Source organism: Oncorhynchus kisutch, unplaced genomic scaffold (assembly GCF_002021735.2).
Source record: "Oncorhynchus kisutch isolate 150728-3 unplaced genomic scaffold, Okis_V2 scaffold828, whole genome shotgun sequence".
Classification (NCBI taxonomy): Eukaryota; Metazoa; Chordata; class Actinopteri; order Salmoniformes; family Salmonidae; genus Oncorhynchus; species Oncorhynchus kisutch.
In genome coordinates, this window is record NW_022262773.1 from 1142 (window position 1) to 134658 (window position 133517).

The 133517-nt window shown below is 42.0% G+C and overlaps 3 protein-coding genes, 1 long non-coding RNA gene and 102 other non-coding genes across 115 annotated transcripts in view; 104 read left to right on the top strand and 2 right to left on the bottom strand.

Annotated features, from left to right (window-relative positions):
• Positions 1-26753: 26753 nt before the first annotated feature.
• Positions 26754-40827, bottom strand: LOC116352956 (TOG array regulator of axonemal microtubules protein 2). 10 transcript variants are annotated; one of them, XM_031816567.1, is made up of 12 exons: positions 40741-40827; positions 39653-39852; positions 39274-39406; positions 36141-36268; positions 35402-35953; positions 34756-35017; positions 34287-34410; positions 33983-34088; positions 33596-33831; positions 32521-32679; positions 31348-31479; positions 26754-27852 (listed from the first exon to the last, which is right to left on the bottom strand). In XM_031816567.1, exons 4-12 carry the CDS (start codon positions 36219-36221, stop codon positions 27729-27731), a joined length of 1776 nt encoding a protein of 591 aa, XP_031672427.1. In that variant the 5' UTR covers positions 36222-36268; positions 39274-39406; positions 39653-39852; positions 40741-40827; the 3' UTR covers positions 26754-27728. The 10 variants fall into 10 exon arrangements, with proteins under 10 accessions (XP_031672427.1, XP_031672426.1, XP_031672432.1 ...); XM_031816566.1 differs by having other exon boundaries at positions 39274-39852; XM_031816572.1 differs by having other exon boundaries at positions 26754-27913; positions 39274-39852.
• Positions 40828-43167: 2340 nt separating this feature from the next.
• trnal-cag (transfer RNA leucine (anticodon CAG)) lies at positions 43168-43250 on the top strand. The gene has a single exon. It is a non-coding gene; the product is annotated as a tRNA-Leu (tRNA).
• Positions 43251-43521: 271 nt separating this feature from the next.
• Positions 43522-43603, top strand: trnas-aga (transfer RNA serine (anticodon AGA)). The gene has a single exon. It is a non-coding gene; the product is annotated as a tRNA-Ser (tRNA).
• Positions 43604-44236: 633 nt separating this feature from the next.
• Positions 44237-44319, top strand: trnal-cag (transfer RNA leucine (anticodon CAG)). Its single transcript has one exon. It is a non-coding gene; the product is annotated as a tRNA-Leu (tRNA).
• Positions 44320-44590: 271 nt separating this feature from the next.
• On the top strand, positions 44591-44672 carry trnas-aga (transfer RNA serine (anticodon AGA)). The gene has a single exon. It is a non-coding gene; the product is annotated as a tRNA-Ser (tRNA).
• A 632-nt stretch (positions 44673-45304) lies between these two features.
• trnal-cag (transfer RNA leucine (anticodon CAG)) lies at positions 45305-45387 on the top strand. Its single transcript has one exon. It is a non-coding gene; the product is annotated as a tRNA-Leu (tRNA).
• A 271-nt stretch (positions 45388-45658) lies between these two features.
• On the top strand, positions 45659-45740 carry trnas-aga (transfer RNA serine (anticodon AGA)). Its single transcript has one exon. It is a non-coding gene; the product is annotated as a tRNA-Ser (tRNA).
• Positions 45741-46373: 633 nt separating this feature from the next.
• Positions 46374-46456, top strand: trnal-cag (transfer RNA leucine (anticodon CAG)). Its single transcript has one exon. It is a non-coding gene; the product is annotated as a tRNA-Leu (tRNA).
• A 271-nt stretch (positions 46457-46727) lies between these two features.
• On the top strand, positions 46728-46809 carry trnas-aga (transfer RNA serine (anticodon AGA)). The gene has a single exon. It is a non-coding gene; the product is annotated as a tRNA-Ser (tRNA).
• A 633-nt stretch (positions 46810-47442) lies between these two features.
• Positions 47443-47525, top strand: trnal-cag (transfer RNA leucine (anticodon CAG)). The gene has a single exon. It is a non-coding gene; the product is annotated as a tRNA-Leu (tRNA).
• A 271-nt stretch (positions 47526-47796) lies between these two features.
• Positions 47797-47879, top strand: trnas-aga (transfer RNA serine (anticodon AGA)). The gene has a single exon. It is a non-coding gene; the product is annotated as a tRNA-Ser (tRNA).
• A 633-nt stretch (positions 47880-48512) lies between these two features.
• trnal-cag (transfer RNA leucine (anticodon CAG)) lies at positions 48513-48595 on the top strand. The gene has a single exon. It is a non-coding gene; the product is annotated as a tRNA-Leu (tRNA).
• A 271-nt stretch (positions 48596-48866) lies between these two features.
• Positions 48867-48948, top strand: trnas-aga (transfer RNA serine (anticodon AGA)). The gene has a single exon. It is a non-coding gene; the product is annotated as a tRNA-Ser (tRNA).
• A 633-nt stretch (positions 48949-49581) lies between these two features.
• On the top strand, positions 49582-49664 carry trnal-cag (transfer RNA leucine (anticodon CAG)). The gene has a single exon. It is a non-coding gene; the product is annotated as a tRNA-Leu (tRNA).
• Positions 49665-49935: 271 nt separating this feature from the next.
• Positions 49936-50017, top strand: trnas-aga (transfer RNA serine (anticodon AGA)). The gene has a single exon. It is a non-coding gene; the product is annotated as a tRNA-Ser (tRNA).
• A 633-nt stretch (positions 50018-50650) lies between these two features.
• Positions 50651-50733, top strand: trnal-cag (transfer RNA leucine (anticodon CAG)). Its single transcript has one exon. It is a non-coding gene; the product is annotated as a tRNA-Leu (tRNA).
• A 271-nt stretch (positions 50734-51004) lies between these two features.
• trnas-aga (transfer RNA serine (anticodon AGA)) lies at positions 51005-51086 on the top strand. The gene has a single exon. It is a non-coding gene; the product is annotated as a tRNA-Ser (tRNA).
• A 633-nt stretch (positions 51087-51719) lies between these two features.
• On the top strand, positions 51720-51802 carry trnal-cag (transfer RNA leucine (anticodon CAG)). The gene has a single exon. It is a non-coding gene; the product is annotated as a tRNA-Leu (tRNA).
• A 271-nt stretch (positions 51803-52073) lies between these two features.
• trnas-aga (transfer RNA serine (anticodon AGA)) lies at positions 52074-52155 on the top strand. The gene has a single exon. It is a non-coding gene; the product is annotated as a tRNA-Ser (tRNA).
• A 633-nt stretch (positions 52156-52788) lies between these two features.
• trnal-cag (transfer RNA leucine (anticodon CAG)) lies at positions 52789-52871 on the top strand. The gene has a single exon. It is a non-coding gene; the product is annotated as a tRNA-Leu (tRNA).
• Positions 52872-53142: 271 nt separating this feature from the next.
• Positions 53143-53224, top strand: trnas-aga (transfer RNA serine (anticodon AGA)). The gene has a single exon. It is a non-coding gene; the product is annotated as a tRNA-Ser (tRNA).
• Positions 53225-53857: 633 nt separating this feature from the next.
• trnal-cag (transfer RNA leucine (anticodon CAG)) lies at positions 53858-53940 on the top strand. Its single transcript has one exon. It is a non-coding gene; the product is annotated as a tRNA-Leu (tRNA).
• A 271-nt stretch (positions 53941-54211) lies between these two features.
• On the top strand, positions 54212-54293 carry trnas-aga (transfer RNA serine (anticodon AGA)). Its single transcript has one exon. It is a non-coding gene; the product is annotated as a tRNA-Ser (tRNA).
• Positions 54294-54926: 633 nt separating this feature from the next.
• Positions 54927-55009, top strand: trnal-cag (transfer RNA leucine (anticodon CAG)). Its single transcript has one exon. It is a non-coding gene; the product is annotated as a tRNA-Leu (tRNA).
• A 271-nt stretch (positions 55010-55280) lies between these two features.
• Positions 55281-55362, top strand: trnas-aga (transfer RNA serine (anticodon AGA)). Its single transcript has one exon. It is a non-coding gene; the product is annotated as a tRNA-Ser (tRNA).
• Positions 55363-55995: 633 nt separating this feature from the next.
• trnal-cag (transfer RNA leucine (anticodon CAG)) lies at positions 55996-56078 on the top strand. The gene has a single exon. It is a non-coding gene; the product is annotated as a tRNA-Leu (tRNA).
• A 271-nt stretch (positions 56079-56349) lies between these two features.
• Positions 56350-56431, top strand: trnas-aga (transfer RNA serine (anticodon AGA)). Its single transcript has one exon. It is a non-coding gene; the product is annotated as a tRNA-Ser (tRNA).
• A 633-nt stretch (positions 56432-57064) lies between these two features.
• On the top strand, positions 57065-57147 carry trnal-cag (transfer RNA leucine (anticodon CAG)). Its single transcript has one exon. It is a non-coding gene; the product is annotated as a tRNA-Leu (tRNA).
• A 271-nt stretch (positions 57148-57418) lies between these two features.
• trnas-aga (transfer RNA serine (anticodon AGA)) lies at positions 57419-57500 on the top strand. Its single transcript has one exon. It is a non-coding gene; the product is annotated as a tRNA-Ser (tRNA).
• Positions 57501-58132: 632 nt separating this feature from the next.
• trnal-cag (transfer RNA leucine (anticodon CAG)) lies at positions 58133-58215 on the top strand. The gene has a single exon. It is a non-coding gene; the product is annotated as a tRNA-Leu (tRNA).
• Positions 58216-58486: 271 nt separating this feature from the next.
• On the top strand, positions 58487-58568 carry trnas-aga (transfer RNA serine (anticodon AGA)). Its single transcript has one exon. It is a non-coding gene; the product is annotated as a tRNA-Ser (tRNA).
• Positions 58569-59201: 633 nt separating this feature from the next.
• trnal-cag (transfer RNA leucine (anticodon CAG)) lies at positions 59202-59284 on the top strand. The gene has a single exon. It is a non-coding gene; the product is annotated as a tRNA-Leu (tRNA).
• Positions 59285-59555: 271 nt separating this feature from the next.
• On the top strand, positions 59556-59637 carry trnas-aga (transfer RNA serine (anticodon AGA)). The gene has a single exon. It is a non-coding gene; the product is annotated as a tRNA-Ser (tRNA).
• A 634-nt stretch (positions 59638-60271) lies between these two features.
• trnal-cag (transfer RNA leucine (anticodon CAG)) lies at positions 60272-60354 on the top strand. The gene has a single exon. It is a non-coding gene; the product is annotated as a tRNA-Leu (tRNA).
• Positions 60355-60625: 271 nt separating this feature from the next.
• On the top strand, positions 60626-60707 carry trnas-aga (transfer RNA serine (anticodon AGA)). Its single transcript has one exon. It is a non-coding gene; the product is annotated as a tRNA-Ser (tRNA).
• Positions 60708-61341: 634 nt separating this feature from the next.
• On the top strand, positions 61342-61424 carry trnal-cag (transfer RNA leucine (anticodon CAG)). The gene has a single exon. It is a non-coding gene; the product is annotated as a tRNA-Leu (tRNA).
• A 271-nt stretch (positions 61425-61695) lies between these two features.
• trnas-aga (transfer RNA serine (anticodon AGA)) lies at positions 61696-61777 on the top strand. The gene has a single exon. It is a non-coding gene; the product is annotated as a tRNA-Ser (tRNA).
• Positions 61778-62411: 634 nt separating this feature from the next.
• On the top strand, positions 62412-62494 carry trnal-cag (transfer RNA leucine (anticodon CAG)). The gene has a single exon. It is a non-coding gene; the product is annotated as a tRNA-Leu (tRNA).
• A 271-nt stretch (positions 62495-62765) lies between these two features.
• Positions 62766-62847, top strand: trnas-aga (transfer RNA serine (anticodon AGA)). The gene has a single exon. It is a non-coding gene; the product is annotated as a tRNA-Ser (tRNA).
• A 633-nt stretch (positions 62848-63480) lies between these two features.
• trnal-cag (transfer RNA leucine (anticodon CAG)) lies at positions 63481-63563 on the top strand. Its single transcript has one exon. It is a non-coding gene; the product is annotated as a tRNA-Leu (tRNA).
• A 271-nt stretch (positions 63564-63834) lies between these two features.
• On the top strand, positions 63835-63916 carry trnas-aga (transfer RNA serine (anticodon AGA)). The gene has a single exon. It is a non-coding gene; the product is annotated as a tRNA-Ser (tRNA).
• A 633-nt stretch (positions 63917-64549) lies between these two features.
• Positions 64550-64632, top strand: trnal-cag (transfer RNA leucine (anticodon CAG)). Its single transcript has one exon. It is a non-coding gene; the product is annotated as a tRNA-Leu (tRNA).
• A 271-nt stretch (positions 64633-64903) lies between these two features.
• trnas-aga (transfer RNA serine (anticodon AGA)) lies at positions 64904-64985 on the top strand. Its single transcript has one exon. It is a non-coding gene; the product is annotated as a tRNA-Ser (tRNA).
• Positions 64986-65618: 633 nt separating this feature from the next.
• On the top strand, positions 65619-65701 carry trnal-cag (transfer RNA leucine (anticodon CAG)). Its single transcript has one exon. It is a non-coding gene; the product is annotated as a tRNA-Leu (tRNA).
• Positions 65702-65972: 271 nt separating this feature from the next.
• trnas-aga (transfer RNA serine (anticodon AGA)) lies at positions 65973-66054 on the top strand. Its single transcript has one exon. It is a non-coding gene; the product is annotated as a tRNA-Ser (tRNA).
• A 633-nt stretch (positions 66055-66687) lies between these two features.
• Positions 66688-66770, top strand: trnal-cag (transfer RNA leucine (anticodon CAG)). The gene has a single exon. It is a non-coding gene; the product is annotated as a tRNA-Leu (tRNA).
• Positions 66771-67041: 271 nt separating this feature from the next.
• Positions 67042-67123, top strand: trnas-aga (transfer RNA serine (anticodon AGA)). Its single transcript has one exon. It is a non-coding gene; the product is annotated as a tRNA-Ser (tRNA).
• Positions 67124-67756: 633 nt separating this feature from the next.
• On the top strand, positions 67757-67839 carry trnal-cag (transfer RNA leucine (anticodon CAG)). Its single transcript has one exon. It is a non-coding gene; the product is annotated as a tRNA-Leu (tRNA).
• Positions 67840-68110: 271 nt separating this feature from the next.
• Positions 68111-68192, top strand: trnas-aga (transfer RNA serine (anticodon AGA)). Its single transcript has one exon. It is a non-coding gene; the product is annotated as a tRNA-Ser (tRNA).
• A 633-nt stretch (positions 68193-68825) lies between these two features.
• On the top strand, positions 68826-68908 carry trnal-cag (transfer RNA leucine (anticodon CAG)). Its single transcript has one exon. It is a non-coding gene; the product is annotated as a tRNA-Leu (tRNA).
• Positions 68909-69179: 271 nt separating this feature from the next.
• Positions 69180-69261, top strand: trnas-aga (transfer RNA serine (anticodon AGA)). The gene has a single exon. It is a non-coding gene; the product is annotated as a tRNA-Ser (tRNA).
• Positions 69262-69894: 633 nt separating this feature from the next.
• trnal-cag (transfer RNA leucine (anticodon CAG)) lies at positions 69895-69977 on the top strand. The gene has a single exon. It is a non-coding gene; the product is annotated as a tRNA-Leu (tRNA).
• Positions 69978-70248: 271 nt separating this feature from the next.
• On the top strand, positions 70249-70330 carry trnas-aga (transfer RNA serine (anticodon AGA)). The gene has a single exon. It is a non-coding gene; the product is annotated as a tRNA-Ser (tRNA).
• A 633-nt stretch (positions 70331-70963) lies between these two features.
• On the top strand, positions 70964-71046 carry trnal-cag (transfer RNA leucine (anticodon CAG)). Its single transcript has one exon. It is a non-coding gene; the product is annotated as a tRNA-Leu (tRNA).
• A 271-nt stretch (positions 71047-71317) lies between these two features.
• Positions 71318-71399, top strand: trnas-aga (transfer RNA serine (anticodon AGA)). The gene has a single exon. It is a non-coding gene; the product is annotated as a tRNA-Ser (tRNA).
• A 633-nt stretch (positions 71400-72032) lies between these two features.
• Positions 72033-72115, top strand: trnal-cag (transfer RNA leucine (anticodon CAG)). Its single transcript has one exon. It is a non-coding gene; the product is annotated as a tRNA-Leu (tRNA).
• Positions 72116-72386: 271 nt separating this feature from the next.
• trnas-aga (transfer RNA serine (anticodon AGA)) lies at positions 72387-72468 on the top strand. Its single transcript has one exon. It is a non-coding gene; the product is annotated as a tRNA-Ser (tRNA).
• Positions 72469-73101: 633 nt separating this feature from the next.
• Positions 73102-73184, top strand: trnal-cag (transfer RNA leucine (anticodon CAG)). Its single transcript has one exon. It is a non-coding gene; the product is annotated as a tRNA-Leu (tRNA).
• A 271-nt stretch (positions 73185-73455) lies between these two features.
• On the top strand, positions 73456-73537 carry trnas-aga (transfer RNA serine (anticodon AGA)). Its single transcript has one exon. It is a non-coding gene; the product is annotated as a tRNA-Ser (tRNA).
• Positions 73538-74170: 633 nt separating this feature from the next.
• On the top strand, positions 74171-74253 carry trnal-cag (transfer RNA leucine (anticodon CAG)). The gene has a single exon. It is a non-coding gene; the product is annotated as a tRNA-Leu (tRNA).
• Positions 74254-74524: 271 nt separating this feature from the next.
• trnas-aga (transfer RNA serine (anticodon AGA)) lies at positions 74525-74606 on the top strand. The gene has a single exon. It is a non-coding gene; the product is annotated as a tRNA-Ser (tRNA).
• A 633-nt stretch (positions 74607-75239) lies between these two features.
• trnal-cag (transfer RNA leucine (anticodon CAG)) lies at positions 75240-75322 on the top strand. The gene has a single exon. It is a non-coding gene; the product is annotated as a tRNA-Leu (tRNA).
• A 271-nt stretch (positions 75323-75593) lies between these two features.
• On the top strand, positions 75594-75675 carry trnas-aga (transfer RNA serine (anticodon AGA)). The gene has a single exon. It is a non-coding gene; the product is annotated as a tRNA-Ser (tRNA).
• Positions 75676-76308: 633 nt separating this feature from the next.
• On the top strand, positions 76309-76391 carry trnal-cag (transfer RNA leucine (anticodon CAG)). The gene has a single exon. It is a non-coding gene; the product is annotated as a tRNA-Leu (tRNA).
• A 271-nt stretch (positions 76392-76662) lies between these two features.
• Positions 76663-76744, top strand: trnas-aga (transfer RNA serine (anticodon AGA)). Its single transcript has one exon. It is a non-coding gene; the product is annotated as a tRNA-Ser (tRNA).
• A 633-nt stretch (positions 76745-77377) lies between these two features.
• Positions 77378-77460, top strand: trnal-cag (transfer RNA leucine (anticodon CAG)). The gene has a single exon. It is a non-coding gene; the product is annotated as a tRNA-Leu (tRNA).
• A 271-nt stretch (positions 77461-77731) lies between these two features.
• Positions 77732-77813, top strand: trnas-aga (transfer RNA serine (anticodon AGA)). The gene has a single exon. It is a non-coding gene; the product is annotated as a tRNA-Ser (tRNA).
• Positions 77814-78446: 633 nt separating this feature from the next.
• Positions 78447-78529, top strand: trnal-cag (transfer RNA leucine (anticodon CAG)). Its single transcript has one exon. It is a non-coding gene; the product is annotated as a tRNA-Leu (tRNA).
• A 271-nt stretch (positions 78530-78800) lies between these two features.
• trnas-aga (transfer RNA serine (anticodon AGA)) lies at positions 78801-78882 on the top strand. The gene has a single exon. It is a non-coding gene; the product is annotated as a tRNA-Ser (tRNA).
• A 287-nt stretch (positions 78883-79169) lies between these two features.
• On the top strand, positions 79170-79252 carry trnal-cag (transfer RNA leucine (anticodon CAG)). Its single transcript has one exon. It is a non-coding gene; the product is annotated as a tRNA-Leu (tRNA).
• Positions 79253-79523: 271 nt separating this feature from the next.
• trnas-aga (transfer RNA serine (anticodon AGA)) lies at positions 79524-79605 on the top strand. The gene has a single exon. It is a non-coding gene; the product is annotated as a tRNA-Ser (tRNA).
• An 894-nt stretch (positions 79606-80499) lies between these two features.
• On the top strand, positions 80500-80582 carry trnal-cag (transfer RNA leucine (anticodon CAG)). The gene has a single exon. It is a non-coding gene; the product is annotated as a tRNA-Leu (tRNA).
• A 271-nt stretch (positions 80583-80853) lies between these two features.
• On the top strand, positions 80854-80935 carry trnas-aga (transfer RNA serine (anticodon AGA)). The gene has a single exon. It is a non-coding gene; the product is annotated as a tRNA-Ser (tRNA).
• An 894-nt stretch (positions 80936-81829) lies between these two features.
• trnal-cag (transfer RNA leucine (anticodon CAG)) lies at positions 81830-81912 on the top strand. The gene has a single exon. It is a non-coding gene; the product is annotated as a tRNA-Leu (tRNA).
• Positions 81913-82183: 271 nt separating this feature from the next.
• On the top strand, positions 82184-82265 carry trnas-aga (transfer RNA serine (anticodon AGA)). The gene has a single exon. It is a non-coding gene; the product is annotated as a tRNA-Ser (tRNA).
• A 287-nt stretch (positions 82266-82552) lies between these two features.
• On the top strand, positions 82553-82635 carry trnal-cag (transfer RNA leucine (anticodon CAG)). The gene has a single exon. It is a non-coding gene; the product is annotated as a tRNA-Leu (tRNA).
• A 271-nt stretch (positions 82636-82906) lies between these two features.
• trnas-aga (transfer RNA serine (anticodon AGA)) lies at positions 82907-82988 on the top strand. Its single transcript has one exon. It is a non-coding gene; the product is annotated as a tRNA-Ser (tRNA).
• An 894-nt stretch (positions 82989-83882) lies between these two features.
• On the top strand, positions 83883-83965 carry trnal-cag (transfer RNA leucine (anticodon CAG)). Its single transcript has one exon. It is a non-coding gene; the product is annotated as a tRNA-Leu (tRNA).
• Positions 83966-84236: 271 nt separating this feature from the next.
• trnas-aga (transfer RNA serine (anticodon AGA)) lies at positions 84237-84318 on the top strand. The gene has a single exon. It is a non-coding gene; the product is annotated as a tRNA-Ser (tRNA).
• An 894-nt stretch (positions 84319-85212) lies between these two features.
• On the top strand, positions 85213-85295 carry trnal-cag (transfer RNA leucine (anticodon CAG)). Its single transcript has one exon. It is a non-coding gene; the product is annotated as a tRNA-Leu (tRNA).
• A 271-nt stretch (positions 85296-85566) lies between these two features.
• On the top strand, positions 85567-85648 carry trnas-uga (transfer RNA serine (anticodon UGA)). The gene has a single exon. It is a non-coding gene; the product is annotated as a tRNA-Ser (tRNA).
• An 894-nt stretch (positions 85649-86542) lies between these two features.
• On the top strand, positions 86543-86625 carry trnal-cag (transfer RNA leucine (anticodon CAG)). The gene has a single exon. It is a non-coding gene; the product is annotated as a tRNA-Leu (tRNA).
• A 271-nt stretch (positions 86626-86896) lies between these two features.
• Positions 86897-86978, top strand: trnas-uga (transfer RNA serine (anticodon UGA)). Its single transcript has one exon. It is a non-coding gene; the product is annotated as a tRNA-Ser (tRNA).
• Positions 86979-87872: 894 nt separating this feature from the next.
• Positions 87873-87955, top strand: trnal-cag (transfer RNA leucine (anticodon CAG)). Its single transcript has one exon. It is a non-coding gene; the product is annotated as a tRNA-Leu (tRNA).
• A 271-nt stretch (positions 87956-88226) lies between these two features.
• Positions 88227-88308, top strand: trnas-uga (transfer RNA serine (anticodon UGA)). The gene has a single exon. It is a non-coding gene; the product is annotated as a tRNA-Ser (tRNA).
• An 894-nt stretch (positions 88309-89202) lies between these two features.
• Positions 89203-89285, top strand: trnal-cag (transfer RNA leucine (anticodon CAG)). The gene has a single exon. It is a non-coding gene; the product is annotated as a tRNA-Leu (tRNA).
• A 271-nt stretch (positions 89286-89556) lies between these two features.
• On the top strand, positions 89557-89638 carry trnas-aga (transfer RNA serine (anticodon AGA)). The gene has a single exon. It is a non-coding gene; the product is annotated as a tRNA-Ser (tRNA).
• A 294-nt stretch (positions 89639-89932) lies between these two features.
• On the top strand, positions 89933-90015 carry trnal-cag (transfer RNA leucine (anticodon CAG)). The gene has a single exon. It is a non-coding gene; the product is annotated as a tRNA-Leu (tRNA).
• Positions 90016-90286: 271 nt separating this feature from the next.
• trnas-aga (transfer RNA serine (anticodon AGA)) lies at positions 90287-90368 on the top strand. The gene has a single exon. It is a non-coding gene; the product is annotated as a tRNA-Ser (tRNA).
• Positions 90369-91262: 894 nt separating this feature from the next.
• trnal-cag (transfer RNA leucine (anticodon CAG)) lies at positions 91263-91345 on the top strand. The gene has a single exon. It is a non-coding gene; the product is annotated as a tRNA-Leu (tRNA).
• Positions 91346-91616: 271 nt separating this feature from the next.
• Positions 91617-91698, top strand: trnas-uga (transfer RNA serine (anticodon UGA)). Its single transcript has one exon. It is a non-coding gene; the product is annotated as a tRNA-Ser (tRNA).
• An 894-nt stretch (positions 91699-92592) lies between these two features.
• Positions 92593-92675, top strand: trnal-cag (transfer RNA leucine (anticodon CAG)). The gene has a single exon. It is a non-coding gene; the product is annotated as a tRNA-Leu (tRNA).
• A 271-nt stretch (positions 92676-92946) lies between these two features.
• Positions 92947-93028, top strand: trnas-aga (transfer RNA serine (anticodon AGA)). The gene has a single exon. It is a non-coding gene; the product is annotated as a tRNA-Ser (tRNA).
• A 294-nt stretch (positions 93029-93322) lies between these two features.
• On the top strand, positions 93323-93405 carry trnal-cag (transfer RNA leucine (anticodon CAG)). The gene has a single exon. It is a non-coding gene; the product is annotated as a tRNA-Leu (tRNA).
• Positions 93406-93676: 271 nt separating this feature from the next.
• trnas-uga (transfer RNA serine (anticodon UGA)) lies at positions 93677-93758 on the top strand. The gene has a single exon. It is a non-coding gene; the product is annotated as a tRNA-Ser (tRNA).
• An 894-nt stretch (positions 93759-94652) lies between these two features.
• trnal-cag (transfer RNA leucine (anticodon CAG)) lies at positions 94653-94735 on the top strand. The gene has a single exon. It is a non-coding gene; the product is annotated as a tRNA-Leu (tRNA).
• A 271-nt stretch (positions 94736-95006) lies between these two features.
• trnas-uga (transfer RNA serine (anticodon UGA)) lies at positions 95007-95088 on the top strand. Its single transcript has one exon. It is a non-coding gene; the product is annotated as a tRNA-Ser (tRNA).
• Positions 95089-95982: 894 nt separating this feature from the next.
• trnal-cag (transfer RNA leucine (anticodon CAG)) lies at positions 95983-96065 on the top strand. The gene has a single exon. It is a non-coding gene; the product is annotated as a tRNA-Leu (tRNA).
• A 271-nt stretch (positions 96066-96336) lies between these two features.
• trnas-aga (transfer RNA serine (anticodon AGA)) lies at positions 96337-96418 on the top strand. Its single transcript has one exon. It is a non-coding gene; the product is annotated as a tRNA-Ser (tRNA).
• A 294-nt stretch (positions 96419-96712) lies between these two features.
• Positions 96713-96795, top strand: trnal-cag (transfer RNA leucine (anticodon CAG)). The gene has a single exon. It is a non-coding gene; the product is annotated as a tRNA-Leu (tRNA).
• A 271-nt stretch (positions 96796-97066) lies between these two features.
• Positions 97067-97148, top strand: trnas-aga (transfer RNA serine (anticodon AGA)). The gene has a single exon. It is a non-coding gene; the product is annotated as a tRNA-Ser (tRNA).
• Positions 97149-98042: 894 nt separating this feature from the next.
• Positions 98043-98125, top strand: trnal-cag (transfer RNA leucine (anticodon CAG)). Its single transcript has one exon. It is a non-coding gene; the product is annotated as a tRNA-Leu (tRNA).
• Positions 98126-98396: 271 nt separating this feature from the next.
• On the top strand, positions 98397-98478 carry trnas-uga (transfer RNA serine (anticodon UGA)). The gene has a single exon. It is a non-coding gene; the product is annotated as a tRNA-Ser (tRNA).
• Positions 98479-107693: 9215 nt separating this feature from the next.
• Positions 107694-114696, top strand: LOC116362233 (crescerin-like protein che-12). The gene is made up of 7 exons (XM_031816577.1): positions 107694-107765; positions 108652-109229; positions 112354-112905; positions 113373-113532; positions 113944-114067; positions 114266-114371; positions 114523-114696. Exons 3-7 carry the CDS (start codon positions 112423-112425, stop codon positions 114694-114696), a joined length of 1047 nt encoding a protein of 348 aa, XP_031672437.1. The 5' UTR covers positions 107694-107765; positions 108652-109229; positions 112354-112422.
• A 2342-nt stretch (positions 114697-117038) lies between these two features.
• Positions 117039-120360, bottom strand: LOC116362232 (uncharacterized). Its single transcript, XR_004207746.1, has 3 exons — positions 119640-120360; positions 119204-119334; positions 117039-118879 (listed from the first exon to the last, which is right to left on the bottom strand). It is a non-coding gene; the product is annotated as an uncharacterized LOC116362232 (long non-coding RNA).
• Positions 120361-124918: 4558 nt separating this feature from the next.
• The window catches only part of LOC116362231 (uncharacterized), a 10666-nt gene continuing 2067 nt past the window's right edge, over positions 124919-133517 (top strand). Inside the window, exons 1-18 of the mRNA XM_031816565.1 lie at positions 124919-125082; positions 125179-125237; positions 125323-125403; positions 125503-125627; positions 125823-125967; positions 126260-126358; positions 126469-126630; positions 126770-126869; positions 127050-127270; positions 127922-128078; positions 128264-128487; positions 128775-128895; positions 129216-129412; positions 129527-129641; positions 129852-130021; positions 130117-130214; positions 130382-130512; positions 130836-131025. Coding sequence (XP_031672425.1) covers positions 125962-125967; positions 126260-126358; positions 126469-126630; positions 126770-126869; positions 127050-127270; positions 127922-128078; positions 128264-128487; positions 128775-128895; positions 129216-129412; positions 129527-129641; positions 129852-130021; positions 130117-130214; positions 130382-130512; positions 130836-131025 — 1991 coding nt within the window. The 5' untranslated portion in view covers positions 124919-125082; positions 125179-125237; positions 125323-125403; positions 125503-125627; positions 125823-125961. The remainder of the gene's footprint in view (positions 125083-125178; positions 125238-125322; positions 125404-125502; positions 125628-125822; positions 125968-126259; positions 126359-126468; positions 126631-126769; positions 126870-127049; positions 127271-127921; positions 128079-128263; positions 128488-128774; positions 128896-129215; positions 129413-129526; positions 129642-129851; positions 130022-130116; positions 130215-130381; positions 130513-130835; positions 131026-133517) is intronic.

Genomic DNA, 133517 nt, shown 5'->3' on the forward strand with positions numbered 1-133517 from the left:
AGAATATGGGTTGAAATAACCCGTCGCAAACCAGTCTGAAGTGCACATACACTTTACAACAAACAATTCCACACACAGACATGGGGGGAACAGAGGGTTATATACACGTCATGTAATGAGGGAATGTAAACCAGGTGTGTGGGAAAACAAGACAAAACACATGGAAAATGAAAGGTGGATCGTCAATGTAGAAGACCAGGACGTCGACCGCCAAACGCAGCCCGAACAAGGAGAGGAACAGACTTCGGTGGAAGTCGTGACAGATCTGTTTAAAACAATCAATCTTGTCATCGTGATCTGAGGTTAACATTTTGTGTAATTCCACTAAGTTTTATAGGGTGAAAATGCAAGCTTGTGTAAGGTAGTAACAAAACTGTCCGCATTAGGGACATTTGCGCGTCAATGTCAATTTAAGAATTTGTATTCTTTGCCTACTCAAAGTATTACCAAAAGTACATATATTTAAAGGGACATAACACTGAGACCCCTGGACATGGGTGGGGGAATATTTGTGTGACGGCCTAAAATAGGGGCAGAAGCTCACCAGCACCAGCAGTCTCTCCAACCACCCCTGAACGTCAGAGTCATTTAACCATTTAGAGAGTTGAACAAATCCCTGGCACTCTGGACTAGAGCCTCCATAGTCTATGCAGCAACCTGAACATTTCACGTGCCTACCTTTAGGTTTCTCTCAGTACAGTCCATTGTACTGGCCTGTGTGATGTGTAGTAGTTTGATGCATCTTATTACTTTGTTTGTTTGTCACCCGAAAATTCAGTCTCAGCCAATGATTGTTAATATCCTCAATTCCTTACCTGACCCTTACAGACGCAGATGCCTGACCTGAAGACATTCAAACAGCACTTTGAGAGCAAGCATCCCAAGTCCCCAATGCCACCAGAGCTGGTTGATGTTGAGACTTAAAACGATGACACACACAATGGACCTACAGCTGGGGTAAGATGCAGTATACAGTGGGAAGAAATAGTAAGTGAACCCTTTGGAAATACCTGGATTTCTTTTATTTTGTATTCTTTTTTTTTATACTTAGTTTTTATTGTAGGAACACAAAGAATGTACAAATAAAGCCAAATAAAAGAACAACAACAAGAAAAGATCTGTCAGTTACAGTGCACTTCATACCTTCATCATCATACCATCATATTAGTTACATTGACATCTTTGAATGTCCTTTTCCAAGTACGAAACCCATTTTTCCCAGTATTCTTGACCTCTCTCCTGTTGAGTTCTTAAGGCAAAGGTCATACGGTGTATTTCTTGTACAATGTCTATCCATTGTGTCACTGTGGGAGGGTCTTTTTGTAGCCATTTCCTAGTGATAGCCTTTTTACTGGCTGCCAGTAGGACCTTCAAGAGGTACTTTTCTCTATTGTGTAAGTTATCAGGTATTTCACCCATGTACAAAGAAATTAATGTTTGTTCTATGTCAAATTCCATTATTTTTCCAATGTTAGATCTTATTTCTCCCCAGTAAGTTTCGATTGCGGGGCAAGTCCAAAAGATATGAGAGTGGTCCGCCCTCAATAGACCGCATTCTCTCCAACAAGGGTGTTGTGAGCCAGTCTGTTTTAATTTCAGTTTAGGTGTTATGAAGAAACGTATAACATTCTTCCAACAGAATTCTCTCCATGACCTTGAGTTGGTGGAGCTTTGTTGAGTCTCTAATATATTCAACCATGTTTCATCAGTTATTTCAATGTTAAGTTCCTCCTCCCATTTCTTTTTAAAATAGTTTGTAGAATGTTTCTTTGAGGATTGAATACCCAAGTAGAGATTTGAAATAGTTTTTTCGTTACTCCCCAAGTTGTATGCGTTAGTGAATACTTGGATTAATTTTGGAGGTGCTCGAGGGTCAGTCACTTTTATCTCCCTTACGAAATAGTGTCGTACTTGTAGGTATCTGTAAAAATCTTGTTTATCCAAGCCATGTTTTTACTTAGGTCCTGGAAGTTATCTAGGTTCCCATTCCTTACAATTGTACTGAATGACATGATGCCTTTCTGCGTCCATTGTTTTAAACCTGCTGGCCTGAGTTGCAGGGATGAAGCTGGGGTCGTATGCGGGCCAACTCAGCAGTTTGATCTCTCTTGTCTAAATGATTTTGCTTAACTACCCTAAACCATGTCTTCAGAGAGAAATTAATCCACAGATTTTGTCTATGTATATTTCTTTTACCATCTCCTTATTTCCCAGTACTGACTGTATGGGTATCTCTGTCAGCGTAGTCTCCATGGTCTTTCCATTTGGATTCGTATTCTGAATTGCACCAACACACCAGGGGTCTCAATTGGGCTGACACATAATAATCTAAGGCCATACCCCCACAGTTTTTTGGTAACTGTAATGTTGTATATCTAGTTCTTCGGTCTCTTACTGTTCCGTTTATCCCATTCCCTAAACTGTTTAGGTGGGATTTCTATGGAAGTGATTGGAAACAAATACAGTAACCTCGGCAGGATGTTCATTGTGATTGTTTCAATTCTACTACTAAGATCTAAGGGAAGTGAATTCCACCTGTCTAGGTCATCATATATTTTCTTGTTAATGTGATCGTAATTCATACAATAAAGTTTGGGTATATCTTTTGGTTAAATTTACTCCCAGATATATAATTGGATGAATCAAATCAAATCAAATGTATTTATATAGCCCTTCGTACATCAGCTGATATCTCAAAGTGCTGTACAGAAACCCAGCCCTAAAACCCCAAACAGCAAGCAAAGCAGGTGTAGAAGCACGGTGGCTAGGAAAAAACTCCCTAGAAAGGCCAATACCTAGGAAGAAACCTAGAGAGGAACCAGGCTATGTGGGGTGGCCAGTCCTCTTCTGGCTGTGCCGGGTGGAGATTATAACAGAACATGGCCAAGATGTTCAAATGTTCATAAATGACCAGCATGGTCGAATATAATAAGGCAGAACAGTTGAAACTGGAGCAGCAGCACAGTCAGGTGGAAGTTGAAACTGGGAGCAGCAGCATGGCCAGGTGGACTGGGGACAGCAAGTAGTCATCATGTCAGGTAGTCCTGGGGCATGGTCCTAGGGCTCAGGTCAGTTGAAACTGGAACAGCAGCATGGCCAGGTGGACTGGGGTCAGCAAGGAGTCATCATGTCAGGTAGTCCTGGGGCATGGTCCTAGGGCTCAGGTCCTCCGAGAGAGAGAAAGAAAGAGAGATGGAGAGAATTAGAGAACGCACACTTAGATTCACACAGGACACCGAATAGGACAGGAGAAGTACTCCAGATATAACAAACTGACCCTAGCCCCCCGACACACAAACTACTGCAGCATAAATACTGGAGGCTGAGACAGGAGGGGTCAGGAGACACTGTGGCCCCATCCGAGGACACCACCGGACAGGGCCAACAGGAAGGATATAACCCCACCCACTTTGCCAAAGCACAGCCCCCACACCACTAGAGGGATATCTTCAACCACCAACTTACCATCCTGAGACAAGGCTGAGTATCGCCCACAAAGATCCCCGCCACGGCACAACCCAAAGGGGGGGCGCCAACCCAGACAGGAATACCACAACAGTGAATCAACCCACTCAGGTGACGCACCCCCTCCAGGGACGGCATGAGAGAGCCCCAGCAAGCCAGTGACTCAGCCCCTGTAATAGGGTTAGAGGCAGAGAATCCCAGTGGAAAGAGGGGAACCGGCCAGGCAGAGACAGCACGGGCGGTTCGTTGCTCCAGAGCCTTTCCGTTCACCTTCCCACTCCTGGGCCAGACTACACTCAATCATATGACCCACTGAAGAGATGAGTCTTCAGTAAAGACTTAAAGGTTGAGACCGAGTTTGCGTCTCTGACATGGGTAGGCAGACCGTTCCATAAAAATGGAGCTCTATAGGAGAAAGCTCTGCCTCCAGCTGTTTTCTTAGAAATTCTAGGGACAATTAGGAGGCCTGCGTCTTGTGACCGTAGCGTACGTGTAGGTATGTACGGCAGGACCAAATCAGAGAGATAGGTAGGAGCAAGCCCATGTAATGCTTTGTAGGTTAGCAGTAAAACCTTGAAATCAGCCCTTGCTTTGACAGGAAGCCAGTGTAGAGAGGCTAGCACTGGAGTAATATGATCAAATTTTTTGGTTCTAGTCAGGATTCTAGCAGCCGTATTTAGCACTAACTGAAGTTTATTTAGTGCTTTATCCGGGTAGCCGGAAAATAGAGCATTGCAGTAGTCTAACCTAGAAGTGACAAAAGAATGGATTAATTTTTCTGCATCATTTTTGGACAGAAAGTTTCTGATTTTTGCAATGTTACGTAGATGGAAAAAAGCTGTCCTCGAAATGGTCTTGATATGTTCTTCAAAAGAGAGATCAGGGTCCAGAGTAACGCCGAGGTCCTTCACAGTTTTATTTGAGACGACTGTACAACCATTAAGATTAATTGTCAGATTCAACAGAAGATCTCTTTGTTTCTTGGGACCTAGAACAAGCATCTCTGTTTTGTCCGAGTTTAATAGTAGAAAGTTTGCAGCCATCCACTTCCTTATGTCTGAAACACATGCTTCTAGCGAGGGCAATTTTGGGGCTTCACCATGTTTCATTGAAATGTACAGCTGTGTGTCATCCGCATAGCAGTGAAAGTTTACATTATGTTTTCGAATAACATCCCCAAGAGGTAAAATATATAGTGAAAACAATAGTGGTCCTAAAACGGAACCTTGAGGAACACCGAAATGTACAGTTGATTTGTCAGAGGACAAACCATTCACAGAGACAAACTGATATCTTTCCGACAGATAAGATCTAAACCAGGCCAGAACATGTCCGTGTAGACCAATTTGGGTTTCCAATCTCTCCAAAAGAATGTGGTGATCGATGGTATCAAAAGCAGCACTAAGGTCTAGGAGCACGAGGACAGATGCAGAGCCTCGGTCCGATGCCATTAAAATGTCATTTACCACCTTCACAAGTGCCGTCTCAGTGCTATGATGGGGTCTAAAACCAGACTGAAGCATTTCGTATACATTGTTTGTCTTCAGGAAGGCAGTGAGTTGCTGCGCAACAGCCTTCTCTAAAATTTTTGAGAGGAATGGAAGATTCGATATAGGCCGATAGTTTTTTATATTTTCTGGGTCAAGGTTTGGCTTTTTCAAGAGAGGCTTTATTACTGCCACTTTTAGTGAGTTTGGTACACATCCAGTGGATAGAGAGCCGTTTATTATGTTCAACATAGGAGGGCCAAGCACAGGAAGCAGCTCTTTCAGTAGTTTAGTTGGAATAGGGTCCAGTATGCAGCTTGAAGGTTTAGAGGCCATGATTATTTTCATCATTGTGTCAAGAGATATAGTACTAAAACACTTGAGCGTCTCTCTTGATCCTAGGTCCTGGCAGAGTTGTGCAGACTCAGGACAACTGAGGTTTGGAGGAATACGCAGGTTTAAAGAGGAGTCCGTAATTTGCTTTCTAATAATCATAATCTTTTCCTCAAAGAAGTTCATGAATTTATCACTGCTAAAGTGAAAGTCATCCTCTCTTGGGGAATGCTGTTTTTTAGTTAGCTTTGCGACAGTATTAAAAAGGAATTTCGGATTGTTCTTATTTTCCTCAATTAAGTTAGAAAAATAGGATGATCGAGCAGCAGTAAGGGCTCTACGGTACTGCACGGTACCGTCCTTCCAAGCTAGTCGGAAGACTTCCAGTTTGGTGTGGCGCCATTTCCGTTCCAATTTTCTGGAAGCTTGCTTCAGAGCTCGGGTATTTTCTGTATACCAGGGAGCTAGTTTCTTATGAGACATTTCTTTAGTTTTTAGGGGTGCAACTGCATCTAGGGTATTGCGCAAGGTTAAATTGAGATCCTCAGTTAGGTGGTTAACTGATTTTTGTCCTCTGGCGTCCTTGGGTAGGCAGAGGGAGTCTGGAAGGACATCAAGGAATCTTTCTGTTGTCTGTGAATTTATAGCACGACTTTTGATGTTCCTTGGTTGGGGTCTAAGCAGATTATTTGTTGCAATTGCAAACGTAATAAAATGGTGGTCCGATAGTCCAGGATTATGAGGAAAAACATTAAGATCCACCACATTTATTCCATGGGACAAAACTAGGTCCAGCGTATGACTGTGACAGTGAGTGGGTCCAGAGACATGTTGGACAAAACCCACTGAGTCGATGATGGCTCCGAAAGCCTTTTGGAGTGGGTCTGTGGACTTTTCCATGTGAATATTAAAGTCACCAAAGATTAGAATATTATCTGCTATGACTACAAGGTTCAATAGGAATTCAGGGAACTCAGTGAGAAACGCTGTATATGGCCAAGGAGGCCTGTAAACAGTAGCTATAAAAAGTGATTGAGTAGGCTGCATAGATTTCATGACTAGAAGCTCAAAAGACGAAAATGTCTTTTTTTTGTAAATTGAAATTTGCTATCGTAAATGTTAGCAACACCTCCGCCTTTGCGGGATGCACGGGGGATATGGTCACTAGTGTAGCCAGGAGGTGAGGCCTCATTTAAAACAGTAAATTCATCAGGCTTAAGCCATGTTTCAGTCAGGCCAATCACATCAAGATTATGATCAGTGATTAGTTCATTGACTATAATTGCCTTTGAAGTAAGGGATCTAACATTAAGTAGCCCTATTTTGAGATGTGAGGTATCATGATCTCTTTCAGTAATGACAGGAATGGAGGTGGTCTTTATCCTAGTGAGATTGCTAAGGCGAACACCGCCATGTTTAGTTTTGCCCAACCTAGGTCGAGGCACAGACACGGTCTCAATGGTGATAGCTGAGCTGACTACACTGACTGTGCTAGTGGCAGACTCCACTATGCTGGCAGGCTGGCTAACAGCCTGCTGCCTGGCCTGCACCCTATTTCATTGTGGAGCTAGAGGAGTTAGAGCCCTGTCTATGTTGGTAGATAAGATGAGAGCACCCCTCCAGCTAGGATGGAGTCCGTCACTCCTCAGCAGGTCAGGCTTGGTCCTGTTTGTGGGTGAGTCCCAGAAAGAGGGCCAATTATCTACAAATTCTAACTTTTGGGAGGGGCAGAAAACAGTTCTCTGTTGTGCACTTGAGTGAGGACCCAAAAGCGATTTAACAAAAACAGAGTCCTTTAATGTAAAAACACAGGGAAGACATAGATCCTCTTCAGATGTAGAAAATGGCAAAATAGACAACCCTCAGAGAGGGCGACAGATGAAACAGAAAGTCCTTCTGATATTTACAAAAGAGTCCCCTTCTTAGCAGCAGAGGAGAATAGCTGGGTTGCGGCGACAGACTGCTGGTCTCTCTGGGTAGGCGCGGGTCGTAGCGGACAGAGGTACCTGATCACACGTAGCATCAGAAGAACAGGCAGATTCCAACAGGATGTGACAAGGGTGAAGCAAACAAGACGATAGTTTGGTTCTGGCATGAGAAACTCAAACGAGAATCTGACAAAGAAAGAAGCAGGAACAGAGAGAGAAATAGAGACCTAATCAGAGGGAAAAAGGGAACAGGTGGGAAAAGGGTGAACGAGGTAGTTAGAGGAGATGAGGAACAGCTGGAGGAGGAGAGAAAGAGAAGGTAGCCTAATACGACCAGCAGAGGGAGACAGAGTGAAGAGAAAGAACAGGAACAAGACATAATATGACAAGACATGACAGTTTTCAACCAGCGATTGAGTTGTGAGACTCTGCTGTAGAGCTCATCACTCCCCCTAACTGGGAGGGGGCCAGAGACAATTACTCGATGCCGACACATCTTTCTAGCTGATATGCACGCAGAAGCTATGTTGCGCTTGGTGATTTCTGACTGTTTCATCCTAACATCGTTGGTGCCGACGTGGATAACAATATCTCTATACTCTCTACACTCGCCAGTTTTAGCTTTAGCCAGCACCATCTTCAGATTAGCCTTAACGTCGGTAGCCCTGCCCCCGGGTAAACAGTGTATGATCGCTGGATGATTCGCTTTAAGTCTAATACTGCGGGTAATGGAGTCGCCAATGACTAGAGTTTTCAATTTGTCAGAGCTAATGGTGGGAAGCTTCGGCGTCTCAGACCCCGTAACGGGAGGAGTAGAGACCAGAGAAGAATCGGCCTCTGACTCCGACCCGCTGCTTAATGGGGAAAACCGGTTGAAAGTTTCTGTCGGCTGAATGAGCGACACCGGTTGAGCGTTCCTACAGCATTTCCTTCCAGAAACCGTGAGAAAGTTGTCCGGCTGCGGGGACTGTGCCAGGGGATTTACACTACTATCTGTACTTACTGGTGCCACAGACGCTGTTTCATCCTTTCCTACACTGAAATTACCCTTGCCTAACGATTGCGTCTGAAGCTGGGCTTAGAAGGCATCATGTTAATGTTACTACTTAGCTTCGGCTGTTGGAGGTCCTGACGAATCGTGTCCAGATAAAGCGTCCGGAGTGAAAAAGTTGAGGAAAAAATAAATAAATATATGAACGGTAATTAAAAAGTGAAAACCGTAAAGTTGTCAGGTAGCGAAACAGGTTGGCAACAAAACGCACAGCAACTCGAAAACAAGCCTGCAAGTTGTGACCGGAAATGACGTCAGACGACCTAAGACACCGGAGGGTTATGAAGAGGTCCAGGTGAAGTTATACCTACTCTTCAGATCTTCCTGTGGGGTATAATTATATTCTAGGGCTTGGGTCTTGTGTACGTTAAGCACATATGTTGTAAAACATCCATCAATCTAGATACACTTGAGCCTGGGTCTTTAAGGAATAACAGAACGTCATCAGCATACATGCATATCTTATGTTCACTGCCTCTTATTGTTATTCCCTCTAAAGTTGGGTCCTGTCTTATTGCCTGTGCTAATGGTTCTAGGTACAAGGAGAAGAGCGTGGGTGTATATGGTATCCCATCTAAAGATAAGGTTACTTATCTTGAAATTGTTATATGCAAGGATGAAAAACAATTGAACTTTAACTCCATTGAGAAAACAAAGAACAAATTGAACCTCTTGTTCATGAGAGATATTTCGTTATATGGTCGGGTATTATTATCCAAAGCTGAAGGGTTATCCAGGTCGGTTTATGTCTCGTTATCACTTGACTTACCCCCTAAAATTGTAAAGGACTTAGATAAGATTATTTATAGTTTTATTTGATGTGATATCCACAAAAATGATGTGGATATATTGAAGCAACATCTCAAGACATCAGGAAGTTAAGGCTTGGTCGCAAGTGGGTATTCCAAATGGACAATAACCCCAAGTATACTTCCAAAGTTGTGGCAAAATGACTTAAGGACAACAAAGTCAAGGTATTGGAGTGGCCATCACAAAGCCCTGATCTCAATCCTATAGAACATTTGTGGGCAGAACTGAAAAGGCGTGTGCGAGCAAGGAGGCCTTACAAACCTGACTCAGTTACACCAGCTCTGTCAGGAGGAATGGGCCAAAATTCAGTCAACGTATTGTGGGAAGATTGTGGAAGTCCACCCGAAACATTTGACCCAAGTTTAACAATTTAAAGGCAATGCTACCAAATACTAATTTAGTGTATGTAAACTTCTGACCCACTGGGAATGTGATGAAAGAAATAAAAGCTGAAATAAATCATTCTCTCTACTATTATTGTGACATTTCACATTCTTAAAATAAAGTGATGATTCTAACTGACCTAAGACAGGGATTTTTTTACGAGGATTAAATGTCAGGAATTGTGAAAAACTGAGTTTAAATGTATTTGGTTAAGGTGTATGTAAACATCAGACTTCAACTGTACCTAGAAGTGCACACTATTCTTATTATTTTTTTATGTATCTTAAAAGTAAAAGTAATATAGTCAACTATACAACTTCTACTACTACTACTACTACTACACTTTATATCATCCAATAATATATAATGAAAAACACTCAACATGAAGAATTAATGCAATTATGTTAATTTCAAATATTTATTTTGAAATATAGATTAGGTGCTCTTCTTTTTATAGCAGGAAGTAAAGGGACTGGACAAGGCTTTGCCTATAGCTGAAAACATCCTGGAAATGAGCGAACGCTTCCTTGGTTTCTTCTTGGTGGAGCATACACTCTCTGTTCGGCAGGATTCTTGATCATTGACAATTGCTGGGGGAAAAAATGTAAACATAAGATTTTCTTTAACTGACCCTAGTTAGTGTGAAGAATTAGTATTGCATTATTATTATTTAAATTGTAATATTCTACATAATTTACAAATGTCGGGCGGCAGGTAGCCTAGCAGTCTCAATCCGCCTATTTAACGCAGAAGTGTTACATAGGCCCCCCCAGGGCTTAGACTGTTTAGTGCCAAAAAGAAGGGGATAAAAACATGCAAAAAATATATATACATATAAATAAATATATATTTCGTCAACTTTCTTATATCTCTCAGATTTAGGACAGACACTTCAGTTCCATGTAGTGAATCTGTTATTCAATGCGTTTGTATGGGCAAATAGCAGTAAGGCCGATACAAACCCCTCGGCCCAGACAGGGCTTAGACTCTTGTGGGTTAAAAAGCATGATCATTACAAAGGTGCAACTCGTGCTGTGGACAATAAAAGGCCACGCTAAAATGTGCAGTTTTGTCACACCACACAACGCCACAGATGTCTCAGAGACAGAGACTGAGAAAAATAGGAGCAAGGAAAAACGCTGGTTGACTTGTTTTGAGGGAGCGTGCAATTGTGATGCTGACTGCAGGAATGTCCACCAGAGCTGTGGCCAGAGAATTGAATGTTTATTTCTTTACCATAAGCCGCCTTCAATGTCGTTTTAGAGAATTTGGCAGTATGTCCAACCGGCCTCACAACCACAGACCAAGTATATGGCGTCGTGTTGGCTGTAGGGTTATGGTGTGGGCAGGCATAATCTACGGACAACGAACACAATTGCATTTTATCAATGGCAATTTGAATGCACAGAGATACCGTCACGAGATCCTTAGGCCCATTGTCGTGCCATTCATCCACCGCCATCACCTCATGTTTCAGCATGATAATGCATGGCCCCATGTCGAAAGGCCTGCATACTCACCAGACATGTCATCCATTTAGCATGTTTGTGATGCTCTGGATTGACGTGTACAACAGCGTGTTCCAGTTCTCACCAATATTCAACAACTTCACACAGCTATTGAGGAGGAGTGGGACAACATTCCATAGGCCACAATCAACAGCCTGATCAACTCTACGCGAAGGAGAAGTGTCACGCTGCATGAGGAAAATGGTGGTCACACCAGATACTAACTGGTTTTCTGATCCACGCCTACCTTTTTTTAAGGTATCTGTGACGAACAGATGCATATCTGTATTCCCAGTCATGTGAAATCCATAGATAAGGGCCTAATGAACGTATTTCAATTGACTGATTTCCATATATGAACTGTAACTCAATAAAATCTTTGAAATTGTTGCATGTTGCGTTTATATTTTTGTTCAGTACACATTTGAGTGTATTGACTTACCTGTTTCACTGACGGCAGGGGTCTGGTTCTGGGAAGGTGTTGGAGTGCAGTGGTTCTTCTTGTTGACCTGCTTTGTACTCTGGGTAACCAACAGTCATTTATACAGTAGGAGAAATTGCACACAAAGGGTAACAGTGTTTACCATCATACTGTACGTAATGAATAAAAAATAATCTTAAAAATGTGTATTTTGATGACATATGTACCTTTGGGTTGAGTCCACAGAGAGTGCTGAATCTTCCTCTCTTCTTTTCCTTTCTACCAGTTTTTGGAAGCCCAGAATTACCTACCTCGTCACTGCCAAGTGCATTGCGTGATGACAACTGGGTCATGGAGGGAGGTGAAGAGCTAGCCTCATTGCATTTCGTTAGTAGTTCCCTAGTTAATGATTTGACCAGGGCATCGTCAAATGCATAATCCGTTGACTTCATTGCAACCTGGAGCATCTTCTCTGACCCAAATTCTTGAAGAAGCCCCTTGTAGACAGCCTTGAAAATCTTTTTTATTTTCAGATTCTGGGGGTAGGCTTGAGTTGGTTCAAGGCCTGAGGTGCCACAGAACTCAGACAGAATCCTCTTTGTGAGAACTCTTGATGTTTCACCAATGTCAGAGGATTCCAGTAATGTGATAGGGGTGATCATTGACAGCAGTCTAACAATCAGTAAAAGTACCAAAGAGGTGTAGTCATTGCTAGTGGAGTCAAATGATGCATGTGTATCAGAGTCCATGGCTGATGGAGTTGATGGATGCACAGAGGCACTAGACATCTCCAGATCTTTGTTGTCCATCTTGGATTCCACCTCTCCTAAAACTTGAATATCCACAGTTCCACCGTTGTGTGTGCTGCTGCCAGACAGAGATGGTCTAGGCAATGATTTGGCACTAGACTGACGGCTAGTGGTCATGAGAGCCGGTCTGTTAGAGTCAAGTGTTCCAGCATCAGTTGGGGACAACCCATTGATTATGTTCATCAACTCTGATAATTCTTCTGATGAATTGGAGGCCACAGAACAGGTATCCATGACCTGATTGACCATTATATTGGTGAAAAGGCTCTTTGTGTCACAGTAAACCTGTGAGGAACTAATGGAGATGGCAGAAGAGCTCGGGATAAGCCGACTTGTGTCCTGCAGACAACCATCAGAGATGATAGTTTGGCAGAAATCGGATCCTTGTGATGGTGGAGGAAGACAGAAGACAATCTGCTGTAGCAGACGTTTTATTGACTCCGTAGCAAAGGAGTATACAAGGTCAGATGGAAACTCCCTGGATTCTTCAGAAGCATTCAATCCTGTCTTCAGCTTCAAAAGAATAGAGTCAGACACGGTCTTGCCAGCTGGCACAAAAAGAGCCTGGGGGGTGTTGTGACTCTTTATGAGCTCATAAACTTTGTCAGTGAGCTCATGTGAGAAGTTCTGAAGACCGTCCCTGGGGCTGAGTCTCGCAAGTCTTCTTGTAAAAGAAGTGACATCATCTGCAGTGGCTATGTGTTCCATATCTTCTCTTGGAATGACCTCCATAACAATGTCAACTATGGCAGAGATGGTTTGCCTTGTGTCATTTGTTGACCCTTGTGAATGAGTTGAGGAGTCACTCATATCAATGACCGAACTCCTAATGATAGGACAATAGATTTCAACAGGCCACTCATCGGGGACTGGAGTGCCTGGAAGAGAATTTGTAAAATCACTCTGGGACCCTCTGGTCATGGCAGAGGTGATGGACAGGGAGGACTTTGAGGAGGATGGCCGGTGTATCTCGTGTCTACTATCAGTTCTCACCATGTCAACATCCTCCAACATGGAGCCCACGATGGAACGAGTCAAGAGGCCTTTCTCTGAGGTGCTCATCCTCTCTGACATAGACACTCTCCTCTGGATTGTCATCAGAGTCTGACTAATTAAGGCTTTGGAATAATTTACCATGCTGGTCTGGCTGCCTTCATGTTCACTGTAAGTCATTTGTGTAGAAGTAGCTGTTCTGCATATGGATTCGGCATGTTTGGGGGCCTCAACCACATTGTCTAGGAGGACCGGTTGTTGCTGGGCAAAAAAGTCCTTGACCTTGGTGAACACATTGTTGAACAGGTTAACAGTGCCTGGCCAAATGATCTTTCCTTTCACATTGGCCCCGTTGTGAACACTGACAGGAAGGGTTGAAGCTGACAGGGATCTCTCTAACTGGCCAGACACTGACGCATCAGACATTTTAGTCATCTGGGTGAAGCTATTAAGGTCTTTAGTGATGCTTATGACGATGTTGGATGCTGCAGAATTGGTGTGCAGAGAAGAGGTGAACAAAGGTGGAGTTCCACTCTTCTGAAGGATTTTGACATCTCTATCATCACCATCATTACTGGACTCTGCACAAATGTCTGCACTTCTACCATCAAGGCTGGTATTTACAATGCCAATTAACCCTGATTGAAGGATCCCACCAGCCATATGTGAGGCTTTAGTTTGAAACTCCTCAGTACATAGTTTGTCAAAGGCTGTGGATTTAAGACTTCTAGAGGATGCCTCCTCCTCATCATTGTTGATCTCACATGTGCAAATTGTCCTGTGTATTGACAGCATAGTCATCAACAGATAAATATGATTTGGAGGCGGCAAGGACGTCAATCTGAGAAACAACGGCATCCAAAAGCTTGGACAGGTCTTCTGTATCTCCTTTTAGGCTAGAGAGGCATTCCTCCATGGATTCCGCAGAGTGATACACAGTGAGGATCTGACTAATGACCTCCTTGGTACAGGTTTGAAGGTCTGCCTGGATTTCAAGAGAATCACTATTACAAGTCACCTGAGAATCTAAACTTTCACTAGGAGCCTGTTTGAGAGTCTCATCATGTATTGGTGTAACACCATCGATGACCTTTACAGAGTCTTGGCAGGGAGTGAGAAACCGCCTCAGCATTTCTCTAAATCTATGATATATAATACGAGCAGCATGAAGGGTGCTCACTTTTGAAATTCTGACATTTTCAGAGTCATGTGCCTGCATGGACTGAACAACAGTCTCCACATCTGTTACAAAAGTGTCCAGCAATTTAGATGCTTCAGAGTCTCCCAGTAAGCTGTTTGTAAAGGGGTTGACAGATCTCAGATCTTCACTCACTGCCTTTCTAGCCTTTGTCTGGAAAGACACACCGGAGAGTTTCTTCATATTTATAATTGGAAGACTCTGGGTAGATTCACTGTTGGTGGTACTGTCCTGCAGACCAAGTGGAAAAGTGAGATGGGAGAGACATTGTTCACTGTCTAACAACTCAGATGGTGAGGGGGAACAAGAACTGGTGAAATCGTTCAAGTCAGACATGATGCCATCCACAAATAGAATGGCCTCCAGAGACTCTTCAGAATCACACTCTCCAACAGAAGATGAGAACTTCTCCATCACCTCAGTCTTATACAAGACTAGAACCTGGCTGGCAATCGCTTTTGTGGTGTCAAGGAGGACTTGGTCTTGCAAATACTTGTTGAGAGCCAAGAGAGGTTTTGGGGTCTCACTTTGTCCTTTTTGTTCATTCATAGATGAGGGGGTTATTAAAAGTGGTTTACAAGAAATGGAGTCTGATGTGTCAGCCTCACCATTACTGGAATGACCGACGTCCAGGCACAAAGTTGGAACCATTGTGAAAGAATATTTTGTGCTCCCCACAAATGTACTTGCGAGATCCCCTTTTTCTGGACAGGTAAGAATCCTCTTCAGCGTATTTTTCATGTCGTAGTAACAACCAACAGTGTAAGACCAGATCTTACTTTGATGGTTTTCAAGAAGGATCTGCTCACCCTGTGCAGGGGAGCAGGATGCCCTGATAGACTGGGTAAGATTGTCCATGTCTGAAACAAAGGTACTTACCAACTCAGAGGCCTCAGGGTCAACCATAAGGTCTCTGATCTCACCTATCCTAGGAGTTGGACAAGATGATGTAGTGCCAGAACAACATGATGTACAACCCCTGAATCTTTTAACGATCTCCCGGATCGATTCATTGGCCTTGGTCTGAAACTCCTCAGTGAGTAGTCTGTCCATACTTTGTGTTGACAGACGAAGACTAGATTTGGCACCTTTGATATTGAGGTTGCTCTCTCCTTGTTTTAGCATCTCCTCTGGACTTTTACAAGCTTCAAGCATCTTCATATGGTCAGCAACAACACAAAGCAGTTCCCTCTTGTCGGGTTCATTTTTCTCCTTATTGCTGAAGTTCAAAACAGTGCCACTGAGGGCTGTCATGACCTGTCCTGTTAAATGTGTCATGTCCACCTCAACACCATCCTCTCTGAGAACAACACTCTGCTCAACACTCTTCCCATTAATGTACATCTGAAGTATGTTGGAAACACCAGACACCATCTCCTCAACCACCTTGGTGCTGGAGACACCACCACTGGCAAAAATGACAGGGGACATTCGCCCAGAGATGGGAGGTTGGATGGCCACAGAGATTATGGAATTGACCTTCTTTGACACTTCTCCAACAATAACCCGGGATAGACTTTGAGTGTCTACCTGGTCCTCTCTTTGGATACAGAGGACATTGTTCAGCAACTCTTTGAAGGAATCCTGGACACCAGTGAGGAGACTGTCCTCAGTGATCCCAAAAAAGTCACTGAGTGGCTCAGATGATATAGACTCACCATCTCCCTGAGTATTTGGCAACACTGTCTGAGACCTTTGAGAATACAAAGCAAACAATACAGCATTCCATATTCAATAGTAGACACGGTAGTGACATTAATACATCATTCAGTAATCAGTTAAACTGGTCATTAAGAGTAAACTGTTATACAGATAACAAAACATATTTTCACAAAATGGGTTATGAATAGTTAGGTGAAACCGGTTTCTTTAGGAATGACTGAACATACCCATTACGTGAGGAGCTTGATTTGGCCGTGCAACACCTTGAGGATTTGCTGCTGCCTCTCTTGCGAACCTTCAGGTTTGTGCTAGAGGATCTCTCTGATTCTGTCAGAGACTTGCCGGATACTGGAGACACATGGCTGTATATCCGTACAAAACGGAAAATTGCAGGGATGATGACCTCCAGGATGGCCTCAGATACAAACCGCACAATCTCCAGGCACATCTCTGCAAGCAATGCCCTCATCACCTGTAGGACCGAAACAGTGTAGGTAGATTACTCATAGCCGGGCTCTGAAACCAAGCTCCTCGAAGAGATACCAACAATCTCACATATGTTCATGAGAATCATGAAAGTGGCATACATTGGAAAGCATGAAAAGCAGTAGGCTACTAAAAAGCTCTTTGAATGAAACTGTTTGTGATAATGTGGATGATACTGTAGATAGATAAAAGGTTTGTATCTAATATTCTTGAAACATCTATTAATATATCTATGAATCATTTTCAGGGTTAAGGGACTTACAGGGTCCATCCTGCCAATGCTTAACTGCCTCCATTGCCTATAGGAGATAATTAGATGTTTTTAGCACCAAAAAGCACACCAACACACATACAATTTATAAAATCCTCCAGATGACATTGCATTCAAATACTACAATAGAAGTTTGGACATACTCCTCAGTAAGTTTTTCCAGAAACCGGATGATAATCGGGTTGAACGCATCCGGATCGATTGGCGGGAGGTCAAGAGCCCTGGTCTGACAGGCCCTGGAGACACACTCACTTAGGATCTTCTCATTAGATTGTCCCTGGTGAGATGTCCCCTGAACTGCCATCCCAGAGAATTCCACAGATGTAGAGGGACCTGTGTGCAAAGCAGCATTCACCAAGGTAAAGAAGTCAGAAAACATGTAACCTTCTGAGGCAAATATGTATTAGCCAACTTTGTGCACTTTGTGAAGTTAAGTAGCCAAGAAAGTATAACATGTGCACTCTGCTATTAGTCCTCTGCTCAATAGATGTCCATACTAAATTACATTTACATGCAAAAGGATTACATTCAGTGAAATTAGAGTTTCATTTATGACCTGCATCAGTGATCTGCTCCACTTTGTTTCTCTTGGTCCTCTTGGCCTAAAAAGACAATACAGTCAATGATATACACGTAGATACTGTATGAAGCCATTCCAATACAGCCCTTTGAGTAGAGCAAGGGTAAGACTGATTGCAGGGCTGTCCCCGACAACAACAAAAAAATGTGTCGACCGAGAGTCATCCTGTTCTAATGTTAAAATGTATTTTTCCATATCAGACACAGCCTATGTGTTTGAATACAATCACCTACATAGGCACTGAGCTTGGCTGATGCTTTAAGCACACTGTCTAATTAAATAATTAAGACACAGAAATGACCAATTTATCCCAAAACTTCTCAATTGGGTTGAGGTTGGGTGATTGTGGATGTCAGGTCATCTGATGCAGCCCTCCATCACTCTCCTTCTTGGTCAAATAGCCCTTACACAGCCTGGAGACGCAAACCAGATGGGATGGCGTATCACTGCAGAATACTATGGTAGCCATGCTGGTTAAGTGTGCCTTGAATTCTAAATAAATCACAGACAGTGTCACCAACAAAGCGCCCCCACATTATCACACCTCCTCCATGCTTCATGGTCAGAACCACACATGCGGAGATCATCTGTACGCCTACTCTCACAAAGACATTGTTGGAATTTGGACTTATCAGACCAAAGGACAGATTTCCACCAGTCTAATGTCCATTGCTTGTGTTTCTTGGCCCAAGCAAGTCTCTTCTTCTTATTGGTGTCCTTTAGTAGTGCTTTCTTCGCAGCAATTTGACCACGAAGGCCTGATTCACGCAGTCTCCTCTGAACAGTTGATGTTGAGATGTGTCTGTGACTTGAACTCTGTGAAGCATTTATTTGGGCTGCAATGTGAGGTGCAGTTAACTCTAAAGAACGTATCCTCTGCAGCCGAGTTAACTCTGTCTTCCTTTCCTGTGGCGGTCCTCATGAGAGCCAGTTTCATCATTGTGCTTGATGGTTTTTGCGACTTGATGGTTTTTGCACTTGATGAAAAGTTCAAAGTTCTTTAAATTTTACGGATTGACTGAACTTCATGTCTTAAAGTAATGACGGACTGCTGTTTCTCTTTGCTTATTTGAGCTGTTCTTGCCATAATATGGACTTGGTCTTTTACCAAATAGGGCTATCTTATGTATACCAACCGTACCTTGTCACAACACAACTGATTGGCTCAAATGCATTAAGAAGGAAAGAAATTCCTTTACTTAATTTTTAACAAGGCACACATGTTAATTTATGAAATGCATTCCAGGTGACTACCTCATGAAGCTGGTTGAGAGAATGCCAAGTGTGTGCAAAGCTGTCATCAAGGCAAAGGGCTACTTTGAAGAATCTCAAATGTAAAATATATTTTGATTTGTTTAACATTTTTTTGATACCTACATGATTCCATATGTGTTATTTCATAGTTTTGATGTCTTCACTATTATTCTACAATGTAGAAAATAGTAAAAATAAAGAAAAACCCTTTCGACTGGTAATATATACACTGCTCAAAAAAATAAAGGGAACACTAAAAAAACACATCCTAGATCTGAATGAATGAAATATTCTTATTAAATACTTTTTTCTTTACATAGTTGAATGTGCTGACAACAAAATCACACAAAAATTATCAATGGAAATCAAATTTATCAACCCATGGAGGTCTGGATTTGGAGTCACACTCAAAATTAAAGTGGAAAACCACACTACAGGCTGATCCAACTTTGATGTCATGTCCTTAAAACAAGTCAAAATGAGGCACAGTAGTGTGTGTGGCCTCCACGTGCCTGTATGACCTACCTACAACGCCTGAGCATGCTCCTGATGAGGTGGCGGATGGTCTCCTGAGGGATCTCCTCCCAGACCTTGACTAAAGCATCCTCCAACTCCTGGACAGTCTGTGGTGCAACTGTTGGTGGATGGAGCGAGACATGATGTCCCAGATGTGCTCAATTGGATTCAGGTCTGGGGAACGGGCGGGCCAGTCCATAGCAACAATGCCTTCCTCTTGCAGGAACTGCTGACACACTCCAGCCACATGAGGTCTAGCATTGTCTAGCATTAGGAGGAACCCAGGGCCAACCGCACCAGCATATGGTCTCACAAGGGGTCTGAGGATCTCATCTCGGTACCTAATGGCAGTCAGGCTACCTCTGGCGAGCACATGGAGGGCTGTGCGGCCCCCCAACGAAATGCCATCCCACACCATAACTGACCCTCCGCCAAACCGGTCATGCTGGAGGATGTTGCAGGCAGCAGAACGTTCTCCACGGCGTCTCCAGACTGTCACGTCTGTCACATGTGCTCAGTGTGAACCTGCTTTCATCTGTGAAGAGCACAGGGCGCCAGTGGCGAATATGCCAATCTTGGTGTTCTCTGGCAAATGAAAAACGTCCTGCACGGTGTTGGGCTGTAAGCACAACCCCCACCTGTGGACGTCGGGCCCTCATACCACCCTCATGGAGTCTGTTTCTGACCGTTTGAGCAGACACATGCCTGCTGGTGGTCATTTTGCAGTGCTCTGGCAGTGCTCCTCCTGCTACTCCTTGCACAAAGGTGGAGGTAGCGGTCCTGCTGCTGGGTTGTTGCCCTCCTACGGCCTCCTCCACGTCTCCTGATGTACTGGCCTGTCTCCTGGTAGCGCCTCCATGCTCTGGACACTATGCTGACAGACACAGCAAACCTTCTTGCCACAGCTCGCATTGATGTGCCATCCTGGATGAGCTGCACTACCTGAGCCACTTGTGTGGGTTGTAGACTCCGTCTCATGCTACCACTAGAGTGAAAGCACCTCCAGCATTCAAAAGTTACCAAAACATCAGCCAGGAAGCATAGGAACTGAGAAGTGGTCTGTGGTCCCCATCTGCAGAACCACTCCTTTATTGGGGGTTTCTTGCTAATTGCCTGTTGTCTATTCCATTTGCACAACAGCATGTGAAATGTATTGTCAATCAGTGTTGCTTCCTAAGTGGACAGTTTGATTTCACAGAAGTGTGATTGACTTGGAGTTACATTGTGTTGTTTAAGTGTTCCCTTTATTTGAGCAGTGTATATGGATGATTTACAAAGCCAGGCACATTTAACAATTAGGCTTTTGATTATAGACCTAATTTAGTTGGGTTTTCCTCTCTCCTCAATTTTCTTAGACAATTAGGCTAAGGCCAGGGCTGTTTCCCCGTATCTGCTACTGCTGCTGCCTCTGCAGCATTGTTCTCAATCCCAATATGCTGGTTAACTTTGTTATTATCCACATAGCAACATAGGAAAGGGCGGCAATTCTACGGAGCACTGAAGATTATGTTTCAGAACCATGGACAGCGACCGTATCCAATGCAGGAGAAAGCGCATTTGTTATAAAATAATATTTGATTTATTGGTGTTGCACCATTATTTTTACATGATATAACCATATACAATGTCAGTATCACGTCTTAGCGTGATGGACTGTGCCATCCCTGTGGCCTCGGCAATGGATTAGTCAACTGAGACAGGCGCGAATCAGACAGGTGTCCATGTGCACCATGAAGAAAACAAACTTTTGCGGCTGCTCGACTTAAGAAATCCCAGTCAACCAACAGCCTATCGACCAAACTGTCGACCAAATGGGGTCAGCCCTAGATTTACTATTAGGAGATAAAAGGGTATTGCATGGGCAATTTACCTTCCTCGGAACAACATGCTGTAGGGGCAGGTTATAGATATGAAAGATATCACAAATATCCACATCTCTGCTCAATCTATTCCCTTACCTTGACTTTATTTATTTTCACGGCATCCTGCTGCATCTGAGGCAGGGGATCCTTCTTCACCTTTTCCTCATCTTCATCATTCTGATTATCAACAAAATCTCTCTCAGCCGCATCACTATCAGTGCTCTGTTCAACTGTGGACCTGTTGGCACTGGTCCTCCTCTTGGTCTAAAAAGACAATACAGTCAATGACATACTGTATGTTGCCGTTGCTATACAGACCTTTGAGAAGAGCTACAGTAAACAATTGGTGATTGAATATTAAGAGATGGAAGTCTGTTGTAAGGACAATTTACCCTCCAACCTCACAACAACATGTTATATGGCATATTGGACAGGTTTAAAGTGTGGACATGTAAGACCCCAGATTTCCCTTTCTCTCCTCAGTCTATTCTCTCACCTTAACTTTTCTCCTTGTCACAGCCTTCAGCTCGATCTGAGGCAGGGGATCCTTCACTTCACTATCTTCTGGATAGTTTAAACCCAGGATATCATTCTTCATTTTCTGGACTTGACCTTCCAAACTTTGATGATCATGTGGATCATCTTCATTTAAACTCTGATTGGAAGAAATTAGACCATTCTTTAAATGCTCATGGATATGGACAATATACCACAGCTAAGAGCTGTTCTTACACGTGACACAACGCACAGTTATTATAAACTGTTTACCAACTTAATTAGAAGAGGACAAATAAATGTTTTACGCTCTGATATACCATAGCTTTCAGCCAATCAGCATTCAGGGCTCAAAACACCCAGTTTATAATGGCCAATATATAAAAAAAATTAACAGAACAGGTTTTCGCTATAAATATACATAGATTCTATTGCCGCCACACCGCCACCCAGCTGCCACTACTTGCGGCACCCCTACGGTCATGTCCTGTAAACCCTGTGGGTTTACAGCGGTTCCTGCACCACTGCATGGGGCTTCTCTGTTAGCAATTCATAGGCTTACCTTATTATCCTCCATGGTTAAAGTCTATGGCTGGAGCCTATGTTCCCATCATGTAAAACTTTACCAAGTGATTACCAAAGAGATAAACTATCGCATTTTATACGGTAACTCAGCCAACGTCATAATGTGAATGCACTTTGACGTAATAAAACAACTTCAGGGATGATCTGTCAATCAATGCAATCAGCGACGCAATACTGGATCCCCATACCACTAAAAAGACCATTCGAAACAATAAATACTGGTGTATTAGCTACGTTTCTGTTTTTTTGTACAATAATGTTATGAGACAACAAATAAATAAGTAAACACCAGCCGTCACCAATGATGAGCAATACATAACATTGTAAATAACAATGCGTTCTTAACTGACTTGCCTCGTTAAATAAGGTTAAATCATTTAAATCATTTTTTTTTTTAATCAAATGCAGTAATTTGAGAAGAACGCTTGAGGGCGACTACAAACCAGTTTTGAATAAACGAGGACAGAAGCATTACATGTGTTGTTGGGTCAGAGGCGAAGGGTCATAGTTGAAATGAGAAAAAATGGTGGCGCACGCAGAAATACACGTGGTTCACCGTGGTGGCAACAAAATAAACTTCAGAGAGACAGTTATTACAAATGATTCCAACTACATTGTAGCTGACATCAGCTAAACCTGAATTAACTGTATGACACAAGTATGTAATGGATGCAAACTGTAGCCCTGGCTAGCTACTGTGGCTAGCACGTTACCTAACGTGTTACTGTGTAGCTACAACACAAGTATTCTAATCTTGAGAGAAACGTAACGTTGACTATTGTTGTCTGTGGTCCTGCAAGAATTATGGGTTCGATTCCCGGGAGCACCCATACGTAAAATGTATACGTGCATGGTCATTGCTTTGTCCCGCAACGAACTATTGTTGATACAGACGACTCTTTTGCAGAAGCTTCCGTACGTGTCCTTGGATCAACCAACTCAAACGAAAATAACGTTTCCACTTAACAGCGACATATTCAGTGTCTCTAGGAACAATACTTTGGGGGACGAAGCAAACATGATCTTAGCAAAGTCGCTTTGGGTAAAAGTTATTATTAATGGCTTATACACAGAACCAGTGCAGTGGTGGGAAAAGTACCCAATTGTCATACATGACTGAGTCATTTTCTATTAAGGTATCTTTACTTTTACTCAAGTTAAAGTCACCCAGTAAAATACTAGAGTAATAGTCTAAAAGTATTTGGTTTTAAATATACTTAAGTATCAAAAATGTAATTGGATAAAATATACTTATAAACCTATAAATAATTTCAAATTCCTTATATTAATAAGCAAACCAGATGGCACCATATGCTTGTTTTTTTTTCATTTATGGATAGCTAGGGGCTCCAACACTGACATAATTTACAAATTAAGCAGATATAGATTAGAATGTTAGATTAGAACATTGTGCAAGGTTATTGTCCATTGTGCCAATGAAGCTGTTCTTATGCTACACCCTCGGGAGTGTGGTGTCAGGAAAATAACCTCACGCTCAACGTCAACAAAACAAAGGAGATGATCGTGGACTTCAGGAAACAGCAGAGGGAGCAACCCCCCCTATCCACATCAATAGGACAGTAGTGGAGAAGTTGAACGTTTTAAATTCCTCAGCGTACACATCACGGACAAATTGAAATGGTCCACCCACACAGACCGCATGGTGAAGGAGGCACAACAGCGCCTCTTCAACCTCAGGAGGCTGAAGAAATTTGGCTTGTCAACAAAAACGGTCACAAACTTTTACAGATGCACAATCGAGAGCATCCTGTCAGGCTGTATCACCGCCTGGTACAGCAACTGCACAACGCATCACCGGGGTAAAACTACCTGCCCTCCAGGACACTTACACCACCCGATGTCACAGGAAGGCAAAAAAGACCATCAAGGACAACAACCACCCGAGCCACTGCCTGTTCACCCTGCTATCATCCAGAAGGCGAGGTCAGTACAGGTGCATCAAAGCTGGGACCGAGAGACTGAAAAACAGCTTCTATCTCAAGGTCATCAGACTGTTAACCAGCCATCACTAACATTGAGTGGCTGCTGCCAACATACTGACTCAATCTCTAGCCACTTTAATAATTACAAATATGATGTAATAAATACATCACTAGTCACTTTAAACAATGCCACTTTATATAATGTTTACATACCCTATATTACTCATCTCATATGTATATACTGTACTCTATACCATCTACTGCATCTTGCCTATGCCGTTTGGCCATCGCTCATCCATATATTTATATCTACATATTCTTATTCATTCCTTTACACTTGTGTGTATAAGGTAGTTGTGAAATTGTTAGATTACTTGTTCGATATTACTGCACGGTCGGAACTAGAAGCACAAGCATTTCGCTACACTCGCATTAACATCTGCTAACCATGTGTATGTGATTTGATTGAATGTTTTCCCCATAAAACCTATTTGATCATTATTGGTTTATGCTGTGTTAAAATTTGTGTTTAAGCAATAAACACGTTTAAAAAAGAAAAACTCCTGGTTGTAAACTGACTGCAGTAGCTATGTTTTTGGTATCGCTCATGTCATACTGCGTGTCATTCCTCAACTGTCTGGATTTTACATTCATTTTGGACCTCCACAAAACTGACACACTAAATCAACAAACTGTTTTTGTACATATTCAAGTAGCGATTCATAACTTACAAATACAATCAGTACATGGCTTTCCATTAATTTCTTAAACTCATTGGAAATGAAATGGAATTCAACTATGCTATAATCCCACTGATTTTAAATGGTCCTTTACACACCAGCTCCGTGGGAAAATTGGATCCTGGCCAAAGGCACAAGTTCATTCAAAAAGTGTGAGACATCTAGGATGAGTTTTTGACTATATTAATGTCAACTGCCATATGTTGATGTACATGTCCAACTGGTTTCCTCCTATTTTCAGACTACTGATGCCAGACTAGTGTTTTATCATGTGGCCACAGATACTCCCCTATTCTGTCAGTGGTTCCAGATCTACAACAGACAACTGTGTGCGAATAGCATACAGTATTGAGCAACAGAGAAGTAAAATTCCATTGTTATGAGAAAATCATAATAATTTTTTTAAGTGTCTTGTGCCGTCCCAAACAAAGTACAATAAAATGAAATTGAAATGAAAGCTAAAGGGCATATGCAGTAGGGTTGATAAAGGTCAAAATAAGTTTGACTGGGACTAATGGAAGCGTAGGATGTTTGGTAACATTTGGCATCCTAAACTTGTTTACATGTGACAAAGTAGGCTACAGGACCATATAGTGCTTCTACCCAAGTGGTGGCCCATCATGTCTTTAGGAGCTACAGTCTTTTTCATTTTTTCCAACCAGGCATTAACCAAGACATATAGCTAGAATGTTATGGAGTGATATTAGTGCCAACATAAACTGAATTTCAGATTCAACATCATATCGCTCCATAGACTCTAGTGTGCCTGGTTTGGCCAAAGATTACTACACATTGTGGCCCTCCAGAAAAAATAGTAAACACTCTTGAAGTCTATGACTTCCTCCCTATAGGCTGTCTCATCGTCGTTGGTGATCAGGCCCTACCACAGTCGTGTCATTGGCAAACTTAATGATGGTGTTGGAGTCGCAGGTGAACATGGAGTACAGGAAGGGACTAAGCAGGCACCCCTGAGGGGTCCCCGTGCTGAGGGTCAGCATGGAGGATATGATGTTGCCTACCCTCACCACCTGGGACGGCCTGTCAGGAAGTCCAGGATCCAGTTACAAATTGTTGCCTACCCTCACCACCTGGGGGCGGCTCGTTAGGAAATGACAGGATCCAGACGCAACTGGTTTCAAGTGGCCAAGAGAACTCATGTGATCTCCGACTGCTAGCGAGTGGACGAACTGGGAATCAGACAAGGGAATGTTTACATCAATGTATGGATAGAGACTTCAGCTTTCTTCTCATGTGTATATCCTGTCAAACGATAAACGTTGCACAAACCCCGCACTTTTAAAATGGCTCTGTTCCTATGGAAATGTGCACATGTTTAGAGAGAGTAATTGGTTACATATTTCATGTCAAACCTAGACTTTCAAATCTCTTATTCCCCAACAACTGACAATTGGGACCTCCCCCCTATCTCGGGCTCTGTAATAGTCACATTGTTTCTGACGCTTATCAGAATCCCACAGTTCTTAGCTTTCTAACAGTACTTAACTGTCGTTCTGCCCCTGAGCAAGGGAGTTAACCCACTGTTCCCCGGGCGCCGATGACGTGAATGTCGATTAAGGCAGACCCCGCACATCTCTGATTCAGAGTGGTTGGGTTAAATGCGTAAGACACATTTTAGTTGAATACATTCAGTTGTACAACTGACTAGGTATTCCCCTTTCCCTAAGCATGTTTCTGTAAGGACCGAAATGTACTTTATGAGGGCAGTATACAATATTATGCATCGTTTATAAAATGCCACCAGAGGGCGTCAGAGTTGAACAGGTTAAGAACAGCTATGGCTACAGACAAACAGGTATTCGTTGGTATAAGTACTTTAAGGAATGAGCAGCAAGGCAGCATGATTTCAACAAGCACTTCACCTGTCATTGCAATACAATTCTAACTAGGCCTCTACATAGACAGCAGTAGAGCTAAGTATTGCTTTCCCCCCCAAAAAACACAAAGTTCTACGTAACAAATACCCAGTGTTTTTAATCCAAACCATGAAACAGTGTTTTTACTATGAGGAGAAAACAACCTTTTGTGTCTAAGACACCAAAACCAGTTTGACTTAGGGTAATATATTAACATTCCAGTTTGATCCGGTTAAGATCTGAAGAGTTCAAAAGAGGTTTGAATGTTAAATACAATGATATACATTCTCAATAAGTTAACACTGTAGGCTGCTGTTGTGTATAGCGTATTAGACTTGGAGGGCTATAGTTGTTTTCTCCAAGGCACAGGTATGGAACAAAACATGCAAGGAGGAGGACTAAAATTAACTTAAAAATATCAAGGAAGTGGGATTCAAACATGTGTTAAATCATACAGAAATATGCATGCCAGAGGGACCATTTGAAACAAAATAGTAAAATAATTTCTTTGTGGGAAGCATTACATACATTTTTTTAGTGTGAAATCATACAAATCTGCCATTTCAATGAAAATACAGTACTGCATTCAAAAACCCATCTCGTAGAATTTGATTAGGGTTATTAGTCATAATTTGCAGGAGTAGAAAGGTTCATGTTCCCTTAAAGAGTTCAAGTATGCCCCATAACTTCCTCCAGTAGCCTCTAACATCAACCTAACTCCAAACTGCAGTAGTGAGTGAAACTCGTCTATAGTTGATGCGTGATAGTTGTGCTGGTTTGCAGCATATGCATTCTCCATATTGTGTCAACATGCGCCAGACTGTAGAAAACCCACTCAAACGTGTTTCTGTAAAACACGAGTAGCAGCAGAGAAAAAAAAAGATCAAATTTCAGTACAAATAAATAGGATCGATTGAGCATGTCACACCTGAAGAAAGGACTCTCACGATGGCCGTCTTCGACACTCTGCCAGCTGACATCCAAGCAGGTGAGTAACACTTAGAGAGCACTCTGACAGGTGCCGTTTGTCATGACATCTTAGCAGAACCTTTCAACTGGCCAGTGTTAAGAAGCTACGGTTTGCATTTGTTTACATCCTGATCCTCTTTTTTCCCTTTCCAGAGGATGTTGCTGTGGTCATCCCGGATGTCACCCCACACGTCACCAAGGATGTGACACTGGATGTTCCATGCAGAGCTAGGAAAGGGGCAGTCGAGCGATTATTTTGCAGGCTTTGGAGGGCAGTGTGCTGCTGCGCCTGCCACAAGGAAGAGGAGGAACAATATTAATTATTCATCAGACCTTCAGAAATGGGATTGAACCATAGACCATTAAATTATTTGCATTATAATTGGACTCAATTCTGCTTTTCTTGTTTACTACTTAATTTCAGAATTTCTATAAACTTTCACTTTGTAAGTGTGGAGTAGGTTGTATAAATAAGTTGGAAACATTACAATTTTAATGCTTTGAATAATTTACTTTGTACATTAAAAAATATATGTATTATTTGACAACAAAAAAACAGAGGGCGCTCAACCAACGTTGAGTTGAGGTGCAACCAAAAATGTGATCATCATCATAGAAAAGGAAAAAGCGCAACTCTTGCTCACTATAAAAAAAATGCATTGTTTTATTCAGGCAAGGTTAAAAGATTAACGTTTCGGCCTAGTCTATGATGATATGCAAGTTGTGTTTGCCCAGTAAAAGGGTGACCCAGACTAACCCTGGTTCTTGAGGGTTGAAGACAGTGAAAAATGATCATTAAGTAAATGGGACTTTTCAATTCTTGAATAAAAATCTTTAATGAACATGAATTTAAATACAATTGACTTGAGGATCAGAGCAGGCAGGCTGACTGGCTAGCGCTGAAAGCCCTCTGCCTCTAACGCTGTGCGGTTCATCTCAACCAAGAGGTTGTGTGGGTTGTCTTTCTCTCTGTGGGTGTGAATCACTATGACCTCTCCCTCTGCCTGCCATTTGGCTGACCAGAAGCCTTCTGCTCTTTCTTGCTCACATCCTCTATCTAACACCTCTTCCACCTCCTCTTTCTGGCTGTGTTCGACTGAGGTCACTCGTTCTCTCTCCCTGGGTGTTGGATAGTTCCTCCTCCTCTGTGTCTTTGTGATGGTGGAGGGAGTTATCCTGTTCCGGCTCCCTCTAAGGGGGTATATCGTAATCTCTTTCGGTGTGTTGAGGGGTTCAGTGGTTTTGGAGGGAGTCTGAAGTTCGATCTCTAGCGATGAGTGTGGGGTCTGTCAAATCAAATCAAATGTATTTTTATAGCCCTTCGTACATCAGCTGATATCTCAAAGTGCTGTACAGAAACCCAGCCTAAAACCCCAAACAGCAAGCAATGCAGGTGTAGAAGCACGGTGGCTTGGAAAAACTCCCTAGAAAGGCCAAAACCTAGGAAGAAACCTAGAGAGGAACCAGGCTATGAGGGGTGGCCAGTCCTCTTCTGGCTGTGCCGGGTGGAGATTATAACAGAACATGGCCAAGATGTTCAAATGTTCATAAATGACCAGCATGGTCAAATAATAATAAACACAATAGTTGTCGGGGGTGAAGCAAGTCAGCACCTCAGGAGTAAATGTCAGTTGGCTTTTCATAGCCGATCATTAAGAGTATCTCTACCACTCCTGCTGTCTCTAGAGAGTTGAGGCATGGTCCTAGGGCTCAGGTCCTCCGAGAGAGAGAGAGAAAGAGAGAATTAGAGAGAGCATACTTAAATTCACACAGGACACCGGATAAGACAGGAGAGGTACTCCAGATATAACAAACTGACCCTAGCCCCCCGACACTTAAACTACTGCAGCATAAATACTGGAGGCTGAGACAGGAGGGGTCAGGAGACACTGTGGCCCCATCTGATGATACCCCCGGACAGGGCCAAACAGGAAGGATGTAACCCCACACCACTAGAGGGATATCTTCAACCACCAACTTACCATCCTGAGACAAGGCCGAGTATAGCCCACAAAGATCTCCGCCACGGCACAACTCAAAAGGGCGCGCCAACCCAGACAGGAAGATCACGTCAGTGACTCAACCTACTCAAGTGACGCACCCCTCCTAAGGACGGCATGGAAGAGCACCAGTAAGAAAATTGATATACAACATCCCCACTAAAAATGTTTAAATGCTCAGGAATTTCTACAAAATATGCACAAATTTATATATAACATGGCTACAAACTATGAAACGAGCTCACGAAATGTAAAACGTCCACGTACTGTAATATACATCCACAATTTTTTTAGTTTTGGATGTTATGATGATATTCCCTGGAGGTCAGGGCCCACAGGGCAGGTGCCCTGCGTGCCCATTCGGTAATCTGGCCCTGATCGTCAAGTTAAACCACAGGTATTGTTGTTACACATCCTCAAACTGTCTTGGAGGATAAAACTGAGACTGTAGCCAGCTTCCATTTTACCTCATTTTATTGTCCAAAGAATGTTCCCATAGTACAGAAGTATTGGATGAAAATCCACAATGTTGGTGCCATACAGGAGCACTGACCAATCTGTCTCCAAAAGAGGACTGCTGGTTTTGAGGATGGTGTGGAGGTCAGTGGTTGATGATCTGAGCACCCCCTGAGATGGTGAGTATGGTTTCAGTAGACCACTATTGAGCTGGTAGATCAGATAGGAGCTTCGAGGAAAGGTAATTTAGTGCTTTGAATGTGGTTCATATGGCCTTATAGTGGATTCAGAACTTGGACAAGGAGTCAATGCAGTTTAAAGATGCATTTACATGGGGGTTGGATGATAGTGTCAAATTTCTTAGAATGAGAGAAAATATTGGAGTTTGGGGGCTGGAGGGGATAATAGTCAAGTTGGGAAATGTGCAAATATTTACATACAAATATATAGTCAAGTTGGGGATGATTCAGATATTCCTGTTGAAAAAGAGAAAAGACAGAAAGATATAATCTTACAGTATTGTAACGTTCTGGGTGTAGTGGGTGAGAAGTCAGGCGCAGGAAGCAGAGAGTTCAGGGTAGTGCTAATTTAATGCACAAAACGGCGAACATAAGCCCATAGGCCCATAGGCGAACATAAGCCCATAGGCGAACATAAGCCAACCCCACGAAAACACAGGGCGTACAACAAAACAACGCCCCAAACACGGGGACTTAAACTGTCCAGCAAAACCCACGAAATGGGAAACATGTAACCCACAGACGTGCACACAAGTTACACAAAACAATCCCGCACAAAGAGCAGGCGGGCCGGCTGGCTAATAAAGCCCAACTAATCAGCAAATACACAACAGGTGTAACCAATAAACAGACAAGGAGGGGGAGGAAAGAATCAGTGGCAGCTAGTAGGCCGGTGATGACGACCGCCGAGCGCCACCCGAACGGGAAGGGGAGCCACCTTCGGTAAGAGTTGTGACAAGTATATTAAATTCATCCCTTTGGGCCAAAACTGGTTGAATAAACTTTTCCACCTCATTTCAACAACAAGAAAATCTATGTGATGACGGTGAATCAACGCTGAAAACTCAATTGGATTTTTTCCACCCAACTTTTAACCAGCATTTTTGGTTGATTTCACATTTTGGTTGAGTTCCCAAATTTAAATCAAACTAGACATGGATCTGATTTCTGTGCCCAGTGGGATTGGATTTCTGTAATCATATCAGCTCATTTGTTACACTTCTTCTAATCATCCAGAGAGAATGTACCTTTCTTTGAGGTTAACCTTTGAGATGACCTCCCTCAAGGATTCTCTCTCTTTCCTCGGAGCGAATTTGTCCCACATTTTAGGAAAGTCGCCATTGGTGGCCATGTTGCTCAAGATATTGCGACCATGATGCCTGTGGACAAAAGATATGAATATCATCTTAAACGTGCAACATATCAAATCATTTCTGCTGTCTGTGATTAAAAACAGTACTCAATTGATGGCAACCTGAGAAAAAATAAGACATACATTAGGTAGAATTTGCAAGAGGGTCAGTTTGAGCAATGTACCGCATTACCTGATCTACAAATCATCTCAACAATATAACAACTGGGTTTTAACCGTTCGTTATTATGAAAATCTAAGCGAATCTGCACAGCACTTGGCTCAGACCGACCATTGTGATCAAGTAGGGTTGTCTTCATTAGGCACCAAACAGATGGAAGGAAACTGAATCAGGTACTGACTATTTGGACTCATTTACATTTGTAATTTTTACCCCAATTTCGTGGTATCCAATAGGTAGTTACAGTCTTTGCCCATCGCTGCAACTCCCGTAAAGACTCTGGAGATGCGAAGGTCGAGAGCCGTGCGTCCTCCGAAACACAACCCAGCCAAGCCGCACTGCTTCTTGACACAATGCCCGCTTAACCTGGAAGCACCAATGTGTCGGAGGAAACACCATACACCTGCCGACCGTGTCCGTGCATTGCACCCCGCCCACCACAGGAGGTCGCTAGTTGGCGATGGGAGAAGAACATCCCTCCCGGCCAAACATCCCGGCTAAGCTTTTGGCTTTTTAACTTTCAAACCCACATGGGTGCCTGGACTTGGATTGTCCTATGCCACGTAGCACTTATTTGTGTTTATAATTTTTCCTTTTTGTTTTCAATTACTATTCCCCTCCAAGAGAACCTGTGGTTGTTTTGGAATACCTAAAATCCGCAATTCAATCCATTACACCCTTTAGCATAGATGCTGTAGACAGACGACAATGTGGCTTTTAAAGTCAATTTCAATTTGTATTCGTGGTAAACGCTGCAGATGTTGACTCAAGACTAAATTACCTTTAAAAGCTGCATTGTCGGCGATCTAGTGCTATAGCGAGCCATGGTTGAATCCCGGCCTTAACTGTTATGTTGAAGCAAGCTACTTTACAGGAGGAACTTCCCACCTGACTTCCTGTGAAGGGTCCACAGCCAGTTTACTGACGGCAATCAAGAAACGGTCAGTGAGGTCTTTCTTCCCCGACAGGAGACGAGCCGTCCCCATGACCTCAGCCAGTCTCTCCAGGTGCTGAGCAGTGCAGCTCCTCACCGCAGCGTTACGGTGGCTGAGGAAGGAAAAACAGAGCACATCAGTTACATATCATAGAGATACATGAGTTAGGAGATGAATGATAATGGATTGTATTGATGACGTCTCATCGATGGATCAAAATGTTCGGTAAGACTTTATATTAAGGTCCCTTAATATACCATTTATAAACTGTTTGTAAAGAGTTACTTACCATTTATGAATCATTATTCCTACCTTTGTAAATGTCAATAAGAAATCTATAAATAGTTATTTACACATTTAAAAACGCTATTTTAAATGATTTGTTCATGAGGTGTTTGATCATAGTATGTTCACAATTTGTAAATGATTAATAATGTACTACTAATGTACTATAAACCAGTTATAAAGGAGTTACTGTCAAGGCATTTGTTAATGGTTGATTAATGGTTTGACTCACCATTTATATACATATTTATTAATGTATTTATAAATGTCACAAATGGTGTATTTATTAATGAGTGCATTTATGAATGTGAGTACATGTACTTACGAATACCTCAGTGCCTCACTAATAGCCCCTAATCTAAAGTGTTCACTATATATACTTTATAAATGTTTATAAATGACTTGTTACTCCCCAAACGCTAGCACACATCAGTAGACAGTACCTCTCCACCAATGGCTAAAAATAATCTAAATAACGCAATGGTAAAATAAGAAGTACACAACACAAGGAAGTATAAGACATAACAAAAAAATGTGATTCCATTGAAATGTGACGTCTAGCGTTGGGGTGAGTTGCTGCCGGAAGTGTTGTGGAATAACCTAGCATGCTGATGAAAAAGGCAGTTAATTAAAAACTAGCAGTATTTCAATCTTTTCAATTTTGAGGCTTGGATAATGGGATAATTTGTGGAAGTCCGGATCTACCCCTTAGTGAGTGTTAATTGACCCCTCTCCCTCTTTACCTCAGCCCACCGACCAGCAGGGCATTCATGACACGTGTAGGGGTGCAGCTCTGCACCATGTGACCCAGGGCAGAGTTGGCGCCCTGCCGGATGAAGGCGTTGGCCTCGCTGGCTTTGTGCAGCAGCACGCGTGCCGTCCCCTCCACCTCACTGTCCATGGCCCTCTGGAGGTGGACGTACATGTCACCCAGTGTGGCCATGGCAGCACAGGACACTGCAGAGCGCAGGTTCTTCACCTGAATCATAATAACACACACAGGACCAGCTATTAATGTTGAGCAGAACAACCCACGAACATCAGAAACATGAAACAATAATTTGACTTGTTCTCCAAATGTAGCACATTTGTGCAGATGAATGAATAGGGCAGTGAATGAATACAGCTACCTCATTTATAATGGCAAGACAGATATCATGGAGTTTAGGCATCAGTATGTCCATGTGGTTCTGAGCCATCACACGGAGAAAGGTCAAGCCCTCGATCTTCTTCTCCCTGCAATTCAGTGAAAGAAACGTAAGCATTTTACACAACATTTTCCAAAAACATTAAAATGATGTTCATCAATTAGGACTCTGGTCATTTAATTTCAGAAGTTTCTATGCTCTGTAGCTCAAATCTACTTTTCCAAGGACACTACACTGTGCTTCCTTTAGCCTAGCTCCATTGGTCTCGTCTACAGTGAATGCTCACCAGTCATCAGAGGCAGAGTGGAGCAGCTTGAAGGTCTTAGTCAGGGCCTGCTCTGGGTTGGACAGGGGCTGCAATCTGGCCTGGTTCTTAATTTGACCCTTTGGCTCACTGGCTGCCATCTTGTCTATGGGTTGACAGCAGACATCTATCTCTCTATGAACTGTATGTATTTATTTATGTATTTACTCATTTCCATATCTGTTTGTAGCTTTTAACACTAGTTCATTATGATATCATTTTAAATTTAGCACATATATTTTTGGTGCTCTCCCTGCTCAGAAACAGGGTCCAATTAACCTTGAGTAAAAGTTATCTCACTGTGAAACAGGCAAATCAAGTGTGGAAAAATGTCTTATCCCTGGGCTAAAGCCATTTGTGTCCCTTCCCTTCCTACTGTCTTTCTATCACTCTACCTAGCTTCATCTCCCTGTCTTATTTACATTTGTGTGAATACATGAGAGGGACTGACCTGAGCCGGTGGCAGCCTTTGGCAGGCTAAGGAACCTTATAGGCCGAGGCTGTTTGCTCCTGGGCTTGGTAGGAGGGGGAGCAGGCCTGGGTGGGCTGTCAAGCGACTTGACCGGGGTCCCGACATCCAAGTAGTCACGGAGCTCCGCAGGGGTGTTCATATCCACTGAGCTCAGGCTTCCCAGAGAGCTGGTTGCTATTTCCCCCGTGGACATGGCCGAGCCCAAACTTCTCCTGCCCATGGCCTTCACCTCATGTACCACCTTTGGTGTAGACCAGAAAACAATGCTCCCATCATAGAAATACATATAGAACTAGTATATACATAAACTAATACAGAGAGATCCTGTATTCTAGGATCTATTCTATCATGCTGTTTAAACCGATACCCCCTGTATTTAGCCTCGTTATTGTGTTACTTTAATTATTATTACTTTTTACTTTAGTTTATTTGGGAAATATTTTCTTAACTCTTCTTGAACTGCACTGTTGGTTTCACGGTAAGGTCTACACTTGTTGTGTTCGGCACATGTGATTGATTTGATTTTAAGACATGGAACCACTATCTGTTTTGGCAATTTATCAGTCCAAGTATAATTCTGAACTGCAAATTTTCACATTTACAATAAATTTGAAGTCCATCCTACCTTCCAGTCCTCCTCCTTCAGGTGAGCCTCGATGTCCCTCACCTCCTCCATCAGGTCAATGGGTCCGTTGTTGTCAGCACAGCCCTGGTCCGACTGGACTTTCAGGGCTTTGACTCCCCGCCTGCCCTTCTTCTTCTTTCCCCTCTTGGAGGGAGCTGCAGTGGGAGGGACGGGAACAGGCCACACGCTACTGCTGCTGAATGACTTATTTACCTGGATGGACTCCAGAGAGTGAGATCCGGGTCGAACTTGGGCTCCGTCCACCCCCACCACGTTCTTCAGTGGGGCCAGAGCTATGTGCTCAAGCCTTCGTGGCAAAGGCCTCGGTGGAGCTTTCGGCCGCGGAATGCACTGAATAGAGGGAACGAAGTGGTGCGCGAAGGTGCTGCCAACCCCGATGAGAGCAGTCCGGACATAATTCTCATGGATAGCACTTATCTTTCTTTGCTTTGCTTCCATGGCCTCTCTTTCAGCTCTCTGCATCTGCAGAAGTCTGGCATCACTGATGAAGCCACGATGGCCCTCTGCGATTGGGTAGCTCTCCTGATAGCCCTGGATCACAATGGTACAGTATGAAATGTATAACAGAAGTGAAGAAGGCAAAATAGTTTCTACAGTGTGTCATGAAAAACTTTTAAGCTAAAGATTTTATGGATGTAGGCCTACTGTATGTCTATGAAACCACAAAATAAACAGTGATATTTTTGGAAAAACGTTTGAAAAAACTGATGAGCCTTACAAAACTTGAAAACTTGTCCTGGTCATCCTGTTGGTTTAAAGCCATGTTTTGCTTCCTCAGGTTTTCGATGACGCTCTTCATCTGTGAGTTCTCCTTCTGGAGTTTGTCAAACTCACTTGATTTTCTCCCTCGATAAGCCATTGATGATAAATATTAACACTCTCAAAATAAGAACTTAACCTATCTCTGTGAGAGATCTATCATGAAATGAAATTTTGCTTGTCAGATGGAACCAGCAATGATATCATGGCAAGGCTTCCGTTACATTGTGATGTCATAATGGGGTCTGTTGACAGTGCTGAGCACATCAGCACATGGGGAACATTCATGAAAGCTTTTTGATTCCCATTTAAATCATGAATGTGGTGAATTTGTAAATATATATATATATAAACTCAGCAAAAAAAACTTTTTTAGGACCCTGTCTTTCAAAGATAATTTGTAAAAATCCAAGCCACTTCACAGATCTTCATTGTAAAGGGTTTAAACACTGTTTCCCATGTTTCCCACGCACAATCCCTACATCAGTGCTCAGACTACCCGCAATAAGCTGGAGGCTGAACTGAGGGCTTGTAGGCCTGTTGTAAGGCAGGTCCTCATTAGACATCACCGGCAACAGCGTCGCCTATGGGAACAAACCCACCGTCGCTGGACCAGAAAGGACTGCCAAAAAGTGCTCTTCACTGACGAGTCGCGGTTTCGTCTCACCAGGGGTGATGGTCAGATTTACGTTTATCGTTGAAGGAATGAGCGTTACACCGATGCCTGTACTCTGGAGCGATATCGATTTGGATGCAGTGTGTCACAGCATCATCGGACTAAGCTTGTTGTCATTGCAGGCAGTCTCAACGCTGTGTATTACAGGGAAGACATCCTCCTCCCTCGTGTGGTACACTTCCTGCAGGCTCATCCTGACATGACCCTCCAGCATGACAATGCCACCAGCCATACTGCTCGTTCTGTGCATGATTTCCTGCAAGACAGGAATATCAGTGTTCTGCCATGGTCAGCGAAGAGCCCGGATCTCAATCCCATTGAGCACATCTGAGACCTGTTGGATCGGAGGGTGAGAGCTAGGGCCATTCCCCCCAGAAATGTCTGGGAACTTGCAGGTACCTAGGTGGAAGAGTGGGGTAACATGGTACAGCAAGAACTGGCAAATCTGGTGCAGTCCATGAGGAGGAGACGCACTGCAGTACTTAATGCAGTTGATGGCCACACCAGATACTGTTACTTTTGATTTTGACCATTGATTTTGATTATTCCATTTCTGTTAGTCAAATTTCTGTGGAACTGGTTCAGTTTATGTCTCAGTTGTTGAATCTTGTTATGTTCATACAAATATTTACACATGTTAAGTTTGCTGAAAATAAAAGCAATTGACAGTGAGAGGATATTTCTTTTTTTGCTGAGTTTATATATATATACACTGTATACAGTTGAAGTCGGAAGTTTACATACACCTTAGCCAAATACATTTAAACTCAGTTTTTCACAATTCCTGAAATTTAATCCTGGTAAAAATCCCCTGTTTTAGGTTAGTTAGGATCACCACTTTATTTTAAGAATGTGAAATGTCAGAATAATAGTAGAGAGATTGATTTATTTCAGCTTGTATTTCTTTCATCACATTCCCAGTGGGTCAGAAGTTTACATACACTCAATTAGTATTTGGTAGCATTGCCTTTAAATTGTTTAACTTGGGTCAAACGTTATGGGTAGCCTTCCAAAAGCTTCCCACAATAAGTTGTGTGAATTTTGGCCCATTCCTCCTGACAGAGCTGGTGTAACTGAGACAGGTTTGTAGGCCTTCTTGCTCGCACACGCCTTTTCAGTTCTGCCCACACATTTTCTATAGGATTGAGGTCAGGGCTTTGTGATGGCCACTCCAATACCTTGCCTTTGTTGTCCAAACTTTTTATGGCCGCAGGGGCCGTATTGAGTAGCTTGGATTAAAAGGTGCCCATTGTAAACGGCCAGCTCCTCAGTCTCAGTTCCTAATATATGCATATTATTATTAGTATTGGATAGAAAACACTCTAAAGTTTCCAAAACTGTCCAAATATTGTCTGTGAGTATAACAGAACTGATATTGCAGGCGAAACCCTGAGGAAAATCAAAACAGGAAGTGGCTTCTATTTTGAAAACTCCATGTTCCATAGGCTCCCCTTGCTCCATTTAAAGGGATATCAACCAGATTCCCTTTCCTATCGCTTCCTCAAGGTGTCAACAGTCTTCAGACATAGTTTCAGGCTTTTATTTTGAAAAATGAGCCAGACAGATAACATCGCGTCAAGTGGTCACATGAGTTTTGCTTGCGCAACAGAGTTTGGACAGCTATTGCTTTTCCCTCTCCTACTGTGAAATACATTTGCGGTTGATATATTATCGATTATATATTTTAAAAACAACCTGGGGATTGGTTATAAAAAACGTTTGACATGTTTCTGTGGACATTATGGAAACTATTTGGAATTTGTCTGCGTTGTGGTGACCGCTCTTTCCTGTGGATTTCTGAACATAATGCGCCAAACAAACGGAGGTATTTTGGATATAAAAATAATGTTATGGAACAAAAGGAACATTTGTTGTGTAACTGGGAGTCTGGTGAGTGAAAACATCCGAAGATCAAAGGTAAACGATTCATTTAATTGCTTTTCTGATTTTCGTGACCGAGCTACTTGATGCTAAGTGTACTTAATGTTTTGTCGAGCGATCGATAAACTTACACAAACACTTGGATTGCTTTCGCTGCAAAGCATCATTTCAAAATCTGACATGACAGGTGGATTAACAAAAGGCTAAACTGTGTTTTCCTATAATGCACTTGTGATTTCATGAATATAAATATTTTTAATAATATTTATTGAATGTAGCGCTATGCTATACAGCGGTTGTTGATGACACTTATCCCGTTAACGGGATTGCAGCCATAACAAGTTAATCCCTTCTCTTAACATGTATGGCACCAAAACATAATCAAGCAGCCTGCCAATTACGCAAGACTTTAGTTCGAAGTTAACTGAGATTAATCAACAACTGGATACATTTCTTTATTTCTAAAGTGAAACTATCCTCCGCATTGGAGTATCTCTACAAGTACAAGTTTAACCAGTATTTCAGTTGTTTTTACCGTCCCATGAAGAAGTGTGGCAGGCCTGTGAGGGAGGATCCTACAGCCATGAGGAAACAGCCCTTAGCAATGAACCTGGGCCGGTGCAGCTTCGCCCCAAAATGGCTGACCACAGCCAGGAACAGCAGGTTACCTGCAAGAAACCACAACACTACAGTAGTCAGGAATAGCAAATTATAAACACTGTTATTTTTTTAACTAAAAATGACATATCAGTTTGGATACTAGGCTGCAACAACATAGAATCAAATACAACAATGTTAGGGGTTTGACAGTAGAGTCATGGACAAACGCCAGTCAATCAATTAATAGGAACAACTATAAAACTGGACAGTATTGAGAGCAGACTCTGATTGAACCACAAAAAAATGGATCATACTGTAGTCTGTATCTGGTTTTTACTACATGAATTCTCAAGCAACTCAATGTTATTGTTGAAACCCATCTCAAAGCTGCCGTCTATGAGTCCGATGAGAGAGCAGGACAGGTCAAAGTGTCTCTCTGAGTGATGGCACTCTTCATGTAGGTCCCTGACAGAGCTTTGGTGAAGGAGGCGAACTACAGGGCCACGATGAACTGCTGACAAACACAAGAGAGAGAACATTAGTGTGTGTTTGTCCGTGTGTATGTGCATGCGTGGATGCGTGTGCAGACAGAGTACATGTGTAGCTGAGGTGGCCTGCAATAGTAAAAAGAACGGACACAAGTTTAAGTCTGCAAAGTTCTGCCGCTTTCTTTATTTTGAAGAATATTTTTTTTCTCTTGTTCAATTGTCTATTTTCTTGTTAGTACTTTGAAAATATTCACATCAAACAAGTGCACACTTTAAATTAAACAACATAAATGCACTTTACCTAAAGCAGAAATAAAAAATGTTCCACAAATAACCCTGTCTTAGTGTACGGTTTCACATGAAAATCACAATGTATTTCACATTCATACAATAGAAACACCTATATATGAAACCATAAATAACTGAATGTTTCTCTATATACCTCTACCTCTATAGAAAAGTGACAACAATACATTCAGCTTTAAGATAGTGGCACCTCCAGAAAATCGTCTCTCTCTCACTGTATGCACTAAAAGTCCACCAGACTGAGCGTGCTCGGCCAGTTTACCAGCTAGTGAGCACAATTTTACACAAAACAACCAATAACATGTAAAACCAACTCAGAAATCCCTAACAAATGGATTCTTGATAAAAAATCTCCTAGACAAAATCCAGTACAAGTAAACAACTCAGTAAACATAGTCTCTGTGACTCGTAAATGTTTTTTTTTACCTCAGCTAGCATCAAGCTAACATACACTCTCACTCAATGTAAATCACGTTCTTCTCTCACTCAGTTCGACACAAAGCCAAAACAAAACCTTTCCTAACGTGATAATATCTTGACAAAGTTGTTAAATAGCATGTTATTACATATTGTGTATATATTTGAACGTTTGAAGTGCTGTTACATACCTGTAATAGTAAAAGAACTGACACAGTTTACCTCTGTAAAGTTCTGGTCCTTATTCTGCAGATGGTGAGCACTTGACCAGAACTTAATGTTTCTCCTGTTACAACAGTGCAACAGCGCCATCTATTGGCCTGATGGACTGCTGACGCTAAAGTATGTAGAAAATCCCATTAAGATTCATTAAGACAAATACAGAAACAATTAGGGGGGATAAATAATAAATGGGTGTCTGTTTTTAGTGACTTTGTTTTCAACCCATTACACATGCACAATCATACATGTGCATTTAAAGCATTATTAAGATCCTTGAGTGTGGAACTGCAGGGCGTTTACGCAAAAAACACATGAATTTCACATGAACACGGGAAGTGTACCAAAAACATGTTTTAATGTAATCTTATGTGAAGATAATGTGATAACATGTAAAGCAATATGTGATTACATTAAACTACACATGTGAAAATGTGATCACGTTGTGTTCCCAAATGTAATTTGTGCTCACATAAAATGTAAGTTGAAATCATGTGGTTTTTCTGTCAGGGCAGGAATATAAGATGCATTTTGATGTTACATGATCTTGAAAATGCAATGTTCTTTGAGGTTCTTCCATGTTCCTTTCCATGTATTTTCCATTTTACTTTCCCTCAGTCCTTTTCACTTTCCTTGTCAAAACAAGCTCTGTCCCCGTCAAGACTTATTGAGCTTCTGATGGATTTTAAACCATTCAACAAATAGTTTTATAATGAAGAGTAGACCCAACTAAACACCCTGGATTCTTTACACACACATTGAAAGGCAAAAATGTCGAATTTGGACTCATCAGACCAAAGGACAGATTTCCACCAGTCTAAGGTCCATTGCTCATGTTTCTTGGTCCAAGCAAGTCTCTTCTTATTTTTGGTGTCCGTCCTTTAGTAACGGTTTCAATGGAGCAATTTGACCATGAAAGTCTGATTCACGCAGTCTCCTCTGTGAACAGTGCATGTTGAGATGTGTGTGTTTCTTGAACTCTGTGAAGAATTTATTTGGGCTCCAATCTGAGGTGCAGTTCACTCTACTGAACTTATCCTCTGCAGCAAAAGTAACTCTGGGTCTTCCTCATGAGAACCAGTTTCATCATTGCGCTTCATGGTTTTTGCGACTGCACTAGAAGAAACTTTCAAAGTTCTTAAAATGTTCCGTATTGACTGACCTTCATGTCTTTAGTAATGATGGGATGTTGTTTCTCTTTGCTTATTTGAGCTGTTCTTGGCATAAAATGGACGTGGTCTTTTACCAAATAGGGATATCTTCTGTAAACCATCCTTACCTTGTCACAACCCAACCTGTTGGCTCAAACGCTTTAAGAAGGAATGAAATTCCACAAATTAACTTTTAAGAAGGTACACCTGTTAATTTAAAAACATTCCAGGTGACTACCTCATGAAAAGGTTGGAGAGAATGCCAAGAGTGTGCAAAGTGGTCAAGGAAAAGGATGGCTACTTCGAAGATTCTCAAATATAAAATATATTTTGATTTGTTTAACACTTTTTGCTTACTACATGATTCCAATTGTGCTATTTCATAGTTTTGATGTCTTCACTATTATTCTAAAATGTAAAAAATTGTAAAAATAAAGAAAAACCCTTAAATGAGTAGGTGTGTCCAGACTTTTGACTGGTACTGTATATATTATGGTAATGCAAATATGGTACAATCCAAGGGTGCAAAGCTTTTGGAGACTTACCCAGAAAGACTCACAGCTTTAATCGCTGTCAAAGGTGATTCTAACATGTATTGTGAATACTTATGTAAATTAGATATTTCTGTATTTCATTTTCAATACATTTGAGAAAAAATTACAACATATTTTCACTTTGTCATTATGGGGTATTGTCTGTAGCTGGGTGAGATGATAAAAAAACTATAATTTAATCCATTTGGAATTCAGGCTGTAAGAAAACAAAATGAGGAATAAGTTAAGGGGTATGCACACTTTCTGAAGGCACTGTATATCTGCAAGAAAGTGATAAATGAGTGACTCTTTGAAAGGGGGTCATATATACATTGCCTTATTAAAAATAAAAATAAAGCTATCGTGCTATAATCGGCATAGTTTCTCAGACCAAATCTTCATTCTGGTTTAAACAAAGCAATCTGATCATGCTCCAGTAAAATACACGCTACAGGCATTTTATCATTTATCAGAATGGCCATATTCTGAGGCCATTTAGCGTTCATTCAATGACGATTTACTACTCTTTTCCATTGAAGGCCATATTGAGGTTAAATCAATGACTGGAGTTTTTCATTGATAAAAACAAATGACTATTGAAAGTGCAAGTCGGTATCGTGCATACATTTACTGGTCTCTGTGGTGATTGCGTTGCTGTGCCTATTTCTACTTTTACCCCATACTCTTTAACCCGATACCCAGGTACTGTGCTGTAGTCAGGATGGCCGAGCGGTCTAAGGCGCTGCGTTCAGGTCGCAGTCTCCCATGGAGGCGTGGGTTCAAATCCCACTTCTGACAGTTGTTTAGTGCCTCTCAGGAGTCATGCTGCTTAGCAGTAATAATAAGATGATGAAATAACAATTTATAATAAACACTCTCAAATGAAAACCTTCTGGAGCTGACCAAAGATCAAGGAAATTAGAAAACAGCTGTACTTAATAATGAATGAGGGGAACAATTCATTTTATTGCATTATAATGAGTTAATGAGTTACTGCATTGTCTTTCAGTTGTAAAATTATCACTTTCTGTAGGCTATGCCTGGTGGCCCATTCACTGCTGACAAGACTGTTGTCGTGGCCGAGTGGTTAAGGCGATGGACTAGAAATCCATTAGGATCTTCCTGCGCAGGTTCGAATCCTGCCGACAACGAAATTGAATTTTCTTGACCCCTCCGGAGGTTGAAGTTTAGTCGTGTTTCTTATACCAATCATATCCTCTCAGATCTCCACAAGTACATAGGGATTAGTTGTCCATTTGGGATAGGATCCCACCTCACACCTTTACACACCTGGTTATCCATCCTTCTAGCTTTATAGACCACAGTAGCATAGGTTACAGGTTTGTAGTCAAGCCACAGATTTCAGGTGAGATCCCATGATACACTCAACAATACAACAACACGATTCTCATGAATAACCATGAAGCCATTTTCTAAGATTTCCCCCATTTTGACATGTGGACCTGTTGTCACTCTTACCCTGACGGATAGCTCCAGACACTTTTTTGGTCCTATCTGAGGCATTTTATCATTTATATCAGAATGGCCATATTCTGAGGCCAGTTTAGCGTTCATTCAATGACGATTTACTACTCTTTTCCATTGAAGGCCATATTGAGGTTAAATCAATGACTGGAGTTTTTCATTGATAAAAACAAATGACTATTGAAAGTGCAAGTCGGTATCGTGCATACATTTACTGGTCTCTGTGGTGATTGCGTTGCTGTGCCTATTTCTACTTTTACCCCATACTCTTTAACCCGATACCCAGGTACTGTGCTGTAGTCAGGATGGCCGAGCGGTCTAAGGCGCTGCGTTCAGGTCGCAGTCTCCCATGGAGGCGTGGGTTCAAATCCCACTTCTGACAGTTGTTTAGTGCCTCTCAGGAGTCATGCTGCTTAGCAGTAATAATAAGATGATGAAATAACAATTTATAATAAACACTCTCAAATGAAAACCTTCTGGAGCTGACCAAAGATCAAGGAAATTAGAAAACAGCTGTACTTAATAATGAATGAGGGGAACAATTCATTTTATTGCATTATAATGAGTTAATGAGTTACTGCATTGTCTTTCAGTTGTAAAATTATCACTTTCTGTAGGCTATGCCTGGTGGCCCATTCACTGCTGACAAGACTGTTGTCGTGGCCGAGTGGTTAAGGCGATGGACTAGAAATCCATTAGGATCTTCCTGCGCAGGTTCGAATCCTGCCGACAACGAAATTGAACTTTCTTGACCCCCCGGAGGTTGAAGTTTAGTCGTGTTTCTTATACCAATCATATCCTCTCAGATCTCCACAAGTACATAGGGATTAGTTGTCCATTTCGGATAGGATCCCACCTCACACCTTTACACACCTGGTTATCCATCCTTCTAGCTCTATAGGCCACAGTAGCATAGGTTACAGGTTTGTAGTCAAGCCACAGATTTCAGGTGAGATCCCATGATACACTCAACAATACAACAACACGATTCTCATGAATAACCATGAAGCCATTTTCTAAGATTTCCCCCATTTTGACATGTGGACCTGTTGTCACTCTTACCCTGACGGATAGCTCCAGACACTTTTTTGGTCCTATCTGAGGCATTTTATCATTTATATCAGAATGGCCATATTCTGAGGCCAGTTTAGCGTTCATTCAATGACGATTTACTACTCTTTTCCATTGAAGGCCATATTGAGGTTAAATCAATGACTGGAGTTTTTCATTGATAAAAACAAATGACTATTGAAAGTGCAAGTCGGTATCGTGCATACATTTACTGGTCTCTGTGGTGATTGCGTTGCTGTGCCTATTTCTACTTTTACCCCATACTCTTTAACCCGATACCCAGGTACTGTGCTGTAGTCAGGATGGCCGAGCGGTCTAAGGCGCTGCGTTCAGGTCGCAGTCTCCCATGGAGGCGTGGGTTCAAATCCCACTTCTGACAGTTGTTTAGTGCCTCTCAGGAGTCATGCTGCTTAGCAGTAATAATGAGATGATGAAATAACAATTTATAATAAACACTCTCAAATGAAAACCTTCTGGAGCTGACCAAAGATCAAGGAAATTAGAAAACAGCTGTACTTAATAATGAATGAGGGGAACAATTCATTTTATTGCATTATAATGAGTTAATGAGTTACTGCATTGTCTTTCAGTTGTAAAATTATCACTTTCTGTAGGCTATGCCTGGTGGCCCATTCACTGCTGACAAGACTGTTGTCGTGGCCGAGTGGTTAAGGCGATGGACTAGAAATCCATTAGGATCTTCCTGCGCAGGTTCGAATCCTGCCGACAACGAAATTGAACTTTCTTGACCCCTCCGGAGGTTGAAGTTTAGTCGTGTTTCTTATACCAATCATATCCTCTCAGATCTCCACAAGTACATAGGGATTAGTTGTCCATTTCGGATAGGATCCCACCTCACACCTTTACACACCTGGTTATCCATCCTTCTAGCTCTATAGGCCACAGTAGCATAGGTTACAGGTTTGTAGTCAAGCCACAGATTTCAGGTGAGATCCCATGATACACTCAACAATACAACAACACGATTCTCATGAATAACCATGAAGCCATTTTCTAAGATTTCCCCCATTTTGACATGTGGACCTGTTGTCACTCTTACCCTGACGGATAGCTCCAGACACTTTTTTGGTCCTATCTGAGGCATTTTATCATTTATATCAGAATGGCCATATTCTGAGGCCAGTTTAGCGTTCATTCAATGACGATTTACTACTCTTTTCCATTGAAGGCCATATTGAGGTTAAATCAATGACTGGAGTTTTTCATTGATAAAAACAAATGACTATTGAAAGTGCAAGTCGGTATCGTGCATACATTTACTGGTCTCTGTGGTGATTGCGTTGCTGTGCCTATTTCTACTTTTACCCCATACTCTTTAACCCGATACCCAGGTACTGTGCTGTAGTCAGGATGGCCGAGCGGTCTAAGGCGCTGCGTTCAGGTCGCAGTCTCCCATGGAGGCGTGGGTTCAAATCCCACTTCTGACAGTTGTTTAGTGCCTCTCAGGAGTCATGCTGCTTAGCAGTAATAATAAGATGATGAAATAACAATTTATAATAAACACTCTCAAATGAAAACCTTCTGGAGCTGACCAAAGATCAAGGAAATTAGAAAACAGCTGTACTTAATAATGAATGAGGGGAACAACTCATTTTATTGCATTATAATGAGTTAATGAGTTACTGCATTGTCTTTCAGTTGTAAAATTATCACTTTCTGTAGGCTATGCCTGGTGGCCCATTCACTGCTGACAAGACTGTTGTCGTGGCCGAGTGGTTAAGGCGATGGACTAGAAATCCATTAGGATCTACCTGCGCAGGTTCGAATCCTGCCGACAACGAAATTGAATTTTCTTGACCCCTCCGGAGGTTGAAGTTTAGTCGTGTTTCTTATACCAATCATATCCTCTCAGATCTCCACAAGTACATAGGGATTAGTTGTCCATTTGGGATAGGATCCCACCTCACACCTTTACACACCTGGTTATCCATCCTTCTAGCTTTATAGACCACAGTAGCATAGGTTACAGGTTTGTAGTCAAGCCACAGATTTCAGGTGAGATCCCATGATACACTCAACAATACAACAACACGATTCTCATGAATAACCATGAAGCCATTTTCTAAGATTTCCCCCATTTTGACATGTGGACCTGTTGTCACTCTTACCCTGACGGATAGCTCCAGACACTTTTTTGGTCCTATCTGAGGCATTTTATCATTTATATCAGAATGGCCATATTCTGAGGCCAGTTTAGCGTTCATTCAATGACGATTTACTACTCTTTTCCATTGAAGGCCATATTGAGGTTAAATCAATGACTGGAGTTTTTCATTGATAAAAACAAATGACTATTGAAAGTGCAAGTCGGTATCGTGCATACATTTACTGGTCTCTGTGGTGATTGCGTTGCTGTGCCTATTTCTACTTTTACCCCATACTCTTTAACCCGATACCCAGGTACTGTGCTGTAGTCAGGATGGCCGAGCGGTCTAAGGCGCTGCGTTCAGGTCGCAGTCTCCCATGGAGGCGTGGGTTCAAATCCCACTTCTGACAGTTGTTTAGTGCCTCTCAGGAGTCATGCTGCTTAGCAGTAATAATAAGATGATGAAATAACAATTTATAATAAACACTCTCAAATGAAAACCTTCTGGAGCTGACCAAAGATCAAGGAAATTAGAAAACAGCTGTACTTAATAATGAATGAGGGGAACAACTCATTTTATTGCATTATAATGAGTTAATGAGTTACTGCATTGTCTTTCAGTTGTAAAATTATCACTTTCTGTAGGCTATGCCTGGTGGCCCATTCACTGCTGACAAGACTGTTGTCGTGGCCGAGTGGTTAAGGCGATGGACTAGAAATCCATTAGGATCTTACCTGCGCAGGTTCGAATCCTGCCGACAACGAAATTGAATTTTCTTGACCCCTCCGGAGGTTGAAGTTTAGTCGTGTTTCTTATACCAATCATATCCTCTCAGATCTCCACAAGTACATAGGGATTAGTTGTCCATTTGGGATAGGATCCCACCTCACACCTTTACACACCTGGTTATCCATCCTTCTAGCTTTATAGACCACAGTAGCATAGGTTACAGGTTTGTAGTCAAGCCACAGATTTCAGGTGAGATCCCATGATACACTCAACAATACAACAACACGATTCTCATGAATAACCATGAAGCCATTTTCTAAGATTTCCCCCATTTTGACATGTGGACCTGTTGTCACTCTTACCCTGACGGATAGCTCCAGACACTTTTTTGGTCCTATCTGAGGCATTTTATCATTTATATCAGAATGGCCATATTCTGAGGCCAGTTTAGCGTTCATTCAATGACGATTTACTACTCTTTTCCATTGAAGGCCATATTGAGGTTAAATCAATGACTGGAGTTTTTCATTGATAAAAACAAATGACTATTGAAAGTGCAAGTCGGTATCGTGCATACATTTACTGGTCTCTGTGGTGATTGCGTTGCTGTGCCTATTTCTACTTTTACCCCATACTCTTTAACCCGATACCCAGGTACTGTGCTGTAGTCAGGATGGCCGAGCGGTCTAAGGCGCTGCGTTCAGGTCGCAGTCTCCCATGGAGGCGTGGGTTCAAATCCCACTTCTGACAGTTGTTTAGTGCCTCTCAGGAGTCATGCTGCTTAGCAGTAATAATAAGATGATGAAATAACAATTTATAATAAACACTCTCAAATGAAAACCTTCTGGAGCTGACCAAAGATCAAGGAAATTAGAAAACAGCTGTACTTAATAATGAATGAGGGGAACAATTCATTTTATTGCATTATAATGAGTTAATGAGTTACTGCATTGTCTTTCAGTTGTAAAATTATCACTTTCTGTAGGCTATGCCTGGTGGCCCATTCACTGCTGACAAGACTGTTGTCGTGGCCGAGTGGTTAAGGCGATGGACTAGAAATCCATTAGGATCTTCCTGCGCAGGTTCGAATCCTGCCGACAACGAAATTGAATTTTCTTGACCCCTCCGGAGGTTGAAGTTTAGTCGTGTTTCTTATACCAATCATATCCTCTCAGATCTCCACAAGTACATAGGGATTAGTTGTCCATTTGGGATAGGATCCCACCTCACACCTTTACACACCTGGTTATCCATCCTTCTAGCTTTATAGACCACAGTAGCATAGGTTACAGGTTTGTAGTCAAGCCACAGATTTCAGGTGAGATCCCATGATACACTCAACAATACAACAACACGATTCTCATGAATAACCATGAAGCCATTTTCTAAGATTTCCCCCATTTTGACATGTGGACCTGTTGTCACTCTTACCCTGACGGATAGCTCCAGACACTTTTTTGGTCCTATCTGAGGCATTTTATCATTTATATCAGAATGGCCATATTCTGAGGCCAGTTTAGCGTTCATTCAATGACGATTTACTACTCTTTTCCATTGAAGGCCATATTGAGGTTAAATCAATGACTGGAGTTTTTCATTGATAAAAACAAATGACTATTGAAAGTGCAAGTCGGTATCGTGCATACATTTACTGGTCTCTGTGGTGATTGCGTTGCTGTGCCTATTTCTACTTTTACCCCATACTCTTTAACCCGATACCCAGGTACTGTGCTGTAGTCAGGATGGCCGAGCGGTCTAAGGCGCTGCGTTCAGGTCGCAGTCTCCCATGGAGGCGTGGGTTCAAATCCCACTTCTGACAGTTGTTTAGTGCCTCTCAGGAGTCATGCTGCTTAGCAGTAATAATAAGATGATGAAATAACAATTTATAATAAACACTCTCAAATGAAAACCTTCTGGAGCTGACCAAAGATCAAGGAAATTAGAAAACAGCTGTACTTAATAATGAATGAGGGGAACAATTCATTTTATTGCATTATAATGAGTTAATGAGTTACTGCATTGTCTTTCAGTTGTAAAATTATCACTTTCTGTAGGCTATGCCTGGTGGCCCATTCACTGCTGACAAGACTGTTGTCGTGGCCGAGTGGTTAAGGCGATGGACTAGAAATCCATTAGGATCTTCCTGCGCAGGTTCGAATCCTGCCGACAACGAAATTGAATTTTCTTGACCCCTCCGGAGGTTGAAGTTTAGTCGTGTTTCTTATACCAATCATATCCTCTCAGATCTCCACAAGTACATAGGGATTAGTTGTCCATTTGGGATAGGATCCCACCTCACACCTTTACACACCTGGTTATCCATCCTTCTAGCTTTATAGACCACAGTAGCATAGGTTACAGGTTTGTAGTCAAGCCACAGATTTCAGGTGAGATCCCATGATACACTCAACAATACAACAACACGATTCTCATGAATAACCATGAAGCCATTTTCTAAGATTTCCCCCATTTTGACATGTGGACCTGTTGTCACTCTTACCCTGACGGATAGCTCCAGACACTTTTTTGGTCCTATCTGAGGCATTTTATCATTTATATCAGAATGGCCATATTCTGAGGCCAGTTTAGCGTTCATTCAATGACGATTTACTACTCTTTTCCATTGAAGGCCATATTGAGGTTAAATCAATGACTGGAGTTTTTCATTGATAAAAACAAATGACTATTGAAAGTGCAAGTCGGTATCGTGCATACATTTACTGGTCTCTGTGGTGATTGCGTTGCTGTGCCTATTTCTACTTTTACCCCATACTCTTTAACCCGATACCCAGGTACTGTGCTGTAGTCAGGATGGCCGAGCGGTCTAAGGCGCTGCGTTCAGGTCGCAGTCTCCCATGGAGGCGTGGGTTCAAATCCCACTTCTGACAGTTGTTTAGTGCCTCTCAGGAGTCATGCTGCTTAGCAGTAATAATAAGATGATGAAATAACAATTTATAATAAACACTCTCAAATGAAAACCTTCTGGAGCTGACCAAAGATCAAGGAAATTAGAAAACAGCTGTACTTAATAATGAATGAGGGGAACAATTCATTTTATTGCATTATAATGAGTTAATGAGTTACTGCATTGTCTTTCAGTTGTAAAATTATCACTTTCTGTAGGCTATGCCTGGTGGCCCATTCACTGCTGACAAGACTGTTGTCGTGGCCGAGTGGTTAAGGCGATGGACTAGAAATCCATTAGGATCTTCCTGCGCAGGTTCGAATCCTGCCGACAACGAAATTGAATTTTCTTGACCCCTCCGGAGGTTGAAGTTTAGTCGTGTTTCTTATACCAATCATATCCTCTCAGATCTCCACAAGTACATAGGGATTAGTTGTCCATTTGGGATAGGATCCCACCTCACACCTTTACACACCTGGTTATCCATCCTTCTAGCTTTATAGACCACAGTAGCATAGGTTACAGGTTTGTAGTCAAGCCACAGATTTCAGGTGAGATCCCATGATACACTCAACAATACAACAACACGATTCTCATGAATAACCATGAAGCCATTTTCTAAGATTTCCCCCATTTTGACATGTGGACCTGTTGTCACTCTTACCCTGACGGATAGCTCCAGACACTTTTTTGGTCCTATCTGAGGCATTTTATCATTTATATCAGAATGGCCATATTCTGAGGCCAGTTTAGCGTTCATTCAATGACGATTTACTACTCTTTTCCATTGAAGGCCATATTGAGGTTAAATCAATGACTGGAGTTTTTCATTGATAAAAACAAATGACTATTGAAAGTGCAAGTCGGTATCGTGCATACATTTACTGGTCTCTGTGGTGATTGCGTTGCTGTGCCTATTTCTACTTTTACCCCATACTCTTTAACCCGATACCCAGGTACTGTGCTGTAGTCAGGATGGCCGAGCGGTCTAAGGCGCTGCGTTCAGGTCGCAGTCTCCCATGGAGGCGTGGGTTCAAATCCCACTTCTGACAGTTGTTTAGTGCCTCTCAGGAGTCATGCTGCTTAGCAGTAATAATAAGATGATGAAATAACAATTTATAATAAACACTCTCAAATGAAAACCTTCTGGAGCTGACCAAAGATCAAGGAAATTAGAAAACAGCTGTACTTAATAATGAATGAGGGGAACAATTCATTTTATTGCATTATAATGAGTTAATGAGTTACTGCATTGTCTTTCAGTTGTAAAATTATCACTTTCTGTAGGCTATGCCTGGTGGCCCATTCACTGCTGACAAGACTGTTGTCGTGGCCGAGTGGTTAAGGCGATGGACTAGAAATCCATTAGGATCTTCCTGCGCAGGTTCGAATCCTGCCGACAACGAAATTGAATTTTCTTGACCCCTCCGGAGGTTGAAGTTTAGTCGTGTTTCTTATACCAATCATATCCTCTCAGATCTCCACAAGTACATAGGGATTAGTTGTCCATTTGGGATAGGATCCCACCTCACACCTTTACACACCTGGTTATCCATCCTTCTAGCTTTATAGACCACAGTAGCATAGGTTACAGGTTTGTAGTCAAGCCACAGATTTCAGGTGAGATCCCATGATACACTCAACAATACAACAACACGATTCTCATGAATAACCATGAAGCCATTTTCTAAGATTTCCCCCATTTTGACATGTGGACCTGTTGTCACTCTTACCCTGACGGATAGCTCCAGACACTTTTTTGGTCCTATCTGAGGCATTTTATCATTTATATCAGAATGGCCATATTCTGAGGCCAGTTTAGCGTTCATTCAATGACGATTTACTACTCTTTTCCATTGAAGGCCATATTGAGGTTAAATCAATGACTGGAGTTTTTCATTGATAAAAACAAATGACTATTGAAAGTGCAAGTCGGTATCGTGCATACATTTACTGGTCTCTGTGGTGATTGCGTTGCTGTGCCTATTTCTACTTTTACCCCATACTCTTTAACCCGATACCCAGGTACTGTGCTGTAGTCAGGATGGCCGAGCGGTCTAAGGCGCTGCGTTCAGGTCGCAGTCTCCCATGGAGGCGTGGGTTCAAATCCCACTTCTGACAGTTGTTTAGTGCCTCTCAGGAGTCATGCTGCTTAGCAGTAATAATAAGATGATGAAATAACAATTTATAATAAACACTCTCAAATGAAAACCTTCTGGAGCTGACCAAAGATCAAGGAAATTAGAAAACAGCTGTACTTAATAATGAATGAGGGGAACAATTCATTTTATTGCATTATAATGAGTTAATGAGTTACTGCATTGTCTTTCAGTTGTAAAATTATCACTTTCTGTAGGCTATGCCTGGTGGCCCATTCACTGCTGACAAGACTGTTGTCGTGGCCGAGTGGTTAAGGCGATGGACTAGAAATCCATTAGGATCTTCCTGCGCAGGTTCGAATCCTGCCGACAACGAAATTGAATTTTCTTGACCCCTCCGGAGGTTGAAGTTTAGTCGTGTTTCTTATACCAATCATATCCTCTCAGATCTCCACAAGTACATAGGGATTAGTTGTCCATTTGGGATAGGATCCCACCTCACACCTTTACACACCTGGTTATCCATCCTTCTAGCTTTATAGACCACAGTAGCATAGGTTACAGGTTTGTAGTCAAGCCACAGATTTCAGGTGAGATCCCATGATACACTCAACAATACAACAACACGATTCTCATGAATAACCATGAAGCCATTTTCTAAGATTTCCCCCATTTTGACATGTGGACCTGTTGTCACTCTTACCCTGACGGATAGCTCCAGACACTTTTTTGGTCCTATCTGAGGCATTTTATCATTTATATCAGAATGGCCATATTCTGAGGCCAGTTTAGCGTTCATTCAATGACGATTTACTACTCTTTTCCATTGAAGGCCATATTGAGGTTAAATCAATGACTGGAGTTTTTCATTGATAAAAACAAATGACTATTGAAAGTGCAAGTCGGTATCGTGCATACATTTACTGGTCTCTGTGGTGATTGCGTTGCTGTGCCTATTTCTACTTTTACCCCATACTCTTTAACCCGATACCCAGGTACTGTGCTGTAGTCAGGATGGCCGAGCGGTCTAAGGCGCTGCGTTCAGGTCGCAGTCTCCCATGGAGGCGTGGGTTCAAATCCCACTTCTGACAGTTGTTTAGTGCCTCTCAGGAGTCATGCTGCTTAGCAGTAATAATAAGATGATGAAATAACAATTTATAATAAACACTCTCAAATGAAAACCTTCTGGAGCTGACCAAAGATCAAGGAAATTAGAAAACAGCTGTACTTAATAATGAATGAGGGGAACAATTCATTTTATTGCATTATAATGAGTTAATGAGTTACTGCATTGTCTTTCAGTTGTAAAATTATCACTTTCTGTAGGCTATGCCTGGTGGCCCATTCACTGCTGACAAGACTGTTGTCGTGGCCGAGTGGTTAAGGCGATGGACTAGAAATCCATTAGGATCTTCCTGCGCAGGTTCGAATCCTGCCGACAACGAAATTGAATTTTCTTGACCCCTCCGGAGGTTGAAGTTTAGTCGTGTTTCTTATACCAATCATATCCTCTCAGATCTCCACAAGTACATAGGGATTAGTTGTCCATTTGGGATAGGATCCCACCTCACACCTTTACACACCTGGTTATCCATCCTTCTAGCTTTATAGACCACAGTAGCATAGGTTACAGGTTTGTAGTCAAGCCACAGATTTCAGGTGAGATCCCATGATACACTCAACAATACAACAACACGATTCTCATGAATAACCATGAAGCCATTTTCTAAGATTTCCCCCATTTTGACATGTGGACCTGTTGTCACTCTTACCCTGACGGATAGCTCCAGACACTTTTTTGGTCCTATCTGAGGCATTTTATCATTTATATCAGAATGGCCATATTCTGAGGCCAGTTTAGCGTTCATTCAATGACGATTTACTACTCTTTTCCATTGAAGGCCATATTGAGGTTAAATCAATGACTGGAGTTTTTCATTGATAAAAACAAATGACTATTGAAAGTGCAAGTCGGTATCGTGCATACATTTACTGGTCTCTGTGGTGATTGCGTTGCTGTGCCTATTTCTACTTTTACCCCATACTCTTTAACCCGATACCCAGGTACTGTGCTGTAGTCAGGATGGCCGAGCGGTCTAAGGCGCTGCGTTCAGGTCGCAGTCTCCCATGGAGGCGTGGGTTCAAATCCCACTTCTGACAGTTGTTTAGTGCCTCTCAGGAGTCATGCTGCTTAGCAGTAATAATAAGATGATGAAATAACAATTTATAATAAACACTCTCAAATGAAAACCTTCTGGAGCTGACCAAAGATCAAGGAAATTAGAAAACAGCTGTACTTAATAATGAATGAGGGGAACAATTCATTTTATTGCATTATAATGAGTTAATGAGTTACTGCATTGTCTTTCAGTTGTAAAATTATCACTTTCTGTAGGCTATGCCTGGTGGCCCATTCACTGCTGACAAGACTGTTGTCGTGGCCGAGTGGTTAAGGCGATGGACTAGAAATCCATTAGGATCTTCCTGCGCAGGTTCGAATCCTGCCGACAACGAAATTGAATTTTCTTGACCCCTCCGGAGGTTGAAGTTTAGTCGTGTTTCTTATACCAATCATATCCTCTCAGATCTCCACAAGTACATAGGGATTAGTTGTCCATTTGGGATAGGATCCCACCTCACACCTTTACACACCTGGTTATCCATCCTTCTAGCTTTATAGACCACAGTAGCATAGGTTACAGGTTTGTAGTCAAGCCACAGATTTCAGGTGAGATCCCATGATACACTCAACAATACAACAACACGATTCTCATGAATAACCATGAAGCCATTTTCTAAGATTTCCCCCATTTTGACATGTGGACCTGTTGTCACTCTTACCCTGACGGATAGCTCCAGACACTTTTTTGGTCCTATCTGAGGCATTTTATCATTTATATCAGAATGGCCATATTCTGAGGCCAGTTTAGCGTTCATTCAATGACGATTTACTACTCTTTTCCATTGAAGGCCATATTGAGGTTAAATCAATGACTGGAGTTTTTCATTGATAAAAACAAATGACTATTGAAAGTGCAAGTCGGTATCGTGCATACATTTACTGGTCTCTGTGGTGATTGCGTTGCTGTGCCTATTTCTACTTTTACCCCATACTCTTTAACCCGATACCCAGGTACTGTGCTGTAGTCAGGATGGCCGAGCGGTCTAAGGCGCTGCGTTCAGGTCGCAGTCTCCCATGGAGGCGTGGGTTCAAATCCCACTTCTGACAGTTGTTTAGTGCCTCTCAGGAGTCATGCTGCTTAGCAGTAATAATAAGATGATGAAATAACAATTTATAATAAACACTCTCAAATGAAAACCTTCTGGAGCTGACCAAAGATCAAGGAAATTAGAAAACAGCTGTACTTAATAATGAATGAGGGGAACAATTCGTTTTATTGCATTATAATGAGTTAATGAGTTACTGCATTGTCTTTCAGTTGTAAAATTATCACTTTCTGTAGGCTATGCCTGGTGGCCCATTCACTGCTGACAAGACTGTTGTCGTGGCCGAGTGGTTAAGGCGATGGACTAGAAATCCATTAGGATCTTCCTGCGCAGGTTCGAATCCTGCCGACAACGAAATTGAATTTTCTTGACCCCTCCGGAGGTTGAAGTTTAGTCGTGTTTCTTATACCAATCATATCCTCTCAGATCTCCACAAGTACATAGGGATTAGTTGTCCATTTGGGATAGGATCCCACCTCACACCTTTACACACCTGGTTATCCATCCTTCTAGCTTTATAGACCACAGTAGCATAGGTTACAGGTTTGTAGTCAAGCCACAGATTTCAGGTGAGATCCCATGATACACTCAACAATACAACAACACGATTCTCATGAATAACCATGAAGCCATTTTCTAAGATTTCCCCCATTTTGACATGTGGACCTGTTGTCACTCTTACCCTGACGGATAGCTCCAGACACTTTTTTGGTCCTATCTGAGGCATTTTATCATTTATATCAGAATGGCCATATTCTGAGGCCAGTTTAGCGTTCATTCAATGACGATTTACTACTCTTTTCCATTGAAGGCCATATTGAGGTTAAATCAATGACTGGAGTTTTTCATTGATAAAAACAAATGACTATTGAAAGTGCAAGTCGGTATCGTGCATACATTTACTGGTCTCTGTGGTGATTGCGTTGCTGTGCCTATTTCTACTTTTACCCCATACTCTTTAACCCGATACCCAGGTACTGTGCTGTAGTCAGGATGGCCGAGCGGTCTAAGGCGCTGCGTTCAGGTCGCAGTCTCCCATGGAGGCGTGGGTTCAAATCCCACTTCTGACAGTTGTTTAGTGCCTCTCAGGAGTCATGCTGCTTAGCAGTAATAATAAGATGATGAAATAACAATTTATAATAAACACTCTCAAATGAAAACCTTCTGGAGCTGACCAAAGATCAAGGAAATTAGAAAACAGCTGTACTTAATAATGAATGAGGGGAACAATTCGTTTTATTGCATTATAATGAGTTAATGAGTTACTGCATTGTCTTTCAGTTGTAAAATTATCACTTTCTGTAGGCTATGCCTGGTGGCCCATTCACTGCTGACAAGACTGTTGTCGTGGCCGAGTGGTTAAGGCGATGGACTAGAAATCCATTAGGATCTTCCTGCGCAGGTTCGAATCCTGCCGACAACGAAATTGAATTTTCTTGACCCCTCCGGAGGTTGAAGTTTAGTCGTGTTTCTTATACCAATCATATCCTCTCAGATCTCCACAAGTACATAGGGATTAGTTGTCCATTTGGGATAGGATCCCACCTCACACCTTTACACACCTGGTTATCCATCCTTCTAGCTTATAGACCACAGTAGCATAGGTTACAGGTTTGTAGTCAAGCCACAGATTTCAGGTGAGATCCCATGATACACTCAACAATACAACAACACGATTCTCATGAATAACCATGAAGCCATTTTCTAAGATTTCCCCCATTTTGACATGTGGACCTGTTGTCACTCTTACCCTGACGGATAGCTCCAGACACTTTTTTGGTCCTATCTGAGGCATTTTATCATTTATATCAGAATGGCCATATTCTGAGGCCAGTTTAGCGTTCATTCAATGACGATTTACTACTCTTTTCCATTGAAGGCCATATTGAGGTTAAATCAATGACTGGAGTTTTTCATTGATAAAAACAAATGACTATTGAAAGTGCAAGTCGGTATCGTGCATACATTTACTGGTCTCTGTGGTGATTGCGTTGCTGTGCCTATTTCTACTTTTACCCCATACTCTTTAACCCGATACCCAGGTACTGTGCTGTAGTCAGGATGGCCGAGCGGTCTAAGGCGCTGCGTTCAGGTCGCAGTCTCCCATGGAGGCGTGGGTTCAAATCCCACTTCTGACAGTTGTTTAGTGCCTCTCAGGAGTCATGCTGCTTAGCAGTAATAATAAGATGATGAAATAACAATTTATAATAAACACTCTCAAATGAAAACCTTCTGGAGCTGACCAAAGATCAAGGAAATTAGAAAACAGCTGTACTTAATAATGAATGAGGGGAACAATTCGTTTTATTGCATTATAATGAGTTAATGAGTTACTGCATTGTCTTTCAGTTGTAAAATTATCACTTTCTGTAGGCTATGCCTGGTGGCCCATTCACTGCTGACAAGACTGTTGTCGTGGCCGAGTGGTTAAGGCGATGGACTAGAAATCCATTAGGATCTTCCTGCGCAGGTTCGAATCCTGCCGACAACGAAATTGAATTTTCTTGACCCCTCCGGAGGTTGAAGTTTAGTCGTGTTTCTTATACCAATCATATCCTCTCAGATCTCCACAAGTACATAGGGATTAGTTGTCCATTTGGGATAGGATCCCACCTCACACCTTTACACACCTGGTTATCCATCCTTCTAGCTTATAGGACCACAGTAGCATAGGTTACAGGTTTGTAGTCAAGCCACAGATTTCAGGTGAGATCCCATGATACACTCAACAATACAACAACACGATTCTCATGAATAACCATGAAGCCATTTTCTAAGATTTCCCCCATTTTGACATGTGGACCTGTTGTCACTCTTACCCTGACGGATAGCTCCAGACACTTTTTTGGTCCTATCTGAGGCATTTTATCATTTATATCAGAATGGCCATATTCTGAGGCCAGTTTAGCGTTCATTCAATGACGATTTACTACTCTTTTCCATTGAAGGCCATATTGAGGTTAAATCAATGACTGGAGTTTTTCATTGATAAAAACAAATGACTATTGAAAGTGCAAGTCGGTATCGTGCATACATTTACTGGTCTCTGTGGTGATTGCGTTGCTGTGCCTATTTCTACTTTTACCCCATACTCTTTAACCCGATACCCAGGTACTGTGCTGTAGTCAGGATGGCCGAGCGGTCTAAGGCGCTGCGTTCAGGTCGCAGTCTCCCATGGAGGCGTGGGTTCAAATCCCACTTCTGACAGTTGTTTAGTGCCTCTCAGGAGTCATGCTGCTTAGCAGTAATAATAAGATGATGAAATAACAATTTATAATAAACACTCTCAAATGAAAACCTTCTGGAGCTGACCAAAGATCAAGGAAATTAGAAAACAGCTGTACTTAATAATGAATGAGGGGAACAATTCATTTTATTGCATTATAATGAGTTAATGAGTTACTGCATTGTCTTTCAGTTGTAAAATTATCACTTTCTGTAGGCTATGCCTGGTGGCCCATTCACTGCTGACAAGACTGTTGTCGTGGCCGAGTGGTTAAGGCGATGGACTAGAAATCCATTAGGATCTTCCTGCGCAGGTTCGAATCCTGCCGACAACGAAATTGAATTTTCTTGACCCCTCCGGAGGTTGAAGTTTAGTCGTGTTTCTTATACCAATCATATCCTCTCAGATCTCCACAAGTACATAGGGATTAGTTGTCCATTTGGGATAGGATCCCACCTCACACCTTTACACACCTGGTTATCCATCCTTCTAGCTCTATAGGACCACAGTAGCATAGGTTACAGGTTTGTAGTCAAGCCACAGATTTCAGGTGAGATCCCATGATACACTCAACAATACAACAACACGATTCTCATGAATAACCATGAAGCCATTTTCTAAGATTTCCCCCATTTTGACATGTGGACCTGTTGTCACTCTTACCCTGACGGATAGCTCCAGACACTTTTTTGGTCCTATCTGAGGCATTTTATCATTTATATCAGAATGGCCATATTCTGAGGCCAGTTTAGCGTTCATTCAATGACGATTTACTACTCTTTTCCATTGAAGGCCATATTGAGGTTAAATCAATGACTGGAGTTTTTCATTGATAAAAACAAATGACTATTGAAAGTGCAAGTCGGTATCGTGCATACATTTACTGGTCTCTGTGGTGATTGCGTTGCTGTGCCTATTTCTACTTTTACCCCATACTCTTTAACCCGATACCCAGGTACTGTGCTGTAGTCAGGATGGCCGAGCGGTCTAAGGCGCTGCGTTCAGGTCGCAGTCTCCCATGGAGGCGTGGGTTCAAATCCCACTTCTGACAGTTGTTTAGTGCCTCTCAGGAGTCATGCTGCTTAGCAGTAATAATAAGATGATGAAATAACAATTTATAATAAACACTCTCAAATGAAAACCTTCTGGAGCTGACCAAAGATCAAGGAAATTAGAAAACAGCTGTACTTAATAATGAATGAGGGGAACAATTCATTTTATTGCATTATAATGAGTTAATGAGTTACTGCATTGTCTTTCAGTTGTAAAATTATCACTTTCTGTAGGCTATGCCTGGTGGCCCATTCACTGCTGACAAGACTGTTGTCGTGGCCGAGTGGTTAAGGCGATGGACTAGAAATCCATTAGGATCTTCCTGCGCAGGTTCGAATCCTGCCGACAACGAAATTGAATTTTCTTGACCCCTCCGGAGGTTGAAGTTTAGTCGTGTTTCTTATACCAATCATATCCTCTCAGATCTCCACAAGTACATAGGGATTAGTTGTCCATTTGGGATAGGATCCCACCTCACACCTTTACACACCTGGTTATCCATCCTTCTAGCTCTATAGGACCACAGTAGCATAGGTTACAGGTTTGTAGTCAAGCCACAGATTTCAGGTGAGATCCCATGATACACTCAACAATACAACAACACGATTCTCATGAATAACCATGAAGCCATTTTCTAAGATTTCCCCCATTTTGACATGTGGACCTGTTGTCACTCTTACCCTGACGGATAGCTCCAGACACTTTTTTGGTCCTATCTGAGGCATTTTATCATTTATATCAGAATGGCCATATTCTGAGGCCAGTTTAGCGTTCATTCAATGACGATTTACTACTCTTTTCCATTGAAGGCCATATTGAGGTTAAATCAATGACTGGAGTTTTTCATTGATAAAAACAAATGACTATTGAAAGTGCAAGTCGGTATCGTGCATACATTTACTGGTCTCTGTGGTGATTGCGTTGCTGTGCCTATTTCTACTTTTACCCCATACTCTTTAACCCGATACCCAGGTACTGTGCTGTAGTCAGGATGGCCGAGCGGTCTAAGGCGCTGCGTTCAGGTCGCAGTCTCCCATGGAGGCGTGGGTTCAAATCCCACTTCTGACAGTTGTTTAGTGCCTCTCAGGAGTCATGCTGCTTAGCAGTAATAATAAGATGATGAAATAACAATTTATAATAAACACTCTCAAATGAAAACCTTCTGGAGCTGACCAAAGATCAAGGAAATTAGAAAACAGCTGTACTTAATAATGAATGAGGGGAACAATTCATTTTATTGCATTATAATGAGTTAATGAGTTACTGCATTGTCTTTCAGTTGTAAAATTATCACTTTCTGTAGGCTATGCCTGGTGGCCCATTCACTGCTGACAAGACTGTTGTCGTGGCCGAGTGGTTAAGGCGATGGACTAGAAATCCATTAGGATCTTCCTGCGCAGGTTCGAATCCTGCCGACAACGAAATTGAATTTTCTTGACCCCTCCGGAGGTTGAAGTTTAGTCGTGTTTCTTATACCAATCATATCCTCTCAGATCTCCACAAGTACATAGGGATTAGTTGTCCATTTGGGATAGGATCCCACCTCACACCTTTACACACCTGGTTATCCATCCTTCTAGCTCTATAGGACCACAGTAGCATAGGTTACAGGTTTGTAGTCAAGCCACAGATTTCAGGTGAGATCCCATGATACACTCAACAATACAACAACACGATTCTCATGAATAACCATGAAGCCATTTTCTAAGATTTCCCCCATTTTGACATGTGGACCTGTTGTCACTCTTACCCTGACGGATAGCTCCAGACACTTTTTTGGTCCTATCTGAGGCATTTTATCATTTATATCAGAATGGCCATATTCTGAGGCCAGTTTAGCGTTCATTCAATGACGATTTACTACTCTTTTCCATTGAAGGCCATATTGAGGTTAAATCAATGACTGGAGTTTTTCATTGATAAAAACAAATGACTATTGAAAGTGCAAGTCGGTATCGTGCATACATTTACTGGTCTCTGTGGTGATTGCGTTGCTGTGCCTATTTCTACTTTTACCCCATACTCTTTAACCCGATACCCAGGTACTGTGCTGTAGTCAGGATGGCCGAGCGGTCTAAGGCGCTGCGTTCAGGTCGCAGTCTCCCATGGAGGCGTGGGTTCAAATCCCACTTCTGACAGTTGTTTAGTGCCTCTCAGGAGTCATGCTGCTTAGCAGTAATAATAAGATGATGAAATAACAATTTATAATAAACACTCTCAAATGAAAACCTTCTGGAGCTGACCAAAGATCAAGGAAATTAGAAAACAGCTGTACTTAATAATGAATGAGGGGAACAATTCATTTTATTGCATTATAATGAGTTAATGAGTTACTGCATTGTCTTTCAGTTGTAAAATTATCACTTTCTGTAGGCTATGCCTGGTGGCCCATTCACTGCTGACAAGACTGTTGTCGTGGCCGAGTGGTTAAGGCGATGGACTAGAAATCCATTAGGATCTTCCTGCGCAGGTTCGAATCCTGCCGACAACGAAATTGAATTTTCTTGACCCCTCCGGAGGTTGAAGTTTAGTCGTGTTTCTTATACCAATCATATCCTCTCAGATCTCCACAAGTACATAGGGATTAGTTGTCCATTTGGGATAGGATCCCACCTCACACCTTTACACACCTGGTTATCCATCCTTCTAGCTTTATAGACCACAGTAGCATAGGTTACAGGTTTGTAGTCAAGCCACAGATTTCAGGTGAGATCCCATGATACACTCAACAATACAACAACACGATTCTCATGAATAACCATGAAGCCATTTTCTAAGATTTCCCCCATTTTGACATGTGGACCTGTTGTCACTCTTACCCTGACGGATAGCTCCAGACACTTTTTTGGTCCTATCTGAGGCATTTTATCATTTATATCAGAATGGCCATATTCTGAGGCCAGTTTAGCGTTCATTCAATGACGATTTACTACTCTTTTCCATTGAAGGCCATATTGAGGTTAAATCAATGACTGGAGTTTTTCATTGATAAAAACAAATGACTATTGAAAGTGCAAGTCGGTATCGTGCATACATTTACTGGTCTCTGTGGTGATTGCGTTGCTGTGCCTATTTCTACTTTTACCCCATACTCTTTAACCCGATACCCAGGTACTGTGCTGTAGTCAGGATGGCCGAGCGGTCTAAGGCGCTGCGTTCAGGTCGCAGTCTCCCATGGAGGCGTGGGTTCAAATCCCACTTCTGACAGTTGTTTAGTGCCTCTCAGGAGTCATGCTGCTTAGCAGTAATAATAAGATGATGAAATAACAATTTATAATAAACACTCTCAAATGAAAACCTTCTGGAGCTGACCAAAGATCAAGGAAATTAGAAAACAGCTGTACTTAATAATGAATGAGGGGAACAATTCGTTTTATTGCATTATAATGAGTTAATGAGTTACTGCATTGTCTTTCAGTTGTAAAATTATCACTTTCTGTAGGCTATGCCTGGTGGCCCATTCACTGCTGACAAGACTGTTGTCGTGGCCGAGTGGTTAAGGCGATGGACTAGAAATCCATTAGGATCTTCCTGCGCAGGTTCGAATCCTGCCGACAACGAAATTGAATTTTCTTGACCCCTCCGGAGGTTGAAGTTTAGTCGTGTTTCTTATACCAATCATATCCTCTCAGATCTCCACAAGTACATAGGGATTAGTTGTCCATTTGGGATAGGATCCCACCTCACACCTTTACACACCTGGTTATCCATCCTTCTAGCTTTATAGACCACAGTAGCATAGGTTACAGGTTTGTAGTCAAGCCACAGATTTCAGGTGAGATCCCATGATACACTCAACAATACAACAACACGATTCTCATGAATAACCATGAAGCCATTTTCTAAGATTTCCCCCATTTTGACATGTGGACCTGTTGTCACTCTTACCCTGACGGATAGCTCCAGACACTTTTTTGGTCCTATCTGAGGCATTTTATCATTTATATCAGAATGGCCATATTCTGAGGCCAGTTTAGCGTTCATTCAATGACGATTTACTACTCTTTTCCATTGAAGGCCATATTGAGGTTAAATCAATGACTGGAGTTTTTCATTGATAAAAACAAATGACTATTGAAAGTGCAAGTCGGTATCGTGCATACATTTACTGGTCTCTGTGGTGATTGCGTTGCTGTGCCTATTTCTACTTTTACCCCATACTCTTTAACCCGATACCCAGGTACTGTGCTGTAGTCAGGATGGCCGAGCGGTCTAAGGCGCTGCGTTCAGGTCGCAGTCTCCCATGGAGGCGTGGGTTCAAATCCCACTTCTGACAGTTGTTTAGTGCCTCTCAGGAGTCATGCTGCTTAGCAGTAATAATAAGATGATGAAATAACAATTTATAATAAACACTCTCAAATGAAAACCTTCTGGAGCTGACCAAAGATCAAGGAAATTAGAAAACAGCTGTACTTAATAATGAATGAGGGGAACAATTCATTTTATTGCATTATAATGAGTTAATGAGTTACTGCATTGTCTTTCAGTTGTAAAATTATCACTTTCTGTAGGCTATGCCTGGTGGCCCATTCACTGCTGACAAGACTGTTGTCGTGGCCGAGTGGTTAAGGCGATGGACTAGAAATCCATTAGGATCTTCCTGCGCAGGTTCGAATCCTGCCGACAACGAAATTGAATTTTCTTGACCCCTCCGGAGGTTGAAGTTTAGTCGTGTTTCTTATACCAATCATATCCTCTCAGATCTCCACAAGTACATAGGGATTAGTTGTCCATTTGGGATAGGATCCCACCTCACACCTTTACACACCTGGTTATCCATCCTTCTAGCTCTATAGGACCACAGTAGCATAGGTTACAGGTTTGTAGTCAAGCCACAGATTTCAGGTGAGATCCCATGATACACTCAACAATACAACAACACGATTCTCATGAATAACCATGAAGCCATTTTCTAAGATTTCCCCCATTTTGACATGTGGACCTGTTGTCACTCTTACCCTGACGGATAGCTCCAGACACTTTTTGGTCCTATCTGAGGCATTTTATCATTTATATCAGAATGGCCATATTCTGAGGCCAGTTTAGCGTTCATTCAATGACGATTTACTACTCTTTTCCATTGAAGGCCATATTGAGGTTAAATCAATGACTGGAGTTTTTCATTGATAAAAACAAATGACTATTGAAAGTGCAAGTCGGTATCGTGCATACATTTACTGGTCTCTGTGGTGATTGCGTTGCTGTGCCTATTTCTACTTTTACCCCATACTCTTTAACCCGATACCCAGGTACTGTGCTGTAGTCAGGATGGCCGAGCGGTCTAAGGCGCTGCGTTCAGGTCGCAGTCTCCCATGGAGGCGTGGGTTCAAATCCCACTTCTGACAGTTGTTTAGTGCCTCTCAGGAGTCATGCTGCTTAGCAGTAATAATAAGATGATGAAATAACAATTTATAATAAACACTCTCAAATGAAAACCTTCTGGAGCTGACCAAAGATCAAGGAAATTAGAAAACAGCTGTACTTAATAATGAATGAGGGGAACAATTCATTTTATTGCATTATAATGAGTTAATGAGTTACTGCATTGTCTTTCAGTTGTAAAATTATCACTTTCTGTAGGCTATGCCTGGTGGCCCATTCACTGCTGACAAGACTGTTGTCGTGGCCGAGTGGTTAAGGCGATGGACTAGAAATCCATTAGGATCTTCCTGCGCAGGTTCGAATCCTGCCGACAACGAAATTGAATTTTCTTGACCCCTCCGGAGGTTGAAGTTTAGTCGTGTTTCTTATACCAATCATATCCTCTCAGATCTCCACAAGTACATAGGGATTAGTTGTCCATTTGGGATAGGATCCCACCTCACACCTTTACACACCTGGTTATCCATCCTTCTAGCTCTATAGGCCACAGTAGCATAGGTTACAGGTTTGTAGTCAAGCCACAGATTTCAGGTGAGATCCCATGATACACTCAACAATACAACAACACGATTCTCATGAATAACCATGAAGCCATTTTCTAAGATTTCCCCCATTTTGACATGTGGACCTGTTGTCACTCTTACCCTGACGGATAGCTCCAGACACTTTTTTGGTCCTATCTGAGGCATTTTATCATTTATATCAGAATGGCCATATTCTGAGGCCAGTTTAGCGTTCATTCAATGACGATTTACTACTCTTTTCCATTGAAGGCCATATTGAGGTTAAATCAATGACTGGAGTTTTTCATTGATAAAAACAAATGACTATTGAAAGTGCAAGTCGGTATCGTGCATACATTTACTGGTCTCTGTGGTGATTGCGTTGCTGTGCCTATTTCTACTTTTACCCCATACTCTTTAACCCGATACCCAGGTACTGTGCTGTAGTCAGGATGGCCGAGCGGTCTAAGGCGCTGCGTTCAGGTCGCAGTCTCCCATGGAGGCGTGGGTTCAAATCCCACTTCTGACAGTTGTTTAGTGCCTCTCAGGAGTCATGCTGCTTAGCAGTAATAATAAGATGATGAAATAACAATTTATAATAAACACTCTCAAATGAAAACCTTCTGGAGCTGACCAAAGATCAAGGAAATTAGAAAACAGCTGTACTTAATAATGAATGAGGGGAACAATTCATTTTATTGCATTATAATGAGTTAATGAGTTACTGCATTGTCTTTCAGTTGTAAAATTATCACTTTCTGTAGGCTATGCCTGGTGGCCCATTCACTGCTGACAAGACTGTTGTCGTGGCCGAGTGGTTAAGGCGATGGACTAGAAATCCATTAGGATCTTCCTGCGCAGGTTCGAATCCTGCCGACAACGAAATTGAATTTTCTTGACCCCTCCGGAGGTTGAAGTTTAGTCGTGTTTCTTATACCAATCATATCCTCTCAGATCTCCACAAGTACATAGGGATTAGTTGTCCATTTGGGATAGGATCCCACCTCACACCTTTACACACCTGGTTATCCATCCTTCTAGCTCTATAGGCCACAGTAGCATAGGTTACAGGTTTGTAGTCAAGCCACAGATTTCAGGTGAGATCCCATGATACACTCAACAATACAACAACACGATTCTCATGAATAACCATGAAGCCATTTTCTAAGATTTCCCCCATTTTGACATGTGGACCTGTTGTCACTCTTACCCTGACGGATAGCTCCAGACACTTTTTTGGTCCTATCTGAGGCATTTTATCATTTATATCAGAATGGCCATATTCTGAGGCCAGTTTAGCGTTCATTCAATGACGATTTACTACTCTTTTCCATTGAAGGCCATATTGAGGTTAAATCAATGACTGGAGTTTTTCATTGATAAAAACAAATGACTATTGAAAGTGCAAGTCGGTATCGTGCATACATTTACTGGTCTCTGTGGTGATTGCGTTGCTGTGCCTATTTCTACTTTTACCCCATACTCTTTAACCCGATACCCAGGTACTGTGCTGTAGTCAGGATGGCCGAGCGGTCTAAGGCGCTGCGTTCAGGTCGCAGTCTCCCATGGAGGCGTGGGTTCAAATCCCACTTCTGACAGTTGTTTAGTGCCTCTCAGGAGTCATGCTGCTTAGCAGTAATAATAAGATGATGAAATAACAATTTATAATAAACACTCTCAAATGAAAACCTTCTGGAGCTGACCAAAGATCAAGGAAATTAGAAAACAGCTGTACTTAATAATGAATGAGGGGAACAATTCATTTTATTGCATTATAATGAGTTAATGAGTTACTGCATTGTCTTTCAGTTGTAAAATTATCACTTTCTGTAGGCTATGCCTGGTGGCCCATTCACTGCTGACAAGACTGTTGTCGTGGCCGAGTGGTTAAGGCGATGGACTAGAAATCCATTAGGATCTTCCTGCGCAGGTTCGAATCCTGCCGACAACGAAATTGAATTTTCTTGACCCCTCCGGAGGTTGAAGTTTAGTCGTGTTTCTTATACCAATCATATCCTCTCAGATCTCCACAAGTACATAGGGATTAGTTGTCCATTTGGGATAGGATCCCACCTCACACCTTTACACACCTGGTTATCCATCCTTCTAGCTCTATAGGCCACAGTAGCATAGGTTACAGGTTTGTAGTCAAGCCACAGATTTCAGGTGAGATCCCATGATACACTCAACAATACAACAACACGATTCTCATGAATAACCATGAAGCCATTTTCTAAGATTTCCCCCATTTTGACATGTGGACCTGTTGTCACTCTTACCCTGACGGATAGCTCCAGACACTTTTTTGGTCCTATCTGAGGCATTTTATCATTTATATCAGAATGGCCATATTCTGAGGCCAGTTTAGCGTTCATTCAATGACGATTTACTACTCTTTTCCATTGAAGGCCATATTGAGGTTAAATCAATGACTGGAGTTTTTCATTGATAAAAACAAATGACTATTGAAAGTGCAAGTCGGTATCGTGCATACATTTACTGGTCTCTGTGGTGATTGCGTTGCTGTGCCTATTTCTACTTTTACCCCATACTCTTTAACCCGATACCCAGGTACTGTGCTGTAGTCAGGATGGCCGAGCGGTCTAAGGCGCTGCGTTCAGGTCGCAGTCTCCCATGGAGGCGTGGGTTCAAATCCCACTTCTGACAGTTGTTTAGTGCCTCTCAGGAGTCATGCTGCTTAGCAGTAATAATAAGATGATGAAATAACAATTTATAATAAACACTCTCAAATGAAAACCTTCTGGAGCTGACCAAAGATCAAGGAAATTAGAAAACAGCTGTACTTAATAATGAATGAGGGGAACAATTCATTTTATTGCATTATAATGAGTTAATGAGTTACTGCATTGTCTTTCAGTTGTAAAATTATCACTTTCTGTAGGCTATGCCTGGTGGCCCATTCACTGCTGACAAGACTGTTGTCGTGGCCGAGTGGTTAAGGCGATGGACTAGAAATCCATTAGGATCTTCCTGCGCAGGTTCGAATCCTGCCGACAACGAAATTGAATTTTCTTGACCCCTCCGGAGGTTGAAGTTTAGTCGTGTTTCTTATACCAATCATATCCTCTCAGATCTCCACAAGTACATAGGGATTAGTTGTCCATTTGGGATAGGATCCCACCTCACACCTTTACACACCTGGTTATCCATCCTTCTAGCTCTATAGGCCACAGTAGCATAGGTTACAGGTTTGTAGTCAAGCCACAGATTTCAGGTGAGATCCCATGATACACTCAACAATACAACAACACGATTCTCATGAATAACCATGAAGCCATTTTCTAAGATTTCCCCCATTTTGACATGTGGACCTGTTGTCACTCTTACCCTGACGGATAGCTCCAGACACTTTTTTGGTCCTATCTGAGGCATTTTATCATTTATATCAGAATGGCCATATTCTGAGGCCAGTTTAGCGTTCATTCAATGACGATTTACTACTCTTTTCCATTGAAGGCCATATTGAGGTTAAATCAATGACTGGAGTTTTTCATTGATAAAAACAAATGACTATTGAAAGTGCAAGTCGGTATCGTGCATACATTTACTGGTCTCTGTGGTGATTGCGTTGCTGTGCCTATTTCTACTTTTACCCCATACTCTTTAACCCGATACCCAGGTACTGTGCTGTAGTCAGGATGGCCGAGCGGTCTAAGGCGCTGCGTTCAGGTCGCAGTCTCCCATGGAGGCGTGGGTTCAAATCCCACTTCTGACAGTTGTTTAGTGCCTCTCAGGAGTCATGCTGCTTAGCAGTAATAATAAGATGATGAAATAACAATTTATAATAAACACTCTCAAATGAAAACCTTCTGGAGCTGACCAAAGATCAAGGAAATTAGAAAACAGCTGTACTTAATAATGAATGAGGGGAACAATTCATTTTATTGCATTATAATGAGTTAATGAGTTACTGCATTGTCTTTCAGTTGTAAAATTATCACTTTCTGTAGGCTATGCCTGGTGGCCCATTCACTGCTGACAAGACTGTTGTCGTGGCCGAGTGGTTAAGGCGATGGACTAGAAATCCATTAGGATCTTCCTGCGCAGGTTCGAATCCTGCCGACAACGAAATTGAATTTTCTTGACCCCTCCGGAGGTTGAAGTTTAGTCGTGTTTCTTATACCAATCATATCCTCTCAGATCTCCACAAGTACATAGGGATTAGTTGTCCATTTGGGATAGGATCCCACCTCACACCTTTACACACCTGGTTATCCATCCTTCTAGCTCTATAGGCCACAGTAGCATAGGTTACAGGTTTGTAGTCAAGCCACAGATTTCAGGTGAGATCCCATGATACACTCAACAATACAACAACACGATTCTCATGAATAACCATGAAGCCATTTTCTAAGATTTCCCCCATTTTGACATGTGGACCTGTTGTCACTCTTACCCTGACGGATAGCTCCAGACACTTTTTTGGTCCTATCTGAGGCATTTTATCATTTATATCAGAATGGCCATATTCTGAGGCCAGTTTAGCGTTCATTCAATGACGATTTACTACTCTTTTCCATTGAAGGCCATATTGAGGTTAAATCAATGACTGGAGTTTTTCATTGATAAAAACAAATGACTATTGAAAGTGCAAGTCGGTATCGTGCATACATTTACTGGTCTCTGTGGTGATTGCGTTGCTGTGCCTATTTCTACTTTTACCCCATACTCTTTAACCCGATACCCAGGTACTGTGCTGTAGTCAGGATGGCCGAGCGGTCTAAGGCGCTGCGTTCAGGTCGCAGTCTCCCATGGAGGCGTGGGTTCAAATCCCACTTCTGACAGTTGTTTAGTGCCTCTCAGGAGTCATGCTGCTTAGCAGTAATAATAAGATGATGAAATAACAATTTATAATAAACACTCTCAAATGAAAACCTTCTGGAGCTGACCAAAGATCAAGGAAATTAGAAAACAGCTGTACTTAATAATGAATGAGGGGAACAATTCATTTTATTGCATTATAATGAGTTAATGAGTTACTGCATTGTCTTTCAGTTGTAAAATTATCACTTTCTGTAGGCTATGCCTGGTGGCCCATTCACTGCTGACAAGACTGTTGTCGTGGCCGAGTGGTTAAGGCGATGGACTAGAAATCCATTAGGATCTTCCTGCGCAGGTTCGAATCCTGCCGACAACGAAATTGAATTTTCTTGACCCCTCCGGAGGTTGAAGTTTAGTCGTGTTTCTTATACCAATCATATCCTCTCAGATCTCCACAAGTACATAGGGATTAGTTGTCCATTTGGGATAGGATCCCACCTCACACCTTTACACACCTGGTTATCCATCCTTCTAGCTCTATAGGCCACAGTAGCATAGGTTACAGGTTTGTAGTCAAGCCACAGATTTCAGGTGAGATCCCATGATACACTCAACAATACAACAACACGATTCTCATGAATAACCATGAAGCCATTTTCTAAGATTTCCCCCATTTTGACATGTGGACCTGTTGTCACTCTTACCCTGACGGATAGCTCCAGACACTTTTTTGGTCCTATCTGAGGCATTTTATCATTTATATCAGAATGGCCATATTCTGAGGCCAGTTTAGCGTTCATTCAATGACGATTTACTACTCTTTTCCATTGAAGGCCATATTGAGGTTAAATCAATGACTGGAGTTTTTCATTGATAAAAACAAATGACTATTGAAAGTGCAAGTCGGTATCGTGCATACATTTACTGGTCTCTGTGGTGATTGCGTTGCTGTGCCTATTTCTACTTTTACCCCATACTCTTTAACCCGATACCCAGGTACTGTGCTGTAGTCAGGATGGCCGAGCGGTCTAAGGCGCTGCGTTCAGGTCGCAGTCTCCCATGGAGGCGTGGGTTCAAATCCCACTTCTGACAGTTGTTTAGTGCCTCTCAGGAGTCATGCTGCTTAGCAGTAATAATAAGATGATGAAATAACAATTTATAATAAACACTCTCAAATGAAAACCTTCTGGAGCTGACCAAAGATCAAGGAAATTAGAAAACAGCTGTACTTAATAATGAATGAGGGGAACAATTCATTTTATTGCATTATAATGAGTTAATGAGTTACTGCATTGTCTTTCAGTTGTAAAATTATCACTTTCTGTAGGCTATGCCTGGTGGCCCATTCACTGCTGACAAGACTGTTGTCGTGGCCGAGTGGTTAAGGCGATGGACTAGAAATCCATTAGGATCTTCCTGCGCAGGTTCGAATCCTGCCGACAACGAAATTGAATTTTCTTGACCCCTCCGGAGGTTGAAGTTTAGTCGTGTTTCTTATACCAATCATATCCTCTCAGATCTCCACAAGTACATAGGGATTAGTTGTCCATTTGGGATAGGATCCCACCTCACACCTTTACACACCTGGTTATCCATCCTTCTAGCTCTATAGGCCACAGTAGCATAGGTTACAGGTTTGTAGTCAAGCCACAGATTTCAGGTGAGATCCCATGATACACTCAACAATACAACAACACGATTCTCATGAATAACCATGAAGCCATTTTCTAAGATTTCCCCCATTTTGACATGTGGACCTGTTGTCACTCTTACCCTGACGGATAGCTCCAGACACTTTTTTGGTCCTATCTGAGGCATTTTATCATTTATATCAGAATGGCCATATTCTGAGGCCAGTTTAGCGTTCATTCAATGACGATTTACTACTCTTTTCCATTGAAGGCCATATTGAGGTTAAATCAATGACTGGAGTTTTTCATTGATAAAAACAAATGACTATTGAAAGTGCAAGTCGGTATCGTGCATACATTTACTGGTCTCTGTGGTGATTGCGTTGCTGTGCCTATTTCTACTTTTACCCCATACTCTTTAACCCGATACCCAGGTACTGTGCTGTAGTCAGGATGGCCGAGCGGTCTAAGGCGCTGCGTTCAGGTCGCAGTCTCCCATGGAGGCGTGGGTTCAAATCCCACTTCTGACAGTTGTTTAGTGCCTCTCAGGAGTCATGCTGCTTAGCAGTAATAATAAGATGATGAAATAACAATTTATAATAAACACTCTCAAATGAAAACCTTCTGGAGCTGACCAAAGATCAAGGAAATTAGAAAACAGCTGTACTTAATAATGAATGAGGGGAACAATTCATTTTATTGCATTATAATGAGTTAATGAGTTACTGCATTGTCTTTCAGTTGTAAAATTATCACTTTCTGTAGGCTATGCCTGGTGGCCCATTCACTGCTGACAAGACTGTTGTCGTGGCCGAGTGGTTAAGGCGATGGACTAGAAATCCATTAGGATCTTCCTGCGCAGGTTCGAATCCTGCCGACAACGAAATTGAATTTTCTTGACCCCTCCGGAGGTTGAAGTTTAGTCGTGTTTCTTATACCAATCATATCCTCTCAGATCTCCACAAGTACATAGGGATTAGTTGTCCATTTGGGATAGGATCCCACCTCACACCTTTACACACCTGGTTATCCATCCTTCTAGCTCTATAGGCCACAGTAGCATAGGTTACAGGTTTGTAGTCAAGCCACAGATTTCAGGTGAGATCCCATGATACACTCAACAATACAACAACACGATTCTCATGAATAACCATGAAGCCATTTTCTAAGATTTCCCCCATTTTGACATGTGGACCTGTTGTCACTCTTACCCTGACGGATAGCTCCAGACACTTTTTTGGTCCTATCTGAGGCATTTTATCATTTATATCAGAATGGCCATATTCTGAGGCCAGTTTAGCGTTCATTCAATGACGATTTACTACTCTTTTCCATTGAAGGCCATATTGAGGTTAAATCAATGACTGGAGTTTTTCATTGATAAAAACAAATGACTATTGAAAGTGCAAGTCGGTATCGTGCATACATTTACTGGTCTCTGTGGTGATTGCGTTGCTGTGCCTATTTCTACTTTTACCCCATACTCTTTAACCCGATACCCAGGTACTGTGCTGTAGTCAGGATGGCCGAGCGGTCTAAGGCGCTGCGTTCAGGTCGCAGTCTCCCATGGAGGCGTGGGTTCAAATCCCACTTCTGACAGTTGTTTAGTGCCTCTCAGGAGTCATGCTGCTTAGCAGTAATAATAAGATGATGAAATAACAATTTATAATAAACACTCTCAAATGAAAACCTTCTGGAGCTGACCAAAGATCAAGGAAATTAGAAAACAGCTGTACTTAATAATGAATGAGGGGAACAATTCATTTTATTGCATTATAATGAGTTAATGAGTTACTGCATTGTCTTTCAGTTGTAAAATTATCACTTTCTGTAGGCTATGCCTGGTGGCCCATTCACTGCTGACAAGACTGTTGTCGTGGCCGAGTGGTTAAGGCGATGGACTAGAAATCCATTAGGATCTTCCTGCGCAGGTTCGAATCCTGCCGACAACGAAATTGAATTTTCTTGACCCCTCCGGAGGTTGAAGTTTAGTCGTGTTTCTTATACCAATCATATCCTCTCAGATCTCCACAAGTACATAGGGATTAGTTGTCCATTTGGGATAGGATCCCACCTCACACCTTTACACACCTGGTTATCCATCCTTCTAGCTCTATAGGCCACAGTAGCATAGGTTACAGGTTTGTAGTCAAGCCACAGATTTCAGGTGAGATCCCATGATACACTCAACAATACAACAACACGATTCTCATGAATAACCATGAAGCCATTTTCTAAGATTTCCCCCATTTTGACATGTGGACCTGTTGTCACTCTTACCCTGACGGATAGCTCCAGACACTTTTTTGGTCCTATCTGAGGCATTTTATCATTTATATCAGAATGGCCATATTCTGAGGCCAGTTTAGCGTTCATTCAATGACGATTTACTACTCTTTTCCATTGAAGGCCATATTGAGGTTAAATCAATGACTGGAGTTTTTCATTGATAAAAACAAATGACTATTGAAAGTGCAAGTCGGTATCGTGCATACATTTACTGGTCTCTGTGGTGATTGCGTTGCTGTGCCTATTTCTACTTTTACCCCATACTCTTTAACCCGATACCCAGGTACTGTGCTGTAGTCAGGATGGCCGAGCGGTCTAAGGCGCTGCGTTCAGGTCGCAGTCTCCCATGGAGGCGTGGGTTCAAATCCCACTTCTGACAGTTGTTTAGTGCCTCTCAGGAGTCATGCTGCTTAGCAGTAATAATAAGATGATGAAATAACAATTTATAATAAACACTCTCAAATGAAAACCTTCTGGAGCTGACCAAAGATCAAGGAAATTAGAAAACAGCTGTACTTAATAATGAATGAGGGGAACAATTCATTTTATTGCATTATAATGAGTTAATGAGTTACTGCATTGTCTTTCAGTTGTAAAATTATCACTTTCTGTAGGCTATGCCTGGTGGCCCATTCACTGCTGACAAGACTGTTGTCGTGGCCGAGTGGTTAAGGCGATGGACTAGAAATCCATTAGGATCTTCCTGCGCAGGTTCGAATCCTGCCGACAACGAAATTGAATTTTCTTGACCCCTCCGGAGGTTGAAGTTTAGTCGTGTTTCTTATACCAATCATATCCTCTCAGATCTCCACAAGTACATAGGGATTAGTTGTCCATTTGGGATAGGATCCCACCTCACACCTTTACACACCTGGTTATCCATCCTTCTAGCTCTATAGGCCACAGTAGCATAGGTTACAGGTTTGTAGTCAAGCCACAGATTTCAGGTGAGATCCCATGATACACTCAACAATACAACAACACGATTCTCATGAATAACCATGAAGCCATTTTCTAAGATTTCCCCCATTTTGACATGTGGACCTGTTGTCACTCTTACCCTGACGGATAGCTCCAGACACTTTTTTGGTCCTATCTGAGGCATTTTATCATTTATATCAGAATGGCCATATTCTGAGGCCAGTTTAGCGTTCATTCAATGACGATTTACTACTCTTTTCCATTGAAGGCCATATTGAGGTTAAATCAATGACTGGAGTTTTTCATTGATAAAAACAAATGACTATTGAAAGTGCAAGTCGGTATCGTGCATACATTTACTGGTCTCTGTGGTGATTGCGTTGCTGTGCCTATTTCTACTTTTACCCCATACTCTTTAACCCGATACCCAGGTACTGTGCTGTAGTCAGGATGGCCGAGCGGTCTAAGGCGCTGCGTTCAGGTCGCAGTCTCCCATGGAGGCGTGGGTTCAAATCCCACTTCTGACAGTTGTTTAGTGCCTCTCAGGAGTCATGCTGCTTAGCAGTAATAATAAGATGATGAAATAACAATTTATAATAAACACTCTCAAATGAAAACCTTCTGGAGCTGACCAAAGATCAAGGAAATTAGAAAACAGCTGTACTTAATAATGAATGAGGGGAACAATTCATTTTATTGCATTATAATGAGTTAATGAGTTACTGCATTGTCTTTCAGTTGTAAAATTATCACTTTCTGTAGGCTATGCCTGGTGGCCCATTCACTGCTGACAAGACTGTTGTCGTGGCCGAGTGGTTAAGGCGATGGACTAGAAATCCATTAGGATCTTCCTGCGCAGGTTCGAATCCTGCCGACAACGAAATTGAATTTTCTTGACCCCTCCGGAGGTTGAAGTTTAGTCGTGTTTCTTATACCAATCATATCCTCTCAGATCTCCACAAGTACATAGGGATTAGTTGTCCATTTGGGATAGGATCCCACCTCACACCTTTACACACCTGGTTATCCATCCTTCTAGCTCTATAGGCCACAGTAGCATAGGTTACAGGTTTGTAGTCAAGCCACAGATTTCAGGTGAGATCCCATGATACACTCAACAATACAACAACACGATTCTCATGAATAACCATGAAGCCATTTTCTAAGATTTCCCCCATTTTGACATGTGGACCTGTTGTCACTCTTACCCTGACGGATAGCTCCAGACACTTTTTTGGTCCTATCTGAGGCATTTTATCATTTATATCAGAATGGCCATATTCTGAGGCCAGTTTAGCGTTCATTCAATGACGATTTACTACTCTTTTCCATTGAAGGCCATATTGAGGTTAAATCAATGACTGGAGTTTTTCATTGATAAAAACAAATGACTATTGAAAGTGCAAGTCGGTATCGTGCATACATTTACTGGTCTCTGTGGTGATTGCGTTGCTGTGCCTATTTCTACTTTTACCCCATACTCTTTAACCCGATACCCAGGTACTGTGCTGTAGTCAGGATGGCCGAGCGGTCTAAGGCGCTGCGTTCAGGTCGCAGTCTCCCATGGAGGCGTGGGTTCAAATCCCACTTCTGACAGTTGTTTAGTGCCTCTCAGGAGTCATGCTGCTTAGCAGTAATAATAAGATGATGAAATAACAATTTATAATAAACACTCTCAAATGAAAACCTTCTGGAGCTGACCAAAGATCAAGGAAATTAGAAAACAGCTGTACTTAATAATGAATGAGGGGAACAATTCATTTTATTGCATTATAATGAGTTAATGAGTTACTGCATTGTCTTTCAGTTGTAAAATTATCACTTTCTGTAGGCTATGCCTGGTGGCCCATTCACTGCTGACAAGACTGTTGTCGTGGCCGAGTGGTTAAGGCGATGGACTAGAAATCCATTAGGATCTTCCTGCGCAGGTTCGAATCCTGCCGACAACGAAATTGAATTTTCTTGACCCCTCCGGAGGTTGAAGTTTAGTCGTGTTTCTTATACCAATCATATCCTCTCAGATCTCCACAAGTACATAGGGATTAGTTGTCCATTTGGGATAGGATCCCACCTCACACCTTTACACACCTGGTTATCCATCCTTCTAGCTCTATAGGCCACAGTAGCATAGGTTACAGGTTTGTAGTCAAGCCACAGATTTCAGGTGAGATCCCATGATACACTCAACAATACAACAACACGATTCTCATGAATAACCATGAAGCCATTTTCTAAGATTTCCCCCATTTTGACATGTGGACCTGTTGTCACTCTTACCCTGACGGATAGCTCCAGACACTTTTTTGGTCCTATCTGAGGCATTTTATCATTTATATCAGAATGGCCATATTCTGAGGCCAGTTTAGCGTTCATTCAATGACGATTTACTACTCTTTTCCATTGAAGGCCATATTGAGGTTAAATCAATGACTGGAGTTTTTCATTGATAAAAACAAATGACTATTGAAAGTGCAAGTCGGTATCGTGCATACATTTACTGGTCTCTGTGGTGATTGCGTTGCTGTGCCTATTTCTACTTTTACCCCATACTCTTTAACCCGATACCCAGGTACTGTGCTGTAGTCAGGATGGCCGAGCGGTCTAAGGCGCTGCGTTCAGGTCGCAGTCTCCCATGGAGGCGTGGGTTCAAATCCCACTTCTGACAGTTGTTTAGTGCATCTCAGGAGTCATGCTGCTTAGCAGTAATAATAAGATGATGAAATAACAATTTATAATAAACACTCTCAAATGAAAACCTTCTGGAGCTGACCAAAGATCAAGGAAATTAGAAAACAGCTGTACTTAATAATGAATGAGGGGAACAATTCATTTTATTGCATTATAATGAGTTAATGAGTTACTGCATTGTCTTTCAGTTGTAAAATTATCACTTTCTGTAGGCTATGCCTGGTGGCCCATTCACTGCTGACAAGACTGTTGTCGTGGCCGAGTGGTTAAGGCGATGGACTAGAAATCCATTAGGATCTTCCTGCGCAGGTTCGAATCCTGCCGACAACGAAATGGAATTTTCTTGACCCCTCCGAAGTTTAGTCGTGTTTCTTATACCAATCATATCCTCTCAGATCTCCACAAGTACATAGGGATTAGTTGTCCATTTGGGATAGGATCCCACCTCACACCTTTACACAATGACTGGAGTTTTTCATTGATAAAAACAAATGACTATTGAAAGTGCAAGTCGGTATCGTGCATACATTTACTGGTCTCTGTGGTGATTGCGTTGCTGTGCCTATTTCTACTTTTACCCCATACTCTTTAACCCGATACCCAGGTACTGTGCTGTAGTCAGGATGGCCGAGCGGTCTAAGGCGCTGCGTTCAGGTCACAGTCTCCCATGGAGGCGTGGGTTCAAATCCCACTTCTGACAGTTGTGTAGTGCCTCTCAGGAGTCATGATGCTTAACAGTAATAATAAGATGATGAAATAACAATTTATAATAAACACTCTCAAATGAAAACCTTCTGGAGCTGACCAAAGATCAAGGAAATTAGAAAACAGCTGTACTTAATAATGAATGAGGGGAACGATTCATTTTATTGCATTATAATGAGTTAATGAGTTACTGCATTGTCTTTCATTTGTAAAATTATCACTTTCTGTAGGCTATGCCTGGTGGCCCATTCACTGCTGACAAGACTGTTGTCGTGGCCGAGTGGTTAAGGCGATGGACTAGAAATACATTAGGATCTTCCTGCGCAGGTTCGAATCCTGCCGACAACGAAATTCAATTTTCTTGACCCCTCCGGAGGTTGAAGTTTAGTCGTGTTTCTTATACCAATCATATCCTCTCAGATCTCCACAAGTACATAGGGATTAGTTGTCCATTTGGGATAGGATCCCACCTCACACCTTTACACACCTGGTTATCCATCCTTCTAGCTCTATAGGCCACAGTAGCATAGGTTACAGGTTTGTAGTCAAGCCACAGATTTCAGGTGAGATCCCATGATACACTCAACAATACAACAACACGATTCTCATGAATAATCATTTAGCCATTTTCTAAGATTTCCCCCATTTTGACATGTGGAAACCTGTTGTCACTCTTACCCTGACGGATAGCTCCAGACACTTTTTTGGTCCTATCTGAGGCATTTTTAAATTCATGTCAAAATGGCCATATTCTGAAGACACTCTTAAAGTCTGCAGGGTAATCGAACTGGCCACATCTAAAGTCAAGCCACAGGTCACAGGTGAGCTGCCTTGTTAAACCCTAAAAATAAATAATAACACGATTGCGTTGAAAATACCCATTAAGCCATTTGTTAAGATTTCCCCCATGTGGACCTGTTGTCACGCTTACCCTGATGATTGCTGATATTTACAGACACTTTTTCAGTCTTATCTGAGGAATTTTATCATTTATATCAGAATGGCCATATTCTGAGGCCAGTTTAGCGTTCATTCAATGACGATTTACTACTCTTTTCCATTGAAGGCCATATTGAGGTTAAATCAATGACTGGAGTTTTTCATTGATAAAAACAAATGACTATTGAAAGTGCAAGTCGGTATCGTGCATACATTTACTGGTCTCTGTGGTGATTGCGTTGCTGTGCCTATTTCTACTTTTACCCCATACTCTTTAACCCGATACCCAGGTACTGTGCTGTAGTCAGGATGGCCGAGCGGTCTAAGGCGCTGCGTTCAGGTCGCAGTCTCCCATGGAGGCGTGGGTTCAAATCCCACTTCTGACAGTTGTTTAGTGCCACTCAGGAGTCATGCTGCTTAGCAGTAATAATAAGATGATGAAATAACAATTTATAATAAACACTCTCAAATGAAAACCTTCTGGAGCTGACCAAAGATCAAGGAAATTAGAAAACAGCTGTACTTAATAATGAATGAGGGGAACAATTCATTTTATTGCATTATAATGAGTTAATGAGTTACTGCATTGTCTTTCATTTGTAAAATTATCACTTTCTGTAGGCTATGCCTGGTGGCCCATTCACTGCTGACAAGACTGTTGTTGTGGCCGAGTGGTTAAGGCGATGGACTAGAAATCCATTAGGATCTTCCTGCACAGGTGCGAATCCTGCCGACAACGAAATGGAATTTTCTTGACCCCTCCGGAGGTTGAAGTTTAGTCGTGTTTCTTGTACCAATCATATCCTCTCAGATCTCCACAAGTACATAGGGATTAGTTGTCCATTTGGGATAGGATCCCACCTCACACCTTTACACACCTGGTTATCCATCCTTCTAGCTCTATAGGCCACAGTAGCATAGGTTACAGGTTTGTAGTCAAGCCACAGATTTCAGGTGAGATCCCATGATATACTCAACAATACAACAACACGATTCTCATGAATAACCATTAAGCCATTTTCTAAGATTTCCCCCATTTTGACATGTGGAAACCTGTTGTCACTCTTACCCTGACGGATAGCTCCAGACACTTTTTTGGTCCTATCTGAGGCATTTTTAAATTCATGTCAAAATGGCCATATTCTGAAGACACTCTTAAAGTCTGCAGGGTAATCGAACTGGCCACATCTAAAGTCAAGCCACAGGTCACAGGTGAGCTGCCTTGTTAAACCCTAAAAATAAATAATAACACGATTGCGTTGAAAATACCCATTAAGCCATTTGTTAAGATTTCCCCCATGTGGACCTGTTGTCACTCTTACCCTGATGATTGCTGATATTTACAGACACTTTTTCAGTCTTATCTGAGGAATTTTATCATTTATATCAGAATGGCCATATTCTGAGGCCAGTTTAGCGTTCATTCAATGACGATTTACTACTCTTTTCCATTGAAGGCCATATTGAGGTTAAATCAATGACTGGAGTTTTTCATTGATAAAAACAAATGACTATTGAAAGTGCAAGTCGGTATCGTGCATACATTTACTGGTCTCTGTGGTGATTGCGTTGCTGTGCCTATTTCTACTTTTACCCCATACTCTTTAACCCGATACCCAGGTACTGTGCTGTAGTCAGGATGGCCGAGCGGTCTAAGGCGCTGCGTTCAGGTCGCAGTCTCCCATGGAGGCGTGGTTTCAAATCCCACTTCTGACAGTTGTTTAGTGCCTCTCAGGAGTCATGCTGCTTAGCAGTAATAATAAGATGATGAAATAACAATTTATAATAAACACTCTCAAATGAAAACCTTCTGGAGCTGACCAAAGATCAAGGAAATTAGAAAACAGCTCTACTTAATAATGAATGAGGGGAACAATTCATTTTATTGCATTATAATGAGTTAATGAGTTACTGCATTGTCTTTCAGTTGTAAAATTATCACTTTCTGTAGGCTACGCCTGGTGGCCCATTCACTGCTGACCAGACTGTTGTCGTGGCCGAGTGGTTAAGGCGATGGCCTAGAAATCCATTAGGATCTTCCTGCGCAGGTTCGAATCCTGCCGACAACGAAATGGAATTTTCTTGACCCCTCCGAAGTTTAGTCGTGTTTCTTATACCAATCATATCCTCTCAGATCTCCACAAGTACATAGGGATTAGTTGTCCATTTGGGATAGGATCCCACCTCACACCTTTACACAATGACTGGAGTTTTTCATTGATAAAAACAAATGACTATTGAAAGTGCAAGTCGGTATCGTGCATACATTTACTGGTCTCTGTGGTGATTGCGTTGCTGTGCCTATTTCTACTTTTACCCCATACTCTTTAACCCGATACCCAGGTACTGTGCTGTAGTCAGGATGGCCGAGCGGTCTAAGGCGCTGCGTTCAGGTCACAGTCTCCCATGGAGGCGTGGGTTCAAATCCCACTTCTGACAGTTGTGTAGTGCCTCTCAGGAGTCATGATGCTTAGCAGTAATAATAAGATGATGAAATAACAATTTATAATAAACACTCTCAAATGAAAACCTTCTGGAGCTGACCAAAGATCAAGGAAATTAGAAAACAGCTGTACTTAATAATGAATGAGGGGAACGATTCATTTTATTGCATTATAATGAGTTAATGAGTTACTGCATTGTCTTTCATTTGTAAAATTATCACTTTCTGTAGGCTATGCCTGGTGGCCCATTCACTGCTGACAAGACTGTTGTCGTGGCCGAGTGGTTAAGGCGATGGACTAGAAATACATTAGGATCTTCCTGCGCAGTTTCGAATCCTGCCGACAACGAAATTCAATTTTCTTGACCCCTCCGGAGGTTGAAGTTTAGTCGTGTTTCTTATACCAATCATATCCTCTCAGATCTCCACAAGTACATAGGGATTAGTTGTCCATTTGGGATAGGATCCCACCTCACACCTTTACACACCTGGTTATCCATCCTTCTAGCTCTATAGGCCACAGTAGCATAGGTTACAGGTTTGTAGTCAAGCCACAGATTTCAGGTGAGATCCCATGATACACTCAACAATACAACAACACGATTCTCATGAATAATCATTTAGCCATTTTCTAAGATTTCCCCCATTTTGACATGTGGAAACCTGTTGTCACTCTTACCCTGACGGATAGCTCCAGACACTTTTTTGGTCCTATCTGAGGCATTTTTAAATTCATGTCAAAATGGCCATATTCTGAAGACACTCTTAAAGTCTGCAGGGTAATCGAACTGGCCACATCTAAAGTCAAGCCACAGGTCACAGGTGAGCTGCCTTGTTAAACCCTAAAAATAAATAATAACACGATTGCGTTGAAAATACCCATTAAGCCATTTGTTAAGATTTCCCCCATGTGGACCTGTTGTCACGCTTACCCTGATGATTGCTGATATTTACAGACACTTTTTCAGTCTTATCTGAGGAATTTTATCATTTATATCAGAATGGCCATATTCTGAGGCCAGTTTAGCGTTCATTCAATGACGATTTACTACTCTTTTCCATTGAAGGCCATATTGAGGTTAAATCAATGACTGGAGTTTTTCATTGATAAAAACAAATGACTATTGAAAGTGCAAGTCGGTATCGTGCATACATTTACTGGTCTCTGTGGTGATTGCGTTGCTGTGCCTATTTCTACTTTTACCCCATACTCTTTAACCCGATACCCAGGTACTGTGCTGTAGTCAGGATGGCCGAGCGGTCTAAGGCGCTGCGTTCAGGTCGCAGTCTCCCATGGAGGCGTGGGTTCAAATCCCACTTCTGACAGTTGTTTAGTGCCTCTCAGGAGTCATGCTGCTTAGCAGTAATAATAAGATGATGAAATAACAATTTATAATAAACACTCTCAAATGAAAACCTTCTGGAGCTGACCAAAGATCAAGGAAATTAGAAAACAGCTGTACTTAATAATGAATGAGGGGAACAATTCATTTTATTGCATTATAATGAGTTAATGAGTTACTGCATTGTCTTTCAGTTGTAAAATTATCACTTTCTGTAGGCTACGCCTGGTGGCCCATTCACTGCTGACCAGACTGTTGTCGTGGCAGAGTGGTTAAGGCGATGGACTAGAAATCCATTAGGATCTTCCTGCGCAGGTTCGAATCCTGCCGACAACGAAATGGAATTTTCTTGACCCCTCCGGAGGTTGAAGTTTAGTCGTGTTTCTTATACCAATCATATCCTCTCAGATCTCCACAAGTACATAGGGATTAGTTGTCCATTTGGGATAGGATCCCACCTCACACCTTTACACACCTGGTTATCCATCCTTCTAGCTCTATAGGCCACAGTAGCATAGGTTACAGGTTTGTAGTCAAGCCACAGATTTCAGGTGAGATCCCATGATACACTCAACAATACAACAACACGATTCTCATGAATAACCATTAAGCCATTTTCTAAGATTTCCCCCATTTTGACATGTGGAAACCTGTTGTCACTCTTACCCTGACGGATAGCTCCAGACACTTTTTTGGTCCTATCTGAGGCATTTTTAAATTCATGTCAAAATGGCCATATTCTGAAGACACTCTTAAAGTCTGCAGGGTAATCGAACTGGCCACATCTAAAGTCAAGCCACAGGTCACAGGTGAGCTGCCTTGTTAAACCCTAAAAATAAATAATAACACGATTGCGTTGAAAATACCCATTAAGCCATTTGTTAAGATTTCCCCCATGTGGACCTGTTGTCACTCTTACCCTGATGATTGCTGATATTTACAGACACTTTTTCAGTCTTATCTGAGGAATTTTATCATTTATATCAGAATGGCCATATTTTGAGGCCAGTTTAGCGTTCATTCAATGACGATTTACTACTCTTTTCCATTGAAGGCCATATTGAGGTTAAATCAATGACTGGAGTTTTTCATTGATAAAAACAAATGACTATTGAAAGTGCAAGTCGGTATCGTGCATACATTTACTGGTCTCTGTGGTGATTGCGTTGCTGTGCCTATTTCTACTTTTACCCCATACTCTTTAACCCGATACCCAGGTACTGTGCTGTTGTCAGGATGGCCGAGTGGTCTAAGGCGCTGCGTTCAGGTCGCAGTCTCCCTTGGAGGCGTGGGTTCAAATCCCACTTCTGACAGTTGTTTAGTGCCTCTCAGGAGTCATGCTGCTTAGCAGTAATAATAAGATGATGAAATAACAATTTATAATAAACACTCTCAAATGAAAACCTTCTGGAGCTGACCAAAGATCAAGGAAATTAGAAAACAGCTGTACTTAATAATGAATGAGGGGAACAATTCATTTTATTGCATTATAATGAGTTAATGAGTTACTGCATTGTCTTTCATTTGTAAAATTATCACTTTCTGTAGGCTATGCCTGGTGGCCCATTCACTGCTGACAAGACTGTTGTTGTGGCCGAGTGGTTAAGGCGATGGACTTGAAATCCATTAGGATCTTCCTGCGCAGGTTCGAATCCTGCCGACAACGATATTGAATTTTCTTGACCCCTCCGGAGGTTGAAGTTTAGTCGTGTTTCTTATACCAATCATATCCTCTCAGATCTCCACAAGTACATAGGGATTAGTTGTCCATTTGGGATAGGATCCCACCTCACACCTTTACACACCTGGTTATCCATCCTTCTAGCTCTATAGGCCACAGTAGCATAGGTTACAGGTTTGTAGTCAAGCCACAGATTTCAGGTGAGATCCCATGATACACTCAACAATACAACAACACGATTCTCATGAATAATCATTAAGCCATTTTCTAAGATTTCCCCCATTTTGACATGTGGAAACCTGTTGTCACTCTTACCCTGACGGATAGCTCCAGACACTTTTTTGGTCCTATCTGAGGCATTTTTAAATTCATGTCAAAATGGCCATATTCTGAAGACACTCTTAAAGTCTGCAGGGTAATCGAACTGGCCACATCTAAAGTCAAGCCACAGGTCACAGGTGAGCTGCCTTGTTAAACCCTAAAAATAAATAATAACACGATTGCGTTGAAAATACCCATTAAGCCATTTGTTAAGATTTCCCCCATGTGGACCTGTTGTCACGCTTACCCTGATGATTGCTGATATTTACAGACACTTTTTCAGTCTTATCTGAGCAATTTTATCATTTATATCAGAATGGCAATATTCTGAGGCCAGTTTAGCGTTCATTCAATGACGATTTACTACTCTTTTCCATTGAAGGCCATATTGAGGTTAAATCAATGACTGGAGTTTTTCATTGATAAAAACAAATGACTATTGAAAGTGCAAGTCGGTATCGTGCATACATTTACTGGTCTCTGTGGTGATTGCGTTGCTGTGCCTATTTCTACTTTTACCCCATACTCTTTAACCCGATACCCAGGTACTGTGCTGTAGTCAGAATGGCCGAGCGGTCTAAGGCGCTGCGTTCAGGTCGCAGTCTCCCATGGAGGCGTGGGTTCAAATCCCACTTCTGACAGTTGTTTAGTGCCTCTCAGGAGTCATACTGCTTAGCAGTAATAATAAGATGATGAAATAACAATTTATAATAAACACTCTCAAATTAAAACCTTCTGGAGCTGACCAAAGATCAAGGAAATTAGAAAACAGCTGTACTTAATAATGAATGAGGGGAACAATTCATTTTATTGCATTATAATGAGTTAATGAGTTACTGCATTGTCTTTCATTTGTAAAATTATCACTTTCTGTAGGCTATGCCTGGTGGCCCATTCACTGCTGACAAGACTGTTGTTGTGGCCGAGTGGTTAAGGCGATGGACTTGAAATCCATTAGGATCTTCCTGCGCAGGTTCGAATCCTGCCGACAACGATATTGAGTTTTCTTGACCCCTCCGGAGGTTGAAGTTTAGTCGTGTTTCTTATACCAATCATATCCTCTCAGATCTCCACAAGTACATAGGGATTAGTTGTCCATTTGGGATAGGATCCCACCTCACACCTTTACACACCTGGTTATCCATCCTTCTAGCTCTATAGGCCACAGTAGCATAGGTTACAGGTTTGTAGTCAAGCCACAGATTTCAGGTGAGATCCCATGATACACTCAACAATACAACAACACGATTCTCATGAATAATCATTAAGCCATTTTCTAAGATTTCCCCCATTTTGACATGTGGAAACCTGTTGTCACTCTTACCCTGACGGATAGCTCCAGACACTTTTTTGGTCCTATCTGAGGCATTTTTAAATTCATGTCAAAATGGCCATATTCTGAAGACACTCTTAAAGTCTGCAGGGTAATCGAACTGGCCACATCTAAAGTCAAGCCACAGGTCACAGGTGAGCTGCCTTGTTAAACCCTAAAAATAAATAATAACACGATTGCGTTGAAAATACCCATTAAGCCATTTGTTAAGATTTCCCCCATGTGGACCTGTTGTCACGCTTACCCTGATGATTGCTGATATTTACAGACACTTTTTCAGTCTTATCTGAGCAATTTTATCATTTATATCAGAATGGCAATATTCTGAGGCCAGTTTAGCGTTCATTCAATGACGATTTACTACTCTTTTCCATTGAAGGCCATATTGAGGTTAAATCAATGACTGGAGTTTTTCATTGATAAAAACAAATGACTATTGAAAGTGCAAGTCGGTATCGTGCATACATTTACTGGTCTCTGTGGTGATTGCGTTGCTGTGCCTATTTCTACTTTTACCCCATACTCTTTAACCCGATACCCAGGTACTGTGCTGTAGTCAGGATGGCCGAGCGGTCTAAGGCGCTGCGTTCAGGTCGCAGTCTCCCATGGAGGCGTGGGTTCAAATCCCACTTCTGACAGTTGTTTAGTGCCTCTCAGGAGTCATGCTGCTTAGCAGTAATAATAAGATGATGAAATAACAATTTATAATAAACACTCTCAAATTAAAACCTTCTGGAGCTGACCAAAGATCAAGGAAATTAGAAAACAGCTGTACTTAATAATGAATGAGGGGAACAATTCATTTTATTGCATTATAATGAGTTAATGAGTTACTGCATTGTCTTTCATTTGTAAAATTATCACTTTCTGTAGGCTATGCCTGGTGGCCCATTCACTGCTGACAAGACTGTTGTTGTGGCCGAGTGGTTAAGGCGATGGACTTGAAATCCATTAGGATCTTCCTGCGCAGGTTCGAATCCTGCCGACAACGATATTGAATTTTCTTGACCCCTCCGGAGGTTGAAGTTTAGTCGTGTTTCTTATACCAATCATATCCTCTCAGATCTCCACAAGTACATAGGGATTAGTTGTCCATTTGGGATAGGATCCCACCTCACACCTTTACACACCTGGTTATCCATCCTTCTAGCTCTATAGGCCACAGTAGCATAGGTTACAGGTTTGTAGTCAAGCCACAGATTTCAGGTGAGATCCCATGATACACTCAACAATACAACAACACGATTCTCATGAATAATCATTAAGCCATTTTCTAAGATTTCCCCCATTTTGACATGTGGAAACCTGTTGTCACTCTTACCCTGACGGATAGCTCCAGACACTTTTTTGGTCCTATCTGAGGCATTTTTAAATTCATGTCAAAATGGCCATATTCTGAAGACACTCTTAAAGTCTGCAGGGTAATCGAACTGGCCACATCTAAAGTCAAGCCACAGGTCACAGGTGAGCTGCCTTGTTAAACCCTAAAAATAAATAATAACACGATTGCGTTGAAAATACCCATTAAGCCATTTGTTAAGATTTCCCCCATGTGGACCTGTTGTCACTCTTACCCTGATGATTGCTGATATTTACAGACACTTTTTCAGTCTTATCTGAGGAATTTTATCATTTATATCAGAATGGCAATATTCTGAGGCCAGTTTAGCGTTCATTCAATGACGATTTACTACTCTTTTCCATTGAAGGCCATATTGAGGTTAAATCAATGACTGGAGTTTTTCATTGATAAAAACAAATGACTATTGAAAGTGCAAGTCGGTATCGTGCATACATTTACTGGTCTCTGTGGTGATTGCGTTGCTGTGCCTATTTCTACTTTTACCCCATACTCTTTAACCCGATACCCAGGTACTGTGCTGTAGTCAGGATGGCCGAGCGGTCTAAGGCGCTGCGTTCAGGTCGCAGTCTCCCATGGAGGCGTGGGTTCAAATCCCACTTCTGACAGTTGTTTAGTGCCTCTCAGGAGTCATGCTGCTTAGCAGTAATAATAAGATGATGAAATAACAATTTATAATAAACACTCTCAAATGAAAACCTTCTGGAGCTGACCAAAGATCAAGGAAATTAGAAAACAGCTCTACTTAATAATGAATGAGGGGAACAATTCATTTTATTGCATTATAATGAGTTAATGAGTTACTGCATTGTCTTTCAGTTGTAAAATTATCACTTTCTGTAGGCTACGCCTGGTGGCCCATTCACTGCTGACCAGACTGTTGTCGTGGCCGAGTGGTTAAGGCGATGGACTAGAAATCCATTAGGATCTTCCTGCGCAGGTTTGAATCCTGCCGACAACGAAATGGAATTTTCTTGACCCCTCCGGAGGTTGAAGTTTAGTCGTGTTTCTTATACCAATCATATCCTCTCAGATCTCCACAAGTACATAGGGATTAGTTGTCCATTTGGGATAGGATCCCACCTCACACCTTTACACAATGACTGGAGTTTTTCATTGATAAAAACAAATGACTATTGAAAGTGCAAGTCGGTATCGTGCATACATTTACTGGTCTCTGTGGTGATTGCGTTGCTGTGCCTATTTCTACTTTTACCCCATACTCTTTAACCCGATACCCAGGTACTGTGCTGTAGTCAGGATGGCCGAGCGGTCTAAGGCGCTGCGTTCAGGTCACAGTCTCCCATGGAGGCGTGGTTTCAAATCCCACTTCTGACAGTTGTGTAGTGCCTCTCAGGAGTCATGATGCTTAGCAGTAATAATAAGATGATGAAATAACAATTTATAATAAACACTCTCAAATGAAAACCTTCTGCAGCTGACCAAAGATCAAGTAAATTAGAAAACAGCTGTACTTAATAATGAATGAGGGGAACGATTCATTTTATTGCATTATAATGAGTTAATGAGTTACTGCATTGTCTTTCATTTGTAAAATTATCACTTTCTGTAGGCTATGCCTGGTGGCCCATTCACTGCTGACAAGACTGTTGTCGTGGCCGAGTGGTTAAGGCGATGGACTAGAAATCCATTAGGATCTTCCTGCGCAGGTTCGAATCCTGCCGACAACGAAATTCAATTTTCTTGACCCCTCCGGAGGTTGAAGTTTAGTCGTGTTTCTTATACCAATCATATCCTCTCAGATCTCCACAAGTACATAGGGATTAGTTGTCCATTTGGGATAGGATCCCACCTCACACCTTTACACACCTGGTTATCCATCCTTCTAGCTCTATAGGCCACAGTAGCATAGGTTACAGGTTTGTAGTCAAGCCACAGATTTCAGGTGAGATCCCATGATACACTCAACAATACAACAACACGATTCTCATGAATAATCATTTAGCCATTTTCTAAGATTTCCCCCATTTTGACATGTGGAAACCTGTTGTCACTCTTACCCTGACGGATAGCTCCAGACACTTTTTTGGTCCTATCTGAGGCATTTTTAAATTCATGTCAAAATGGCCATATTCTGAAGACACTCTTAAAGTCTGCAGGGTAATCGAACTGGCCACATCTAAAGTCAAGCCACAGGTCACAGGTGAGCTGCCTTGTTAAACCCTAAAAATAAATAATAACACGATTGCGTTGAAAATACCCATTAAGCCATTTGTTAAGATTTCCCCCATGTGGACCTGTTGTCACTCTTACCCTGATGATTGCTGATATTTACAGACACTTTTTCGGTCTTATCTGAGGAATTTTATCATTTATATCAGAATGGCCATATTCTGAGGCCAGTTTAGCGTTCATTCAATGACGATTTACTACTCTTTTCCATTGAAGGCCATATTGAGGTTAAATCAATGACTGGAGTTTTTCATTGATAAAAACAAATGACTATTGAAAGTGCAAGTCGGTATCGTGCATAAATTTACTGGTCTCTGTGGTGATTGCGTTGCTGTGCCTATTTCTACTTTTTCCCCATACTCTTTATCCCGATACCCAGGTACTGTGCTGTAGTCAGGATGGCCGAGCCGTCTAAGGCGCTGCGTTCAGGTCGCAGTCTCCCATGGAGGCGTGGGTTCACATCCCACTTCTGACAGTTGTTTAGTGCCTCTCAGGAGTCATGCTGCTTAGCAGTAATAATAAGATGATGAAATAACAATTTATAATAAACACTCTCAAATTAAAACCTTCTGGAGCTGACCAAAGATCAAGGAAATTAGAAAACAGCTGTACTTAATAATGAATGAGGGGAACAATTCATTTTATTGCATTATAATGAGTTAATGAGTTACTGCATTGTCTTTCATTTGTAAAATTATCACTTTCTGTAGGCTATGCCTGGTGGCCCATTCACTGCTGACAAGACTGTTGTTGTGGCCGAGTGGTTAAGGCGATGGACTTGAAATCAATTAGGATCTTCCTGCGCAGGTTCGAATCCTGCCGACAACGATATTGAATTTTCTTGACCCCTCCGGAGGTTGAAGTTTAGTCGTGTTTCTTATACCAATCATATCCTCTCAGATCTCCACAAGTACATAGGGATTAGTTGTCCATTTGGGATAGGATCCCACCTCACACCTTTACACACCTGGTTATCCATCCTTCTAGCTCTATAGGCCACAGTAGCATAGGTTACAGGTTTGTAGTCAAGCCACAGATTTCAGGTGAGATCCCATGATACACTCAACAATACAACAACACGATTCTCATGAATAATCATTAAGCCATTTTCTAAGATTTCCCCCATTTTGACATGTGGAAACCTGTTGTCACTCTTACCCTGACGGATAGCTCCAGACACTTTTTTGGTCCTATCTGAGGCATTTTTAAATTCATGTCAAAATGGCCATATTCTGAAGACACTCTTAAAGTCTGCAGGGTAATCGAACTGGCCACATCTAAAGTCAAGCCACAGGTCACAGGTGAGCTGCCTTGTTAAACCCTAAAAATAAATAATAACACGATTGCGTTGAAAATACCCATTAAGCCATTTGTTAAGATTTCCCCCATGTGGACCTGTTGTCACGCTTACCCTGATGATTGCTGATATTTACAGACACTTTTTCAGTCTTATCTGAGGAATTTTATCATTTATATCAGAATGGCAATATTCTGAGGCCAGTTTAGCGTTCATTCAATGACGATTTACTACTCTTTTCCATTGAAGGCCATATTGAGGTTAAATCAATGACTGGAGTTTTTCATTGATAAAAACAAATGACTATTGAAAGTGTAAGTCGGTATCGTGCATACATTTACTGGTCTCTGTGGTGATTGCGTTGCTGTGCCTATTTCTACTTTTACCCCATACTCTTTAACCCGATACCCAGGTACTGTGCTGTAGTCAGGATGGCCGAGCGGTCTAAGGCGCTGCGTTCAGGTCGCAGTCTCCCATGGAGGCGTGGGTTCAAATCCCACTTCTGACAGTTGTTTAGTGCCTCTCAGGAGTCATGCTGCTTAGCAGTAATAATAAGATGATGAAATAACAATTTATAATAAACACTCTCAAATGAAAACCTTCTGGAGCTGACCAAAGATCAAGGAAATTAGAAAACAGCTCTACTTAATAATGAATGAGGGGAACAATTCATTTTATTGCATTATAATGAGTTAATGAGTTACTGCATTGTCTTTCAGTTGTAAAATTATCACTTTCTGTAGGCTACGCCTGGTGGCCCATTCACTGCTGACCAGACTGTTGTCGTGGCCGAGTGGTTAAGGCGATGGACTAGAAATCCATTAGGATCTTCCTGCGCAGGTTTGAATCCTGCCGACAACGAAATGGAATTTTCTTGACCCCTCCGGAGGTTGAAGTTTAGTCGTGTTTCTTATACCAATCATATCCTCTCAGATCTCCACAAGTACATAGGGATTAGTTGTCCATTTGGGATAGGATCCCACCTCACACCTTTACACAATGACTGGAGTTTTTCATTGATAAAAACAAATGACTATTGAAAGTGCAAGTCGGTATCGTGCATACATTTACTGGTCTCTGTGGTGATTGCGTTGCTGTGCCTATTTCTACTTTTACCCCATACTCTTTAACCCGATACCCAGGTACTGTGCTGTTGTCAGGATGGCCGAGTGGTCTAAGGCGCTGCGTTCAGGTCGCAGTCTCCCTTGGAGGCGTGGGTTCAAATCCCACTTCTGACAGTTGTTTAGTGCCTCTCAGGAGTCATGCTGCTTAGCAGTAATAATAAGATGATGAAATAACAATTTATAATAAACACTCTCAAATGAAAACCTTCTGGAGCTGACCAAAGATCAAGGAAATTAGAAAACAGCTGTACTTAATAATGAATGAGGGGAACAATTCATTTTATTGCATTATAATGAGTTAATGAGTTACTGCATTGTCTTTCATTTGTAAAATTATCACTTTCTGTAGGCTATGCCTGGTGGCCCATTCACTGCTGACAAGACTGTTGTTGTGGCCGAGTGGTTAAGGCGATGGACTTGAAATCCATTAGGATCTTCCTGCGCAGGTTCGAATCCTGCCGACAACGATATTGAATTTTCTTGACCCCTCCGGAGGTTGAAGTTTAGTCGTGTTTCTTATACCAATCATATCCTCTCAGATCTCCACAAGTACATAGGGATTAGTTGTCCATTTGGGATAGGATCCCACCTCACACCTTTACACACCTGGTTATCCATCCTTCTAGCTCTATAGGCCACAGTAGCATAGGTTACAGGTTTGTAGTCAAGCCACAGATTTCAGGTGAGATCCCATGATACACTCAACAATACAACAACACGATTCTCATGAATAATCATTAAGCCATTTTCTAAGATTTCCCCCATTTTGACATGTGGAAACCTGTTGTCACTCTTACCCTGACGGATAGCTCCAGACACTTTTTTGGTCCTATCTGAGGCATTTTTAAATTCATGTCAAAATGGCCATATTCTGAAGACACTCTTAAAGTCTGCAGGGTAATCGAACTGGCCACATCTAAAGTCAAGCCACAGGTCACAGGTGAGCTGCCTTGTTAAACCCTAAAAATAAATAATAACACGATTGCGTTGAAAATACCCATTAAGCCATTTGTTAAGATTTCCCCCATGTGGACCTGTTGTCACGCTTACCCTGATGATTGCTGATATTTACAGACACTTTTTCAGTCTTATCTGAGCAATTTTATCATTTATATCAGAATGGCAATATTCTGAGGCCAGTTTAGCGTTCATTCAATGACGATTTACTACTCTTTTCCATTGAAGGCCATATTGAGGTTAAATCAATGACTGGAGTTTTTCATTGATAAAAACAAATGACTATTGAAAGTGCAAGTCGGTATCGTGCATACATTTACTGGTCTCTGTGGTGATTGCGTTGCTGTGCCTATTTCTACTTTTACCCCATACTCTTTAACCCGATACCCAGGTACTGTGCTGTAGTCAGGATGGCCGAGCGGTCTAAGGCGCTGCGTTCAGGTCGCAGTCTCCCATGGAGGCGTGGGTTCAAATCCCACTTCTGACAGTTGTTTAGTGCCTCTCAGGAGTCATGCTGCTTAGCAGTAATAATAAGATGATGAAATAACAATTTATAATAAACACTCTCAAATTAAAACCTTCTGGAGCTGACCAAAGATCAAGGAAATTAGAAAACAGCTGTACTTAATAATGAATGAGGGGAACAATTCATTTTATTGCATTATAATGAGTTAATGAGTTACTGCATTGTCTTTCATTTGTAAAATTATCACTTTCTGTAGGCTATGCCTGGTGGCCCATTCACTGCTGACAAGACTGTTGTTGTGGCCGAGTGGTTAAGGCGATGGACTTGAAATCCATTAGGATCTTCCTGCGCAGGTTCGAATCCTGCCGACAACGATATTCAATTTTCTTGACCCCTCCGGAGGTTGAAGTTTAGTCGTGTTTCTTATACCAATCATATCCTCTCAGATCTCCACAAGTACATAGGGATTAGTTGTCCATTTGGGATAGGATCCCACCTCACACCTTTACACACCTGGTTATCCATCCTTCTAGCTCTATAGGCCACAGTAGCATAGGTTACAGGTTTGTAGTCAAGCCACAGATTTCAGGTGAGATCCCATGATACACTCAACAATACAACAACACGATTCTCATGAATAATCATTTAGCCATTTTCTAAGATTTCCCCCATTTTGACATGTGGAAACCTGTTGTCACTCTTACCCTGACGGATAGCTCCAGACACTTTTTTGGTCCTATCTGAGGCATTTTTAAATTCATGTCAAAATGGCCATATTCTGAAGACACTCTTAAAGTCTGCAGGGTAATCGAACTGGCCACATCTAAAGTCAAGCCACAGGTCACAGGTGAGCTGCCTTGTTAAACCCTAAAAATAAATAATAACACGATTGCGTTGAAAATACCCATTAAGCCATTTGTTAAGATTTCCCCCATGTGGACCTGTTGTCACGCTTACCCTGATGATTGCTGATATTTACAGACACTTTTTCAGTCTTATCTGAGGAATTTTATCATTTATATCAGAATGGCAATATTCTGAGGCCAGTTTAGCGTTCATTCAATGACGATTTACTACTCTTTTCCATTGAAGGCCATATTGAGGTTAAATCAATGACTGGAGTTTTTCATTGATAAAAACAAATGACTATTGAAAGTGTAAGTCGGTATCGTGCATACATTTACTGGTCTCTGTGGTGATTGCGTTGCTGTGCCTATTTCTACTTTTACCCCATACTCTTTAACCCGATACCCAGGTACTGTGCTGTAGTCAGGATGGCCGAGCGGTCTAAGGCGCTGCGTTCAGGTCGCAGTCTCCCATGGAGGCGTGGGTTCAAATCCCACTTCTGACAGTTGTTTAGTGCCTCTCAGGAGTCATGCTGCTTAGCAGTAATAATAAGATGATGAAATAACAATTTATAATAAACACTCTCAAATGAAAACCTTCTGGAGCTGACCAAAGATCAAGGAAATTAGAAAACAGCTCTACTTAATAATGAATGAGGGGAACAATTCATTTTATTGCATTATAATGAGTTAATGAGTTACTGCATTGTCTTTCAGTTGTAAAATTATCACTTTCTGTAGGCTACGCCTGGTGGCCCATTCACTGCTGACCAGACTGTTGTCGTGGCCGAGTGGTTAAGGCGATGGACTAGAAATCCATTAGGATCTTCCTGCGCAGGTTTGAATCCTGCCGACAACGAAATGGAATTTTCTTGACCCCTCCGGAGGTTGAAGTTTAGTCGTGTTTCTTATACCAATCATATCCTCTCAGATCTCCACAAGTACATAGGGATTAGTTGTCCATTTGGGATAGGATCCCACCTCACACCTTTACACAATGACTGGAGTTTTTCATTGATAAAAACAAATGACTATTGAAAGTGCAAGTCGGTATCGTGCATACATTTACTGGTCTCTGTGGTGATTGCGTTGCTGTGCCTATTTCTACTTTTACCCCATACTCTTTAACCCGATACCCAGGTACTGTGCTGTAGTCAGGATGGCCGAGCGGTCTAAGGCGCTGCGTTCAGGTCGCAGTCTCCCATGGAGGCGTGGGTTCAAATCCCACTTCTGACAGTTGTTTAGTGCCTCTCAGGAGTCATGCTGCTTAGCAGTAATAATAAGATGATGAAATAACAATTTATAATAAACACTCTCAAATGAAAACCTTCTGGAGCTGACCAAAGATCAAGGAAATTAGAAAACAGCTGTACTTAATAATGAATGAGGGGAACAATTCATTTTATTGCATTATAATGAGTTAATGAGTTACTGCATTGTCTTTCAGTTGTAAAATTATCACTTTCTGTAGGCTACGCCTGGTGGCCCATTCACTGCTTACCAGACTGTTGTCGTGGCAGAGTGGTTAAGGCGATGGACTAGAAATCCATTAGGATCTTCCTGCGCAGGTTCGAATCCTGCCGACAACGAAATGGAATTTTCTTGACCCCTCCGGAGGTTGAAGTTTAGTCGTGTTTCTTATACCAATCATATCCTCTCAGATCTCCACAAGTACATAGGGATTAGTTGTCCATTTGGGATAGGATCCCACCTCACACCTTTACACACCTGGTTATCCATCCTTCTAGCTCTATAGGCCACAGTAGCATAGGTTACAGGTTTGTAGTCAAGCCACAGATTTCAGGTGAGATCCCATGATACACTCAACAATACAACAACACGATTCTCATGAATAACCATTAAGCCATTTTCTAAGATTTCCCCCATTTTGACATGTGGAAACCTGTTGTCACTCTTACCCTGACGGATAGCTCCAGACACTTTTTTGGTCCTATCTGAGGCATTTTTAAATTCATGTCAAAATGGCCATATTCTGAAGACACTCTTAAAGTCTGCAGGGTAATCGAACTGGCCACATCTAAAGTCAAGCCACAGGTCACAGGTGAGCTGCCTTGTTAAACCCTAAAAATAAATAATAACACGATTGCGTTGAAAATACCCATTAAGCCATTTGTTAAGATTTCCCCCATGTGGACCTGTTGTCACTCTTACCCTGATGATTGCTGATATTTACAGACACTTTTTCAGTCTTATCTGAGGAATTTTATCATTTATATCAGAATGGCCATATTTTGAGGCCAGTTTAGCGTTCATTCAATGACGATTTACTACTCTTTTCCATTGAAGGCCATATTGAGGTTAAATCAATGACTGGAGTTTTTCATTGATAAAAACAAATGACTATTGAAAGTGCAAGTCGGTATCGTGCATACATTTACTGGTCTCTGTGGTGATTGCGTTGCTGTGCCTATTTCTACTTTTACCCCATACTCTTTAACCCGATACCCAGGTACTGTGCTGTTGTCAGGATGGCCGAGTGGTCTAAGGCGCTGCGTTCAGGTCGCAGTCTCCCTTGGAGGCGTGGGTTCAAATCCCACTTCTGACAGTTGTTTAGTGCCTCTCAGGAGTCATGCTGCTTAGCAGTAATAATAAGATGATGAAATAACAATTTATAATAAACACTCTCAAATGAAAACCTTCTGGAGCTGACCAAAGATCAAGGAAATTAGAAAACAGCTGTACTTAATAATGAATGAGGGGAACAATTCATTTTATTGCATTATAATGAGTTAATGAGTTACTGCATTGTCTTTCATTTGTAAAATTATCACTTTCTGTAGGCTATGCCTGGTGGCCCATTCACTGCTGACAAGACTGTTGTTGTGGCCGAGTGGTTAAGGCGATGGACTTGAAATCCATTAGGATCTTCCTGCGCAGGTTCGAATCCTGCCGACAACGATATTGAATTTTCTTGACCCCTCCGGAGTTTGAAGTTTAGTCGTGTTTCTTATACCAATCATATCCTCTCAGATCTCCACAAGTACATAGGGATTAGTTGTCCATTTGGGATAGGATCCCACCTCACACCTTTACACACCTGGTTATCCATCCTTCTAGCTCTATAGGCCACAGTAGCATAGGTTACAGGTTTGTAGTCAAGCCACAGATTTCAGGTGAGATCCCATGATACACTCAACAATACAACAACACGATTCTCATGAATAATCATTAAGCCATTTTCTAAGATTTCCCCCATTTTGACATGTGGAAACCTGTTGTCACTCTTACCCTGACGGATAGCTCCAGACACTTTTTTGGTCCTATCTGAGGCATTTTTAAATTCATGTCAAAATGGCCATATTCTGAAGACACTCTTAAAGTCTGCAGGGTAATCGAACTGGCCACATCTAAAGTCAAGCCACAGGTCACAGGTGAGCTGCCTTGTTAAACCCTAAAAATAAATAATAACACGATTGCGTTGAAAATACCCATTAAGCCATTTGTTAAGATTTCCCCCATGTGGACCTGTTGTCACGCTTACCCTGATGATTGCTGATATTTACAGACACTTTTTCAGTCTTATCTGAGCAATTTTATCATTTATATCAGAATGGCCATATTCTGAGGCCAGTTTAGCGTTCATTCAATGACGATTTACTACTCTTTTCCATTGAAGGCCATATTGAGGTTAAATCAATGACTGGAGTTTTTCATTGATAAAAACAAATGACTATTGAAAGTGCAAGTCGGTATCGTGCATAAATATAATGGTCTCTGTGGTGATTTTAGAAGGCTGTGCCTATTTCAACTTTTTCCCCATACTCTTTATCCCGATACCCAGGTACTGTGCTGTAGTCAGGATGGCCGAGCCGTCTAAGGCGCTGCGTTCAGGTCGCAGTCTCCCATGGAGGCATGGGTTCAAATCCCACTTCTGAAAGTTGTTTTGTGCCTCTCAGGAGTCATGCTGCTTAGCAGTAATAATAAGATGATGAAATAACAATTTATAATAAACACTCTCAAATGCAAACCTTCTGGAGCTGACCAAAGATCAAGGAAAATAAGAAAACAGCTCTACTTAATAACAAATGAATGAGGGGAACATTTCATGATGTACCAATACTATTAATGTACTGGTACCGAATACAAAACATGAGTGTACAAAACATTCACAGTGATGATGGCCCATGTTGACTCCAATGCTTCCCACAGTTGTGTCAAGTTGGCTGTATGTCTTTTGAGTGGTGGACCATTCTTGATACACACGGGAAACTGTTGAGCGTAAAAAATACAGCAGCGGTGCAGTTCTTGACACAAACTGGTACCCCTGGCACCGACTACCATGCCCCGTTGAAAGGCACGTAAATATTTTGTCTTGTCCATTCACCCTCTGAATGGCACACATACACAATCCAAGTCTAAATTGTCTCAAGCCTTACAATATTTTTTTATCTATACTGATTTAGGTGGATTTAACTAGTGACATCCATAAGGGATTATAGCTTTAACCTGGATTCACCTGGTCAGCATATGTCATGGAAAGAGCAGGTGTTCTTAATGTTTTATACACTCAGTGTAAATTAGTTATTTTCAACCATTAACTGGGGCCTTGTTGAGGCCTTATCTAAGTAAGTAATGGCTGATTGACAATAAAGTATTATTTTGATGTATGGAAAAAATATGGTATGCAATTCCTATGTAGAGAAGGTTCTCTCTGGTAGTTGTTCAATATGACTTCAACTTTTACAGCTTTTACAGGGTACTGTGGTAAAATAGATGTTTAATCTCAGTGTGACTCCCTGTTTAAATAAAAGTTCAATAAAATTTAAAAAACATCAACACACACACAGGATATTTGGTACACATGCTATCACATCATTACATATTAGGCCCTACTGGACCTGCATTCCAGCACCATTCCAGCATCTGGAATTGACACATGTTTGAGGTGGGGCATCAATACATGTGGGGGAAGAGGTGGCTGTCGAATGTATGATTCTGATATGTACAGGTAAGTTTATGTTTGTGTCCGTAATCTGAGGAGTGTTTGAATATGAATGAGCAGCAGTGTTGTGATCTGTCCTATCCCGTCCTTGCAGAGTGATCTTCCTTGGCCTTCCGTGAACTTCACATGTCTCGGTGGTTCCTCCTCAGGAGGGAGGGAGACACCACCACGGGACAGACCCCACACTCACCGCTAGAGATCGAACTTCAGACTCCCTCCAAAACCACTGAACCCCTCAACACACCGAAAGAGTTTATGATGCACACCCTTAGAGGGAGCCGGAACAGGATAACTCCCTCCACCCTCACAAAGACACAGATGAGGATGAACTATCCAATACCCAGTGAGAGAGAACGAGTGACCTCAGTCGAACACAGTCCGAAAGAGGAGGTGGAAGAGGCATTCGATAGAGGAGGAGGTTACCCCAGAGGCCATTCCTCCTGTTCATGTGAGCAAGAAAGAGCAGATGGCTTCTGATCAGCCAAATGGCAGGCAGAGGGAGAGATCATAGTGATTCACACCCACAGAGAAAGACAACCCACACAAGCTCTTGGTTGAGATGAACCACACAGAGGTAGAGGCAGAGGGCTTTCATCGCTAGCCAGTCAGCCTGCCTGCTCTAAATCAATTCAATTGTATTTAAATTCATGTTCATTAAAGATTTTTATTCAATAATTGAAAAGTCCCATTTACTTAATGATCATTTTTCACTGTCTTCAACCCTCAAGAACCAGGGTGAGTCTGGGTCACCCTTTTACTGAGCAAACAGAACTTGCATATCGTCAAAGATCTTTTAACCTTGCTTGAATAAAACAATGCATTTTTTATAGTGAGCAAGAGTTGGGCTTTTTCCTTTTCTACGATGATTGCAAATATTTGGTTGCACCTCAACTCAACGTTGGTTGAGCGCCCTCCGTTTTTTGTTGTCAAATAAGACATGTTTTTTTTAAATGTACAAAGTAAATTATTCAAAGCATCAAAATTGGGATGTGTCCCACTTATTTACACAACCTAATCCACACTTGCAAAGTGAAAGTTTATAGAAAAGTTAAGAAATTAAGTAGTAAACAGAAGAAAAGCAGAATTGAGTTCAATTATAATGTGAATAATTTAATGCTCTATGGTTCAATCCCTTTTCTGCAGGTGTAATGAATAATTAATATTGTTCGTCCTCTTCCTTGTGGCAGGCGCAGCAGCACACTGCCCTCCAAAGTCTGCAAAATAATCGCCGGACTGCCCCTTTTCTAGCTCTGCATGGAACATCCAGTGTCACATCCTTGGTGACGTGTGGGGTGACATCCGGGATGACCACAGCAACATCCTCTGGAAAGGGAAAAAAGAGGATCAGAATGTAAACTAATGCAAACCGTAGCTTTGGAGAAGGACTGACTGGCCAGTTGAAAGGTTCTACTAAGATGTCATGACAAACGACACCTGTCAGAGTGCTCTCTAAGTGTTACTCACCTGCTTGGATGTCAGCTGGCAGAGTGGCGAAGGCATCCATCGTGAGAGTCCTTTCTTCAGGTGTGACGTCCACAACCTCCAAGAGGGAAGAGATGGGCTCTGCCTCTGTATTAGGGGTGATGTCCACCACATTCAGGTGGGAAGAAGCCGGATCTGCCTCTGTATTAGGGGTGATGTCCACCACATTCAGGTGGAAAGAAGCCGGATCTGCCTCTGTGTTAGTGGTGATGTCTTGAACCTCCAGGTGGGAAGAAGCCGGATCTGCCTCTGTGTTAGTGGTGATGTCTTGAACCTCCAGGTGGGAAGAACCCGGATCTGCCTCTGTGTTAGTGGTGATGTCCACAACCTCCAGGTGGGAAGAAGCCGGATCTGCCTCTGTCTTAGGGGTGATGTCCTCAACCTCCAGGTGGGAAGAAGCCGGGTCTGTATTGTGGGTGAAAACAACAATCCTGATGAGCTCTACTACTACAAGGCACCAAGATGTCATCAGAACAGGCATCTGTCAGAGTGCTCTCTATCATTTCTACTCACCTGCTTGGATGCCAGCTGGTAGTGTGGTGGAAACGGCCACCGCGAGCACAGGGGGGACTGGTAGGGTGGCTGCAGGGGGCTGGAAGCAGCTCTGCACCTTGTCAGCCACAAAGCCACAGACAGAGCTCATATAAAAAGGGCTCTGCAGGTCATCTGTGGAGAAGGACTGACTGATTCTCCCGAGGATCGACCGCACAGAGTCAAAAGCAGCAGCCCGGGAGAAAGGGATGTGAGGGGAAGGGTCCTTTAACATGCAGGAGAGCTTCTCCACTACGGCCGCCACCATGCCCACGGCCATCACGCTTATTAGGATTGGGTGCTCTGAATGGCCTTCCTCTGGCTGAAGCCACAGGGCCAGGAGGAGCCTGGGCACCACCTCCACCACCACCTGAGATGGGCTGAGCAGGTTGCTACGGGGCTCATTGGACTGCTCGCCCAGAATGCTTCTCACAGCTTTCTCCACGATGCTGTGGACCTTCGGATCGCTGAAATCAACAATAAGGAGAAAACAAAGGTAAACGATGTGCAATGTACTCACTTAGAACACTGTCTTAGTCTGTTTCTGCGTAGTTCCAGATGTGTAGATAAATGGATCAAGTCATATGCAGGGCAGTACATGGAACTCACATGTCAGCTGGGGAGGTGGGGTGCATGGAGCGGCGGAGCTTGCAGAAAGCCTCGTGCTCTATGTTCATCATTTTTAGGCAAGTGTTTACTTCCCAGGCCTGCAGTATGAAACAGGAAGTCCCATTGGTGTAATTTCACAACAGATCTATTCTGCTGTGCTAACTCGCTGTTGAAAGGCTAGTAAAGAGCTCACTAACTTGTAGTTTGTCTCTAACTCTCATTCTCTTACCAGCCGAGCGAGGTCGTTTCCTTCCTCCAGGGTTTCCTTCCACACCCTTCAAATAAAACACAGATCAATTCAACTTTCCTGGCTTCTGATTTTTCTGTTGTTTATTTTACCCACACCTCCTGGAGTGCTGCTGGTGGCAGGGAATGGGAGTGAATGTGAGTGCTGACGTGGTACTCACCTCTCCCTAAGAGATTTTTTGCCCTGAGACACCAGCCAGTTGCTCATGTGCTCCGTGGTGACATGGGGAGAGACCTGGCCTTGACTCTGGAGCAGCAGATAGTGGACCATGAGCTTCTTCTGCAAGATGAGGTAAGGTGTGAGTCTGTGCCACGAAATACCATATCATGTGCTTTCAGAAGGGCCTCTCGCAACATTTCACAACTGCTCATGCCTCACAATTTGCAAGTGATTATTAAGAACTCTTATGACCACCTTCTCTAAACTGTCTTGAAATACAACTCTTTTTCTGTTGTTTATGTTTTTGTGGGCTGAATCTTACCTGTTTATTGTAATATGTTTCCTCCCAGCAGGCCTGCAGAGTCTGAAAATAAAGGCTGCTTCTACAGAAATCCTTTGAAGATAATGAAAATAATGATGCTTTGTTATGCACATTATGCACAGGCATTTACAGTATGCTAAAATGAATTTATCCCAAGATTACCTTTGTGGGACCATAAGTGAACTCCGGAATGCACCAAACCCTATCCATGGTAAGATGGGGAAGAAATGCAGCGCTATAGATATACGGGATGCTCTAGAGATAACAGGAGTGACTTAAAGTCGCGAATGATCAATGGCTGGAGTCCTCCAATATGCTGCACTTAGAATTGAGTTGTAGGGATGTTTGGCGCAAAATAGAATGTTTACATTCTATTGCCATGGAGAAATGGAATGTGTAGAACCTGTATAAATTGGTATGCTTCTATGTCTTTATTTCGTGAAACATTAAACTCTTTATTTTGTCATAATGTGTATATGAGGATGTAGGAGCCCGTCCAGATTCATGACCCGATTATCCAGGTGCATGTTGCTTAGACCAACTAATCCAACCTTGGTTTCCAAGTTAAATACATTGTTTATATATGCCTATACAATATCTTTATATTATCCACATTGTAACAAAGTGTTTGTACACTTTAGCTATGCAGCTGTAATTAAATTGAAAAAAAAATACACTGAATTATTAGTATTATTATCAAATTATTAACATCCCCTCTTGACCTGGCCGATTTGAATTGGTCCTTGTGTGCAATTTGGTGCATAATATAGGGGAACAACATCACACTGCTACACCTATACAAATCTATCGACCACATCCATTTAAAGCAATGATTGTCAATTGAAAATGTGGTTGTTGTGTTATCCTGTTGTGCGGCTTGAGTGTCAGTCCCCTTAAGCACATTATTCCAATATTTTTCCATGCTCTGAATTGACAGAATGGACACCTTTGAAAAGATATTCGGTTAAAAATAAGAGTATGAATGACAATAAACGTATGACTTGGATTGTATGAATAATAGTGTAGTAAACAATATCGCTCAGCGTAGGAACTTTTGGTGTTTGGAAAGTATCCGTTTTTAGTCTCCATGACACGTATCACTTCGTTGTCTTGTTGGTAATAGTACAAATGCATGACAGTCCGCATTGTAATGATCTAACAGGTGTTTTTCCTTTTGTTTCTCACAATAAACAGACATTTGAGAACGGAATTGCTTACTGTTGTACCTATGATGCACAGACACACAAAAGCTGTAAAGTGTAGTTTGAATAATCAGTTTCAATTATTTGCAGATGTATTCCCTATCATTTACAAATCGAAAGATGTAACATTTGAAATGAATGTGGCAGAACAGTTTAGCATAGAGTTCCTGTGGGAGTCTTCTCGTTCAGTCTTTTTGCCTCCTTGGCCTCGCTTCTCATTACATGGGATTTCCCCAGTGCCAACTTCACATGAGATGGCCGCTGTCTACTGTCATGTGTTGCTGAATGACAGATATCGCTATGCCGATATTGCTGCTGTCCATGGACCTGAAATGTACAATCTTGCCTATTTGCATATGTACGACCGTCCAAACTTGACCCCACACACATATACAAACATTAATGCTAATCTCTCGCACACTTTTGAACATTGCACAACCTGCAACAAGACACTGAAAGATCATTTTATTCCACGTGTGTTTGTGTTTGAATAAAGACCTGAAGAATGAAATCAATGTGTGGATGTTGATTGGACAATGTATATGTGCTTTGCAGAAGCCTTTTTTTTTAATTCCCTGTAGCGTGTATTTTACTGGAGCATGATCAGATTGCTTTGTTTAAACCAGAATGAAGATTTGGTCTGAGAAACTAGGCCGATTATAGCACGATAGCTTTATTTTTATTTTTAATAAGGCAATGTATATATGACCCCCTTTCAAAGAGTCACTCATTTATCACTTTCTTGCAGATATACAGTGCCTTCAGAAAGTGTTCATACCCCTTAACTTATTCCTCATTTTGTTTTCTTACAGCCTGAATTCCAAATGGATTAAATTATAGTTTTTTATCATCTCACCCAGCTACAGACAATACCCCATAATGACAAAGTGAAAATATGTTGTAATTTTTTCTCAAATGTATTGAAAATGAAATACAGAAATATCTAATTTACATAAGTATTCACAATACATGTTAGAATCACCTTTGGCAGCGGTTAAAGCTGTGAGTCTTTCTGGGTAAGTCTCCAAAAGCTTTGCACCCTTGGATTGTACCATATTTGCATTACCATAATATATACAGTACCAGTCAAAAGTCTGGACACACCTACTCATTTAAGGGTTTTTCTTTATTTTTACAATTTTTTACATTTTAGAATAATAGTGAAGACATCAAAACTATGAAATAGCACAATTGGAATCATGTAGTAAGCAAAAAGTGTTAAACAAATCAAAATATATTTTATATTTGAGAATCTTCGAAGTAGCCATCCTTTTCCTTGACCACTTTGCACACTCTTGGCATTCTCTCCAACCTTTTCATGAGGTAGTCACCTGGAATGTTTTTCAATTAACAGGTGTACCTTCTTAAAAGTTAATTTGTGGAATTTCATTCCTTCTTAAAGCGTTTGAGCCAACAGGTTGTGTTGTGACAAGGTAAGGATGGTTTACAGAAGATATCCCTATTTGGTAAAAGACCACGTCCATTTTATGCCAAGAACAGCTCAAATAAGCAAAGAGAAACAACATCCCATCATTACTAAAGACATGAAGGTCAGTCAATACGGAACATTTTAAGAACTTTGAAAGTTTCTTCTAGTGCAGTCGCAAAAACCATGAAGCGCAATGATGAAACTGGCTCTCATGAGGAAGACCCAGAGTTACTTTTGCTGCAGAGGATAAGTTCAGTAGAGTGAACTGCACCTCAGATTGGAGCCCAAATAAATTCTTCACAGAGTTCAAGAAACACACACATCTCAACATGCACTGTTCACAGAGGAGACTGCGTGAATCAGACTTTCATGGTCAAATTGCTCCATTGAAACCGCTACTAAAGGACGGACACCAAAAATAAGAAGAGACTTGCTTGAACCGAGAAACATGAGCAATGGACCTTAGACTGGTGGAAATCTGTCCTTTGGTCTGATGAGTCCAAATTCGACATTTTTGCCTTTCAATGTGTGTGTAAAGAATCCAGGGTGTTTAGTTGGGTCTACTCTTCATTATAAAACTATTTGTTGAATGGTTTAAAATCCATCAGAAGCTCAATAAGTCTTGACGGGGACAGAGCTTGTTTTGAAAGGAACATGGAAGAACCTCAAAGAACATTGCATTTTCAAGATCATGTAACATCAAAATGCATCTTATATTCCTGCCCTGACAGAAAAACCACATGATTTCAACTTACATTTTATGTGAGCACAAATTACATTTTGGAACACAACGTGATCACATTTTCACATGTGTAGTTTAATGTAATCACATGTTGCTTTACATGTTATCACATTATCTTCACATAAGATTACATTAAAACATGTTTTTGGTACACTTCCCGTGTTCATGTGAAATTCATGTGTTTTTTGCGTAAACGCCCTGCAGTTCCACACTCAAGGATCTTAATAATGCTTTAAATGCACATGTATGATTGTGCATGTGTAATGGGTTGAAAACAAAGTCACTAAAAACAGACACACATTTATTATTTATCCCCCCTAATTGTTTCTGTATTTGTCTTAATGAATCTTAATGGGATTTTCTACATACTTTATCGTCAGCAGTCCATCAGGCCAATAGATGGCGCTGTTGCACTGTTGTAGCAGGAGAAACATTAAGTTCTGGTCAAGCGCTCACCATCTGCAGAATAAGGACCAGAACTTTACAGAGGTAAACTGTGTCAGTTCTTTTACTATTACAGGTATGTAACAGCACTTCAAACGTTCAAATATATACACAATATGTAATAACATGCTATTTAACAACTTTGTCAAGATATTATCACGTTAGGAAAGGTTTTGTTTTGGCTTTGTGTCGAACTGAGTGAGAGAAGAACGTGATTTACATTGAGTGAGAGTGTATGTTAGCTTGATGCTAGCTGAGGTAAAAAAAACATTTACGAGTCACAAAGACTATGTTTACTGAGTAGCTGACTTGTACTGGATTTTGTCTAGGAGATTTTTTATCAAGAATCCATTTGTTAGGGATTTCTGAGTTGGTTTTACATGTTATTGGTTGTTTTGTGTAAAATTGTGCTCACTAGCTGGTAAACTAGCCGAGCACGCTCAGTCTGGTGGACTTTTAGTGCATACAGTGAGAGAGAGACGATTTTCTGGAGGTGCCACCATCTTAAAGCTGAATGTAATGTTGTCACTTTTCTATAGAGGTAGAGGTATATAGAGAAACATTCAGTTATTTATGGTTTCATATATAGGTGTTTCTATTGTATGAATGTGAAATACATTGTGGTTTTCATGTGAAACCGTACACTAAGACAGGGTTATTTGTGGAACATTTTTTATTTCTGCTTTAGGTAAAGTGCATTTATGTTGTTTAATTTAAAGTGTGCACTTGTTTGATGTGAATATTTTCAAAGTACTAACAAGAAAATAGACAATTGAACAAGAGAAAAAAATATTCTTCAAAATAAAGAAAGCGGCAGAACTTTGCAGACGTAAACTTGTGTCCGTTCTTTTTACTATTGCAGGCCACCTCAGCTACACATGTACTCTGTCTGCACACGCATCCACGCATGCACATACACACGGACAAACACACACTAATGTTCTCTCTCTTGTGTTTGTCAGCAGTTCATCGTGGCCCTGTAGTTCGCCTCCTTCACCAAAGCTCTGTCAGGGACCTACATGAAGAGTGCCATCACTCAGAGAGACACTTTGACCTGTCCTGCTCTCTCATCGGACTCATAGACAGCAGCTTTGAGATGGGTTTCAACAATAACATTGAGTTGCTTGAGAATTCATGTAGTAAAAACCAGATACAGACTACAGTATGATCCATTTTTTTGTGGTTCAATCAGAGTCTGCTCTCAATACTGTCCAGTTTTATAGTTGTTCCTATTAATTGATTGACTGGCGTTTGTCCATGACTCTACTGTCAAACCCCTCACATGGTTTTATTTGATGCTGTGTTGTTGCAGCCTAGTATCCAAACTGATAAACCATTTTTAGTTGAAAAAAAACAGTGTTTATAATTTGCAATTCCTGACTTCTGTAGTGTTGTGGTTTCTTGCAGGTAACCTGCTGTTCCTGGCTGTGGTCAGCCATTTTGGGGCGAAGCTGCACCGGCCCAGGCTCATTGCTATGGGCTGTTTCCTCATGGCTGTAGGATCCTTCCTCACAGGCCTGCCACACTTCTTCATGGGACGGTAAAACAACTGAAATACTGGTTAAACTTATACTTGTAGAGATACTCCAATGCAGAGGATAGTTTCACTTTAGAAAGAAAGAAATGTATCCAGTTGTTGATTAATTTCAGTTAACTTCGAACTAAAGTCTTGCGTAATTGGTCAGCTGCTTGATTATGTTTTGGGGCCATACATGTTAAGAGAAGGGATTAACTTGTTATGGCTGCAATCCCGTTAACGGGATAAGTGTCATCAACAACCGCTGAATAGCATAGCGCTACATTCAATAAATATTATTAAAAATATTTATATTCATGAAATCACAAGTGCAATATAAGAAAACACAGTTTAGCCTTTTGTTAATCCACCTGTCGTGTCAGATTTTGAAATTATGCTTTACAGCGAAAGCAATCCAAGCGTTTGTGTAAATGTATCGATCGCTCGACAAAACATTAAGTACACTTAGCATCAAGTAGCTCGGTCACGAAAATTAGAAAAGCAATTCAATTTATTGTTTACCTTTGATGATCTTCGGATGTTCTCACGAGACTCCCAGTTACACAACAAATGTTCCTTTTGTTCCATAAACATTATTTTTATATCCAAAATCCCTCTGTTTGTTTGGCGCGTTATGTTCAGAAATTCACAGGAAAGAGCGGTCACGACAACGCGGACAAATTCCAAATAGTTTCCATAATGTCCACAGAAACATGTCAAACGTTTTTTATAATCAATCCTCAGGTTGTTTTTAAAATTATGATCGATAATATATCAACCGCAAATATCTTTCACAGTAGGAGAGGGAAAAGCAATAGCTGTCCAAAATCTGTTGCTCGAGCAAAACTCATGTGACCACTTGATGCAATGTTATGTTTCTGGCTCATTTTTCAAAATAAAAGCCTGGAACTATGTCTGAAGACTGTTGACACTGTTGAAGCGATAGGAAACGGAATCTGACTCAGTTACACCAGCTCCGTCAGGAGGAATGGGACAAAATTCACACAACTTATTGTGGGAAGCTTTTGGAAGGCTACCCATAAAGTTTGACCCAAGTTAAACAATTCAAAGGCAATGCTACCAAATACTAATTGAGTGTAGGTAAAATTCTGACCCACTGGGAATGTGATGAAAGAAATACAAGCTGAAATAAATCACTCTCCTATTATTCTGACATTTCACATTCTTAAAATAAAGTGGTGATCCTAACTGACCTAAAACAGGGGATTCTTACTAGGATTAAATTTCAGGAATTGTGAAAAACTGAGTTTAAATGTATTTGGCTAAAGTGTATGTAAACTTCCGACTTCAACTGTATATATATATAAACTCAGCAAAAAAATAAATGTCCTCTCACTGTCAACTGCGTTTATTTTCAGCAAACATAACATGTGTAAATATTTGTCTGAACATAACAAGATTCAACAACTGAGACATAAACTGAACCAGTTCCACAGAAATTTGACTAACAGAAATGGAATAATCAAAATCAGTGTTCAAAATAAAAAGTAACAGTCAGTATCTGGTGTGGCCATCAACTGCATTAAGTACTGCAGTGCATCTTCTCCCCTTGGACTGCACCAGATTTGCCAGTTCTTGCTGTACCATGTTACCCCACTCTTCCACCTAGGTACCTGAAAGTACACAGACATTTCTGGGGGGAATGGCCCTAGCTCTCACCCTCCGATCCAACAGGTCCCAGATGTGCTCAATGGGATTGAGATCCGGGCTCTTCGCTGACCATGGCAGAACACTGATATTCCTGTCTTGCAGGAAATCATGCACAGAACGAGCAGTATGGCTGGTGGCATTGTCACCAAAACCCTCTAGGGTTATGTCAGGATGAGCCTGCAGGAAGTGTACCATATGAGGGAGGAGGATGTCTTCCCTGTAATACACAGCGTTGAGACTGCCTGCAATGACAACAAGCTTAGTCCGATGATGCTGTGATACTCTGCGCCAGACCATGACGGACCCTCCACCTCCAAATCGATCTCGCTCCAGAGTACAGGCCTCGGTGTAACGCTCATTCCTTCAACGATAAACGTAAATCTGACCATCACCCCTGGTGAGACAAAACCGCGACTCGTCAGTGAAGAGCACTTTTTGGCAGTCCTGTCTGGTCCAGCAACGGTGGGTTTGTGCCCATAGGTGACGCTGTTGCCGGTGATGTCTAATGAGGACCTGCCTTACAACAGGCCTACAAGCCCTCAGTTCAGCCTCTCTGTTTATTGCGGAAAGTCTGAGCACTGATGTAGGGATTGTGCCTGGGAAACATGGGAAACAGTGTTTAAACCCTTTACAATGAAGATCTGTGAAGTTACTTGGATTTTTAGGAATTATCTTTGAAAGACAGGGTCCTAAAAAAGGGACGTTTATTTTTTTGCTGAGTTTATATATATATATATATATAGTATTTACAAATTCACCACATTCATGATTTTATATGGGAATCAAAAAGCTTTCATTGATGTTCACCATGTGCTGATGTGCTCAGCACTGTCAACAGACCCCCATTATGACATCACAATGTAACGGAAGCCTTGCCATGATAAATGGTTGCAAGTTCAAATCCCCGAGCTGACAAGGTACAAATCTGTCGTTCTTCCCCTGAACAGGCAGTTAACCCACTGTTCCTAGGCCGTCATTGAAAATAAGAATTTGTTCTTAACTGACTTGCCTAGTAAAATAAAGGTAAAATTCAAATTAAATTTAATAACATTGCTGGTTCCATCTAAGCAACATTTAATTTCCACTCATTTCTTGATAGATCTCTCACAGAGATAGGTTAAGTTCTTATTTTGAGAGTGTTAATATTTATCATCAATGGCTTATCGAGGGAGAAAATCAAGTGAGTTTGACAAACTCCAAAAAGAGAACTCACAGATGAAGAGTCTCATCGAAAACCTGAGGAAGCAAAACATGGCTTTAAACCAACAGGATGACCAGGACAAGTTTTCAAGTTTTGTAAGGCTCATCAGTTTTTCAAATGTTTTTCCAAAAATATCACTGTTTATTTTGTGGTTTCATAGACATACAGTAGGCCTACATCCATAAAATCTTTAGCTTAAAAGTTTTTTATGACACACTGTGGAAACTATTTTGCCTACTTCTGCTATACATTTCATACTGTACCATTGTGATCCAGGGCTATCAGGAGAGCTACCCAGTCCCAGAGGGCCATCGTGGCTTCATCAGTGATGCCAGACTTCTGCAGATGCAGAGAGCTGAGAGAGAGACCATGGAAGCAAAGCAAAGAAAGATAAGTGCTATCCATGAGAATTATGTCCGGACTGCTCTCATCGGGGTTGGCAGCACCTTCGCGCACCACTTCGTCCCCTCTATTCAGTGCATTCCGTGGCCGAAAGCTCCACCGAGGCCTTTGCCACGAAGGCTTGAGCACATAGCTCTGGCCCCACTGAAGAACGTGGTGGGGGTGGACGGTACCCAAGTTCGACCCGGATCTCACTCTCTGGAGTCCATCCAGGTAAATAAGTCATTCAGCAGCAGTAACGTGTGGCCTGTTCCCGTCCCTCCCACTGGAGCTCCCTCCAAGAGGGGCAAGAAGAAGAAGGGCAGGCGGGGAGTCAAAGCCCTGAAAGTCCAGTCGGATCAGGGCTGTGCTGACAACAACGGACCCATTGACCTGATGGAGGAGGTGAGGGACATCGAGCCTCACCTGAAGGAGGAGGCCTGGAAGGTAGGATGGACTTAGAATTTATTGTAAATGTGAACATTTGCAGTTCAGAATTATACTTGGACTGATAAATTTCCAAAACAGATAGTGGTTCCATGTCTTAAAATCAAATCAAACTTTATTTGTCACATGTGCCGAACACAACAAGTGTAGACCTTACCGTGAAACCAACAGTGCAGTTCAAGAAGAGTTAAGAAAGTATTTACCAAATAAATAATAAAGTAAAAATAAATAAATAATAAAGTAAAAAAATAATAATAATTAAAGTAACACAATGACATAACAATAACGAGGCTAAATACAGTACCGAGTAAGTGTGTGGGGGTACAAGTTAGAAAGGATACTCTCTTTTTGACAGCATGATATAATAGATCCTAGAATACAGGATCTCTCTGTGTATTAGTTTATGTATATACTAGTTCTATATGTATTTCTATGATGGGAGCATTGTTTTCTGGTCTACACCAAAGGTGGTACATGAGGTGAAGGCCATGGGCAGGAGAAGTTTGGGCTCGGCCATGTCCATGGGGGAAATAGCCACCAGCTCTCTGGGAAGCCTGAGCTCAGTGGATATGAACACCCCTGCGGAGCTCCGTGACTACTTGGATGTTGGGACCCCGGTCAAGTTGCGTGACAGCCCACCCAGGCCTGCTCCCCCCCCCTACCAAGCCCAGGAGCAAACAGCCTCGGCCTATAAGGTTCCTTAGCCTGCCAAAGGCTGCCACCGGCTCAGGTCAGTCCCTCTCATGTACTCACACTAATGTAAATTAGACAGGGAGATGAAGCTAGGTAGATTGATAGAAAAACAGTAGGAAGGGAAGAGACACAAATGGCTTTAGCCCAGGGCCACACTTGATTTGCCTGTTTCACAGTGAGATAACCTTTACTCAAGGTTAATTGGACCCTGTTTCTGAGGAGGGAGAGCACCAAAAATATATGTGCTAAATTTAAAATGATATCATAATGAACTAGTGTTAAAAGCTACAAACAGATATGAAAATGAGTAAATACATAAATAAGATGTCTGCTGTCAACCCATAGACAATAAGGCAGCCAGTGAGCCAAAGGGCCAAATAAAGAACCAGGCCAGATTGCAGCCCCTGTCCAACCCAGAGCAGGCCCTGACTAAGACCTTCAAGCTGCTCCACTCTCCCTCTGATGACTGGTGAGCATTCACCCTAGACAAGACCAATGGAGCTAGGCTAAAGGAAGCACAGTGTAGTGTCCTTGGAAATGTAGATTTGAGCTACAGAGCGTAGAAACTTCTGAATTTAAGAGACCAGAGTCCTAATTGATGAACATAATTTTAATGTTTTTGGAAAATGTTGTGGAAAATGCTTACGTTTCTTTCACTGATTTGCAGGGAGAAGAAGATCGAGGGCTTGACCTCTCTCCGTGTGATGGCTCAGAACCACATGGACATACTGATGCCTAAACTCCATGATATCTGCCTTGCCATTATAAATGAGGTAGCTGTATTCATTCACTGCCCTATTCATTCATCTGCACAAATCTGCTACATTTGGAGAACAAGTCAAATTATTGTGTCATGTTTCTGATGTTTGTGGGTTGTACTGCACAACATTAATAGCTGGTCCTGTGCATGTTATTATGATTCAGGTGAAGAACCTGCGCTCTGCAGTGTCTTGTGCTGACAGTGAGGTGGAGGGGACGGCACGCATGCTGCTGCACAAAGCCAGCGAGGCTTTCACTGACCGTTTCTTGATTGCCGTCAGTAAACTGGCTGTGGACCCTTCACAGGAAGTCAGGTGGGAAGTTCCTCCTGTAAAGTAGCTTGCTTCAACATAACAGTTAAGGCCGGGATTCAACCATGGCTCGCTATAGCACTAGATCGCCAACAATGCAGCTTTTAAAAGGTAATTTGGTCTTGAGTCAACATCTGCAGCATTTACCACGAATACAAATTGAAATTGACTTTAAAAGCCACATTGTCGTCTGTCTACAGCATCTATGCTAAAGGGTGTCATGGATTGAATTGCAGATTTTAGGTATTCCAAAACAACCACAGGTTCTCTTGGAGGGGAATAGTAATTGAAAACAAAAAGGAAAAATTATAAACACAAGTAAGTGCTACGTGGCATAGGACAATCCAAGTCCAGGCACCCATGTGGGTTTGAAAGTTAAAAAGCCAAAGCTTAGCGGGGATGTTTGGCCGGGAGGGATGTTCTTCTCCCATCGCCAACTAGCGACCTCCTGTGGTGGGCGGGGTGCAATGCACGGACACGGTCACCAGGTGTATGGTGTTTCCTCCGACACATTGGTGCTTCCAGGTTAAGCGGGCATTGTGTCAAGAAGCAGTGCAGCTTGGCTGGGTTGTGTTTCGGAGGACGCACGGCTCTCGACCTTCGCCTCTCCAGAGTCTTTACGGGAGTTGCAGCGATGGGCAAAGATTGTAACTACCTATTGGATACCACGAAATTGGGGTAAAAATGTAATTACATTACAAATCTAAATGAGTCCAAATATTCCGTACCTGATTCAGTTTCCTTCCATCTGTTTGGTGCCATGAGCGCTACAGCAACACCGCTTAACCAAATAAAGGTCTCTTCCTGGCGCACACTTGCCTTTATAAAGGGTAACAACACCCCAAAATCGACATGTCTTCCGTTTTTCCCAGACCTCAAAAGTGGTTCCCTGCTAGGGTTTTAAACATTGTCATGGACATAGAACATCTAATCGTGTTATATTTCTATTAAAAAGGTGTACTTTTGAGAGCGAAAACCTGCAGAAGCAGAGACAAACGGTCGACGGGGGAAATGTTAACGAAGAATAGGGGCATTTTTTTGGGGGGGGGTATCAGGCAAAAGGGATTTTACAAGGGCTGATTTCAAGGTTTTACTGCTAACCTACAAAGCATTACATGGGCTTGCTCCTACCTATCTCTCTGATTTGGTCCTGCCGTACATACCTACACGTACGCTACGGTCACAAGATGCAGGCCTCCTAATTGTCCCTAGAATTTCTAAGCAAACAGCTGGAGGCAGGGCTTTCTCCTATAGAGCTCCATTTTTATGGAACGGTCTGCCTACCCATGTCAGAGACGCAAACTCGGTCTCAACCTTTAAGTCTTTACTGAAGACTCATCTCTTCAGTGGGTCATATGATTGAGTGTAGTCTGGCCCAGGAGTGGGAAGGTGAACGGAAAGGCTCTGGAGCAACGAACCGCCCTTGCTGTCTCTGCCTGGCCGGTTCCCCTCTTTCCACTGGGATTCTCTGCCTCTAACCCTATTACAGGGGCTGAGTCACTGGCTTGCTGGGGCTCTCTCATGCCGTCCCTGGAGGGGGTGCGTCACCTGAGTGGGTTGATTCACTGTTGTGGTCATCCTGTCTGGGTTGGCGCCCCCCCCCCCCCCTTGGGTTGTGCCGTGGCGGAGATCTTTGTGGGCTATACTCAGCCTTGTCTCAGGATGGTAAGTTGGTGGTTGAAGATATCCCTCTAGTGGTGTGGGGGCTGTGCTTTGGCAAAGTGGGTGGGGTTATATCCTTCCTGTTTGGCCCTGTCCGGGGGTGTCCTCGGATGGGGCCACAGTGTCTCCTGACCCCTCCTGTCTCAGCCTCCAGTATTTATGCTGCAGTAGTTTATGTGTCGGGGGGCTGGGGTCAGTTTGTTATATCTGGAGTACTTCTCCTGTCCTATTCGGTGTCCTGTGTGAATCTAAGTGTGCGTTCTCTAATTCTCTCCTCTCTTTCTCTCTCTCGGAGGACCTGAGCCCTAGGACCATGCCCCAGGACTACCTGACATGATGACTCCTTGCTGTCCCCAGTCCACCTGGCCATGCTGCTGTTCCAGTTTCAACTTCCACCTGACTGTGCTGCTGCTCTAGTTTCAACTGTTCTGCCTTATTATTATTCGACCATGCTGGTCATTTATGAACATTTGAACATCTTGGCCATGTTCTGTTATAATCTCCACCCGGCACAGCCAGAAGAGGACTGGCCACCCCACATAGCCTGGTTCCTCTCTAGGTTTCTTCCTAGGTATTGGCCTTTCTAGGGAGTTTTTCCTAGCCACCGTGCTTCTACACCTGCATTGCTTGCTGTTTGGGGTTTTAGGCTGGGTTTCTGTACAGCACTTTGAGATATCAGCTGATGTACGAAGGGCTATATAAATAAATTTGATTTGATTTGATTTACATGAACATTAGCTAGCTAAATAAGGTTAGCAAGATGCTGCTACACTTGACCGTGGTATTTGTTCATGTTTAGCAACTCCCAATTAGCGCATTCCTCTAGGACAGTCACTTGTGCCTGAATTCAACAAAAAAACAACAACTATTCAGTCAGTGTTAAGAGCAGTTGTTTGAAACCAATCGGAAAGGCAAGCCAAGCTTGCCAGCCGCTCTTGATTTCCATTTGACTGACCATCAGTTTGGCACAACACTGAACTCTAGCCAACCAAAAGGATAACATTGAGTAAAAAGGTGTAGGTAACGCCAACATTAACCTTTTCACACGCGAGTTCCAAATATCTTCAACAGTCGCCTCAGTGGGAGTTGATTTTATGCGCGTGATGTCAGAATGCACTCACCGTTCCAACATGTGGACATTTAACCCACGCTGACCTCAGACCAAGGCACACTACCTGCTAATTTTCTATAGGCCGTTTCAACTTCTAATTTTGCCTCATTCATTCACAAATGTAGCCCATTTCACTGTTGCAGATCATTTCCATTTGAGAATTTAATGAGCCGGACAAACTTTCCTTCAAAAGAAAGCCCAAGCACTTCCACAGATCAAGTATACAGTCCTTGCACATTTATTGTGTTCCTTACAAATAACTGTGGACATGCGTGCATTCTGATCAAAGTGCCTTATTTTCTGTGTAACGTGCTGTCGTTTCTACTGTAGTGTACCGTAAGTATAATGTACTTAGCATTTTATTCATGCTTTCTGATTCTTGCCTAGATTGTAATGGACACGTGTGTAAAACACTTTTGAAGGTGGTACTGAATATGAGCTACAGCTAACGCCATACAATGCAGTCAGGTTATCACGTACGCGTCTGTCAGACTAATGGTGATCTCAACTGGAGTACCCCCATTGTCTTGAATGCACTGAATTCGTTAGTTGATTTGAACACGGCATCAGAGTGTAAACTATGGTACCTCAGGGTTGCCAGATCAGACCCCCTTTCCAGGGATATTTAGCTTAGAAAAACTGTCTGCCCCGCCATTTATTGTTGATAAATCCCCATCTTATTAATATTTCCTGCATCATCCTCTCCATAATACCTTCCCCCAAGGACTTCACCTCCCAAAATGGATTGAGCTATATCTTGCAACTCTGTTTAGCTTTCGTGCTAAGGTTGTATTGGCTTTTTGATTAGTTAACTGTAAACTACTTGTCATGTGTACGCCGTAACAAGTACACAGATTTGTCACATGCTGAAGTGGCCAAACTAAGTTAAGACCTCAGGAAATGGGCACAGTGAACGGCATTCTGGGATTAGGGAGTTCTTGCTTGACAAACATGGCTGCCATATTTTCTAAACTAGATTTACATGTTCCAATGGTACGCTGCAGGGACCAGTCAGTGATAACAAGCATGTGATCGTACGCGCCAGACTCTCCCATAAGTGTTATATTGGGTGGAGATCTGGTGACAGACCGCACATGGCTCAAACCATTGTGACCACTCATGACATATGGATGGGGGCATAGCCACGGTAGCCAAAGTAAATGGCCTGCCAAGCATGATAGGTTGCTAATTACTCAGGAACCACACCTGTGGAATAACACTTGTTTAGGCCCAAAAACAACATGTTACCCATTAATGATGAGATTCCACCGGGGTCGGGAGTCACGGTCCTCGTTGAGGGTGGCCCAGCAGTGGTCAAGCACCAGCGCTACCTTGGGGTCAGAGGACCTGGTCAGCTCCACCTCAAAGTGCAGAGGCTGTCTCAGGTACCTCACCACTGGATAGTCCTCCTCCTGGTGGAACGTGTTATACGAGGCGTCTGGAACACAGAACAAGACAACCGGGGGTCGTGTTCAGTGGGCAACATCTGAACTTGTCCATTAAGAAAAGCTTGTTTATAATATCCTGTTGTGCACCGATGAACACAAGCCATTTATAGCCAACACTACCCCCCCAGAGACCTCTGACAAATTCCCAAATCAGCTCCTCACCGTTACTACATAGCCACACCTGTATATCTCAGAACGCAAGAGTAATATATCACAAGGCTTACATTTTTGGGAATGGTTTTGTAAAGGAGACCTTCCAAGATTCTTTTAGAGGCTAGGGGTCAAGTTGAAATTCTGAATTTGTGCACGCTTACCCTGAACGAGTCTCATTCTGAACATTAGTTGACCCGTCCCAGTCTCTGCAAAAGGCTCGTTGTCAAGCGGCCTGGTCAGGAAGGCCAATGTGCGAGTGATGTTGACCACATAGTAGCAGGAAACCTTTAACCTAAAAAGAGTATGCAACTTCAATAGGGGAAACATGCAACTTCAATAGGGGAAACTTCAAGCAGTGGAGTGGACACACTGATAGTAGAGGCACATTTTCCCTGTATACAAAGTATTGAGCAATTGGTGAAGGAAAAAAAAACACCCTATAACAGCTAATAGCTACAATTGTGATGCGTAATGCACTCATACAGCATGAATTGTTGATAAACTTTGTAGTAGAGGGGAATTGCTTATTACAGCCTACAGAAGCAAACAGTCCATAAATACACAGTACCCATCACCTCAGGATAATAGTCATTTTACCTTCCTGGTGGTGCCACAGGAGTTCACAGTGAAGTGGAAGCAGGCGAAGCGATCATCACTGTAGGTGGGACCACAGGCGGGGTCGCTCAGGGTCAGCTGACCGGGGTTCAGACCGGGAGCTCGCCAGCGCAGTCATCGTTCCGTTAGAGAAACACTCTTGGAGGTGGGGGAGCAAAAGACAGGTAGCCATCAGACCTGGGTTCTGTATTTGTTACACTTAATTGAGCTTGCCGAGCACAGTAGAACCAATGGAATAGCCCTAAATATGCAAACCATGCCCATCTGGTTCTCCAGATTGAATTGAAGAATACACCTGAAGTCGTAAAATGTCTAACTAGTAATTTGTTATGCTAACTATCTAGCAAGAGGTTGCATAGCAACATCATCAACTTCCGGTTGACAGGTGAAGAGCTAGTACACGCGACTGAAAGCATACTGTTCGTTTACAGGTTGGAACAACCTATTTCGTATGTTTTTGCAGTCCTTTTTTGGAACCCTATAAGCTTAAATGTTGCGCATCCTGCATCACATCTTGCGTGGTTCCGCATAATTCTATGGCACGTTATTTAAGTGTCAGCCAAGACGCAATTTACCACAATCTGCCACCATCTACCACAAACGGTGGCTGCATAAGCTCAAAACTTTCGAAAGTAACTGTACATCTGACAACTTTATCAGATGTAACATTTTACTGGTTGTCTCAGATAAAAAAACACTACTACTTTGTTCTCCTGTACCTCTTCTCCCTGCCTGCTTGTTCTTCTAGATTCACCCCTTCCATCTATGTCCCCATCTGTGGCAAAACCACCCCCGTCTCCTTTTCCAAACATTTTCCACCAAAAAATGTGTACAGTCTTGTAGGTAGACTCATCACTGATCCTTTCACCTTCATCCATCTCAGACGTACTCTCATCTGGGCTACCTGCACAGCCTACCTCAGTACAGATGTGCAGATCCACCAACCAAACGCACCACTACATTCACTTCCGAAACCGAATGTTTTTGATCGAACACAACATTTTTAAAATAATAATAATTCAATGTCCAAAGTCAGATTCCGCACTCATCTGGTACATTGTGATTCAAACTGTAGCCCAAATGAGCGTGCTCTGGTATCAATGCTCATCGGGAGAAGTCCTCAACTTCAAAACGTTGTTTTCTACAGCAAAGCTGGCTTACCTTACGTATTCACTACTGCACTTGTTTATTGCAATTGAATGGTAAAAACACATCCAAGAAACACCCACATCAAACCACACCCCCAAGACAATTCTTGTTTGCCTTCAGTCATGGCCGCTAGCATTTCTTAATGAGCATTGATGAAAAACAAGAGCTGTGCTCGAATACCCACACTAACATACTGTATACTACATACTTAATGAGTATATACTGAATACTATATATTATTAGTTCATTTTAGTATTCTGTAAACGAACAGTATGCTTTCAATTGCGCGTTCTAGCTTTTCACCTGTCTACCGGAAGGTGATGCTGTTGCTATGCAACCTCTTGCTAGCTATCTAGCATAACAAATGACTGGTTAGACATTATACGACTTCGGGTGTGTTCTTAAATTCAATCAGGAGTTCCAGAATGCGCTCATGAATTCAGAGCTTTGTCAGATTGTCTGTTTGTAAATTCAGAGCAGAGTAGACAGCCAGAGCGAATTTACGAAAGCACCAAAATGTCCATTGAGAACGCACAATGACTATACCATTTAGCTAAGCTCAGAATGACGGGAATAATCACGTCAAACATTGGGTAGTTAGTTAGATAGCCTATAGTTATTATACTGTCAAGTTTGATCTATAAGTAGCCAACTAACGTTAGGTATCTAGCTAACAACATACCGGTACATACTGCTGTACTGATACGCTATGTGGTTCGTAAGACCAGTGTAGCTAACAAATTGTCAGCCAATATAACGTGTAAGTTAACTTATTTAAAAAGTAATTACTTTATTACATTGCTCAACATTTTCTTAATATTTGTCATAATTAGTTAAAGCAATGAATTTGTATCCGCTCTCGTTGTACTTCGACTGCATATTTTCCGCCATTTTCAACAAATCTGGAGACGATGTGAAGCCACGCCCATTTCCTGAAGAATTGCATTATTGGCCCTAAAGTACGGAAACAGTGTCCATATTTTGGCGAATTTAGTACGACATCCTGGAACATTTGGCATACTAAATATATCCATAGTATTTTTTTATTTCTATTTTATTTCACCTTCATTTAACCAGTTAGGCTAGTTGAGAACAAGCTCTCATTTACAACTGCAACCTGGCCAAGATAAAGCAAAGCAGTTCGACACATACAACAACAGAGTTACAGATGGAATAAACAAACATACAGTCAATAATACAGTAGAAAAAGTCTATATACAGTGTGTGCAAATAAGGAAAGGATAAGGGAGGTAAGGCAATAAATAGGCCATGGTGGCAAAGTAATTACAACATAGCAATTAAACACTGGAATGGTAGATGTGCAGAAGATGAATGTGCAAGTAGAGATACTGGGGTGCAAAGGAGCAAAATAAATAAATAAATACAGCAAGGGGATGAGGTAGTTGGATGGGCTATTTACAGATGGGCTATGTACAGGTGCAGTGATCTGTGAGCTGCTCTGACAGCTGGTGCTTAAAGCTTAGTGAGGGAGATCTGAGTCTCCAGCTTCAGTGATTTTTGCAGTTTGTTCCAGTCATTGGCAGCAGAGAACTGGAAGTAAAGGCGGCCAAAGGAAAAATTGGCTTTGGGGGTGACCAGTGAGATTCTCCTGTTGGAACGTGTGCTATGGGCGGGTGCTGCTATGGTGACCAGTGAGCTGAGATAAGACGGGGCTTTACCTAGCAGAGACTTGTAGATGACCTGGAGCCAGTGGGTTTGGCGACGAGTATGAAGCGAGGGCCAGCCAACGAGAGCATATAGGTTGCAGTGGTGGGTAGTAAATGGGGCTTTTGGATCGGAGATGCTTAATGTAAGTTTGGAAGGAGAGTTTACAGTCTAACCTGACACCTAGGTATTTGTAGTCCACATATTATAAGTCAGAACCGTCCAGAGTAGTGATGCTGAACGGGCGGACAGGTGCAGGCAGCGATCGGTTGAAGAGCATGTATTTAGTTTTACTTGCATTTAAGAGCAGTTGGAGGCCACAGAAGGAGAGTTGTATGGCATTGAAGCTCATCTGAAGGTTAGTTAACACAGTGTCCAAAGAAGGGCCAGAGGTATACAGGTATACTATGATATATTTATACAGGTATACTATGACCAATAAGCATACTAAATACTCAATTCATGTCACAAACAGTACAGTTAGTGCGAGTATTCGAACACAGCTAAGGCCAAATCAGGAAGTGCAGTCACCTTTTAATCCTGAATGACAATTGTCTTGCCTCATAGAGATAGATACATCTTCTTAGGGCTGATCGATGTGACAACAGCCAGTGAAAGTGCAGGGCGCCAAATTCAAAAGAACAGAAATCTCATAATTAAAATTCCTCAGACATACAAGTATTTCACACCATTTTAAAGATACACTTCTTGTTAATCCCACCACAGTGCCTGATTTCAAATATGCTTTACGGCGAAAGAGAGGAGTCACAAAAATCTGAAATAGAGATAAAATGAATCACTAACCTTTGATGATCTTCATCAGATGACACTCATAGGACTTCATGTTACACAATACATGTAGGTTTTGTTCGATAAAGTTATCAAATGTATATCAAATGTATATCAAAAGAATCTCAGTATACGTTGGAGCGTTATGTTCAGTAGTTCCAAAAACATCCGGTGATTTTGCAGAGAGCCACATCAATTTACAGAAATACTCATAATAAATGTTGATGAAAATAAAATTGTTATGCACAGAATTAAAGATATATTTCTGCTTAATGCAACCGCTGTGTCAGATTACAAAAAACCTTTACGGAAAAAGCAAACCATGCAATAATCTGGGTACGGCGCTCAGAGCCCAAACAAGCCAAAAAGATATCCGCCATATTGTGCAGTCAACAGAAGTCAGAAAAAACATTATAAATATTCACTTACCTTTGATGATCTTCATCAGGATGCACTCCCAGGAATCCCAGTTCCACAATAAATGTTTGTTTTGTTCGATAATGTCCATCATTTATGTCCAAATAGCTACTTTTCTTAGCGAGTTTTGTAAACAAATCCAATCTCACGAAGCGTGTTCACTAGGAGCAGACGAAATGTCAAAAAGTTCCGTTACAGTCCGTAGAAACATGTCAAACGATGTATAGAATCAATCTTTAGGATGTTGTTAAAATAAATCTTCAATAATGTTCCAACTGGAGAATTCCTTTGTCTGTAGAATTGCGATGGAACAGAGCTCGCCCTCATGTGAACGAGCATCACGAGCTCAAGGCATTCTGCCAGACCTCTGACTCATTCCCCTCTCATTCGCCCTCACTTCACAGTAGAAGCATCAAACAGGTTCTAAAGACTGTTGGCATCTAGTGGAAGCCTGTTGACATCTAGGAAGTGCAACATGACCAATATCCCACTGGGTCTTCAATAGGGAATGGGTTGAAAAACGACCAACCTCAGATTTCCCACTTCCTGGTAGGATTTTTTCTCAGGTTTTTGCCTGCCATATGTGTTCTGTTATACTCACTCTTCAGAGTGTGTTCTATCCACATATACTAATGATATGCATATCTTAGCTTCTGGGACTGAGTAGCAGGCAGTTTACTCTGGGCACCTCTGGACAAGAAGATAATAAGAAGCCATAAGAAGATAAAAGACTCATCTATGTATCTGTGCCAATATAGTGTCTGTGACAGCATGGGCAGCGCCATTGAGGCTATCTTCATATTAAAGTAGTAACATTTCTTCTTCACAATTGTCTGAGCCCTTCTGATGACCCGATTGGACATGACTTCAACAGGGTCACCAGTAGGGCTCAGCCAATGAAGTTGGTAGTCCCACCCAGTTGACTACATTCAAATTGTGAAAGTGCATGCAAATGCAGCATTTTGGCCATTAGAGGCCAATATCTTTCTCTCTGTCTGGGCTACAATTGTAGACGGTTGGGTAATTATGCTTTTCACCTGTGAAAGGCTGTTGTGCTGCTAATGAGGGAGTTCTATTAACCTGAGCCGAGCGGTGAGGGCGGAGCACCCTTCTAAAATTGAACAGTAGCCTTACATTTAGGTTTTTGTCCTAACACTACACAGCTGATTCAGATTAACAAAGCTGGATGATTATTTGAATCAGCTTTGTAGGGCTCGGGGAATAAAAAGAGAATGTGCAGGCCTTTGGGGTTCAGGTGACTGAGTGTGGGAAGCCTTTGTCATAGGGTAAAAGTTGCATACCCCTGGGCTGTAGGCTGCACACTTTGGGTCAAATATCAGGTTCTGTAGCTGTGTATTTCATCAGAACAAATCTGTTCTACAATGATTATTTTCCTTAGCTCAGGGTAAGTAGTAGCAGGCCTAGGAGAGTCTTATGCGACGCAAACATTTGAGTTGTTCTTCCTCCTTTTAATCATAATAATTTGTCAAATGCCTTACAGGTTGTTTTGCCTATTGATGGCAGCTGTGGGCATACAAGCACAACAGACACCTTCTATAAGTATGCATTTTGTACCTTGCAAATTTAAGCACTAAGCGTTTGACAATTTAAAAAAATTTTTTTTAACTAACCTTTCCTATTCCAGATGACCTCAACGCTGAATGCCTTGGTAACGTTATTCGTTTGAGTGTCGCTCCTCTTTTTGAAGATGTTGATGCTGTCTTCAGTGAGTTTGCCTCTTATGATTCTCTTTCTTTCCTTTCATAATTCATGGCTTGATATTGCTTGTCAACTATTGTGTTCACACCATCTCCATCCCTTCCAGATGACACACAAATCATAAACCTGACGCCTGGCCTTGCTACTCAGTGTGGATTCAGCTTTAAATTTGACCCCATGGGGAATGCCATGTTTTTTGCTTCTCTTCAAAACTGCTTTTCCCAAAACATGGTAACCTTAAGAACTGTAGTGTTTGCTTGTACTTCAAATGGAAAGTTTGCCTTTCAGTGTCACTGCATTTGCAACTCATTCTGTAGCAATTTTATTAGGTAATTTTGCCACAGTCTATAACTTGCATGAATGTCACCAGATGTTATTTTTTTTGCTATATAATGAAGGCTTTTTTCCCTTCCCCCTTCATTTTAGGATGATAAGATGTTCAGCTTGGTCATGCAGTTCAGGCTGCCAGGAAACCACATGACTGAAGACCCTGTTTTATAGAGTTGGCAAAACCTGTAGCTACACCCCCTGGACCTCCCGAGAGATTCTGTGCGACCGCAACTACATGGAGGCAAGTGAGCAGAGCATGCCCCAATGGACATGTTTATAGTCCCGCTTGTTGTACTGCCTGTATAAATGATCTGTCTAGAGCTACAACTGTCCCGTGTTTCATTTCTTCTGCGACACAACGTAGAGGTCTTGACTCTCTCAATTCCACTCGCGTCTTTAAATGCACATAGGAGAACTTTAGCCTATTCTCAATGCATTTAAGGAGGCGAGTGGACAGATTGAGAACTGGCCCTTGATTTCCTATTGTATGGGAGGGAGAAAATGCATAGGGAATAATGGCCTTTCTTCTCTAGGTGTCTGTCAGAAGGACTCTTCCAGACATCCAAACCATCCCCAAACAGCCCACTGGGGGCCCGAAAGCAAGGAGCGGCAACTTCCGGAGGGGAGCTGAGGTTTATATATTTCAGTTTCTGTAATTTCACTACAAAATGACAGGATGGCGCTAAACAATGTGCGTTTGTTGACAATTTTGTTTAATTCATGTTTCCATTTCCTGAGACAGGCTGTTGCTTCAGGATACAAAATGACAGCAGTCGTCTTTAGTCCTAGCAAGAATGTCATGAATGTGGATGAGGTCCAAAGAAAGGGCTATGCAATAGCCAACACTCCCACACGGCTGGTGTTAAGAAGCCCTCATAATGCAGAGGAGACATACCTCCAGAATGTAAGCTGACCTCCATGAACTGGGTCATGTTTAGTAGAGCAAACATTTGGAAACGGTGGCCCTACCTGAACTCTGCAACATATTGTTAATACGGTGTGTCCTACTGAACACGGCCCTGGTGTGGTTGCCCCCTGAACAGGTAGCTGGGGTTCCGATGCGGGTGCTCTCAACCTCAACCTTCTTTGAGCAGAAGTGGCTGGTTACTCGAGTAGATGCCACGGCTGTTTGTCCAACACCAGGTTGAGTGTGAAATAATTTAAGAGCCTATAAGCCCAGTTCTTAATTGGCTCCAGACAAGACATTCATGTAGTGTTCAGTTGGGAAAATGTTTTAGGATGAACTTTTTCCAAATAATGGCACAGTTTTCAGTTGCAAAATGTTCTGTTTTGATGTGCACTTGGCTTCTTGTGTCACTGCAGAGGCAGTGGCCTTTACTCCAGAAGTGATCACCTGGTACATGCCCAAGCACATAGACCCACTTTTCTCCTCTGATGCCTTCACCATGTTGGAGGTGTACATGGGAATTGACGCTAAGAGGCTGGACACTGAGGAAATGGCTGCCAGAAACTACTCGGTTTTAGTCACAGAGGCTCATATTATTGTTGAAATTCCGGTGGGGGCGGTTGGCGGCTACTTCAAGGTCAGCATTGGATGAGTAAAATGTAACTGTTTAATTTCAAAGTCTTATTTGTAGAGCCCTTTATAGTATAGCAGTTGTCAGTGCTTTGCAGTAACCCTTTACCATCTCTCATGGGTAAACTCCTAGAAACGTTGTCTTGTGTAAAACATTTCTTATTGAGCAATTGTTTGCTTAACCAGGCTAATATACAATGGTTTGCAAAATTGTGAGAATTTTGCATAAAATTACACTTAAACATACTCTACCTCTTGTCTTTGCAGTTTGTCCTTTAGCCGCTTGAAATTTCAGACCAAATATCCACACTAAAGTATTGTTTACCTGACTTTTTAGGGAGGCGGTAGCTTTGCCACTGTCAACTGAATGCAAGCAACACTCGGCTGCTGTTTACATATTGCGCAAGTGTTTACTTTGCGTGTCAGTTGCTTTGAAAATGCACACCGCCAGAAATGCAAGTTGACAACCATACACCTACCAGCTTTCTAAAGTCTGGTAACCAATACTTTCCTTTGGATATTGTGTCTTAAATTACGAGTGGCAAAGACAAGCGGTAGAATAATTGTATTTAACATTCTGGCTTTTAAGGAACATTTACCTGTTTTTGCACTCAAATTGTATATTACAGCCTGACTGCATCACTCGTCTCCCTTACAGAGCCATATTCAGGATGACCAGTACTTTGTCACTTACACCATTGAGCCCATGCTTGAGTTGCTGTGGATCGAGGAGGTCGCACACGAGAACACCAGCTATAAAGTCCTCTTCCCTATCACAACACCTCCGATGGCCAGGCCTCCACAAGTTCGCAACTGTGAGTCTGGTTTAGTTAAATAGTGCCTATGGTAATTTGGGATGCCTGGGTTGTTCGTTAGGCACAAAACAGAAAATGTACTGAAACGGGGAGGCAATACCTGGACTTACCCAATAACAAATGTCAATTTTCAACTTCCATTGTACCGCATTTCAAAATGGTTTCCTTTGTTTGCCAATGAACAGACACGCCCTTAGACACAGTTCCTGAGCAGGCAGTGTTTGTGCTTGAGTTGGGGACCTTCAACCTTGATGTGGAGCTGCTGAACATCACCTTTCCCACCATGGTGCTAACTGTTGCAGAGTGCAACGCCAGGGGCTTCAATGTTCAAGAACAGAGATCCCCGGACAACACCTTGAAGACCTTCAGGATGGAGGTGCCCTTCTCAGACCCGGTGGTCTTTAAGGAGGTGTGTTTCTGTTAAATGCAAAGCCACACGCAGTGATTTGTTCATGCCCTAATAAGTGGGCCACCAACAAAATATAAATAATGGCACAAATGTACTTTGTATCCCTCATTTACTCAAGTGTTTCCATTATTTTGGCAGTTGTATGCATTTGATTTAGAGGAATGAGGGCAACATTACTATAAGTATATAGTTTGTTTTAATAGTCCCCATATGTACTTAGTTGTCACTTGATGTTGAATAGAGTTCTGTTGCAACAATGCTGACCAATGCTTTTAACTTCACTACAGAGAAGGGCGGAACAAGGTGTCACAACCTTCACGCTTCAGCTGATCTACGGCCTGGTCATCTTTCCAGAGTACGCTCCTTTCTCTCACTCTGCCGTTGTGGACGCTGTACTGCTGGACATTGGTATGCCTCTGGACTACGCCAAACTACTGTTGAATGGTTTCCTCTCGTTAATGATTGCCCTGAAGGGAAATTGGCAGTGAAAGACCAACTAGCCATACTGTAGGGTTTTCCTATGCGGTCTGTCTACAAAGAAAATGTTAAGCTTTAGAGTATTTGGACCCAGTTTCCCTGTTCCTGATTTGCCAGGATTGTGTTTATTCAGTCCCACCGTAGCAAAACATTTTGCAATCTAAACAAGGGTTTCTTCTTGGACCAGTTCAAGTAGTACCTTCCTGTTTTTTGTGCTTAAATAATGAACACAACCCTGTTTGTCCTTGCAGTGCCACCCTCAGTCACTGGCAACTGTGATCAGGAGAACTTCCACATCACTGTGGACTACAGGAACCAAGAACCCTTTTTTGTGGTCTTGGTTGGCAAGCGGCTGCTTAACCATGAGTTTGCTCAACAGTATTTAACAGAGGGCGACACAGACTTCACCATCACGTTGCCCTTCTCTTCGCCGGACGCAGTGTTTGAGGTACGACGCTCTCCCAAAACATGTTAACCTAAATTGCTGCAGCTAGCCTTGCATTCCTTACCCTGTATATATGCATACAATATTGGACTAATGAACTCTCCCATTGGTTTCCAGTCGGTTCACTCGTCCTCTGTCAGGAGCAGACTGGATGTGGCTCTGTTGAATCCTTACAACAACATGACCATCAAATACTTTTCCCTGGCTTGCAGCTTCCTCAAAACGCTGACTGGTTGGTTCTCAAACAATTACTTACGATAAATTGTCGTTTAACATGGTTACCAAACCTGGGTTCCTTGCAAATACCGTGAGTCTAAATGGTAGTGCCAGATGGGCATGGTTTGCATTTTTGGTGCTATTCCATTGGTTCAAGCTCAATAAGTGTAACAAATACAGAACCCAGGTCTGATGGCTACCTGTCTTTTGCTCCCCCACTTCCAAGAGTGTTTCTCTAACGGAACGATGACTGCGCTGGCAGTGAAGGTGGAGTCTGCTCCCGGTCTGAACCCCGGTCAGCTGACCCTGAGCGACCCCGCCTGTGGTCCCACCTACAGTGACGATCGCTTCGCCTACTTCCACTTCACTGTGAACTCCTGTGGCACCACCAGGAAGGTAAAATGACTATTACCCTGAGGTGATGGGTACTGTGTATTTATGGACTGTTTGCTTCTGCAGGCTGTAATAAGCAATTCCCCTCTACTACATAGTTTATCAACAATGTCATGCTGTATGAGAACGAAATCTCCTTGCCAGATGAACTTGAGGTGAAGCTGAATGCCACGACGTCTTCAGAGGAGGAATATCAGTAAGTGCATTACGCATCACAATTGTAGCTATTAGCTTTCATAAGGTTTATTTTTCTTCATCCATTGCTCAATACTTTGTATACAGGGAAAATGTGCCTCTACTACCAGTGTCCACTCCACTGCTTGACGTTTCCCCTATTGAAGTTGCTCACATCCCTCTTTTTAGGTTAAAGGTTTCCTGCTACTATGTGGCCAACATCACTCGCACATTGGCCTTTCTGACCAGGCCGCGTGACAACGAGCCTTTTGCCGAGACTGGGACGGGTCGACTAATGGTCAGAATGAGACTCGCTCAGGGTAAGCGTGCACAAATTCAGAATTTCAACTTGACCCCTAGCCTCTAAAAGAATCTTGGAAGGTCTCCTTTACAAAACCATTCCCAAAAATGTAAGCTTGTGATATATTACTCTTGCGTTCTGAGATCTACAGGTGTGTAGTAACGGTGAGGAGCTGATTTGGGAATTTGTCAGAAGCCTCTAGTGGGGGGTGGATAGTGTTGGCTATAAATGGCTTGTGTTCATTGGGGCACAACAGGATATGATAAACGAGCATTTCTTAATGGACAAGTTCAGATGGTGCCCACTGAACACGACCCCCGGTTGTCTTGTTCTGTGTTCCAGACGCCTCGTATAACACGTTCCACCAGGAGGAGGACTATCCAGTGGTGAGGTACCTTAGACAGCCTCTGCACTTTGAGGTGGAGCTGACCACGTCCTCTGATCCCAAGGTAGCGCTGGTGCTTGACCACTGCTGGGCCACCCTCAACGAGGACCGTGACTCCCGACCCCGGTGGAATCTCATCATTAATGGGTAACATGTTTTTGGGCCTAAACAAGTGTTATTCCACAGGTGTGGTTCCTGAGTAATTAGCAACCTATCATGCTTGGCAGGCCATTTACTTTGGCTACCGTGGCTATGCCCCCATCCATAGGTCGAGTGGTCACAATGCTTAAAAACGATGTGAGCCATGTGTGGTCTGTCAGATCTCCACCCAATTTCACATGCTTGTTATCACTGAGTGGTCCCTGCAGCATATCATAGGAAACGAACTTATGCTGCATCAAACGACTCTAAACCGCGTTGTCTGAAAAGCATCTAAACAATGTTTTGTGGCGTTGAGAAAAAGTTCTTCACAACTTTATTCCAGCTTTGCTTGTAAAATATATCAATGTTAACGTTATCATCTAGTCTAAATAACAGGTTGACTTGTTTTACAGTATGATGCGGTACAAGGGAGCCATGTAAGTCTAGTATAGAAAGTATGGCAGCCATGTTTGTCAAGCAAGAACTCCTAGAATGCTGTTCACTGCGCCCGTTGCCTGAGATCTTAACTTAGTTTGGCCACTTCAGCATGTGATAATGTTTGTACTTGTTACGGCGTACACATGACAAGTAGTTTACAGGTAACTATACAAAACGCCAATTGTTGTCACTTAGCACGAAAGCGAAACAGAGTTGCAAGATATAGCACAATCCATTATTGGGGGTTAAGTCCTTGGAAGGTATTGTGAAGAGGATGATGCAGGAAATATTACTAAGATCTGGGAATTTATCAACAATAAATGGTGAGGCAGTTTTTCTAAGCTATATACCCCTGGAAAGGGGGGTCTGATCTGGCAACCCTGAGGTACCATAGTTTACACTCTGATGCCGTGTTCAAATCAACTGACGACTTCAGTGCATTCAAGACAATGGGGGTACTCCAGTTGAGATCACCACAAGTCTGACAGACGCTTACGTGATAACCCGACTGCATTGTATGGTGTTAGCTCATATTCAGTACCTCCTTCAAGTGTTTTACACATGTGTCCATTACAATCTAGGCAAGAATCAGAAAGCATGAATAAAACCCTAAGTACATTATACTTACGGTACGATGCAGTAGAAACGACAACACGTGACACAGAAAATAAGGCACTTTGATAGGAATACACGCATGTCCACAGTTATTTGTAAGGAAGGCAATAAATGTTCAAGGACTGTATACTTGATCTGGGGAAGTGCTTGGGCTTTCTTTTGAAGGAAAGTTTGTCCGGCTCATTAAATTCTCAAATATAAATGGTCTGCAACAGTGAAATGGGCTACTTTTGTGAATGAATGAGGCAAAATTGGAAGTTGAAACGGCCTCTAGAAAATTAGCAGGTAGTGTGCCTTGGTCTGAGGTCAGCGCCGGTTAAATGTCCACATGTTGGAACGGTGAGTGCATTCTGACATCACGCGCATAAAATCAACTCCCACTGGGGTGACTGTTGAAGATATTTGGAACTCGTGTGTGTGAAAAGGTTAATGTTGGCATTACCTACACCTTTTTACTCAATGTTATCCTTTTGGTTTGCTACAGTTCAGTGTTGTGCCAAGCTGATGGTCATTCGAATGGAAATCAAGAGCGGCTGGCAAGCTTGGCTTGCCTTTCCGATTGGTTTCATACAACTGCTTTTAACACTGACTGAATAGTTGTTGGTTTTGGGTTGAATTCAGGCACAAGTGACCGCTTGTGTTTAAAACAGTTATTGCACTAAACCTAAAGGATGGTTCAGATGCCTGTGCAGCATGGATGTTTGAAACTGAATAGGATCAGTTGACAGGATCCCCAGAAGTTGATGCCGCTTTCAATGGAATTTCCTGTCCTAGAGGAATGCGCTAATTGGGAGTTGCTAAACATGAACAAATACCACGGTCAAGTGTAGCAGCATCTTGCTAACCTTATTTAGCTAGCTAATGTTCATATTTTTAAAAAAAATGTTACAACATTTTTTTATTTGGGTGAGCACTATGCCACAGATGGACATGCTGGCCTAATTTTTATCTCAAGAATTTAAATTGGGTTACTATAGAATGATGACTTCTTATTCCTACCTTGTAATGGGCTACAATGACTTTGCCCATGATTATGCACGCTGCAAATGACACTTTATTTTGCGGGTGCCTTTTCAGTATCTGGCTGAATGTTACACCAAGCAGTGTAGTGAAGCAACTTTATTTGTCAAAACCGTTCATTTGGGGGATCGGGTTTGCTTTGAAATCATGCAATTTGACCATTTTTATGAATTGGTATCAACCTAAATTTGGCCATGTGGACACGGCGTAACTGTTTATTAAATCAGCAATGTCATAGCAGTTTAAAAAAAAACGGCTGAAATGTTTTGTATATCATAGGAAAAGACAACATTCACATGGCTGTGCACAAAATGGGGGGTAGTTCAGATTTGTCACTTCAGCTGCAACTATATCGTTGTGCAAAATCCTTACCATCGTCTGTCAGCGCAAGTGATTTGTACTGGTGTGGGTGTTTCTCTTAATGT

Bases quoted from the DNA above. Each gene is read 5' to 3' on its own strand.
- LOC116362233 (XM_031816577.1), top strand. From the start codon at position 112,423: ATGCAGAGAGCTGAGAGAGAGACCATGGAAGCAAAGCAAAGAAAGATA. The intron at 112,906-113,372 runs GTAGGATGGACT...TCTACACCAAAG, and splicing joins TGAAGGAGGAGGCCTGGAAG to GTGGTACATGAGGTGAAGGC. The intron at 114,372-114,522 runs GTAGCTGTATTC...ATTATGATTCAG, and splicing joins GCCTTGCCATTATAAATGAG to GTGAAGAACCTGCGCTCTGC.
- LOC116352956 (XM_031816567.1), bottom strand. From the start codon at position 36,221: ATGAAGAGCGTCATCGAAAACCTGAGGAAGCAAAACATGGCTTTAAAC. The intron at 35,954-36,140 runs GTAAGGCTCATC...ATTGTGATCCAG, and splicing joins AGGACAAGTTTTCAAGTTTT to GGCTATCAGGAGAGCTACCC. The intron at 31,480-32,520 runs GTGGGAAGTTCC...TTTTGTCCACAG, and splicing joins GACCCTTCACAGGAAGTCAG to GCATCATGGTCGCAATATCT.